Source organism: Mytilus edulis, chromosome 4 (genome assembly GCF_963676685.1).
Source record: "Mytilus edulis chromosome 4, xbMytEdul2.2, whole genome shotgun sequence".
Classification (NCBI taxonomy): Eukaryota; Metazoa; Mollusca; class Bivalvia; order Mytilida; family Mytilidae; genus Mytilus; species Mytilus edulis.
Window position 1 is genome coordinate 628332 of NC_092347.1, and position 117571 is coordinate 745902.

The 117571-nt window shown below is 35.6% G+C and overlaps 2 protein-coding genes across 5 annotated transcripts; both read right to left on the bottom strand.

The window, feature by feature from the left end:
• Positions 1-9496: 9496 nt before the first annotated feature.
• On the bottom strand, positions 9497-37870 carry LOC139518709 (lachesin-like). Of its 2 annotated transcripts, XM_071310181.1 has the most exons (8): positions 37651-37794; positions 33537-33854; positions 29287-29637; positions 27078-27250; positions 18430-18643; positions 14434-14577; positions 13339-13458; positions 9497-10539 (listed from the first exon to the last, which is right to left on the bottom strand). In XM_071310181.1, the coding sequence occupies exons 4-8, from the start codon at positions 27171-27173 to the stop codon at positions 10193-10195; spliced, it is 921 nt and encodes a 306-aa protein (XP_071166282.1). In that variant the 5' UTR covers positions 27174-27250; positions 29287-29637; positions 33537-33854; positions 37651-37794; the 3' UTR covers positions 9497-10192. The 2 variants fall into 2 exon arrangements, with proteins under 2 accessions (XP_071166282.1, XP_071166281.1); XM_071310180.1 differs by lacking the exon at positions 29287-29637 and having other exon boundaries at positions 27078-27154; positions 33761-33854; positions 37651-37870.
• Positions 37871-51826: 13956 nt separating this feature from the next.
• LOC139518710 (lysosome membrane protein 2-like) lies at positions 51827-94693 on the bottom strand. 3 transcript variants are annotated; one of them, XM_071310182.1, is made up of 13 exons: positions 94469-94688; positions 85930-86090; positions 84509-84650; positions 83759-83968; positions 71864-71955; positions 69546-69595; positions 68387-68456; positions 67113-67291; positions 62855-62973; positions 61308-61381; positions 60645-60696; positions 54512-54676; positions 51827-52068 (listed from the first exon to the last, which is right to left on the bottom strand). In XM_071310182.1, exons 1-13 carry the CDS (start codon positions 94592-94594, stop codon positions 51991-51993), a joined length of 1518 nt encoding a protein of 505 aa, XP_071166283.1. In that variant the 5' UTR covers positions 94595-94688; the 3' UTR covers positions 51827-51990. The 3 variants fall into 3 exon arrangements, with proteins under 3 accessions (XP_071166283.1, XP_071166285.1, XP_071166284.1); XM_071310183.1 differs by lacking the exons at positions 51827-52068; positions 54512-54676 and adding an exon at positions 55865-55952 and having other exon boundaries at positions 94469-94690; XM_071310184.1 differs by lacking the exons at positions 62855-62973; positions 67113-67291; positions 69546-69595 and having other exon boundaries at positions 94469-94693.
• Positions 94694-117571: the final 22878 nt, after the last annotated feature.

Here is a 117571-nt window from a genome sequence, read left to right on the forward strand (position 1 = left end):
AAACTTCTGGATACTATCTTATGATCATAAACAAGCTTCTTTCCAAGTTATGTTAGAAATTCAGGATAGTTTAAGAAACGGTTATTAATTTCAAAAACTTTAACCACAGAGTGAAAATTTGTAGACGCCGCCGACGCCGACGCCGGAATGTAGGATCGCTAAGTCTCGCTTTTTCGACTAAAGTCGAAGACTCGACAAAAAACATACAAATCAGATTTCCTTCTGACATACGGGCGCACTACGCTTTTTTTATACCCCCGTCAACATTTTGACGGGACGTATTATGGTATACAAATGTCCGGCGTCCGGCCGTCTGCCGGGCGTCCACATGTCGCACTGTAACTTGAGAACCGCTTATCCATTTCATGAGACTTTACATAGTTGTTTCTTATGATGGTTTTCGGAATTTACTCATATTTTTAGTGAAACCATTTGTATATAAACGCGTCTTTGTCGGAATTAAAATAAAAAACAAAACACTTATGAATATATATATTCCTTTTGTCTTCGAATATCTTACATAAACATTTTAACAAGCTGACCAAACTCTTACTTATAAGTTAGCGCACATCAAAGTAGTGCTCCTATGGCAAACCATTTTGTGGGAAAGAAATAAAGCAACAGCAAAATTATTTGTCCTTTTTATCATTTTGAATAAGAACAACACATATAATTATAAATATTTGAAGCATAAATCTTTTCGATACAATTGTTTTAAATTACTTAAAATAAAAAGATCGTGATTGTTTAATCAGTTGTTATGCTATTTGGCACGTGTCAATCGGTTCATTGATTTTCGGCATATCAAAGAAAAACCGGCACGTGTCTAAATAATGTTGAATATCTCGTTTATTTATGATTTTTTTCTGTAAAATTTGAAATTAAAGCATTAAATATCAATCTCTAGAATGATATATATAAAAATAATACACATAACAGCGCTCCTTTTAGTCCTTAGTGGCATTGTATAGTCAAGGCCTTACTGCACCAAGGAATTCTTAGCAGTGTTTAGACGTACCGAAATAAAACATCCGTCATTTTTTAATAATCATAGAAGGTTAACCACTAGTCTGTTTCCCGGCCGTCATTGAAATTCTTGACAATACCTTAATATTTGTATATTCCGAAGGCATACTGAATGTTTTACGGAGGGGACCAACCTAGTTAACAACGTGCTATTGGGATTTTTTTTCCGGATAATAATCTTTTAGACATACATTAAAAACGGTGTCATTGATAGGCAACCATGAACACAATGAAAAATGAATCCGTGAAAGTGTTCCATGTTTATTTTATTCAAATAAAGACCTGTTATGATAATACCATATATTTAACTAGTTTATCATAAAAAAATAAATAAAAACAAGATTATATCTTAAACTTGTAAATTCAATTTCAAGTTTTAAAAGTTCCTCAATTTAAAATCCTTCTGAAGGAATACATGCTATGTTTGCCTGATCTTATATTTGTTTAATTAAAATAATGCCTTCAATTGCATATAATGTTTATTTTTATTCAATTTTCCACAAAACATAATTAGCTTAGTTTAAATGAAATTCAGAACAGAGAATTCAAACACTGTTGAAGAGAATATACATATTCGTGTTGATTCGCCTCAGTTTAATTTGTTAATTCAAGTTTGACATTTAACATTTTAATCCGCAATCCACATTTACCTGACAATCTTGTATATTGCATTTTCTCAATGTAATAACATTACGTGCATGTGACCATCAGAAACTAAGACAAAAATGATATTTATAATTGCATTTACCAAAACTTAAATATTTGAAAATATATAAGTAGCAAATAAGCGAAGAATTATAATCTAGCATAGTTCAACCAAGGATTTGTATAGTTTTTTTTTCAATAAAATATTGTTGGTGTTTTGGCGACTATAGCAGTAACATTGCCGTTATTAAATGAAAATATAAAATTTTTGCTATCTGGTAATTAAAGGTTACAATGTTCATTAAAATGTATAATATTTGTCTTAAAACTACATGTAATGGGCATTTAAGAATGACATGAAGTTCATCTTCAATAGTAGAGCTACAACACATGTCATCTCGTGGACATCTTTTCTTTCATACTTTCCAGTTTCTATTTTTTTAGTGGAGCTACCCCACATCTAAATTTGGCGAAAGCACTTTTGTTTTTAATTGACAGAATCTTTTTAACAAATAACAGTTGGCCAACAGTATATTTCGCTCAGTTGAATAGAAATTCCAATTTTAACTCTTCTGTCGTAGAAATGTCAATATCATGTTATTGTTTTTACGTACAACATGTAATTATATCAAACTGTGTCAGTCCCAGCCAAGATTCACTGAATAACCACGAAATATTTACAGATGATAACATATTTACACAAAAAGTCATAAAGGTTTCAAATTGATTTGAATTGAATTGAATTATGAACGTTATGTACGATGAAGTTAATTAAGTGTTCACAAGAAAGTAAGTATGACTGTAAATTTTATTTAAAGTCGGAACATATATATATACTTTAACCGTGAGAAAAATATAAGCTTTGGTGAGCTCTATAACCGACTATTATATAAAAAAAAACCCGCAATGTATGAACGTTACACAATTAGAGATGAACGTTTGTCAAATGCACGTTATCTGATACACAATTATACACGATTGACGAACGCACGATACACGGTTAAGAATGAATGATTGATGAACGCACGATACACGCACGATACACGGTAAAGAATGAATGATTGATGAGCGCACGTTACACGCACGATACACGATTAAGAATACACGATGCACGCACGTTACACGGAAAATACACGGAACGATGAATGATGAACGCACGATTGGTACACGCACGATGCACGCACGCAACACGCACGATACACGATGAACGCACGGAATAATGGTCAGTTTGAATTTTAGAAGGTCTGTACATATATGTTAAGATTTTGAATGTAATTCTGGCTTTGATCGGAAGCCAGTGTAAGTCAAACAATGCCTGCTTGGCACTATCATACTTAGAACGGTTTAACACAAGTTTGGCACACATATTCTGTACACGTTGCAATTTATATAAATCAGTTTGTGAAATTCCAAAAAGTATAACGTTGCAATAATCTAAATGTGATATAACCAAAGATAAGACCAAAGTTTCAGTTGCTTCTTTCGATAGATAGGATCGTATGCACTTTATTTTGTAGTAGTTCATCATTGCTGTTTTACATTTTTTAGTAATATGGTCTTTGAAGTTTAGAGTCTCATCCAGAAAAGCTCCTAAGTACCGTATACATGTTTTTGATTTTATAACATCTCCACAAATGATTATGTCTTTTGTCTGACATTTAGAGAGTTGGCGTCGACTGCCAAAGAGAATAAACTCTGTTTTCGCATTGTTCATTTTTAGTTTGTTACTGTTCATCCAGGTGTTTATATGAACAGCGCAGTCCTGTAAGTCACGAATTGCATCCATCTCATTCGTTAATGTTGGCACGAAACGTTTATTAGCAGTATGGTCGTCGGCAAATCCGTACACAGTAATAGATGGTGGAATAATGTCGAATAGAGTTCCGGCGTAGACTAAATAAAGCCAGGGACCTAAGCAACTTCCCTGTGGTACGCTACATTCAAGTTGTCGCTCTGATGATGTTGTAGAGCTGACATTTACACGACAGCTTCGAGGTCTCAAATAGGAATCGATCCATTTAAGTGCGGTTCCATTTACACCGTACTGATATTCGAGTACTTTTATCAAAATACTATGATCTACAGTATCGAATGCTGCACTTAAATCAACGGCGATCATAGCGGTGACTTCTTGATGCTCCATCCCATCGAGTATGTCATTAACGAGTCGTAGAAGGGCCGATTCGCACGAATGGAATTGACGATACGCAGATTGGTTTATAGGAAGGAGATCATGATCTTTCACGTGTTCATTCAGTCTATATAGCGCACATTTTTCAATTAATTTAGACAGGAAAGACAAGTTGCTTACTGGTCTATAATTTGAGTAAATTAGTTCAAGACCAGCCTTTTTCAGCAGAGGCCTGACTACCGCTTGCTTCCATCTTAATGGGAAGACGCCTTGACTAAGAGACAAGTTAACTAACTTTGTGATAACAGGCAACAATTCACTAAGGAACGATTTAAGTACTTTCGTAGGCAAAATGTCAAGTTCGAATGATTTACATTGCAATTTATTTATGATGGTCTTAACTTCGTCTTCTGAAAGATTTTTAAATGATGTAAATAACGGAACGTCTTTGAACAGTGGTTTGTAATCGTCAAAGTCTCTCAGAGAATCACGAATTGTTTTTATTTTGTTCATGAAGAAGTCCGCAAATTTATCGGGAAGTTCGTTTTCGTTTTCAACGGCTGGCATCGGATTTTCCGCCTTACTACCTGTTAAGTCTTTTACGAATTTATATAGCTTTTTAGAATCACCTTTAAAAGAAAGTACTTTTTGACTAAGAATGGAATGTTTCTCATTTCTAAGTTCATGGTGGTATTTGTTCATGGATGATTTATAAATTTCGTAATCACACGGTTTTCGGTGTTTACGCCAGAGTCTTTCCGATTTCCGCATGAGTCGTTTCAAAGACATGATCGTTTCGTTAAACCAGGGCTTGGGTGCTCTACATATTTGAGTCTTTTCCTGCATTGGTGCATGAGTATTAAGTAAAGATTCGATAGTGTTCTCAAATTCGCCAACAAAGGTTTCAACGTTATCGGAATCTAATGACAATTTTTGGAGATCTTCTGAGAAATTTTGTTTGTTCATATTTTTGAAGTTTCGAAATGAAATGGATTTACTGACAATGTTCTCTTTTTGTACCCTCGTTGTCACTTTTACGGCGCAGTGGTCATACAAAAACGGACCTGCTTCACACGAAATGAGATCGACTCCATTCGTGAATTCCGTGATGACCAAGTCTAGACTACGGCCGTGAATATGCGTTGGAAAGTCTACATGTTGTATTAATCCGAGTGCATCGAGAGAGTTATTAAATTCCGAAATAGCATTACTGTTTTCCTCGATGTGCAAGTTAAAATCACCCATGATTATGAGATTTGAATACTTAGGGACTATATCTTCTAGAAACAGAAAGAATTCGTTCACAAATTGATTTGGTGTCGCTAAGGATGGTGGTCTGTAAATACCAATGCAATTTATTGTTATAGATTTAAATACTAGTTGCCATATTCCATACTCCAAACACGATTATGTGCCGGAAAACAGTTTACGCATTTTAATACTGCTTCGACATGATAGGGCAACGCCGCCATCAATTCTATTTTGCCTGTTTGAAACGCTTATTTTGTTCCCATTTTGATTAAAATCTGATGTTTCGAATTGATATTGCTTTTCATCGGAATACCAGGTTCTGTTAAAATTGCAAAGTCAACATTTTGTTCACGTAGCATTTGCCCGACGAGGACGTCTTTTTTGACTAGCGATCGGCAATTGACAGTCAAGCAGATGACATTTTCTGCGAAATTGCTTAGTGTATTGCATCGTTTGGGATATATCAAGTTAGACGGATTAACACCAATTTGTTTTCTAGATATTCCATGAGTTTTATTTTTCTTTTTGCCTGAGCGTGATCTTCTATAATTTAATATTTCCAAACCTTTTAATCTTTCTAATACGTCACAGTCTGGTTTAATCAACCGTCTAGGGACTGAGCGATAGTTCATTAGTTCACTTGTACTGTATGATCGTCGTACTGTACCTTGTGGGTTATCCATGATTACACGTACTGAGTAGGTATTCACTAGGTTGATACACAATCCTTTGTTAAAGTTTGATAGTCTAATGCAAACTATTGCAAATAAAATTCCAAAAATTAAGTTCGTGATCATGATTGATGCATAATTTTGAATATTCACAACAAAAGTCAAATATATCCAAGCACTATGTATCACTTAATTTTCAATTTTATCGAGAGAGAACGATTAAGCAGCCGAGATCATACTCGAAAATGGTGTCAAGGGAGAGCCGAAAATTCAGTTCCTGAAATTTTCATCCCAGACGGGAATCGAACCAGGAACCTTTGTGTTAGTAGCCCGATGCACTAACCTCTACACTACGACTCTCTTGTGTGTGTGATATAGACACACAGCTATGTGGTATGATAGTTAATGAACAACTAGCCAGTTAACTATTAAGATAAACACAAAGATATGTGGTATGATAGTTAATGAACAACTAGCTAGTAAACTATTAAGATAAACACGAAGATATGTAGTATGATAGTTAATGAACAACTAGCCAGTAAACTATTAAGATAAACACGATGGTACGTGGTATGATAGTTAATGAACAACTAGCCAATAAATTATTAAGATAAACACGAAGATATGTGGTATGATAGTTAATGAACAACTAGCCAGTAAACTATTAAGATAAACACGAAGATGTGTGGTGTGATAGTTAATGAACAACTATCCAGTAAACTATTAAGATAAACACGAAGATATGTGGTTTGATAGTTAATGAACAACTATCCAGTAAACTATTAAGATAAACACGAAGATATGTGGTATGATAGTTAATGAACAACTAGCCAGTAAACTATTAAGATAAACACGAAGATATGTGGTATGATAGTTAATGAACAACTAGCCAGTAAACTACTAAGATACACACGAAGATATAGTATATGTGGTATGATAGTTAATGAAACAACTGGCCAGTAAACCATTAAAATAGTCCCACAGATATGTGGTATGATAGTTAATGAAACAACTAGCCAGTAAACCATTAATATAGACACACAGATATGTGGTATGATAGTTACTGAAATAACTAGCCAGTAAACCATTAGTATAGTCCCACAGATATGTGGTATGATAGTTAATAAAACAACTAGCCAGTAAACCATTAAAATAGTCCCACAGATATGTGGTATGATAGATATGGGGTATGATAGTTAATGAAACAACTAGCCAGTAAACCATTAATATAGTCCCACAGATATGTGGTATGATAGATATGCAGTATGATAGTTAATGAAACAACTAGCCAGTAAACCATTAATATAGTCCCACAGATATGTGGTATGATAGTTAATGAAACAACTGGCCAGTAAACCATTAATATAGTCCCACAGATATGTGGTATGATAGATATGCAGTATGATAGTTAATGAAACAACTAGCCAGTAAACCATTAATATAGTCCCACAGATATGTGGTATGATAGTTAATGAAACAACTAGCCAGTAAACCATTAATATAGTCCCACAGATATGTGGTATGATAGTTAATGAAACAACTAGTCAGTAAACCATTAATATAGTCCCAAAGATATGTGGTATGATAGTTAATGAACAACTATCCAGTAAACTATTAAGATAAACACGAAGATATGTGGTATGATAGTTAATGAACAACTAGTCAGTAAACTATTAAGATAAACACGATGATATGTGGTATGATAGTTAATGAACAACTAGCCAATAAACTACTCAGATACACACGAAGATATAGTATATGTGGTATGATAGTTAATGAAACAACTGGCCAGTAAACCATTAAAATAGTCCCACAGATATGTGGTATGATAGTTAATGAAACAACTAGCCAGTAAACCATTAATATAGTCCCACAGATATGTGGTATGATAGTTACTGAAACAACTAGCCAGTAAACCATTAATATAGTCCCACAGATAGGTGGTATGATAGATATGTGGTATAATAGTTAATGAAACAACTAGCCGTTAAACCAGTGACCCTTATTTATAATGAGTAAGACGATGTACTGATGCATGTAATCGAATGTTCTGCAGGTTTGCTTCATTGGTATCATAAATCATAACAATAATTCGTGTTAACACATGGTATGGGTAAAATCCCTTTGTTCTTACTGTGCTATAATCTGGATAATGCACAGCAAAGGTGTGCATTAACTACCTCAGATATACTGCACAGTTCAAATCTATTTTTACCTTAAGGGGCGGTTACTAGATTTTAAAAGGGGCGTTATTCTATCAAATCAAAAAATATATCACCGAGCGTAGCTAGACTAAAAACAATTTTAAGGCAAAACACGATAATTTGTCCAATCCTAGGGTGAACGACATATTCGTCCCCACCCCCCGAATCCGCCATCTACCTTGAAATTACGACAAAACTGAACTTTGTACAAACATCGTAGTTTTAGAATAGGAAAAAAGAAAGGTTTCTCATTCCTTTTTTTCATCTTAGCTTGAACATAAAATGTTTCAGTATTATATTTTGCGTACAACATAAATCTTAAATCAGTGTTTTAAAGTCAGAAAGAAAGTTAAAACAATTTTTGGTAACTTCCGCCAAAAAAGAAATGTAACTAAGAGTATCCGAATAAAAGAAATCTGATTTGGACTAGTTTTCAATTCAATGGAATTTATAACGACTTCTTGAATATCTATTCCCCATATTTTTGGATCGAATTTAAAGGGGGTCATATCTAAGTTTGTTTTAAAACAGGGAGATTAGCTAGAGACCAATCAGACTTCATTTAGATGGACGTATCTGTAGACACAAATAAATTTGGGGGAGGGGGAGTAAAAGATTGGAAAGAGAAACGTATTTTCTGTTTATTCAACAATTAAAATTTTAAATATAACATCTAATTCTTCCTCGGTTTATCTTTCTCTATTAAGCATATCATTGGTGGAAAGAAATTCAAAAGCAATTAATCTAAACTCAATATAACCCTTTCAGTTAGGATTTTTTTCATACAACGATTTGAAAGTACTCAATTTGTCAAAGTCTTAATCGTCATTTATTAAAAAAAAAAATGGGAATAGATTTAATAGAAACATTTAAAAAAAAATTACCATTAAATTACAATTTTACAATAAGTCTAAACCTAAAAAAAGTTATCAATTGAAAACTTACCAATGAAAGTCGTATTTCCCCCTTTCTTTACCCTACAATAAACTTTCCTAGGATCAGTGGATTGCGGAATATCGTCCACATCCAAAACGTTCACGTAAATTAATGACGTCATGTGTTAAAACAGTTATTGGCCAATCAAATCGGTATATAGAATTTAATCTGCACGCGCTCAGGATGACCCTTTAACCCGAACTCCTACGTCGTTCGGGTTAATAAGGGTCACCTGAGCTGTGCAGATTAAATTCTATATACCGACTTGCTTGGTCAATAACTATAACATAGATTTTCGAGTGTTGGTCGACGAATTATACCTATTTACAAATGATTTTCGAACGTACACACATTTTGCAGTCCTACAACTATCCTAAGAAATCACTTCAATAGTGACATAATGATTCCTACACAGTTCATTTGCTTGTCAAACATTAAAACTTTCAATATGTGAACCTCCCTCTTACTGTATGATACTTTTGGTAATGACCCCCCCCCCTTTACTTATAAAATGAACAGACCCCTCAGTTGCTAAATAATGACTGTTCCCTAACAACTAATAATCCTGTTCTCCCAAACTAACGAATCAATCATTCAGTACACAAGCAACGGCAATGAATAGTATGAGAAACTCAAGATCTATCTTTAATATAGAAAACAAAAATAATCCAGTTTCGGATAATATAATTATATCCTTCATCATTAATTCTTATTTACAACAGAGCCTGTGTATTTACACATCCCAAACTCTCTCCCCCTCTCTCTCTCTCTCTTTTCCTTGGTTGTCCCAATTTTGGTTGACTTCTTAAATCTTCTTATAAATATTCCTATTTGTAGTTCTAAACAACATGCTTTTGAAAATATCACCTTTCAAAAAAATATAATACAGGTCAACCAAACATTTGGACAACCAAAGTAATCAACGAACCAAGACATCAAATATATCAAACAAATAACAGTTCTTCAAGTCAAATAAATAATTAATCAGTCAAAACAATATTGTTATATGCTAGCCACTGGTCTATTGTTTTCAAAGAGGAGCATGCCGTAATAATCTAGCATCTTTCTAAACAACCTGAGCGTCAACTTCATCTGACGTCTCTTCAACATGCTTATATACAGAAAACATATATCTCAAACTGGAGTCAATTTCACAAAAATACTTACGACTAAGATTTTTCGGAAGTATAATGAATTTTTTATCACTTACGATCAATCTTAATCGTAAGTTGTTGGTACCTAAAAAAGCTCCACTTCCGCCGACCGTGAGCCTTCTCAGACTGGTACCTAAACAAGCTCAACTATCGCCGACTGTGACAGACTGGTACCTAAACAAGCTCCACTTCCGCCGTCTGTGAGTCTACAATATTTGTTGCTGAACATTTAAAGGTTCCTACATCATCCTTTGATGGTTTTAGTATTTGAAGCTTCAGAACCTCGTGCTCTGAAGAAATAGTTGGTTCGTCTTTTGTTAGCATGTAACGTGTTTCGAAGGGTTTATAAGTTTCTGGGAATCCTAACGTTTTATTCCAGGAGCCAATGCGTTTTTCTCCGACTGACCATTCAATATAATTAGTTCGTGGTTCAGCGTTTATGATACACTCTAACGTTGTTTTCTTAGTTACCACGTTATCATGGGTTGTTGTATTGACTTCTATCTTCACCATAGGTTTGTCTGAAATATCAAAGTAAATCGAGCGATCAACAACTATAAGTTGTTTGAAGACAGGCAACATCATTGCTCGTAAAAAGGAGGAAAGATTAGATAAAAATGAGGACTGTTATTAGGATCTAAAAGCAAGCTCATAACATTTAGCTTCACATAAAAGTAAAGGAAATATGTTATTTATCTCTTTTGTGCATATATTGACTCGCTTTGGATTTCGAAAATTTTGTGGTTTATCGCTAACTTTTCGTTTTTTATTCAAATTTATCAATTAATCAAAAAATAACTACCTGAGCGTATTTATCATGTTTATCAATATGAATTGTACTCGACACAATGTAGCCAAGTAAATAAAGGCAACAGTAGTATACCGCTGATTGAAATTCATAAATAGATTGAGAGAAAAAAAAATTGTAAGGGTTCCACGGAACCCAGTGTCTCGCCCACTTTTGCTGTAAATTGCAGGATCAACAAAAATGAGGGAAAAAATCAATAAAAATATTCCGATTGATACCATGTTTGGATTGTAGGAAGCTTCTGTCCAAGTTTGGTAAAAAAATCCTGGATAGTTTATAAATCTAATAAATGTTTTAAAAACTTTAACTGCAGACTGGATGTAATGTTAACTGGAAGAAAAACTAAGTCCATTTATAAGTAAAATACAGATACACAGGTACAAATTATTAACAAAATTTCCTTCTAGATACTAGCTTTTGATCATAAACAAGCTTCTGTCTTAGTTTGGTACAAATAAAAAATAGTATAAGAAAGTTATCAAAATTTTTAAAAATTTAACCAGAGTAAGTGTGTGAAAAAAAGTCCATTTAAAGTAAAATATGGAAATAATGGATTGGTCATTTTACAAAATTTATTCTTCTGGATACTATCTTATGATCATAAACAAGCTTCTGTCCAAGTTTGGTACAAACCAAGGATAGTTTAAGAAAGTAACTGTTATTAAAATTTTAAAAACTACAACCACAGAGTGATGTAATGTTTTCATACAGAAAAACTAAGTGCATTTATAAGTAAAATACGGGAAAATGGAATTTTATTTTCACAAATTTTACTTCTGGATACTATCTTATGATCATAAATAAGCTTCTGTCCAAGTTTGGTAGAAATCCAGGATAATTTAAGAAAGTTATTTAAATTTTAAAAACTTTAACCACAGAGTGTATGTAATGTTTTCCCGCAGAAAAACTAAGTCCATTTATAAGTAAAATACGGAAAAAATGGAATTTTATTTTCACAAAATGCTGGATACTATCTTATGATCATAAACAAGCTTCTGTCCAAGTTTGGTAGAAATCCAGTATGGTTTAAGAAAGTTATTAAAATTTCAAAAACTTTAACCACAGAGTGAATATTTGTGGACGCCGCCGACGACGACGACACCGACGACACCGACGGAATGTAGGATCGCTTAGTCTCGCTTTTTCGACTAAAGTCGAAGGCTCGACAGAAATCCGGGTTACAAACTAAAACTTGTAAACCAGTAAAGGCAGAATTATTCATTAATCGGGTATTGGGTCAAATCTTGAATACCTGTTCTATATTTCTTCCTTATTTGAGCATTGTCTATATCTATCTATTATAGTTTTTAAGATGTTACAAGCACAAACACAAAAATGTCAGTATTCACCTCAAAAACTATCAAAATCTTGAAACAGACTAATTAAGAAAGGATATAGTTACGATACTGTTGTCAGGTCATTAAAGATTGCATAGTTTGGCTTTAATATTGATTCACTTAAAGGGTCTTTGCATCTGAATTAAACACATTTATTTTTAAAACCAGTTGTTGGCATGACACGAGTTATGTTCTTCTACGGGAGGGATTTTGGCTGATATTCAGATGATGAAGACATACTCTTTCAATCGGTTTAATTGAGGTCTGGAGCTGGCATGTCAGTAACTGCTAGTAGTCTGTTGTTATTTATGTATTATTGTCATTTTGTTCATTTTCGTTTGTTACCTCTTCTGACATCGGACTCGGACTTCTCTTAAACTGAGGTTTACTGTGCGTATTGTTGTGTGTTTGTTTTTTCTATATTGGCTAGAGGTATAGGGGAGGGTTGAGATATCAAAAAACATGTTTAACCCCGCCGCAGTCCCAAGTCAGGAGCCTCCGGCCTTTGTTAGTCTTGTATGATTTTTAATTTCAGTTTCTTGTGTATAATTCGGAGTTAATATGACGTGTTTCTTTCGCTTTATGAATAAACCCATGCTCTAAATCCAATAATATTTTTTTGCACATGCGTATATTGACTACTGCAGAATAATGAATTGTATCAAAGTGGTATGCATTTAATATATTTCATTAATTTAAAACACTTCCAAACTCTTAAATGATGCACATGTTGTTACTAATTCATTTATTATGACTAATGTGTTGCATTCCGAAATTGACATATTGACCTACATGTAGATACGACAACCGTTCATGCTGGCTGTTCAAAATCTCCTCCCTCTGAAAAATCACAGCGCCAGCTGTTTGCTTCTTTACAAACAAAAAAAGGGAGGTTCTTGGAGGAGCCTACCCAATCGCTTTACCCTTATACACATCCGACATAGTAATTACCTAAATTGTCCCAATCAGAATCGAAATAATTGATGCAAGCTATTACACTTTATTGTAGTTTTAACATGGGTAGGCATTATATTCGTGTTATTTTAGCCCTCACTATCACTCGTGCAAACATAATAACGAATATAATGCCTACCCATGTCAATACTACAATAAAGTATAGCTTGCATCAATTATTTCTTAAATAATAATCTTTAACGTTACTAAATGATTCTTACGTATGACAATTACATCGAAGTCTACTGAATTGTTTCCCTTTGCATTTGTAACAAAACATCTGTATATAGCAGAGCATTGTCGGGTTATGTTCACAATAGTTAATCTGCTCCCATTTATGCCTGAAAGATGAATAGGAATAAAAATTAGTGCCACTCAAAACAATATAAATGTATTATATACAGTGAAAATTGATGCCGCACAAAACAAATCATATGTTTTTAATTATAACAATGTACATATACAAATGTATAATATAAATACTACTGCCACACAAAACAACATAACATGTATTCAAAAAATATACAAACTATCCGGATCATGATAGCAAGGTATTTACTTATCCTTACATGTTATTTATTTTATCACACTTGTATGGTGTATTCAGAGTATATGTATTTTTTTCCTCACACTTGCAGTATGTAAAAAATATTACGTTGGTGTAAAACCATTCATACGGGAAATCAAATGGTCTAGTCTATATTAAAAAAAAATGAGAAGCGAGAAACACTAATGAACCACATCAACAACTGAACATCAGATTCCTGACTAAGGACAGGTGCAAACAATTGCAGCGGGTTTAAACGCTGTAATGGTACCAAACATTCACCCTTATCTGAAACAATAGTCATCACAACATAGAAGGACACACTATAAAATATCAATTGGAATGGCTTAACTCAATCAAAAGACGTAGTAACACAAATAAACATACATCGAACGAATAAATTTGATCTATGATACAATGTAAATACAAAGTTAATAAAAAAAAATAAGGGATGAATAATTAAAGTAAAACGGTATAGAATAAGATATGAGATTTTAAAATTTTTAGTTTTCTGTTTTAGAATTTATTTATAATTGTTTTCCTTGTCCTTTCTAAATTCCATTATTTTTTATCACAAACGTTTTGTTATCTAACATGTCTAAAGCTTTTTTTGACTAGTTAATCGGCATTTCCATATCTAGCCTTTTCAGTAGACTTATGTGTTCAATTTACTAGGTGATTACATATTCCTGTACTGTTATGAATTAGCTGATATATTTTGGTTATTAATATTTGGTGAATTTATGCTTTTTAACTGTTAGACTCTCACCGACAGGAAGATCTAATCTATTGTCATGAAGGAACCAGTCTATCTTGTATTCAATCACTGATTCCACCTCGCACCACAGTTCAGCAGAACTTCCCTCTGTAATCATCAGCGTTATATTGGAATGGTTAACAATACTTGGCTTTTCTGTGAGAATAAGAAGAGCGAACTATCAGAGATTTTGTTCGTGTGTATCCAGATATGAATATGTTAAGAAAGAGATATGTTTGTACAATGTAAATCATAACTTTATGTGAATCATCTGTCACAACAAGAGATGATTTTGGGACGGATAAAGTTTGATAATAACAGCCGTATGTCAGGAGTGTCTGCTAATAACAGTCGTCTGTCTGAATGTCTTGATAATAACATGCGTCTGTCTGAGAGTCTTGATAATAACAGTCTTATATCTGAGTGTCTTGATAATAACAGTCGTCTGTCTGAATGTCTTGATAATAACAGGCGTCTGTCTGAGTGTCTTGATAACACTTGTCTGTCTGAGTGTCTTGATAATAAAAGTCGTCTGTCTGAGTGCCTTGATAAAAACAGTCGTCTGTCTGGGTGTCTGGATAATAACAGTCGTCTGTCTGAGTGTCTTGATAATAAAAGTCGTCTGTCTGAGTGCCTTGATAAAAACAGTCGTCTGTCTGGGTGTCTTGATAATTACAGTCGTCTTTCTGAATGTCTTGATAATAACAGTCGTCTGTCTGAGTGCCTTGATAGTAACAGTTGACTGTCTGAGTGCCCTGATAATAACTGTCATCTGTCTGAGTGTCTTGATACTAACAATCGTCTGTCTGAGTGTCTTGATAATAACAGTTGTCTGTTTGAGTGTCTTGATAATAAGTCGTCTCTCTGAGTGTCTTGATAATAAGTCGTCTCTCTGAGTGTCTTGATATTAACAGTCGTCTGTCTGAGTGTCTTAATAATAACAGTCGTCTGTCTGAATGTATTGATAATAACGATCGTCTGTCTGAGTGTCTTGATAATAACAGTCGTCTGTCTGAGTGTCTTGATAATAAATGTCGTCTGTCTGAGTGCCTTGATAATAACAGTTGTCTGTCTGAGTGTCTTGATAATAACAGTGTCGTCTGTCTGAATGTCTTGATAATAACAGGCGTCTGTCTGAGTGTCTTGATAATAACAGTCGTCTGTCTGGGTGTCTTGATAATAACAATCGTCTGTCTGAGTGTCTTGATAATAACAGTGTCGTCTGTCTGAATGTCTTGATAATAACAGGCGTCTGTCTGAGTGTCTTGATAATAACAGGCGTCTGTCTGAGTGTCTTGATAATAACAGTGTCGTCTGTCTGAATGTCTTGATACTAACAGTCGTCTGTCTGAGTGTCTTGATACTAACAGTCGTCTGTCTGAGTGCCTTGATAATAACAGTTGTCTGTCTGAGTGTCTTGATAATAACAGTGTCGTCTGTCTGAATGTCTTGATAATAACAGGCGTCTGTCTGAGTGTCTTGATAATAACAGTTGTCTGTCTGAGTGTCTTGATAATAACAGTGTCGTCTGTCTGAATGTCTTGATACTAACAGTCGTCTGTCTGAGTGTCTTGATACTAACAGTCGTCTGTCTGAGTGTCTTGATAATAACAGTGTCGTCTGTCTGAGTGTCTTGATAATAACAATCGTCTGTCTGAGTGTCTTGATAATAAAATTCGTCTGTCTGAATGTCTTGATAATAACAGTCGTCTGTCTGAGTGTCTTGATAATAACAGTCGTCTGTCTGAGTGTAATGATAATAAAAGTCGTCTGTCTGACTGAGTGTCTTGATTATAACTGTCGTATGTCTGAGTGTCTTGATAATAACAGTCGTTTGTCTGAGTGTCTTGATAATAACAGTGTCGTCTGTCTGAGTGTCTTGATAATAACAGTCGTCTGTCTGAGTGTCTTGATAATAAATTTTGTCTGTCTGAGTGTCTTGATTAATAACAGTCGTCTGTCTGAGTATCTTGATAATAACAGTCGTCTGTCTGAGTGTCTTGATTAATAACAGTCGTCTGTCTGAGTGTCTTGATAATAACAGTCGTCTGTCTGAGTGACTAGATAATAACAGTCGTCTGTCTGAGTGTCTTGATTAATAACAGTCGTCTGGCTGAGTGTCTTGATAATAACTGTCGTCTGTCTGAGTGTCTTGATAATAACTGTCGTCTGTCTGAGTGTCTTGATAATAACTGTCGTCTGGCTGAGTGTCTTGATAATAACAGTCGTCTGTCTGAGTGTCTTGATAATAACAGTCGTCTGTCTGAATGTCTTGATAATAACAGTTGTCTGTCTGAGTGTCTTGATAATAAATTTCGTCTGTCTGAGTGTCTTGATTAATAACAGTCGTCTGTCTGAGTGTCTTGATAATAACAGTCGTCTGTCTGAATGTCTTGATAATAACACTTGTCTGTCTGAGTGTCTTGATAATAAAAGTCGTCTGTCTGAATGTCTTGATAATAACAGTCGTCTGTCTGAGTGTCTTGATTAATAACAGCCGTCTGTCTGAGTGTCTTGATAATAACAGGTGTTTGTCTGAGTGTCTTGATAATAACAGTCGTCTGTCTGAGTGTCTTGATTAATAACAGTCGTCTGTCTGAGTGTCTTGATAATAACAGTCGTCTGTCTGAATGTCTTGATAATAACAGTCGTCTGTCGGAGTGTCTTGATAGTAACATGCGTCTGTCGGAATGTCTTGATAATAACAGATTGTTATTTTTGTTGTCATGTTGAATTGTTCTGATAATAAGAGAGGATATCATTATCCCGTCGATATGAGTGTCTTGATAATAACAGTAATATAACAGATTGTACCATTATGCGGTCTGTCTAAGGCTTCTGAATTGTATTTAGTCAAAATGTACCTAGTTTTATTGATATTTAAGATAAAAACATAAGATGAATTTTTTAATAGAATCTGACCTTTTGAATTTGATTTTGGATTAAAAAAAAAGTGTCACTGTAACAATTTTCTGTCAGCGTGTTAAATTGATCTTTCTTACGTATACAAATAATCTCAATCATGCAGATACTAGAAATATGAATCTGATAGATACAGAAATATCAATCATGCAGATACTAGAAAAATAAATGTGTCAGATACAGAAATAATAACTTTACACGTACTGAAAACAGATACTGCAAATGTTAATCTTCCAGATACTCATACTGAAAATTGAAAAGATACAGAAAATACTATTTCAACAGAAATCGAAAAAAATAATCTTACAAATTACATGGTAATTACAAAATTATCAACCATATAGATACAGAAACGCCTACTGTTTTGTAAATACTAATTATAAATCTGTATACTAGTATCAATGAAAACAATTTGAATTGGTAAAAAGCATGGAGTGTATTTTCAATGCCAAACTCAATAGACAAAAAAGCATGGAGTGTAGTTTACATGCCAAACTCAATAGACAAAAAAGAAAGGAGTGTAGTTTACATGCCAAACTCAACAGACAAAAAAGAAAGGAGTGTAGTTTACATGCCAAACTCAACAGACAAAAAAAGAAAGGAGTGTAGTTTACATGCAAAACTCAATAGACAAAAAAGAAAGGAGTGTAGTTTACATGCCAAAATCAACAGACAAAAAAGAAAAGAGTGTAGTTTACATGCCAAACTCAACAGACAAAAAAAGAAAGGAGTGTTGTTTACATGAAAAACTCAATAGACAGAAAAGAAAGGAGTGTAGTTTACATGCCAAACTCAATAAACAAAAAATAAAGGAGTGTAGTTTACATGCCAAACTCAATAGACAAAAAAGAAAGGAGTGTAGTTTACATGCCAAACTCAACAGACAAAAAAAAGGAGTGTAGTTTACATGCCAAACTCAATAGACAAAAAAGAAAGGAGTGTAGTTTACATGCCAAACTCAATAGACAAAAAAAGAAAGGAGTGTAGTTTACATGCCAAACTCAATAGACAAAAAAGAAAGGAGTGTTGTTTACATGCCAAACTCAATAGACATAATGGAACAGATGATCTAATGTAAATATTTACCTATAATCTTTAACTCTACAATCTTTATTTTTCTTTGAGTTTTGTTATCAACACATGAATATTTTCCAAGAGTTCCCGTTGAAATTTTTGTAATTGTCAGTACTATTTCCCCGTAGCTATTTTTTCTAACCGAGTAATCGTTATGATTAGATATTACTTGTGTTCCAACAGAAATAAAACTATCACCATAATACCAAGCAATGTCTTTGTCAACCTGTAATACAAATGTTTATTATTATTCATCACATATATTTACATATTTTTTTATAGACATTTGAATGTTTTTTATCTAAATTAATTGTCGGTAAAGACAACCTCTTACATATTTGCCGGTGAAGACAACCTCTGACTTGGGGTGAAAAATACACTTGTCTGTCGATGAAGACAACCTCTGACTTGGGGTGAGAAAACTTGTTTGTCGTTAAAGACAACCTCTGACTTGGAGTGAGAAATACATTTGTCTGTCAGTGAAAACAACCTTTGACTTGGGGTGAGAAAAACACTTGTCTACCGGTGGAAACAACCTCTGACTTGGGGTGAGAAATACTCTTATCTGCCGGTGGACATAATCTCTGACTTGGGTGAAAAATACACTTGTCTGTAGGTGAAGACAACCTCTGGCTGGGGTGAGAAATATACTTGTCTGTCGGTGAAGAAACCCTCTAACTTGGGATGAGAAATACACTTGTCTGCCGGTGAAAACAACCTCTGACTTGGAGTGAGATATACACTTTTCTGTCGGTGGAGACAACCTATGACTTGGGGTGAGAAATACACTTGTCTGCCGGTGAAAACAACCTCTGACTTGGAGTGAGAAATACACTTGTCTGTCGGTGAAGACAACCTTTGACTTGTGGGAAGAAATACACTTGTCTGTCGATGAAGACAACCCATGACTTGAGGTGAGAAATATACTTTTATGTCAGTGGAGACAACCTCTGACTTGGGGTGAAAAATACACTTGTCTGCCGGTGGAGACAACCTCTGACTAAGGGTGAGAAATACACATATCTGTCGGTGAGGACAACCTTTGACTTGGGGTGAGAAATACACTTGTCTGTCGGTGAAGACAACCTTTGACTTGGGGTGAGAAATACACTTGTCTGTCGGGGGAGACAACCTCTGACTTGGGGTGAGAAATACACTTGTCTTTCGGTGAAGACAACCTTTGACTTGGGGTCAGAAATACACTTGTCTGTCGGTGAAGACAACCTTTGACTTGGGGTGAGAAATACACTTGTCTGTCGGGGAAGACAACCTTTGACTTGGGGTGAGAAATACACTTGTCTGCCGGTGGAGACAACCTCTGACTAAGGGTGAGAAATACACTTGTCTGTCGGTTAAAACAACCTCTGACTTGGGGTGAGAAATACACTTGTTTGCCGGTGGAGACAACCTCTGACTAAGGGTGAGAAATACACTTGTCTGTCTGTGAAGACAACCTTTGACTTGGGGTGAGAAAAACACTTGTCTACCGGTGGAAACAACCTCTGACTTGGGGTGAGAAATACTCTTATCTGCCGGTGGACATAATCTCTGACTTGGGTGAAAAATACACTTGTCTGTAGGTGAAGACAACCTCTGACTGGGGTGAGAAATATACTTGTCTGTCGGTGAAGAAACCCTCTAACTTGGGATGAGAAATACACTTGTCTGCCGGTGAAAACAACCTCTGACTTGGAGTGAGATATACACTTTTCTGTCGGTGGAGACAACCTATGACTTGGGGTGAGAAATACACTTGTCTGCCGGTGAAAACAACCTCTGACTTGGAGTGAGAAATACACTTGTCTGTCGGTGAAGACAACCTTTGACTTGTGGGAAGAAATACACTTGTCTGTCGATGAAGACAACCCATGACTTGAGGTGAGAAATATACTTTTATGTCAGTGGAGACAACCTCTGACTTGGGGTGAAAAATACACTTGTCTGCCGGTGGAGACAACCTCTGACTAAGGGTGACAAATACACATATCTGTCGGTGAAGACAACCTTTGACTTGGGGTGAGAAATACACTTGTCTGTCGGTGAAGACAACCTTTGACTTGGGGTGAGAAATACACTTGTCTGTCGGGGGAGACAACCTCTGACTTAGGGTGAGAAATACACTTGTCTTTCGGTGAAGACAACCTTTGACTTTGGGTAAGAAATACACTTGTCTGTCGGTGAAGACAACCTTTGACTTGGGGTGAGAAATACACTTGTCTGTCGGTGAAGACAACCTTTGACTTGGGGTGAGAAATACACTTGTCTGTCGGTGGAGACAACCTCTGACTAAGGATGAGAAATACACTTGTCTGTCGGTTAAAACAACCTCTGACTTGGGGTGAGAAATACACTTGTTTGCCGGTGGAGACAACCTCTGACTAAGGGTGAGAAATACACTTGTCTGTCTGTGAAGACAACCTTTGACTTGGGGAGAGAAATACACTCGTCTGCCGGTGGAGAGAACCTCTAACTTGGGTCGAGCAAAACAGTTGTCTGCGGGTAAAGACAACCTCTAACTTGGGGTGAAAAATACACTCATCTGTCGATGAAGACAACCTCTTACTTGGGGTGAGAAATACACTTCTCTGTAGGTGAATCCACCTCTGACTTGGAGTGAGAAATACACGTGTCTGCCGGTGAAGAAAACCTTAGACTTGGGGTGAGAAATACACTTGTTTGTCTGTTGGAACAACCTCTGACTAAGGGTGAGAAATACACTTGTCTGTCGGTTAAGACAACTTCTGACTTGGGGTGACAAATACACTTGTCTGTCGGTGAAGACAACCTCTGACTTGGGTTGAAAATTACACTTGTTTGCCGGTGGAAACAACCTTTGACTTGGGATGAGAAATACACTTGTCTGTCTGTGGAAACAACCTCTGACTAAGGGTGGGAAATACACTTGTCTTTCGGTTAAGACAACCTCTGACTTGGGGTGACAAATACACTTGTCTGTCGGTGAAGACAACCTTTGACTTGGGGTGAGAAATACACTTGTCTGTCGGTGAAGACAACCTTTGACTTGGGGTGAGAAATACACTTGTCTGTCGGGGGAGACAACCTCTGACTTGGGGTGAGAAATACACTTGTCTTTCGGTGAAGACAACCTTTGACTTGGGGTAAGAAATACACTTGTCTGTCGGTGAAGACAACCTTTGACTTGGGGTGAGAAATACACTTGTCTGTCGGTGAAGACAACCTTTGAATTGGGGTGAGAAATACACTTGTCTGCCGGTGGAGACAACCTCTGACTAAGGGTGAGAAATACGCTTGTCTGTCGGTTAAAACAACCTCTGACTTGGGGTGAGAAATACACTTGTTTGCCGGTGGAGACAACCTCTGACTAAGGGTGAGAAATACACTTGTCTGTCTGTGAAGACAACCTTTGACTTGGGGTGAGAAATACACTCGTCTGCCGGTGGAGAGAACGTCTGACTTGGGGTGAGAAATACACTTAGTTGCCGGTGGAGACAACCTCTGACTAAGGGTGAGAAATACACGTGTCTGTCGGTGAAGACAACCTTTGACTTGGGATGAGAAATACACTTGTCTGCCAGTGGAGAGAACCTCTGACTTGGGTGAGAAATACACATGTTTGCCGGTGGAGACAACCTCTGACTTGGAGTGAGAAATACACTTGTCTGTCGGTAGAGACAACATCTGACTTGGGGGAGAAATACACTTGTCTGTCGGTGAAGACAACATTTGACTTGGGATGAGAAATACACTTGTTTGTCGGTGGAGAGAACCTCTGACTTAGGGTGAGAAATACACTTGTCTCCCGGTGGAGACAACCTTTGATTAAGGGTGAGAAACGGCAACCTGCTGTTGAACTAGTTCACTTTCTATACGTCAATTTTTGAACTCTTACAGGTTCTGAACCGAGAAAGATGAACTAGTAAAGCTTCTTAAAGGCGACTGTTGGACCAGCACGGGTTTTTAACAGTCACTGTTAAATAGTTAAAGTTTATAAATTACTACTGATGAACTAGAAGAGGGTTTAAAAGGAGACTGATTAAACAGTAAGGTCCTAAAAGACGACTGCTGGACTGGTGAAGATTATAAAAGGCGGCTGTTGAACTGGTGAAGGTTCTCAAAAGCAGCTGTTGAACTGGTGAAGATTCTTAAAGGCGACTGCTGGACCGGTAAAGGTTCTTAAAGGCGACTGCTGTACTGGTGAAGGTTCTTAATGGCGATTGATAAACTGGTGAAGGTTCTTAAAGGCGGCTGTTGAACTGGTGAAGGTTCTATAAGGCGATTGTTGAACTGGTGAGGGTTCTTAAAGGCGTTTGCTGCACTGGTGATGGTTCTTAAAGGCGTCTGTTGAACTGGTGAAGGTTCTTAAATGCGGCCGTTGAATTGGTGTAAGTTCTTAGAGGCGGCTGTTGAACTGTTGAAATTTTTCAAAGGGGACTGTTCAACTTGTGAAAGTTTTTAAAGGCAAGTGTTGAACCGGTGAAGGTCCTTAAATGCGTCTGTTGAACTGGTTAAGATTATTAAAGGCGATTGTTAACGGCGATTGTTGAACTGGTAAAGGTTCTTAAAGGCGATTGTTGAACTGGTGAAGGTTCTTAAAGGCGTTTTTTGAAATGGTTAAGGTTCTTAAAGGCGACTTTTGAAATGGTGAAGATTATCAAAGGCGATTGTTGAACTGGTGAAGGTTCTTAAAGGCGATTTTTTAAACTGGTGAAGGTTCTTAAAGGCGATTTTGAACCGCTGAAAATTCTTAAAGGCGATTGTTGAACTTGTGAAGGTTCTTAAAGGCGACTGCTGCACTGGTGAGGGTTCTTAAAGGCGTTTTTTGAACTGGTGAAGGTTCTTAAAGGCGACTTTTGAAATAGTGAAGATTATCAAAAGCGATTGTTGAACTGGTGAAGGTTCTTAAAGGCGATTTTTGAACTGGTGAAGGTTCTTAAAGGCGATTTTTGAATTGCTGAAAGCTCTTAAAGGCGGTTGTTGAACTTGTGAAGGTTCTTAAAGGCGACTGCTACGCTGGTGAGGGTTCTTAAATGCGTTTTTTGAACTGGTGAAGGTTCTTAAAGGCAGCTGTTGAACTGGTGTAAGTTCTTAAAGGCGACTGTTGAACTGGTTGAGGTTCTATAAGGCGATTGTTGAACTGGTGAAGGTTCTTAAAGGCGACTGTTGAACTGGTGAAGGTTCTTAAAGGCGTCTCCTGAACTGTTTAAGGTTATTAAAGGCGACTGTTGAACTGGTTAAGATAATTGTAGGCCACTGTTTAACTGGTTAAGATTATTCAAGGCGACTGTTGAACTGGTGAAGGTTCTTAAATACGACTTTTGAATGGTGAAGGTTCTTAAAAGCGAATTCAGGACTGGTGAAGGTTCTTAAAGGAGACTTTAGAAATGGTGAAGGTTTTTAAAGATGATTATTGAATTGGTGAAGATTATTAAAGGCGATTGTTGAACCGGTGAAGGTCATTAAAGGCGTCTGTTGAACTGGTGAAGATTATTAAAGGCGATTGTTGAACTGGTGAAGGTTCTTAAAGGCGTTTTTTGAACTGGTGAAGGTTCTTAAAGGCGACTTTTGAAATGTTGAAGATTATCAAAGGCAATTTTTTGAACTGTTGAAGGTTCTTAAATGCGGCTGTTGAACTGGTGTAAGTTCTTAAAGACGACTGTTTAACTGGTAAAGGTTTTTAAAGGTGACTGCTGGACTTGTGAAGGTTCTTTAAGGCGACTGTTGAACTGGTGAATGTTCTGACAGGCGATTCTTGAACTGGTGAAGGTTCTTAAAGCGATTGTTGAGCTGGTGAAGGTTCTTAAAGGCGATTGTTGATCCGGTGAAGTTTCTTAAAAGCGGCTGTTGAACTGGTGAAGGTTCTTAAAGGCGACTGTTGAACTTGTGAAGGATCTGAAAGGCGATTGTTACACTGGTGAAGGTTCTTAAAGGCGACTATTGAACCGGTGAAGTTTCTTAAAGGCGGTTGTTGAACTGGTTAAGGTTCTTAAAGGCGACTTTTGAACTGGTAAGGGTTCTTCAAGGCGATTATTGAACTGGTGAAGGTTCTGAAAGGCGACTGTTGAACTGGCGAAGGTTCTTAAAGGCGTCGATTGAACCGATGAAGGTTCTTAAAGGCGGCTGTTGAACTGGTGTAAGTTCTTAAATGCGGATGTTGAACTGGTAAAGGTTCTTTAAGGCAACTGTTGAACTGGTGAAGTTTCTTAAAGGCGGATTTTGAAATGTTGAAGATTATTAAAGGCGATTGTTGAACCAGTGAAGGTTCTTAAAGGGACTGTTGAACTGGTGAAGGTTCTTAAAGGCGACTGTTGAACTGGTGAAGGTTCTTAAAGGCGACTGCTGGACTGATGAGGGTTCTTAAAGGCGACTGTTGAACTGGTGAAGGTTCTTAAAGGCGATTGTTGAACTGGTGAGGGTTCTTAAAGGTGTCTGCTGCACTGGGTGAGGGTTCTTAAAGGCGTCTGTTGAACTGGTGAAGGTTCTTAAAGGCGGCTGATGAATTGGTGTTAGTTCTTGGAGGCAGCTGTTGAACTGTTGAAATTTCTTAAAGGGGACTGTTCAACTGGTGAAAGTTTTAAAGGCGACTGTTTTACCGGTGAATGTTCTTAAAGGCGATTGTTGAATCGGTGAAGGTTCTCAAAGGTGATTTTTGAACTGGTGAAAGTTCTTGAAGGCGGCTGTTGAACTGGTGAAAGTTCTTAAAGGCGACTTTTGAACTGGTGAAAGTTTTTAAAGGCGACTATTTAACTAGAGAAAGTTCTAAACAGGCACAGATCACGATCATTAAACATTTCATTCAATGAAGATCTTGATTAGAAGACATGATTAAGAATCCAAAATTTGATTATAATGACACACCAATAGTTAATTCGTTGCGTAAGGCTCATAGCAAAAGACTATAAAGACAAAAAAGCGCATTCAAAGCAACTTACCAATACTAGTAGACCCCCTCAGAGAACTAACCTCCAATATCCAAATTCAAACAAAACACAGAAAAGAACAAACACAGTTTTGAAAACATGTAAAGAAAATACTTGGAAATTGAACCTTTTGGTACACAGCAAGAACAGCGAACCCGACAGTCTTTTGAAAACCTTAATCAAAATGTTTTATTCAGCTCTTAAGGTTAGTCTTATACATATGTGAGGTTATATCCCATTTGTGATATAATTCAAGACCATATACAATACTTATACATATGTGAGGTTATATCCCATTTGTGATATAATTATACATATGTGAGGTTATATCCCATTTGTGATATAATTCAAGACCATATACAATACTTATACATATGTGAGGTTATATCCCATTTGTGATATAATTCAAGACCATATACAATACTTATACATATGTGAGGTTATATCCCATTTGTGATAAAATTATACATATGTGAGGTTATATCCCATTTGTGATATAATTCAAGACCATATACAATACTTATACATATGTGAGGTTATATCCCATTTGTGATATAATTCAAGACCATATACAATACTTATACATATGTGAGGTTATATCCCATTTGTGATATAATTCAAGACCATATACAATACTAATACATATGTGAGGTTATATCCCATTTGTGATATAATTCAAGACCATATACAATACTTATACATATGTGAGGTTATATCCCATTTGTGATATAATTCAAGAAGATATACAATACTTATAACGCAGTTTAACAAATGTTAACAAATGTAGCAAAATCAGAACGCATTTAGGGAAAATTTGAAAAGTTAAAAAAAAATCTTAACTTGTCATGATGTAAACTTATTATATAACAAATGTCAAGTAAAGAAAAGTGTTCAAAACTGATTATTTAAGTGAATTTGCTAAGTTCAATGACCATAACTCTGCACAAATTCATCAGACCAAAATTCAAACTTTAACTATAACTTGCCATGATCAAACTATATATATAAATTATCAAATCAATTTCTTCAATAATGCAGAAAAAAAGGCGGAAAACTGATTTGCCTAAGGTCCCATTCCACTTAGTCGGACTAATAACGATTAATACTGATTTGCCTAAGGTCCCATTCCACTTAGTCGGAAGTGGACTAATAACGATTAATACTGATTTGCCTAAGGTCCCATTCCACTTAGTCGGAAGTGGACTAATAACGATTAATACTGATTTGCCTAAGGTCCCATTCCACTTAGTCGGACTATTAACGATTAATATCAGCAATACAGTTTGAATTTGTGTCCGTTGAGTGACTTAACAAACTATTTTTGCTAATTACAACTTTGATCTTTTGAGAGGAATACTTATTCTACGGTGTACATTGTAATAAATGTTGCATTAGTGTTCTATTCAAGCCTCTGTTTTCAATAATATTAACGGTACTAATTTTACTGCACCAGATGATTATTCCGACAGTTAAGGTCTCTTCAGTAATAATTGACGCAAAATATTTGAAAATCTTATTCCTTATTCAAACTTTGAAAAGCTGATTAAACCAAGCGGGCCAAAAGTAAAGCTAAACTTGTGTTGGGGACCGTAATCCGAACTGCATGTACATTATGATTTACTTTTACAACTTGTTACTTGGATGGAAAGTATTTTCATTGGCACTCAAATCCCATCTTCTTATATCTATTTATAGTACCACAACGATACAATGAAGCAAATCAGTGTATGTATAATACATGGCCACATAATTAACACCTACCTGATCCTTCTGCCTTGAACATGTAATTTGCACATTCGTATCAAACAAGTTAACCAACATAGGCAAAGCAGCTTGTCCTATAATGTAAAAAATCATAGTTTTAAACAGTTCATGAGAAAATTCTCATTAATGTAACTAAAGATTAAAATGTAGAGAATTAGGAAGAGAAAATTCTCATTAATGTAAGATTAAAATGTAGAGAATTAGGAAGAGAAGATTTAGAGAGAAACAGGAAATATTTCAATAAAACAGTAATCCGAAAATACTAGTAACCGAACGTCATAGAACAAACAGCAATCCGAAAATACTAGTAACCGAACGTCATAAAACAAACAGCAATCCGAAAATACTAGTAACCGAACGTCATAGAACAAACAGTAATCCGAAAATACTAGTAACCGAACGTCATAGAACGAACAGTAATCCGAAAATACTAGTAACCGAACGTCATAGAACGAACAGTAATCCGAAAATACTAGTAACCGAACGTCATAGAACGAACAGTAATCCGACGAAACTAGTAACCGGACGTCATAGAAAGAACAGCAATCCGACGAAACTATTAACCGAACGACATTGAATGGACAGCTATTAACCGAACGACATCTAGTGGACAGCAATCCGACAACACTAGTAACTGAACGACATAGAACGTACAACAATCCGACGACACTAGTAACCAAACGACATTGAACGTACAGCAATCCGAAAACACTAGTAAACGAACTACATATAACGGACAGCAATCCGACGACACTAGTAAACGAACTACATATAACGGACAGCAATCCGACGACACTAGTAACCGAACGACATTGAACGGACAGTAATCCGACGACTCTAGTAACCGAACGACATCTAGTGGACAGCAATCCGACGACACTAGTAACCGAACGACATTGAACGGATAGCAATCCGACGACACTAGTAACCGAACGACATTGAACGGACAACAATCCGACGACACTAGTAACCGAACGACATCTAGCGGACATCAATCTAACGACCGAACGACATTGAACGGACAGTAATCCGAAAACACTAGTAAACGAACTACATATAACGGACAGCAATCCGACGACACTAGTAACCGAACGACATTGAACGGACAGTAATCCGACGACACTAGTAACCGAACGACATCTAGTGGACAGCAATCCGACGACACTAGTAACCGAACGACATTGAACGGACAGCAATCATAAAACACTAGAAAGCGAACGACATCTAGCAGACAGCAATCCGACGACACTAGTAACCGAACGACATTGAACGGACAGCAATCATAAAACACTAGAAAGCGAACGACATCTAGCAGACAGCAATCCGACAACACTAGTAACCGAACGACATTGAACGGACAGCAATCATAAAACACTAGAAACCGAACGACATCTAGCGGACAGCAATTCGACACTAGGAACCCAACGACATCTAGCGGACAGCAATCCGACGACACTAGTAACCGAACGACATCTAGTGGACAGCAATCCGACGACACTAGTAACCGAACGACATTGAACGGATAGCAATCCGACGACACTAGTAACCGAACGACATTGAACGGACAACAATCCGACGACACTAGTAACCGAACGACATCTAGCGGACACCAATCTAACGACACCAGTAACCGAACGACATTGAACGGACAGTAATCCGAAAACACTAGTAAACGAACTACATATAACGGACAGCAATCCGACGACACTAGTAACCGAACGACATTGAACGGACAGTAATCCGACGACACTAGTAACCGAACGACATCTAGTGGACAGCAATCCGACGACACTAGTAACCGAACGACATTGAACGGACAGCAATCATAAAACACTAGAAAGCGAACGACATCTAGCAGACAGCAATCCGACGACACTAGTAACCGAACGACATTAAACGGACAGCAATCATAAAACACTAGAAAGCGAACGACATCTAGCAGACAGCAATCCGACGACACTAGTAACCGAACGACATTGAACGGACAGCAATCATAAAACACTAGAAACCGAACGACATCTAGCGGACAGCAATTCGACACTAGGAACCCAACGACATCTAGCGGACAGCAATCCGACGACACTAGTAACCGAACGACATTGAACGGACAGCAATCATAAAACACTAGAAAGCGAACGACATCTAGCGGACAGCAATTCGACACTAGGAACCCAACGACATCTAGCGGACAGCAATCCGACGACACTAGTAACCGAACGACATCTAGTGGACAGCAGTTCGACGACACTAGTTACCGAACGACATTAAACGGACAGCAATCCGACGACAAAAGTAACCGAACGGCATCTAGAAGACAGCAATTCAACGATACTAGTAACTCAACGACATCAATAATTTGCGTAAGGAAATTATTATACTAGGGTATCGATGTTCAAAGGAAATGAACACTTAGGGTTCTTTGTTTTTAAAGGAAATTTTTATACAGGACAAGGCTATGCATGGAATAAACAAAATAGAAACAAAACAAACAAGAAGGCTGATTTTTTGCTGTGCGTATATAGTGTTTTCATGGATGGATATTTCAACGAGTGTGGATCTAGCCGTCGATAGCAGCCGGCGTTAATATTCATGAGGCCAGCCTTCAATAATATTCATGAGCCGGCAATAATATTCATGAGATGACTTGCGTTCGAAGAAGTGTTGTTAGAAACTATGAACGATAACTATGATTAAATAACGTTCCTATTTATATGTGATATTACTTCAAACAGGCATGTCAATGGGTGTCTTCTTCGAGGTCCGCGTTTACTAAATTAACTTTTGGTCTTCTTCAAGGACTTCTAGGTCTGCGTCTTTAAATAACATTGTAAATGTAATAAAAACAATGCAAATGCTTCCATAAATATAAAACAAAGTAATGGTCTTTTAACATTCTGTGATAAGAGAAATAATGTAAACTGAAGCAATAACAAGTTGAAATAAATATAATTAAATATAGAAATTTAATGGGACATTACAACAAAACAAATAAAGTAAAGAACAGTTCTTATTAAAATTTTGTGATTATTGAATTCATGTAAGCTACAATAAATAAAAAAAATGATTGAATACTAGTATAGAAATTTAGGAATTACAGAGAATTGATGGTCATATGGGCATTCCATAATTTGTTCGTTGTTCGTTGTCTACAAATATAGTCCAATCATGAAACTAAAACATACAATACAGACAGTATTTTCTATTTAAACAGATCAGAAAAAATAGAAACATAGTTAATTGCAGAAATAAAAACAACAGAAAAATAAAAACTGTCAAGTACTATTTCAATGACATATAATTCTTCAAAATTACGGAGACCAATCTCAGTCATTAATCTTAACATTAACAATTTATATCATTGCCTTTAAGGTGGTACCTAACACCTTAACTAAAATTAATTTGGCTCGTTTGATTTTCTTAAAATTTTGACAAAGTATTTACTTTGACCCTTTGACAAAAATATAAAAAAAATCAAAAAAATTGAACCAACCGTTTAATCAGAAAAATTACACTGGTTATATAGCAATTTGACAAACACTTATTTTGATCATTGAGAAGCTTAATATTCACGTAACAACACAACGTCATTAAAACGTTCTGCTGAGTTTACAGAGTTATCTCCCTGTAGTGTTAGGTACCACCTTAAAAGAGAAAAATGCAAAGGAAAGAAATTGTTTCAAGGGGATATAACTCTCATAGGGGATGATGAAATCCTGTGCAGCCTCATATGGTAATACATCATGATTAGATCTGCCTATTGTCCAAATAAAGTCATGATATCTTTAAAAACAACGAGGGGGGAGGGGGGGGGGCATGTTGAAAAAAATCAATATAAGGGAGATAACTTCGCAAGGGGATGATGAAATCCTACAAAAGTTCAAAAATGAACTATTGCCGGCTGGCCAAACGAAGAGATTCTCCACATGGGCAATAATACCAGAGGAAGAGGTACTTATTGCCTTTAAAATGGCTCTTAGCACTTGTACCCTAGACCCGTACGAGTTTGTCAGTAGAGGGTTAAAAGGGGGGATATGGTATTCCGGTTTACAACGAATTCGAACTGAACTATTGCCGGCTGGCCAAACTAAGAGATTCTCCACATCGACCATCATACCAGAGGTAGAGGTTGGTATTGCCTATAAAATGGCCCAGAGCACTTATGCCCTAGACCCGTACGAGTTAGTCTGGAAAGGATAAGGGGGGTACCCTGGTATATCACAAATTCTAAAATGAACTATTGCCGGCTGGCCAAACGAAGAGATTCTCCACATGGGCAATGATACCAGAGGAAGAGGTACTTATTGCCTTTAAATGGCTCATAGCACTTGTACCCTAGACCCGTACGAGTTTGTCAGTAGAGGGTTAAAAGGGGGGATATGGTATTCCGGTTTACAACGAATTCGAACTGAGGTAGCAATAAACAGTTAGGAAAAATTATTAAAATTTGCCCTTATAAATTTTACCATCCCCTTTTCATTCCTTTCTTGCAATACTAAGCTTACTGTTTGTATCATATATGTGCATATGTATGTAATCAGAATCTTCCATAGATTTTATATCCAGTATATAAAATGGTAAAATATAATTTCTTTTGGGTGTATCCATGGCAACAATCTGCACTTATTTGCTATAAAATATTGCAAAAAGGGGGGAAAAGATGTCACATATTTCCCCAAAATTTGGCTAAAAGTAGAATTTCAATCGTTTGAAGTAATACCTTTTCTGAAACTGTGTACATATATCATTCAGTAGATCCAATGAAAATCATATGTCTGTCTCGAATTCGTTATATCCGGGATACCATATCCCCCCTTTGAACCCTCTACTGACAAACTCGTACGGGTCTAGGGTATAAGTACTATGGGCCATTTTAAAGGCAATAAGTACCTCTTCCTCTGGTATCATTGCCCACGTGGAGAATATCTTCGTTTGGCCAGCCGGCAATAGTTCATTTTCGAATTTGTGATATACCAGGGTACCCCCCTTATCCTTTTCTGACTAACTCGTACGGGTCTAGGGCATAAGTGCTATGGGCTATTTTAGAGGCAATACCAACCTCTACCTCTGGTATAATGGTCGATGTGGAGAATCTCTTAGTTTGGCCAGCCGGCAATAGTTCAGTTCGAATTCGTTGTATCCGGGATACCATATCCCCCCTTTGAACCCTCTACTGACAAACTCGTACGGGTCTTGGGTATAAATGCTATGGGCCATTTTAAAGGCAATAAGTACCTCTTCCTCTGGTATCATTGCCCACGTGGAGAATCTCTTCGTTTGGCCAGCCGGCAATAGTTCATTTTAGAATTTGTGATATACCAGGATACCCCCCTTATCCTTTTCTGACTAACTCGTACGGGTCTAGGGTATAAGTGCTATGGGCTATTTTAGAGGCAATACCAACCTCTACCTCTGGTATAATGGTCGATGTGGAGAATCTCTTAGTTTGGCCAGCCGGCAATAGTTCAGTTCTGACAGTTTCTATTTTTCTGTTTATTATATTCCTTCAATAAACTATGTTTCTTGTTTTTCTGATCTTTTTAATTGTGTGATACTATCGTATGTATTGTATATTTTAGTTTTAGAATTGGACTATATTTGTAGACAACGAACAGATTATGGAATGCCCATATGACAATTAATTCCATTTAATTACCCTATATTTAATCATCTTGTTTTAATTACTATAGTTTACATTGATTCAATAATAACAACATTTTAATGTTCATAATTGTTTTGTGTTGTGTGAGGCAATGCAATTAAACTTTTCATTTACTTTCATTTTAAATGACGCGGACCTTGCAGAAGACACCTATTGGCTTACTATTTCCTAATTACTTTATATTGCTATAAATAGCATAACCATAATGGATATTAACAGCAAAAGTTATTTTATTGTCACAATCTAATAACTACCCAAAACATTTCATCGAACGCGGTTTTGATCTCATGAATATTATTGACGGCTAGCCTCATGAATATTAACGCCGGCTAGATCCACACTAGTGATATTTCATGTCCTTTCTAATAATACTTTTTATGGATATTCTTTCAGATATTCTGCTGCCAAACCACTTTATAACTGAAACATCTTTTACCCAATTCAAGAGTCTAATAAACTCATGGAATGGCAACTCATGCTATTGCAATGCATGTGCTTAGTTTTATTTATTTTATGTTACAGCTTGAAATATAATAGTGCTGCTTTTTGTGAATGTTTGCTTAGCTTTTTATAATTTGTGAATGCTGTGCTTTAGTTTTTATGTTTGATTTTAGTTATGCTTATACATATGTATAATATATAGTATTTAAATATTGCAGCCTAAATGTGCATGAAATAATGTTCTATGTCTTTTATGTTTTAATATTTGTATTGTGTATGATTGTATGTAAATGTATGCATTTGTCGGTTATAAAAGCTCAGAGAGCTTATGTTTATTTGTTATGTAACATACCGACTATAAATAAAGCTTTGATGGATCTAAGGTTGAAAATGTAATAATCCAGAATAACACATATCAGTCGTTTTATTTCCTTTATATTTCTTTCACTAAAGAACTCTGCCCAAACCGGTGCTGTGGGCCGTCTTGAACTTGCAGTGATGTGAGAGTTTCTTGTGTTCACTTGACCATTATGTGTATACATGAATGAATGGAAAGAAAACTACTTAAATTTAAACATACCCGCTCCTTTTGGATCGTCAATCAATTCCGCTCCTTGCAGATACACAACTGCAGAAATTGTCATAAATTTACAAAAGACTGTATACCCTCTCATCTAAACAAAAATTAAAAGATATTGACGAATAAGAAAGATCTGAAATAAAAATGTTTTAACTCAAAGCATCGCCAGTGCTTCTTCAGTCAAGCCAATATGATTTAAACATCCATAGTGCAAATTACATAACATCAGTTTATCCGCAATACCCGACGTTTTAGGACCTAAAATACTGATATAAATGTGTATAATGCTTCTCACTTCATAGATTCCCTCGTCAAGTATTGTCATCTCAACAAATTATTGTCAAGTTAGGTCAACTGTAAATTCGTCCCCTTTTAATAACTGAGATTGTAATGTCATCCTATAAGGGGGTCCAATTTTTTGTTGAGAATGACGAACATTTTTTTTAAATCCATTTTAAAAACATTTTGAATACAAAAAATAAGTATTCAATATCCTTAAAAGATTTCAAGACAGCTATCGAAACTTGAAATCAATGATTTTTATCACAAAGTGAAATATTTTTTTCAGACGTCTTTTAAAACAAGCAGAAAAATACGCTTTGGTGCAATGGAGCAATCGAAAGTCCATAAATATACAATTATGGCCATCAGGAAAAGTTCATATACAAATGTCCATCATTATAAACCAAATGACGAAATACTTACTTAGCAATTCGGCCTTTTAAAATAAGCCCGACTTGACACATATAAAATAATTCAAACAAGAAAACCACCAGTCTGTAAGTACAGAACAACGAACGAAATGTGATATGCAGCAACAAATGACAACCACGGACCTGAAACAAGCAAGCACGTACTCTCAGATCTGTACTCCGTATCTTTTGTATTGTGGGGATTATATACCCTGCCATGTCCACTCTGTGTTTTTGTGGGGATTATATACCCTGCCATGTCCACTCTGTGTTTTTGTTAGATATTGTGGGGATTATATACCTTGCCATGTCCACTCTATGTTATTGTGGGGATTAAATACCCTGCCGTGTCCACTCTGTGTTTTTGTGGGGATTATATACCCTGCCATGTCCACTCTGTGTTTTTGTTAGATATTGTGGGGATTATATACCCTGCCATGTCCACTCTATGTTTTTGTGGGGATTATATACCCTGCCATGTCCACTCTGTGTTTTTGTGGGGATTATATACTCTGCCATGTCCACTCTGTGTTTTTGTTAGATATTGTGGGGATTATATACCCTGCCATGTCCACTCTGTGTGTTTGTTAGATATTGTGGGGATTATATACCCTGCCATGTCCACTCTATGTGTTTGTTGGGATTATATACCCTGCCATGTCCACTCTGTGTGTTTGTTGGGATTATATACCCTGCAATGTCCACTCTGTGTTTATGTTAGATATTGTGGGGATTATATACCCTGCCATGTCCACTCTGTGTTTATGTTAGATATTGTGGGGATTATATACCCTGCCATGTCCACTCTGTGTTTATGTTAGATATTGTGGGGATTATATACCCTGCCATGTCCACTCTGTGTTTATGTTAGATATTGTGGGGATTATATACCCTGCCATGTCCACTCTGTGTTTTTGTGGGGATTATATACCCTGCCATGTCCACTCTGTGTTTATGTTAGATATTGTGGGGATTATATACCCTGCCATGTCCACTCTGTGTTTTTGTGGGGATTATATACCCTGCCATGTCCACTCTGTGTTTTTGTGGGGATTATATACCCTGCCATGTCCACTCTATGTTATTGTGGGGATTAAATACCCTGCCATGTCCACTCTGTGTGTTTGTTGGGATTATATACCCTGCAATGTCCACTCTGTGTTTTTGTTAGATATTGTTGGGATTATATACCCTGCCATGTCCACTCTGTGTTTTGTTAGATTATATACCCTGCCATGTCCACTCTGTGTTTTTGTGGGGATTATATACCCTGCCATGTCCACTCTGTGTTTTTGTGGGGATTATATACCCTGCCATGTCCACTCTGTGTTTTTGTTAGATATTGTGGGGATTATATACCCTGCCATGTCCACTCTATGTTTTTGTGGGGATTATATACCCTGCCATGTCCACTCTGTGTTTTTGTGGGGATTATATACTCTGCCATGTCCACTCTGTGTTTTTGTTAGATATTGTGGGGATTATATACCCTGCCATGTCCACTCTGTGTGTTTGTTAGATATTGTGGGGATTATATACCCTGCCATGTCCACTCTATGTGTTTGTTGGGATTATATACCCTGCAATGTCCACTCTGTGTTTATGTTAGATATTGTGGGGATTATATACCCTGCCATGTCCACTCTGTGTTTATGTTAGATATTGTGGGGATTATATACCCTGCCATGTCCACTCTGTGTTTATGTTAGATATTGTGGGGATTATATACCCTGCCATGTCCACTCTGTGTTTATGTTAGATATTGTGGGGATTATATACCCTGCCATGTCCACTCTGTGTTTTTGTGGGGATTATATACCCTGCCATGTCCACTCTGTGTTTTTGTGGGGATTATATACCCTGCCATGTCCACTCTGTGTTTATGTTAGATATTGTGGGGATTATATACCCTGCCATGTCCACTCTGTGTTTTTGTGGGGATTATATACCCTGCCATGTCCACTCTGTGTTTTTGATGGGATTATATACCCTGCCATGTCCACTCTATGTTATTGTGGGGATTAAATACCCTGCCATGTCCACTCTGTGTGTTTGTTGGGATTATATACCCTGCAATGTCCACTCTGTGTTTTTGTTAGATATTGTTGGGATTATATACCCTGCCATGTCCACTCTGTGTTTTGTTAGATTATATACCCTGCCATGTCCACTCTGTGTTTTTGTGGGGATTATATACCCTGCCATGTCCACTCTGTGTTTTTGTGGGGATTATATACCCTGCCATGTCCACTCTGTGTTTTTGTTAGATATTGTGGGGATTATATACCCTGCCATGTCCACTCTGTGTTTTTGTGGGGATTATATACCCTGCCATGTCCACTCTGTGTTTTTGTGGGGATTATATACCCTGCCATGTCCACTCTGTGTTTTTGTTAGATTTTTTTTCTGATTCATATCAATCTAATGAGTCAAGCCCTTTTCTACTAAGTTTTACAGTTCTTACGCTGTACTGGAATATCACTGTCCCAATTTAACAAACTAGTTTAACCCCGCCACATTCTGTATGTGCCTGTCCCAAGTCAGGAGTTTGAAATTCAGTGGTTGTCGTTTGTGGCCGTATACCATATTTGTTTTCATTCATTGTTTTGTACATAAATCAGGTCGTTATTTTCCTCGTTTTCCCGTTTGAATTGTTTTACATTATTCATTTTGGTGTCTTTAATAGCTTATTGTGTCGTATAGCTTTTGCTCATTGTTGGAGGCCGAACCTAACTTATATGTAACTTGGTCTCTGGTAAAGAGTTGTTTCATTAGCAAGCAAACCACATCTTCTTATTTTTATACATACAGACTGTATTTCTACTACAATTTGTATAAAACTTCACAATACCAAAATCAAATGTAATATAGACATACGTCTGAGAGGTTAATGTTTTAAACATTTTAGATGTACCAGTTTTTCTCGTTATTTATATAGATAAGACCTTTGGTTTCCCGCTTGTATGGTTTTACACTAATCATTTTTTAGGCCTTTTATAGCTCATTGTTCAGTGTGAGCCAAGCCTCCGTGTTGAAGATCGTATATTGACCTATAATGGTTTTCTTTTACAAATTGTGACTTTGAAGGAGAGTTGTCTCATTGGCACTCATACCACATCTTCTTACATCTATTGTAATTAAGCAGCAAAACATAAAGATACCAACATTATTTATCCAAAATATATCTAAATAACTTACTTTTTTGTTTGTTAATTCAACAACAGAACAAAGAATTCCATGTTAAATCATATTACGGAAACACACAAACGTTTAACAAACAAAGCGACTAGTTAACGCACACTTAATTTTACAGGAAATCAGCACTTTCACCATTTTATATGTGTAATTATGATACGGCAAACTAAAGTTGAGGATACACTTAATACATCCTACATGTTGTAGGACATTGGTTACTTGTATCCAAGTACTTTTATATTAAACATTAATTGTGACTACTTCAGAATGAATAAGAGTGAATGTATGACATACCTCAAATAACGAGTAGCCCAATGACTTAGAACTTATATATATATATATATATTCATGCCTTATATATCATGTACTGTAGTACGCCGCTAGATTAAAACTGACGTGGAAAGGTAACACATGGCCAGCGAAAGCTCTTTTTTTGAGAGCCCAGGTGGTCGTGTGGTCTAGCGGGACGGCTGCAGTGCAGGCGATTTGGTGTCACGATATCACAGTAGCATGGGTTCGAATCCCGGCGAGGGAAGAACCAAAAATTTGCGAAAGCAAATTTACAGATCTAACATTGTTGGGTTGATGTTTAGACGAGTTGTATATACATTATGTACACAGCCATGTATCACCATCATTGATGGCGATCCGATGGATACATCTGTTGTAGGGTTGTCACTGACTCAGACGTACTTATGAATATAATTATTTTCTGTGACTGTATCTTACATTAATTTGTAGGATCCTTTACTATAGATAATTTAGCTGATCTGTAACAATAACATCTTCATGCCTTATATATCATGTACTGTAGTACGCCGCTAGATTAAAACTGACGTGGAAAGGTAACACATGGCCAGCGAAAGCTCTTTTTTTGAGAGCCCAGGTGGTCGTGTGGTCTAGCGGGACGGCTGCAGTGCAGGCGATTTGGTGTCACGATATCACAGTAGCATGGGTTCGAATCCCGGCGAGGGAAGAACCAAAAATTTGCGAAAGCAAATTTACAGATCTAACATTGTTGGGTTGATGTTTAGACGAGTTGTATTGATGTTTAGACGAGTTGTATATATATATGGTTGATGTTTAGACGAGTTGTATTGATGTTTAGACGAGTTGTATATATATATATTTAGACGAGTTGTATTGATGTTTAGACGAGTTGTATATATATATATATATATACAACTCGTCTAAACATCAATACAACTCGTCTAAACATCAACCTTAGACGAGTTGTATTGATGTTTAGACGAGTTGTATATATATATACAACTCGTCTAAACATCAATACAACTCGTCTAAACATCAACCCAACAATGTTAGATCTGTAAATTTGCTTTCGCAAATTTTTGGTTCTTCCCTCGCCGGGATTCGAACCCATGCTACTGTGATATCGTGACAACAAATCGCCTGCACTGCAGCCGTCCCGCTAGACCACACGACCACCTGGGCTCTCAAAAAAGAGCTTGTACATTATGTACACAGCCATGTATCACCATCATTGATGGCGATCCGATGGATACATCTGTTGTAGGGTTGTCACTGACTCAGACGTACTTATATATATATATATATATATATACATATGTTAGACTCAGATCGACGTCCGGCCTCTAATGGACGTCCGTTCCTCAAATCGACGTCCGTTTCACAAATCGACGTCCAAATCTGATGTCACATTCTCAAATCGACGTCCAATATTTTTGATACGCTAATCGACGTCTAATGTGATATCAAGTTTTGCCAAAACGACGTCCGATTGATTATAGTCGTCTTTAATAGATGGCCAATTTCATTAAATAGTACATATTTTGTAGGGTTCTTATGACAACTAAATTTTAAAACATTTACTCATACTGTCCATATAGATTTTTTTCAACCCGAAATAGGTAAAATGCATATTATTAAATGTTTATCTTGATAAAAAGTTAATCCTATCGATCTACATAATAGTGTAGAAAGCAACCGAACGACAAATAAAACAAAACGAAATATAGGAGCATTAATCAGTCTTCGTCAATAGAAAAAATAAAGAAGTACACTGAGCCAATTGTTTGAAAATATCAAAATACGGACTCTGTAAGATATTTTTTAACAAATTTCTGAGTTTTACACCTGGAGTTGGCATTATTCTTTTATGTCCACACACATGTTTAACTCCGACATATTCTTTATGTGCCTCTAGTACAGTGGTCGTCGTTGGTGTATGTCTGCCATTTTTGTCTTTCGGAATTGTTTTGTTATACATAAGACCGGTAATTTTTCTAATATATATATGATATTAGTGACATAGTGTGCTAGTGACCTAATACGGTATATATGGGGTCAGTAAATTCCATATGGGGTGAGAGCGAAGCTCGAATCCCCATATTGAATATACTGACCCCATATATACAATGTATAATACACCGTATTACGTCACTAGCACACTATGTAACGAATTTATCTTACCGACTATCTTAACGTGTAAAATTTAGACCATCGACCTATCAAAATGAGCACATATGAATGCAATACAGTTAGCATTAACATGATTAAGAAACTACTCCATTGATCCTACAAAATCAGATGCCAACAATGACAACTTGTTAAATTCAAATGTGTTTTATGAATTTATTTCAATCTTAAAATCATCAATTTCTTCGTCTGTTGAAACCTTTAAGATTTTTCTCAGTATTGTTTTGTTTTTCTAAAGGGACGTAACACCACTACTAACCGTGTATGAAATAGGCCCCGCCTCCCTACTACCTTATATGGAATATAAAGGGACGTAACTCCACTACTAACCGTGTATGAAATAAGCCCCGCCTCCCTACTAACCTAATATCAAATATACACGGTTTCCACGAGGACGCTTTTAACCAATCACATTCCTAGAAATGTATAGGAGGTAATATAATATACAACTCGTCTAAACATCAACCCAACAATGTTAGAGGCATGAAGATGTTATTGTTACAGATCAGCTAAATGGTCTATAGTAAAGGATCCTACAAATTAATGTAAGATACAATCACAGAAATCTTCATGCCTTATATATCATGTACTGCAGTACGCCGCTAGATTAAAACTGACGTGGAAAGGTAACACACGGCCAGCGAAAGCTCTATTTTTTAAGAGCCCAGGTGGTCGTGTGGTCTAGCGGGACGGCTGCAGTGCAGGCGATTTGGTGTCACGATATCCTAGTAGCATGGGTTCGAATCCCGGCGAGGGAAGAACCAAAAATTTGCGAAAGCAAATTTACAGATCTAACACTGTTGGGTTGATGCTTAGACGAGTTGTATATACATTATGTACACAGCCATGTATCACCATCATTGATGGCGATCCGATGGATACATCTGTTGTAGGGTTGTCACTGACTCAGACGTACTGATAGGTAATATAATATATATATTCAACGACCCTTTCTGTTTCTTATTTATATAAATGATATAGTAGTAGTAAATGACTTTGCTAATGATATTAGACTTTTTGCAGATGACACCTCTTTATTTGTCATAGTAGATGATGATCTTGCTGTAGCGGCTGCTTCTTTGACTGATGACTTGGATGTTATCTCAAATTGGACAAAATCATGGGCTGTTCAATTTAACTCTAAGAAAACTAAAAATATTGTATTTACTAGAAGGGAAAGGGAGCATCCACCTGTATTTTTGGGGATAAATGGCGAAGAGGTTGAGAAAATAAATATTTACTGTCATCTTTGGATAACATTTCAGTCATCAGCTTCATGGAACACGCATATTGAGATTATTTATTAAAAAAAAGCATGCTCTCGTCTATCTGTGTTTCGTCAACTTAAACAATTATTAGATAGAAGTTCACTTATACGTATTTATTATGCTTTTATTAGACCTATATTAGAATATGGTTATGTTGTTTGGAGCAATTGCTCCCAGCACGAGTCTGAGCTTCTTGAAAATATTCAGATAGAAGCTGCTAGAATTAATACAGGATTACGACGTAATTCCTCCAGACAAAAACTTTATATTGAATTAGGTTTAGAAACTCTGGAGAATAGACGTATAAACATAAGCTTATACTATTCTATAAAATATTAAATGGGATGACACCTGCATACTTATATGAGTTAGTCCAGTCATATCTTCCCAGACAAAACCCTTATACTTTAAGGAATGAAAATAACACTTTTCACCCGCCTCTTGCTAGAACTAGCTCTTAGTTTAATAGCTCTATTCCCTTCACTTAAAGATTTAGGAATAGTCTTCCTTTGAGTTTACAAAAATCACCAAATTTGGGTATATTTGGAAGTGGACTGGATAAGTTTTATAGGACTGATGATATATCTAAACCTTTCAACTATGGGATAAGGAAACTTAATATAAGTCATTGTCAACTCAGAAATAATGCTAGCAACCTTAAATCTCATTTGTTTAATCAGTTCTTATCCGAGAACACTTTTTGCGCAAACTGTAACCATCCTGTTGAGGATAACCAACATTTCTTTTTCAGTGTATGTAAAGTGCGGATCCTAAAATATAATTTTCACTGTATATGCCAGAAATTTTTTATGTAGAATGATTAATAAACAGACGACTTTTTTTTTTATTTTTGAAGAAAATGAAGAAAATTAGTTAAAAAGTATATGTTAAAAAACACCTAATACTAATAAAACAAAGTAAGAGATGCAAACGGGTTTTTTTCGCGCCTAAATCCAAATACGTAGCTGTGAAATATATACCAAAATAGGTGAATAGTTAGGACATTTCACGAACAGATCGTGCAGGTGTTTTATAACTAACAGGTAAGATGTTGTTGCAGAAAAAATATTCATTTCAACACAATTATTAAAGTTGTATAACGTAGAATAGGTTTTGTCATTCAGTTTCTTCATATTGAACTGAATTCCACTATGATGCTTTTTTTATGCGAGTCATGTTTACTGTCGAATAATGATACTATTCTTTCATTTTCACTGTAGAGCGATTCATAAGTATTGTATATGCGGCGCATTTTCACTGTATGATATATTTATTTTTTTATCTATTACAGCGTATTTTTTTAAGCATGTAAAGCAAGACTTTAGTTAGCGTGCTTGCTTGATTTTTTTTTGTACAATCATTATGATAACACCCAATTTAATTCAAATATAATAATTATATAAATACAGGTTAAACTATGCCGATACATATCGTTTAAAGATGTCAATCTTATTTACAAAGTTTGTATAAACAATTATACAAACTAAGCAATCAAGTCAACCAAAGTTTTGCTTTACATGCATTAGGAAATTAGCTGTAAAGCCTTAATTTAGCCAACTTGCTCAAAAAATAGATAAAGTAAGAGATGGATTTGATAAAATTTAACTTACGGAGGAAAGTTTGGTTTTAAAACACTCTAAATAAATTCAATAGAAATAACATTTATTTCAAATGTTTTCCATTTTTAAAATTTCTTATGAATCGTATAGGGATCTTTATCCTTGTTTTTTTCTATCCATTTCCATATCCTCGTGTTTTTTTTTATCCATTTCCGATCATTTCCATGACACTTCACCACTAATTACGTACATCTTGATAAAGATTGAATCGTTGGCCCCGTTTAAAAGGTTTTACACTGGGGTCCTTTATAACTTGCTGTTCGGTGTGAGCCAAGACTCCATGTTGAAGACCGTATTTCGACGTATAAAGGTATACTTTTATAAATTGTGACTCATTTTGAGAGTTGTCTCATTGTCACATATGACATCTTATCTATCTGTCGCTTAACCCGAAACGAGACGGGATAAAAAGGGATAAAAAACACACTTTTTTAATATATTTATAATGGGCTTAATATGAGTCAGAAAAGAGTAGAATAGTGGGTCGCGTTGGGGTTTAAGCGTGACGCGGAATTGCCGATTTTTTTGTAAGCGTGACACGTGATAGTCAAATTATTGTGTCGTAAAACGAGAAATAAAGTATAGCGGGACACGGAAAATTTAAAAAAAAATGAGAACTGCATAGTATAAGCGGAATACGGGAATCTGATAAAGCAGTAAGCGGGATCAGGGATCAGACCCCCCCTCCCCCCAATGAGACCCCAGAATAAGATATTTTTTTTTTATCTTCATTCTATTGTTACAGTCATGCCTTCAATAACAAATGTATCCCATGAATGCATTTTTATAGACAAAAGACCTTATGGATATTTGGGGTTCTTTGACATTCTGAATCTAACCTTGTATCTAGTTTGGGGATTTTTACCAAGTTACCGAAATAGCCCACATAGAGGTCCAAAGGGTCTAAGATCATCAAACATGAATTGTAGCATGTACAATATAATGTATGTTGTGTATAATTACCCAAATGTGCATTGTTTGACCTCTGTGGTAGTATCCACTCGCGGATCTAGAAATTTTTATAAGTAGGGGTCCAATGACTACCTAAGAGGGGGCCCGCTCCAGTGATTCCATATAAAAGTAACCAAATGTTTTCCCCAAAAAGGGGGCAACCCCCTGTCCCCTTAAATCCTCCTCTGGTATCAAGCTGTTCATTACGGATAAAAAAAAATTGTATCAAGGGTGCTCTACTTCACGTACCAATGCAAACAAAAAAGTTCGCCCACACCTTACATTTCATGTTTTAATGACTGTGGATAATTAATGTCACATATACCGTTTCACCTTATACAGTTAAAATCATGCAAGCAACAATCGAGTCAAGAACATTTGTTCTACCAAAACTGTCTTTTTCAGAATATGGAAATTGAAGCAGTTGAGGGTACAACTGGGGAAAGTTAATCTTTAATAAGCTTTTCTGTCACCATTGCGTTTCAAGATGCATATTTCTCTGTTCGCAAGTGTATTTATTGCGTGGAAGATAACGTCCTCAAATGCTCTCGTCTCTATTTTACACAGACTGCACTTAAACTCCGCAATATCAATCTTTCACTTCAAAAAAATACAGAGCTATCTTTTAATTTTTTTTTTAAATCAAGGAAAAACGTAATTTGAAGAATACAATATGACATTTTGAGAAGCGTTTTTGTTACAAGTTTGAAAAGCTATATATTTGATAAAGAATGAATGAGGAGTTTGTATTTCAATTTGAAAATACATTTATCATAAATTCTAAAGTCATCAACTAAGTTTTTTTCATTTGTTTCAAGTGCATTTATCACATAATTCTACAATAAAAATTCCTCGCATCTGCGAAAATTCCACATCAGAAATGACTGCACTAACAGTGATAATTCATCGCGTCTATAGTTAAAATGGATCGCTTTCAAAAATCGATATGCTATATTATGTTGCTTTTATAACACTTATTTGAACTTTAATGCTATATTTGTACATAGTAAAGACATATCACAATGAAAATATGTAAAAACTTTCCTTCAAATCAATTAATTTGGTATTTCCAAAACGTAAACAATTACAGTTTTCCCATGATCCTTTATTCTACAATAGACATACTCGCATATGACAGTGAAAATGAACTAGCTGGATTCGCACTTTATATACACTGTTTTTTATTTGCCCTAAGTATAATGATGTAAGACAGATCCTTCTTGATTCCATTTACTCCATTGTTGATAATGTTGACATAAATATTGAATTACTACTTTTTGGAAATAGATAATTTTCATATGATATGAATATTGCTATTTTTAAATCTGTTTAGACATATATCAGTGACACTCAACGTTTTGTTTGAAACTTACTTAATTTTTGTTTCATCTAGTTTTATTTTTTTTTATTTTTTTCTACACTCCAACATTAATTCATTTATTCCCCTTAGCAAGCTTAGTGTCTCTATCAAGCCATATATATATTTCTAATGACTTATAAAGGATATTTGAATGTTTCAAGGTACTTTAAATATGATTAATTGCCTATATATTTAAATGTACTTTACATTTAGTAAGCAACACTGTTAACATATATTTGCTCGTGTGTGCTCACAAGTATAGCATGCATGTTCCACTATATTGCATTATTTTAAATATAGTTGTTAAAATTGAATTATACCTTGTACATGTATTATGGAGAGAGCGTTAAACTTTATAGGCTGTGCCTGTTGCTCAATCCTTTTCATATCTTAATGAATAAAATATGTTTAAAATCAAAAATATATTCATCGATAAACAAGTGACTGTTCATGGTACATGTTATTGATCAATTTGTCGAATGAAAGTTTAGGCTACTCATGACTGTTCAGGCTGCATGTTACTATATAAAAAAGAAGGTGTGGTATGATTGCCAATGAGAAATATTTCCACAAGAGACCAAATGACACAAAAATTAACAACAGTGACTATAGGTCACCGTACGGCCTTCAACAATGAGCAAAAGCCATACCGCATAGTCTGCTATAAAAGGGCCCAAAATGACAAATTTAAAACAATTCAAACGAGAAAACTAACTGGCTTATTTAAGTTCAAATAAACAGCTGCGCCATGAGCGCATGGTACGCCCGTCGTCTTGTGTGAAAGTTTAATGCAAAAATCATAAATAGTTTCAGAGAAAGTTTAAAGCAATAACCATATATTGTTTTTGAGATACGGAGGGACATATGACCCCCCCCCCCCCCTTTTATTTCTTCAAAAAAACTTTTTAGATTAATATAATAAAGAAGCGTGTAAAGTCTTAAGCAATAATCATAAATTGTTTTTGAGATACGGCGCGGCATGTAAAAAAAAACCTCCCCATTTTTTTACAAAATACTAAATAACTGAAAAATAAAATTTGGAATCATCCCCAAAAAGTATACAGATCTTTAGATTAATATAACAAATAAATGTGTAAAGTTTTAAGCAATAATCATAAATCGTTTTTGAAATAGGGTGCGACATGTGAAAAATAAACACCCCTGTTTTAGTTACAAAGTGCCGTAACTCAAACAGTTTTAATCCTATTTTCACCAAAAAGTATACAGATCATTTGACCATCATAAGAAACAACTATGATATGTTTCATGAAATTTGGATAAGTCGTTCTCAAGTTTCGGTGCGACATCTTTACGCCGGACAGACAAACGGACAGGCGGATAGACGGACAGACAGACGGACGGACACTGGACATTTGTATAACATAATACGTTCCGTCAAAATTTTGACGGGCGTATAAAAATTGAACGAAAAACAAATATTTAACACATCAGCAAATGACAAACATTGAATAACAAGCTCCTGACTTGGAACAGTGAGTCTATATACCAAATGTTGCACATATTATACTTATAGTGATAACTGTTATTAAATAGTTATCAAAGGTACATGTACCAGGATTATAATTTAGCACGCCAGACGCGCGTTTCGTCTACATAAGACTCATCAGTGACGCTCATATCAAAATATGTATAAAGCCAAACAAGTACAAAGTTGAAGAGCATTGAAGATGCACAATCCCAAAAAGTTGTGCCAAATAAACCTATTTTTCTTACGGTAAAAATTATTTTTCTTATAAAAACGAAACTTCCGCGGAATTTTGTACTTGTCTAAATACTATAGTAGTAAGACATCATAAGTATGCGTCTGGTGTCAATATAACAGTCAGAGTTTTCAAACTTTATAAAATTGAGAAAGGAAATGGGGAATGTGTTAAAGCGACAACAACCCGACCATAGAGCAGACAACAGCCGAAGGCCACCAATGGGTCTTCGGTAGTTAGAAGCACTGATAGGTTAGTAGTAGAACACTTACTCGATGCGGAAATAAAACGGAATTTAAATGTTTTTTTGTGTAATTTCGGTAACCAGTACATGGTAGGTCGGTTTTTCTTAAACTATAAGCAATAAATCAACTATTTTTTTTTTAAATATTATAAGCAATATGTCAATAGATATAGGAAGATGTGGTGTGAGTGCCGATGAGACAACTCTCCATCCAAGTAACAATTTATAAAAGTAAACCATTATAGGCCAAGGTACGGCCTTCAACACGGAGCCATGGCTCACACCGAACAGCAAGCTATAAAGGGTCCAAAAAAATACTAGACGTGTAAAACGATTCAAACGAGAAAACCAACGGTCTTATCTATATAAAACGAGAAGCATGGTTGAGCCGTTAGAGACAATGGACAAGAAGTCCTAATTACGTACAGACAAACAAAACATGGAGAGATTTAATACATTTTATGTGAAAATGACAATGAGAATGATGGTCGTAGTATGAACGTAGTCAGGCCGTTAGAAGAGCGTGCTGAGGACGACAAGGGCGTGCTAAAATCGTACTATAGTGGAGGCGTAGTTGGGTCGCGGTGAGGACGTGATGGTCGTAGTGAGGTCGTAATAACGTCGCAGTGAGATCGTAGCGCAGTATCTCCGAATAGAATCACGCTTTCGCTACGCTCTCTCTACGATGGTACAGCGACCTTTGCGATCTTAGTGCGCTCTCACTACGCTTCTACTACGACCTGATTTCGCCACCACCGCACCACGATTGTTTTGAACATGTTCAAAGTTTGCCACGCTCATCACAATTTTGAAGACCTCACCACGACCGTAATACGACCTTATTTAGTTGCGATCTACTATGGCAAGCCGTTCTCGTCAAAACTATGTTTAAATCCTTTTTTCGAAAAAAATACACGAGATTAAACAAGAGGCTGTCACAACGACAGCAAACCGGATTTATTAACATTTATTTGTGTCCTGGCAATATCACAAGAACAATTAATGATGAATGGTGAAAGTGAAAATCGTCAATATCAAATTTGACCTCCATTTTGTCATCAGTATCAACATATTAAAATTTGAAAAGCTTAGATTGAAAGGTTCATGAGTAAATGCAACAACGTGAATGAAAACGCCATTTTACGATCTTTCAAGAACCATAACTCCTGAACGGTAAAAGTCAAAATCGTCATTATTGAACTTGACCTCTATTTTGTCATCAGTAACATCATATTAAAATTTCAAAAGCTTTGGTTCAATGGTTCATGAGAAAATGCACGGACACGACGGGAAACACCATTTTTCAATCTTTCAAGAACCATAACTCCTGAACGGTAAAAGTCAAAATCGTCATTATTGAACTTGACCTCCATTCTGTCATCAGTAACAACATATTAAAATTTGGGAAGCTTTGGTAGAGCAGTTCATGCGTAAATGCACAAACACGACTGGAAACTCCATTTTTCAATCTTTCAAGAACCATAACTCCTGAACGGTAAAAGTCAAAATCGCCATTATTGAACTTGACCTTCGTATAGTTGTCAGTAATAACATATTAAAATTTTAAAAGCTTTGGTTGAACGGTTCATGAGTTAATGCACGGACAACATTTGATTGCCGCCCGCCCGGCCGCCCGCCGTACATCCCCAAATCAATAACCGACATTTTTGTCACAAAAATCCGGTTAAAAACCTAAAATAACACACTGAGAAATCGAAATTACACACTGAGATTTTAAAATAACACACTGAGAATTCGAAATTACACACTGAGATTTTAAAAAGACACACTGAGATTAAATAAATTAAAAAACACACACTGAGAATTGTTAATCACACACTGAGATTTCAAAAACACACATTGAGATTAATATGCAAATTACTAATGAATATTCATGAGATGAATAATTCAACAGATTAATATCATGGTCTCTCGAACTCTTTGTCATTATCATGAAATGCGGTTTCTTCCACCAACGTTCATAATGAATTTCAAGACTTAACATCGTTTTTTGTTTACTCATATATATAAGTTATTTTTCAATAAAATTCAGATTAATATTATTGCTAACGGTGTATCGGGATTGTTTGCTTAAAAGCATAGGTCCTTTTTCAAAAGTCTTTCAACTGTTAACCTGATTTCGTAAGGTAATCCTTTATATATATGTGGTGGTGTTTAACGACCTTGACTGGCCTTTCAGCCCTCGCACGGTCGGCTCGGTGCCCGAAGGCGTTTGGTGAGCTTTAAATATTCTGGTGCCATGGGTCAGGAACAAGTAGTGGAGGTCGCAATATGGAGGCCGCCATCTTGGTTTTTGACTATTTTGTTGTTTATTCTTCACTAACGGCTGCTTTCAGGGCCAGTTTGGTCAGCTTGGCAGCCCGCTAGCCTCGATGATGGAGTACTGGTAGATGATCTCGGACGTAGTTCGAAAGATGACAGGAAGCATTATCAGGACCAAAGCCGTGAGGCAGTGAAATGAAGGTCGTATCACCCAACAGCCTAGGATACAGCCCTCGGACGTTAATCGGCATAACACTCCCCATAATACAATGGTTTTGGAGTGCATGTTAACGCGGGTACGCCAACTACTACGTCTATCTGTACGGCATGGATCGGTTTCTGTCATCTTAAGTAGTAAGTCGTTGATATCTAACTGTAAACCCTCATCGAAGATAGCGGGTAAAGGAGAGCTGGCCCAGCACGTCCGTTCAGCTGTAATGACTGAGACGTGACTGAATGAATGAATAATCCTTTATATTTTTGTTGTTACGTTTATATAATTTAATTTTGGATGTAACCGTCTTCTGATTGGCTGTGTTATTTTGTTATCAGCCCATAGACATAATTTAGTCATCAACGTTTTTTCATGGTTTTCTACGGTTTAAAATGGAATTTAGAATTAAATTATAAGAAATGACTGTTGTATTGCTAATGTATTTTATAAAACATTTGGCACCAGATTGAAGGACTAACGAGTTATGTCCCCTGGTTGTTTTAAGCTTGTACAATGTAATAGATTAAGATTACGTATGCTAATTAGATATGTGCGCATAAAAAGTGCGCACAAATCTTAGTGTGTAATTTCAAATTCTCAGTGTGTGTTTTTTAGTTTATTTCATCTCAGTGTGTCTTTTTGAATTCTCAGTGTGTCATTTTCAATTCTCAGTGTGCATACCTGTCAACCTGTGCCGATGAAAATCATAACCTGCACTGAAGAATCAAATCTCAGGTCATAACGCGTACGAACTTTTTCGAGCTGAATTTCAGTATTTATGGTACATTTTCTTATAATGTATATCAAAGATACCAAAACATCAATGCATGTTCACTTTGGTAAGTCATTTTAAATCTTATTAAATATTACTTCATTGCACTTTTAAAGATTTTTATAAATTTGTGTAACTCAGTCTTATGTGTTTTACTTTTTAAGAAAAAATACTACAATTATCAAACACCAGAATTTAATGTAATTCTTAAATGTTTGAGAATACAGACTATGTAGCCTTTAACCCTGATATTATTCAGTTAACAAGGAAATTAGACTATGATAAAATATAGTAATACAGTTAAAGCTTAGGTAATTGGTGTTAATTAACAGTGTGTATGACACCAAAGCTGTCAAGTGAAGCCATGCACTTAATGGGTCACTTAATTTGACAGTTTACATAGCTAGATGAACTTCCTGTTCATGGAAGAATTACGAATTTGCCGGTATTTCAAAGGAATATTACTTATGAAATCAATCTCAAGGCTAAGAAATACGGGTGGAATCGGGTCATTTTCGGAATTCCCGGGTTATTTCAATGACCCGGCGGGTGTTCCGGGTGATCCCTCAGAATTGTCAAAATCTCGGGTCACACCCGCAGAATACGGGTCAGTTGATAGGTATGAGTGTGTGTTTTTCATTTTTCTTTATCTCAGTGCGTCTTTATGAAATCTCAGTGTGTAATTTCTTATTCTCAGTGTGTGTTTTTAGGTTTTTTATTATCAGTGTGTTTTTTTTAAATTCTCAGTGTTTTAAACATAGTTTTGATGAGAACGGCTTGCCATAGTCTACACGATCGTACTACGATCATCAAAATTTGCATTTTTTTCACAGATCGTAGTGTGATCGTGGCCTAGTGGGACTGCGGTATAAGAACTGTTTTACAATCATGACAGGTTTGGTTAGTTCTACGGCTATAACATGCAGTTTTAACCAGTTCTGCTGACAGTTCTACCTAGAACAGTTTTAGACATTTCTACCCTAGAACTGATCCTGACAGTTCTACCCAGAACTGTTCTAGGTAGAATTGTTATAGGACAGTTTAGAACAGTTCTAAGACAGATTATTCTGACAGTTTTAATAAGAGGTTAGAAGTGATCTGACTGTTACATCAGTTAAATGGTTTTGGTCAATGTTTAGTTTTGTGTTTTGGCTTGTTTTGTTAAATACTAAAAGTAATATGTCAGATATATTAGGTGTTTTAAATAAGTGTAAGGAATACCTGCCTGTCTGACAGAATATATATGACCTTGACCTCATCGTTATAAATCTTCCAAATGTTAAGTGCATATGATACTTGTAGTAAAATCTTTATCATTTCAATATAAAATGGTACATTTCAGCGTATTCGCTATTGTTTAATCCACATCCCTAGGAAGGGATGGAATTCAGTACATTAATAAGACTAGTTTATTATCACTAGGTTGCTTTCACTGCTGCTTAGAGTTTGAATTTTTAATTTTTCTCGTTTTTTAACAATTTGGTGTGTTCATTCACTGTTGCATCGAAAATGGCGGATTCTGTCTTTTTTTCCTGAAAGTTAAAATAAAATGATTATGTTAACTCATTCATGCAAACCGTTGCAACCAGGGATGGGCACGATTACTGATAAATGTAATCGATTAATAATCGATTACATGAAGGATTTTTGTGCAATCGATTAATAATCGATTACTCAAATTTTAGTATGTAATCAATCGATTACTTTATCAAAAGTAATTACATTACTTTTCGATTACTGTCAATTACATGCTTCAACATTTCACTAAAAAATAACATGCCTGAGTAAAACACAATTATATTGCTCAACATTTGTATAGTGGAAATTAAGAACTTTACCAAATGCATCATTTAAAGCATTGTTTCTAAATTATAAGTTAATAGCTGTTTTTTAGATCAAATCTCTTAACATGCTTAATGAAGATTAGAAGTATTTAAAAAATCTTGAAATTTTGACTGTCAACATAAATGTAAGATGTCATCGCATTGCAACAATCACTTATTCATAACTAAATGTTTTAAAAAAATTTTGCTTTCCTACTGACTTACGTTAGCTTTTTTGTTTTTACTCTTAAAAAAAAATATTTATGCATAGTTAATAATAATGTTTAAGGAAATATAAAAAAAAGTAGAATAATTAATCTGTTCAGCTAATTTTTAAGATCAAAATTATTAAAATTATAATGACATGCATGATTTAAACCTTTTGTTTGGATAGCCATCCTAATTACAGATTATTAAACTGCCACTGGAGTACAATTTATAACCTAGGGCTAAATATTGTAAATTTCTTAATTAGACATAAGATAATTGAAATAAAAACAAAGTATGTTTGTTATTGATTAGAAGACTTTGATCATCTCATTAGTAAAGGCAAGAATGTTCTTAAGATTTGTTAACTTCTCCAATCAAAATATATACAAAATATATCTATAGTGTCAAAGGGATACATGTATCTATTTCTAAAAAGAATTGCAATGCATTGCCATTGGTTCATTGTAAAAAGGATTTTGTGTTCTTTTTTAATTTAACTTATACATGTATATCATAACATTTAAGAAATCAACTGTTTATCTATTCTAAGCTTTAATTTCAACTCTGATTGAAAATGATGTTTTCAGGAAATTTAATACAAATAAGCTTACTACTTTTAAAAATGTACTACAGAACTTAACGAAAAACGGACACATTTCTTATTTTAGATCTATTTTATTATTTCAAATCTATTTACTTATTTTAATATTAAAGCTCTTGAATTATTGACAAGCACATACATCCGTTTGTTTCAAAAGCTAGATATAAAGTAAATTTAGGTAGGGGATCTGGTTGCTCATAATGCAGCTTGAGACAATAGATAGAAATAAGGCAGTTGCTTAACTCTCAAGTATTTTTGATGCATAATATTTTATCTGTACTACAAAGAGATAATATACATATTTTCCTCTGAAATAGGTTATTTTTCATCAAACTATTTTACTAAAGTAATCGAAATGTAATCAAAAAGTAATCGATGATTACATCCAAATTTTTGCTGTAATCGATTAAATTACGATTACATGTAATCGAAAATGTCTTCGATTACAGATTACTGTCGATTACTTGAAAAAATGTAATCAATTACAATCGATTACGATTACAGATTACAATTACCCCATCCCTGGTTGCAACTATGTTTAGTAAACAAAGATAAGGATGTAATAGAGTTCAATAGTTCATCCCAGATCTAACAGGAAGTTAATATTACGCTTTTAGATTACAATTATAGTTCAACTAGAGTCCAATAGTTCAGTCTTACTAGAATAGTTCAACCATAGATCATGTAAGATTTATGCAGCTGATTTTTAAATTTCGTTTTAGATTTCGATTGGTTTTATTTGATGTGTAAAAAAAATTGTCCCGTCTCAACCTCGCATATTTTGGTAAAAAGACTGACATTTTGATATACAGAAGGTTGCATAACGTTGGCATTTATTCATTACGAAATAATGCAGTGCCTCATATGTTGACTAACATCTAGAAGTTGTCGGTTGAGAGCAAAACTAAACACTGAAAGGGATGATTTCAGATGCGAACTGTACATTTTCGATTTCTATGTACATAATAACAATCTCACAGCAGCGCTTGCATATGGATTAAATATTTTCAAGCTGACACGATATTTCTGAACTTGCATTTCCTGTCATGATGTATTATTTTGTTGGTTTTTATTTAACGTAATGTTAATTAACACTTATGCTTCCCTTTATTTTGTATAAGTTTCAGTAACCTTAGACCTTCAACAAATGTCTGTTCGTAGTCTTCTGGTTTTTTTTTTATTTATTTGAAATTGGTATAGATTCGGAGCGATTTAGAGTTTTATTTATAGTTTAATTTCGTAAATTTGAAGACGGTTAATTAACGTCTTTATATTATTCTTGTTGAATTTTTGTCTAACTGAGGGTTAGTAGTTTTATACTTGTGGTTATTTTATACTCACATGTTTAAAAGCTTTGATCTTTATCCGTAAACAATAACCAGCAACCAGCAACAATAACACTATGCCAATCCCGATACAACAATACTTTGCATAAAACACAATTAGTAAAGGATTTTGTAGTTCATCTCTGAATTGGGCAGCTAAGCTATCCGTTAATGAAGCTTTCTGTAAAGTAACATATATATAGTATTAAACTATCCGTTAATGAAGCTTTCTGTAAAGTAACATATATATAGTATTAAACTATCCGTTAATGAAGCTTTCTGTAAAGTAACATATATATAGTGTTAAACTATCCGTTAATGAAGCTTTCTGTAAAGTAACATAAATATAGTGTTAAACTATCCGTTAATGAAAGCTTTCTATAAAGGAACATATATATATAGTGTTAAACTATCCGTTAGTGAAGCTTTCTGTAAAGTAACATATATATAGTTAAACTATCCGTTAGTGAAGCTTTCTGTAAAGTAACATATATATAGTTAAACTATCCGTTAATGAAGCTTTCTGTAAAGTAACATATATATAGTGTTAAACTATCCGTTAATGAAAGCTTTCTATAAAGGAACATATATATAGTGTTAAACATATTAAACTATCCGTTAGTTAAGCTTTCTGCAAAGTAACATATATATAGTTAAACTATCCGTTAGTGAAGCTTTCTGTAAAGTAACATATATATAGTGTTAAACTATCCGTTAATGAAAGCTTTCTATAAATGAACATATATATATAGTGTTAAACTATCCGTTAGTGAAGCTTTCTGTAAAGTAACACATATATAGTGTTAAACTATCCGTTAATGAAGCTTTCCGTAAAGTTACATATATATAGTTAAACTATCCGTTAATGAAGCTTTCTGTAAAGTAACATATATATAGTGTTAAACTATCCGTTAATGAAAGCTTTCTGTAAAGTAACATATATATATAGTGTTAAACTATCCGTTAGTGAAGCTTTCTGTAAAGTAACATATATACAGTTAAACTATCCGTTAATGAAGCTTTATGTAAAGTAACATATATATAGTGTTAAACTATCCGTTAGTGAAGCTTTCTGTAAAGTAACATATATATAGTGTTAAACTATCCGTTAGTGAAGCTTTCCGCAAAGTAACATATATATAGTTAAACTATCCGTTAATGAAGCTTTCTGTAAAGTAACATATATATAGTGTTAAACTATCCGTTAATGAAAGCTTTCTGTAAAGTAACATATATATATAGTGTTAAACTATCCGTTAGTGAAGCTTTCTGTAAAGTAACATATATACAGTTAAACTATCCGTTAATGAAGCTTTATGTAAAGTAACATATATACAGTTAAACTATCCGTTAATGAAGCTTTCTATAAAGGAACATATATACAGTTAAACTATCCGTTAATGAAGCTTTCTATGAAAGAACATATATACAGTTAAACTATCCGTTAATGAAGCTTTCTATAAGCTTTAAGGAACATATACACAGTATTAAATAATTTTAAAAGTGTTCTATATAAAGGACTGTATATTACAGTGTTCCAAATTATAGTGCTTTCTACAAATGACTAGACATATGCAGTATTCAATTAAATAGTGCTTCATACTATAAACATGTAGAGTATTCTCACCATAAACATATACAGTATTCCCACTATAAACATATAGAGTATTCTCACTATAAACATATAGAGTATTCTCGTCCTGAACATGCATGCTGTTTGACACTGAAACTGTCAGCAACCAACAGTCAATCAATATAAAAAAAAAGATGTGGTATGATTGCCAATGAGACAACATTACAGTATTCGATATATTTCTAATTACAAAGGACTATAATAGAAATAGTAGTAAAAATAGTGCTTTATATAATGGAATAGTCTATACATCTAGTATTAAAAATAGTGCTCACTACAAAGGACTATAGATATACAATAAGGGGTTCTCAATAAAAGGACTATAGATCTACAATTAGGGGTTCTCAATAAAAGGACTATAGATATACAATTAGGGGTTCTCAATAAAAGAGAGGCGAAAGATACCATAAAGGACTATAGAAATACAATTAGGGGTTCTCAATAAAAGAGAGGCGAAAGATACCATCGGGACATTGAAACTGATAAGTCGAAAATAAACTAACAACGCAACGGCTAAAAAGAGGAAAAGACCACCAAGCAAATAATATAACACAAAATACAACATAGAAAACTAAAGAATAAAATACCCTAATCACAAACTAATACATGTAAACTAAGCAACAGTTTCAAAGCCAATAGACCATGACTGAGGGACTGGGTTTTGTTTTGGGACCGCTGTAATTTATTATTTATTATATTGTTTAACACTTAATTTCTTTATGTAGATTATTTGCAGATGATACATATCTGGGCTACTCTGGTCGTGACAATACACCAATACAATCAGTGATCAGTCACGACCTGAGTGAGCTGAGCGATTGGTCTAAGAAATGGCTGATGTCCTTTAACCCAGAAAAAAAAACAGAAATAATGTTGTTTTCAAACATTGAAACTCCAGAAATGAATTTCACTTTCAGTGGTAAGAGGATTGAAGTTACAGACTTTCACAAACACTTGAGTGTTACATTTAGTAAAGATGTTAAATGGAACACCCATGTAGAAAATATCATAAAAAATGTATATAAACATTTGAATGTACTTAGAAAATTAAAGTACAGGATAAGTAGGAGCAACTTAGAAAAGCTTTACTTGACTTTTATTAGACCACTACTCGAATATGCATGTGAAGTTTGGGATACTATGGGTGTGGGTTATTGTAAAAATTTAGAACAGCTTCAGATTGAGGCAGCAAGAATTGTAACAGGTCTTCCTATTTTTACAAGTAATAAAATTAGTTATGATCAGGTTGGTTGGGAAACTCTAGCTGAACGAAGAGAAAGAAGAAAGTTACAATTATTCTATAATATTCAACATAATAATGCACCAGCCTATCTTTGCAATTCAACTCCACTAACAATCCAAAGTACAGCTGTTTATCCATTACGTAATGGGAATGATATAATAGAGCTTTCTTACAAATTGACGAAAGGTACGTATGCTTAACGAATCATACGTAAGACTCGTTTTAGGGATCCTTTATTTTGACATATTTAAATAATAGTCGTTGAACTTCGGACAATTATCGTGCATGCAACGACACTTATTAAATTGGACTTTTCTTGAGATATATTTCGGATTTCGGGACGTACGATAGGTTAGAATATGATTATTGATACCACCAGGTCGGAGGAGATATTACTACAAAATATTCTAAATATAGAGTAGTCAGACGAAAAAAATGCCCCTAGAAGACTAAAAACCTGCCCCTCCCCCACTCTTCAATATTACAATGTTGCACTGTTTAACATAAGAAAATGTCAAAGCAAATATATTGTCTTCTTCCCCAACAGAAACACAAATACTTCGGAAACCTTGATTTAAAATTTGCAACGCTCAAAATAATAAAATGAAAATGAAGAAAAAAAAGATGATCTTCATACTATGCCATATGCTGGTGCTCGTTTCATAACTTTTAAATCATCGCCTCTCCCCTGATAATATTCATCCCCCCTAAATGTGTATATATGATAGACCGGAGCAATGGAACGGTTATTTTAGCGTATAACTGCGTTTTGCCTATAGTCCTGAACATTCATGAAACATTGGCCACTGGACGATAAGTGACAACTTCGCGTCCATCTTCCAAACATGTGTACTGTTAAATCATTATAAAATCCACAATATATATGGTGTAAAATTGTAGATTTATTTTCTTGATATACAAAGTCTTTTTTTCTAGATTTATTCCACATTACTTTTTATAAACATTGTAGCATAATTTTTTAGCAAATCTCGATATTCCACTTTGACAATTTGCTGAAAGTGTACTGTAACAAAAAAAAAATGTGGATTTTGTCGTTAAATTTAGCCTTACTTCAATAAAGTCATTGAAATGTTTATCGTGTAACTCGTGCTTAAAAAATTCCCGCGGAAATGTGTGTACTCGTGGTTTACGTAAGTAACGTATCGGACGTAAGTGTATTAGACACTATTTTTCTCTGTTTGATTATATTAAAATCGTGCATTATTTGCGATATTATTTTTTTAAAAATAAACTTGATTTAGAAAAGAATTACTGGATAAAACAAAGACTTTTTTAACTGTTATTGTAGATATGAAATACGAGCTCCCGTTACGTCCGTTCGTACCTTTCGTCAATTTGTAAGAAAGCTCTAATATACCCTTTTTGTAGACTTTCATTAACCATCCTTCAACAATACGACTGTGGAATAACCTTAATGGGGTGACACGCAACATTGACAACAATACGACTGTGGAATAACCTTAATGAGTTGACACGCAACATTTGACAACAATACGACTGTGGAATAACCTGAATGTGGTGACCCGCAACATTGACAACAATACGACTGTGGAATAACCTTAATGTGGTGACACGCAACATTGACAACAATACGACTGTGTAATAACCTTGATGTGGTGACACGCAACATTTGACAACAATACGACTGTGGAATAACCTTAATGTGGTGACACGCAACATTTGACAATAATACGACTGTGGAATAACCTTAATGTGGTGACACACAACATTTGACAACAATACGACTGTGGAATAACCTTAATGTGGTGACACGCAACATTGACAACAATACGACTGTGGAATAACCTTAATGTGGTGACACGCAACATTGACAACAATACGACTGTGGAATAACCTTAATGTGGTGACAGTGACTCTTTAGGTAAATTTAAAACCGAACTAAATTAATTCAAAAGCCCAAGTACCAAAACATTATGACTTTGGCGCAAACTCAATATTATTTTGACACAACTTAGGTGCTCAGCTTCTTTTTTGAATTATGATCCTAACAGAGTCAACATTATTTCAGATCCGTCATGTACATTGTAGTTGTGGTACTAAGTGCGAAGATTCACGTAACTTCTTTTTTTTTGTCCTAATTATTCGAATATAAGAACCAAATTATTTAATAATTTACATTGGTTGCCAGATAACTCTCTACTAAATTTGAACATCTTAACCTCCGGCGATACGTCTTTAACTAATGTTGAAAATGAAAGAACTGTAAAGAATGTATATGAATTTATTAAAGAGTCTAAGAGGTTTCTAATTGTGTAATATAGCACATTATAAAGTGCAAATACATGCATATTGTGTATAACCATACACATCATTCCACACCATCTCTTCACAGTTCAAATATTTTTTATGTATTGTTTGTATGCATGCTTTATAAATATTCTATTGTTATAAATTGTTATGGGAGAAGACTATATAAGTTTGAATAACTTGTGTCTCATCCCTTTTGCACATTTAAGCAAATAAAATATGTACACCATGACACTACCACTAGTGGTTTCCCGTATACAAATACATTGTCGACGCCGCCGACGCCGATAACAACATACTACCACTAGGGGTTCCCCGTATACAAATACATTGTCGACGCCGCCGACGCCGATAACAACACACTACCACTAGTGGTTCCCCGTATGCAAATACATTGTCGACGCCGCCGACGCCGATAACAACATACTACCACTAGGGGTTCCCGTATACAAATACATTGTCGACGCCGCCGACGCCGATAACAACATACTACCACTAGTGGTTTCCCGTATACAAATACATTGTCGACGCCGCCGACGCCAATAACAACACACTACCACTAGGGGTTCCCTGTATACACATACATTGTCGACGCCGCCGACGCCGATAACAACATACTACCACTAGTGGTTCCCCGTATACACATACATTGTCGACGCCGCCGACGCCGATAACAACATACTACCACTAGGGGTTCCCCGTATACAAATACATTGTCGACGCCGCCGACGCCGATTACAAAATACTACCACTAGGGGTTCCCCATATACACATACATTGTCGACGCCGCCGACGTCGATAACGACATCAATGAATCGCTTTTTGACTCTGTCAAAGCTAGACAAAATTAATGAACAAAACGGGCAGAATAAGTGTAAAAAAATGAAGAAAGGAGACTTATAGGAAAGAACAAATTAAAAACGAACAAAGACAAATTGGATACTAATATATAAAGAAAAACTCAAAGTAAACAACATTACTTACTTCTTTTATATACATAACAGGAAAGTAAAAGTAGTTTATATTCTTTGTTTGGCTGAAATAAAAGAAAGAACTTTTATATAATTTGCATACTTAGTCTAGCGGACCAAACATTACCAATACAAAAGTAACATTTTAATTTAACACATCCAGGTAGGGTAATTTCGATTTTTAGATAAACCAGTGTTAGTATAATAAACTCTTTGACAAACGAATCCAACACGTTTAAGGAATGACTGTAATATTTTTTCTGTCTATGAAGAAATAACATAAAAAATTTGGTGCACACTGAATAACGCGCGTAGCGGGTTATTTAACAGTGTGCACCACATTTTTAATGTTATTTCGAATAGACAGAAAATATAACAGTCATTTGTTATAATTTAATTCTAAATTTCATTTTAAAACGTAGAAAACAATGAAAAAACGTTGATGACGTCACGGTCACATGACTAAATTATGTCTATGGGCTGATAACAAAAGAACGTCAGCCAATCAGAAGACGCGTTACATCCAAAATTATATGAATCTTTTCAGTTGTATACGTTTTTTAGTAAACACAAATGGAAATCTACAACATTATGAGTTGATGTAGATAAATCTGATATACATAGATTATTGTATTCTTTGTTGATATATGTACATATATTAAGATTGCATGCTTACCTGATATACATAGATTTTTCTACAAACATGTTGATCTGAATTGTTCTCTGAGTTCTAACTAAATTTCCTATCAACTAAAAAATAGAACATAATATTTTGACGTTCAGAATGATTCAAACAGTCCAACAACAAAAATAAATCTTAAATATCGTGTTTACTTTCACCCTCTTTTTTATGTATGAGAAGTGGGTGTTATATAGATTTTACCGGTACCAGACCGATGATTGCGTATGAGAAGTGCGTGTAACATACATACTTTACCGGTAACAGATCGATGGTTATGTATGAGACGTGCGTGTTACATAGAGCCTTTACCGGTAACAGATCATTGGTTATATATAAGTGCGTGTTACATAGAGAATTTACCGGTACCAGATCGGTCGTTATGTATGAGAAGTGCGTGTAACATTGAGACGTTACCATGACCATGACCAGACCGATGATAACGTTTAACATAGATACTTTACCGGTACCAGACTGGAGATTACGTATGAGAAGTTCGTTTTACATGAAGCCTTTACCGGTACCAGATCAATGATTATAATTGAGAAGTGCGAGTTACAAAGAATCTTCACCGGTACCAGACCGATAATTACGTATGAGAAGTGGTTGTAACTAAGAGATTTTAACGGTACCAGACCGATGATAACGTATGAGGAGTGCGCGTTTCATGAAGACTTTACCGGTACCAGATCAATGATTATAATTGAGAAGTGCGAGTTACAAAGAATCTTTACCGGTACCAAACCGATGATTACTTTTAATAAATGCGTGTTACAAAGAAACTTAACCGGTACCAGACCGATGATTACGTATGAGGAGTGTGCGTTCTATGAAGACTTTATCGGTACTAGATCGATAATAACATATGAGAAGTGCAGTGAAATGAAGACTTTAACAGGACTAGGTCAATGATTATGTATGAGAAGTGCGTGTTACAAATAGACTTTTCCGATACAAGACTGATAATTACGTATGAGAGATGCTTATTACAAAGAGACTTAACCGGTACCAGATCGATGGTTACATGTATGTATAAGAAGTGCGTGTTACATGAACGTTTTACCGGTATCAGACTGATAATAACGTGTGAGAAGTGCGCTTTGCATGAAGAATTGACCGGTACCAAATCGATGGTTATGTATGAGAAGTGTGTATTACGAAAAGACTTAACTGGTACCAGATCGATGGTTACATGTATGTATAAGAAGTGCGTGTTACATGAAGACTTAACCGGTATGAGACTGATAATTACGTATGAGAAGTGCGCTTTGCATGAAGAATTTACCGGTACCAGATCAATGGTTATGTATGAGAACTGCGTGTTACCTAGAGACTTTACCGGTACCAGATCGATTGTTATGTATAAGGAGTGCATGGTACATAGAGTCTGGACCTTACCGGTACCAGATCGATGGCTATGTATGAGGAGACCTTACTGGTACCAGATCTATGGCTACGTATGAGAAGTGCATGGTACATAGAGATCTTACAGGTACCAGATCGATGGCTATGTATAAGGAGTGCATGGTTCATAGAGACCTTACCGGTACCAGATCGATGTAAGTTTCATGCAGATCTTTGTTGGGTCGAATGCCGTCAAAGGAATCTATAACAGACTGGTCAGCTCCTAAAAAGTGTGGCTGTGATATTATGACTGGGGTACCTGTAAAGACAGTTAAAAATCTTTGGCGAAATACGTTATTAGATAGGTTTTACTATGTGATAAGAAATGTTAAGCACTATCTGATTATATGCTACAGTATTATCTAGGTTATTTCAGTCGGAAGAAAACATATATGAAAGACAGCAGAGCTTACTTAACACCGAATTATATACCCAAGACTTGGTACAGACAGCAGTGCAAACTTACCAACGGATAATTGGCCCCAGACTTGGTAAAAACAGCAGAGCTAACTAACCACCGAAAAACAGGCACCAGACTTGAAACAGACATTAGCACTTACTAACCACCTACAGGTTCCAAGACTTGGGACAGACAGTAGTGATATCTAACCATCGTAATACAGGCCCCAGACTTGGGACAGGCAGTAGTGCTATCTAACCACCGCAATACAGGCCCCAGCCTTGGGACAGATAGTAGTGCTATCTTACCACCGTAACACAGGCCCAAGACATTGGACAGACAGTAGCGCTATCTAACCTCGTGCACCGTTATACAGGCCCAAGACTTGGGACAGACAATAGTGCTATGTAAAAACTGTAATACAAGTCACAGACTTGTGACAGATAGAAGTGCTACCTAACCACCGTAATACAGACCCCAGACTTTTGACAGACAGTAATGTTATCTAACCACCGTAATACAAGCCCCAGACTTGGGACAGATAGTAGTGCTATCTAACCACCGTAATACAGGCCCCATACTTGGAACAGATAGTAGTGCTATCTAACCACCGTAATACAGGCCCCAAACTTGGAACAGACAGTAGCGCTTACTAACTACCGTAATACAGGATCCAGACTTGGGACAGACAGTAGTGCTATTTAACCACCGTAATACAGGCCCCAGACTTGGGACAGATAGTAGTGCTATCTAACCACAGTAATACAGGCCCCAGACATGGGACAGATATAATCCTTACTAACCACCGTAATACAGGCCTCAGACTTGGGACAGACAGTAGTGCTATCTAACCATCGTAATACAGGACCTAGACTTGGAACAGACAGTAGCGCTTACTAACTATCGTAATACAGGCCCCAGACTTTGGACAGACAGTGGTGATATTTAACCACCGTAATACAGGCCCCAGACTTGGAACAGATAGTAGTGCTATCTAACCACCGTAATACAGGCCCCATACATGGGACAGACAGTAGAGCGTAGTAACCACCGTAATACAGGCCCCAGACTTAGGCCCCAAACTTGAGACAGACAGTAGTGCTATTTAACCGTCGTAATACATGCCCCAGACTTGGGACAGATAGTAGTGCTACCTCACCACCGTAATACAGGTTAGTTTGCGCTGCTGTCTGTCCCAAGTCTGGGGCCTGTATTACGGTGGTTAGTAAGCGCTACTGTCTGTCCCCAGTTTGGGGCCTGTATTACGGTGGTTAGATAGCACTACTGTCCCGGACATGGGACAGACAGTAGCGCTTACTAACCACCGTAATACAGGCCCCAGATTTGGGACAGACAGTAGTGCTATTTTACCACTGTAATACAGGCCCCAGACTTGGGACAGACAGTAGTGCTATTTAACCACCGTAATACAGACCCAAGACTTGGGACAGTCATTATATATATATATATAATTAGTGCTATCTACCCAGCGTAATACAGGCCCCAAACTTGAGACAGACAGTAGTGCTATCTAACCACCGTAATACAGGCCCCAGACTTGTGACAAATAGTAGTGCTATCTAACCACCGTAATACAGGCCCAAGACTTGGGATAGACATTTGTGCTATTTTACCACTGTAATACAGGCCCCAGACTTGGGACCGTCAGTAGTGCTATCTAACCAGCGTAATACAGGCCCCAAACTTGAGACAGACAGTAGTGCTATCTAAACACCGTAATACAGGACCAGGCTTGGGACAGACAGTAGTGCTATCTAACCACCGTAATACAGGCCCCAGACTTGTCACATATAGTAGTGCTATCTTACCACCGTAATACAGACCCAAGACTTGGGACAGACATTAGTGCTATTTAACTACCGTAATACAGGCCCCAGACTTCGGACAGACAGTAGCGCTTACTAACCACCGTAATACAAGCCCCAGACTTGAGACAGACTGTAGTGCTATTTAACCATCGTAATGAAATACCCAAACTTGGGACATACATGTATAGTAGTGCTATCTAACAATCGTAATACAGGCCCCAGACTTGGGACAGACAGTAGTGCTATTTAACCACCGTAATACAGGCCCCAGACCTCGGACAGACAGTAGCACCAGGGGCGTAGCTAGGTATTCTGTCAACTGTAGGCACCAATCGGCAGGGGGTCTGGGGTGGCTCAAGGCCTCAAGTAGGTCCAGAGCAGAGCCCTGGTAGGGGGTTGAGGGGGTCCAAGCCCCCCGACGGAAAACGGTTTTCAGCATTTTAGCTGCAAAATTTTATGTACAAAAGTATTAAATTTACTGTTTTTTTTATAATCATGATAATTATAATAAACATGATGAAAAGTTTGAAAAATTATGAATAATTCACTATAACATCTGATTGGTGAATTAGATAACGCGCAGTACAATCGGAAATATGAAGAAAAAAATATTTACAATATGCATTTCCTAACTGTAGATAAGCGTATCCCTTTAATTAAGCAGTACACCCTGTTTGGTATTTTCATATCTATACCGTTCTGATTGATATAGGTATAGGAAGATGTGGTGTGAGTGCCAATCAGACAACTCTCTATCCAAATAACAATTTATAAAAGTAAACCATTATAGTTCAATGTACAGCCTTCAACACGGAGCCTTGGCTCACGCCGAACAACAAGCTATATGTACGATTGTGACGATCCTTCATTAAAAAAATAGGCGCGTAAACACTGATATTACTATATAATAAAAACTATCCTTTTAGCTAGACAAAAACCATCAATCTTTTGATTCTTAAACCTTCACCCTAGCCACACATACACACATAGTCGATGCCTAATGCAAAAGTTCTGTTCTGTTCATACTATCGTAACAAAATTCAAGAAATTCGTATTGCTTTATATCCTCTACTGTTAAATTCCTACCTGCTTAGGAATTTGAATAATTGTGGTCATTGCACGCAGATCTGAGAGTACTCAAAATTTATACTGGAAGCTAGTTGATTGATTGATTTTTAAACATCCAGTGTCAAATATTTATGCAAGTTCAGGACAAAAAAAATTATTACAATAAATACAACAAGGAGCTAGGTCCTGTAATAGGTGCCGTCCAGGACGAAGGTCTGGAAATTTGAAAATGCCATGAATTGTCAGGCATAGATTGCCTTAGCTGTATTTGGCAAAACTTTTAGGAATTTTGGTTCTCAATGCTCTTCAACTTCGTACTTTTTTTGGCCTTTTTAACTTTTTTGGATTCGAGCGTCACTGATGAGTCTTGTAGACGAAACGCGCGTCTGGCGTATATACTAAATTTAGTCCTGGTATCTATGATGAGTTTATTTGGAAAATGAGGGACTATTGGATAGGAGCAGAAATTTCGCCTTTCAGTAGCCAACTACGAACTCCTCAAAGAGTGGCATTCTCTCTACAATTAGGCATCGGATTTAATGTCCCCATTCTGACCAGACGTGACTGCGTATTTATACATCCTGTACAGACAAACGGACGACCAACATTGGCAAGTCCGGTGAAGACAAAGCGGAAAACTAGTTGAACACTAACAACAACTTATTAAAAAAATCATGTTTCTAAGTTGAGGTTCATTCAAGTTTTTGTTGATAGAAGTGAAATGATCTGAACCAAAGTTCTAGTTTATAGTTTCTATATAAGGTAAAATCCAATATTTTATTCACTAAGAACGAGAGACTGGCGTTCATCTACAGATAACGTTGTTTATTATTTTTTTTTTGATAAAAAAAAAAGAAATGTGAAAAAATTATGTGTAGGCACGTGCCTAAAGTGCCTAACGGCAGCTACGCCCCTGAGCACTAACCAACCGCCTAATTACAAGCCTCCGATTTGAGACAGATAGTGAGTTGATGTTGCGGTCGGGGAGGCTGGGAGGGGGAACATTTTTTGAGCGTCCAATCCTTTCTCTTTAGATTTTTCTCATACTACTTACCGGTATTGGATTAATGTATCAAGTTTTATTTAGATATGGAAACTAACCTTTGCGACATTCTGTGTTATTAATTAGACCTGATGGTAAACATTTATTTCGTGGTGTACAAAACCCCGCGTTCTCTGGGTTGGTTTTAATACTAGCGAATACGTCATCCTTCATAATAAATCGAGAATAACGAACTCCTTTGAATTCTCCCTTCTTTTCGAATGAAATCATATATGACCTGTAATTATAATAGAATTATATAATAGCGCTTTGCTTATGATAACATTATTATTTCTGCGCCTACTCCGTGAGTATGTCCCGTAACAAGTAGGTGTTGGTTAAAGGTTCATGTAGTTAACCGCGTGCGCCAATCCATGTATATTTCTCTCGTAACAAGTTTAAGGTTCGTTTAGTACAAACGCTCATTTTAATGATTACTTTTTGTCGAGACTGCGACATTTGTATCTCAAAAGCGAGAGAATGCAATCATTGATCAGTGGCTGTGTCGGCGTCGGCAGCGTCAACATTTAGATTCAGTCTGCGGTTAAAGGTTTTTTTTTAGACATTAATAACTTTATCAAACCTCTATGGAATTTTAAGAAATTTGGTTAGAAGCTTGTTTATGACCAAAATATAGTATCTAGTCTAGAGCAATATTTTGAAATTGTTTATTTCTATTTTTTCGTATTTTACTTGTAAATAGACTAGGTGTTTTTATAAATATAGTGCATTCAGATTCCTTCTGAGGTTAAAGTTTCGCAATCATCAATAACTTTGTCAAATCTTCATGGAATATTTTAAAAAATTTCAGTTTTTTTTTCTAATAGATAGACTTAAGTTTTTACAGTTTACATTTACAGACAGTATGGGTTAAACATTTGTTGACATGATAACTTTCTAATTCATCGTCGGATTGCTTTGAAACTTGAACAGATGAAAATTTTCAATACCAAGAATCAGTATTTAAAGAAAAAAAATAACTACTGACAAATGGACTCATTTATTAAGTCAACATTACACTTTTAGATTGACAGCAGCAATATCAGGAAAGACACTGGGGTTCCGCAGAACCCCTTACGATTTTTTTCAAAATGTATGCCTAATGGGAATGCCGATTTATGATACGTGCTTCACGGAACATATACATACAAAATCAGAACAGTTTCAGGATATATATATGTTTTTCTTCTAAAAAAGGAAATGTGATAAAGCTATCTGAATAAATATTCCTCTAACAACATAAACAATGACAAATATAAGATATAAGAGATGATATAGAAACAGTATATTATGCTTCCATACTATCTTAAAAGAAATACACGTTAACATTTACCTGCAAATTTGAGGGTAAAATAGATAAAGCTGGTCGGTGTCTTTGATATGTGGATGGAATATATTGCCATCTACAAGATATAATGTTTATCTAGCAATTAACAAAATATAACATTTATAAAAGTCTTTGATTTTCATAAAATCTATTTATAATTTAACAAGAACACTTTGTTTCAAGGAATTGTGGATTAATTGTTGCTTACATAATGTCCACTTGCAAATTTCAGAATTGATGTTACAAATAAAGTGGATATCTTGTCAGCTCTACTGAAACAATCAGAAAATATATTGTCAATAATAATATGGGTATCTGTTTTTTTTTTTAACTTAAACAACCAGAAAACATATTGTTAAAAATTATATTGGTATCTAGTTGGCTCTTACAGAAATGGTCAGATTCATGTTGTTGTGTACTAGTACCTTATGGCTTCAAATAGGAAAAGTCGGATAGAGTTGTATGCCGTATTCCTTTAAATGGGAAAAGTCGTATAAATTTGTTTTTTTTACGTACTTTCCTTTGATCTTACTGGCTTATAATTTTCTTTCTCAGCACAGTAAAGCGACATGAAAAATAATCTCTAGATATTAAGGGCGAACGTGTCGTTGTCAATGAAATTAACAACATCGTCATTGGTAAAATATCGAAAAGACGTAAAAAGTTGCATGACTGATTGCTTCCTAAGCGAAAAGTCGTATAAAGTTATATGTCTTATTTGTGCATCAATTTGTCCCAGTACATCTAAAGACAACAATGATTTTAAAGCTTCACCAGATTTGTTTCCGGGTTTGTTTAATAGAAACTGTCACGAGGATACAAACAAATTTACGTAAAATTATAATCATTCGCGAAAGTTCTGATTTAAGACTTTTAAAAGTAAATATATCTTGATTAAACTGATACAATATGTAGGTTACATTAGAAAAACTTGTCTTAATAATAGATTATTTGGCGTCTTATTACTTGTTCAAATATATCATTTCTAATCATTCCTACTTGTAATGCATGAGAGGATATATGAGGTTGTCAAGTCGTCGCTACGATTTCTTTTTACATTGTTGTTCTAATCAAGCGTACGTTAAAATTACCTTATAATGCGTGTTACCACAAGTTAATTTCCTTCGTAATGCACATTCCTCTTTCATTATTATAAATTACTCACCCGTCCCGTTTATCATGTTACAAGTATCAGATGACCAAAATGTTAGTTTACTGCAAGAGCACGTGAAACATGATTACTAACAACATTAATTTTAATCAGATTTCTAAAATATATACAAAGCGAAAACGGGAAAAGTTCGTATCCATTCTTTTCTAAAACATATTACACGACGTGACAGTAGGGTGCGCTCGGTTGGCGTGTTCTGAACAGGTCCCGTCTGTTCTAAATCCAGACGTCAATCGAACGAATTGGAACCGGATGTATCTCACTGCTGTTAATTAACTTGACATGAGGAACAAACTCGGCATATCGAAAACTCGGATCATAATAAACTCGGCCTGCTAGTATTTATGTATATATATATGTTAATATATAAAGCAAGAGTGTACACGCTGAAATGTCTCGCCTTCTTTACTAATCATTGATATTATGTTGATAGTCCTAAATAAAAAGCTTTATTACAACTGTCTCATAAACTTAACATTTACCAAGATAACTAAACATTATCCAATGAACCATGAAAATAATGTCAAGGTCAATTGAACCATGCCAGACAGACATTATAACAATTCTTCCATACAACAAATATAGTTGACCTATCGCTTATAATGTAAGAAAAACAGACCAAACACAAAAACTTAACATTGAGCAAAGAACCGTGAAAATGAGGTCAAGGTCAAATAAAACCTATGCAACTGACATATAGATCATAAAACATTTCCATACACCAAATATAGTTGACCTATGGCATATAGTATAAGATAAATAGACCAAAACTCAAAAACTTAACTTTGACCACTGAACCATGAAAATGAGGTTAAGGTCAGACATGTAACACTTTACAATCTTTCCATACAACAAATATAGTAGACCTATTGCATAAAGTATGAGAAAAACAGACCAAAACACAAAAACTTAACTATAACCACTGAACCATGAAAATGAGGTCAAGGTCAGATGACACCTGCCAGTTAAACATGTACACCTTACAGTCCTTCTATACACCGAATATACTAGACCTATTGCTTATAGTATCTGAGATATGGACTTGACCACCAAAACTTAACCTTGTTCACTGATCTATGAAAAGAGGTCGAGGTCAAGTAAACACTGTCTGACGGGCATGAGGACCTTGCAAGGTACGCACATACCAAATATAGTTATCTTATTACTTATAATCAGAGAGAATTTAACATTACAAAAATCTGAACTTTTTTTTCAAGTGGTCACTGAACCATGAAAATGAGGTCAAGGACATTGGACATGTGACTGACGGAAGCTTTGTAACATGAGGCATCTATATACAAAGTATGAAGCATCCAGGTCTTCCACTATCTAAAATATAAAGCTTTTAGAAGTTAGCCAACGCCGCCACCGCCGGATCACTATCCCTATGTCGAGCTTTCTGCAACAAAAGTTGCAGGCTCGACAAAAAATGAGGTGAACAAGTCAGCATTGTAGATTGAGTTTCTTGTTGTTTTCGTTCAATCTTTAATTTTATTTTACTAAATTTATAACAATATAGAAAAAAAAAGAAATAATAATAAAAAATTATAATTTCGAGTGACAAGACATACGTAGGCTGAATCTTTTGGCCTTTCCGAAAAGAACATTATATTTTTTAGTGTCCAAATAAAAAAGACTGACTTCAAAGTTGTCATGATTATCATTAATAAGATAGAAACATCAGACGGCCACTGTGAAGTGTTATTCTTACAGAAAAAGAGAGTTTTTATTGCATATTTCCCTAAAAATAATGCTTATATGATGAAGTACGTTGAAATACATTTAACTAATGATTTGTATAGTCGTAGTATACAAATTCTTGATTGAACAAATTATTAATTTGCAGTTTTTATTTCATGGAAAGCTAAAGATTATTGTATCTTTATCTTATAGTTCCCTTCTCCGCCATTTTGAATTCTGTCTGCATCTACTATTTTTTTCGGAACACTTGGAACTCGTTCAGAACACAGTTCTGTCTCGTTTATTGAACTTCCTGTTGATTCCGTGCATTCCGATCGTCTGGAACTCGCCAACCGAGCGCAAACTATTATTAGTGAATGTTTTCATGTTCGCACTTTTCGCTTTTTTGGAAAACTTTTTGACTTCCCATATTTGAACTGCAATATTCTTGAAATGATATAAATCTGGTTGAAACTATACTTTGTCATTTTAAATTATTTTGGAATCGCTAGTATATATTTTTTTTAATTTTATTTTTCTATTTATTGAAGTTTCCTTTGTTATATCAAGGCCATATTCTCTAGCCAAAGGTTAAGATCGAGTTCATCAAAGATATAATAGTATATCCTTACCTCTTTCCATCCCACTGCGTAAATTGCGAGATTTTGTCTAGGTTATCTTCACCGGTATATACTGTGTAGTTGTTGGCTATAGAATTGTTCAGCTGCAATTAATTTTTAAAATAAATTCAAAATTCAGCCTGAAATTTTATTTGTAAGACATCGAACATGCAAATGACATAGGTGAAACACAACTTGTAAATATTTCAAAGTGTCATATTGAAATCATATGTGATAAGGAAAAGGCTCGTATTTTTTTTATTAAGGTAGTTTGGAACAGGATACATTTTTGCATTTTAATGCCAAATTTATGCGCATTATGTTTTCTGGTCTGTGGGTCCGTTCGTCCGTCCGTCCGTCTATCCGTTCGTTCGTCTGTTCGTCTGTCCGTTCGTTCGTTCGCCTGTTCGTCCGTCCGTTCATTCGTTCGTCCCGCTTTAGGTTAAAGTTTTTAGTCGAGGTAGTTTTTGATGAAGTTGAAGTCCAATCAACTTGAAACTTAGTACACATGTTCCTTATATCAGATATGATCTTTCTAATTTTAATGCCAAATTAGACATTTTCCCCCATTTTCACGGTCCATTGAACATAGAAAATGATAGTGCGGATGGGGCATCCGTGTAGTATGGACACATTCTTGTTCTGTAATATATTAACATAATATTTGTTGACCATCCATTCAGATTTACGTATACAATCGGTTTGCCTTACTAAGCCGCTATGTTATGTGTTGACCCTCCCTTCAGATGTACGTATACAATAGTACTGCCTTACCCATCCGCTATGTTATATCTTGACCCTCCATTTGGATTAACGTTTACAATCGGTTTGCCTTACTCATCCGCTATGTTATATGTTGTCCCTCCCTTCAGATGTACGCATACAATCGGTTTGCCTTACTCATCCGCTATGTTATGTGTTGACCCTCCCTTCGGATGTACGTATACAATAGGACTGCCTTACCAATCCGTTATGTTATATGTTGACCCTACGAGGCGCCGAATTGGACTCTTGTGGTTTTGTACAAAATTCAATTCTGTCATAACAAAATCATTTTTGTCTTACAAAACTATGTGCTACAGACTTGTTTTGTGAGAACTTCAATTTTGTGATGACAAAATTCATTTGTGTAGACAAAATTCATTTTTGTCATGACAAAATTCATTTTTGTAGACAAAATTCATATTTGTCATGACAAAAGTCAATTTTGTCTAAAAGGTATGCAAATATGTTTCAAATATAAACATATTTGCATACAAAATTGACTTTTGTTACCTGATATGGAAATTAAATCACAAAAGTCAATTGTGTGAGGTAAGATTCAATTTTGTGAGACAAAATTAACTTTTGTGAGAGAAAATTGACTTTTGTGAGACAAAATTGACTTTTGTGAGACAAAATTGACTTTTGTGAGACAAAATTGACTTTTGTGAGACAAAATTGAGACAAAAGTCAATTTTGTTAATTTTGTTGAGACGAAAGTCAATTCTGTCAATTTTGTTGAGACAAAAATCAATTTTGTTAAGACAAAAGTCAATTTTGTTGAGACAAAAGTCAATTTTGTTAATTTTGTTGAGACAAAGGTCAATTTTGTTAATTTTGTTGAGACAAAAGTCAATTTTGTTAATTTTGTTGAGACAAAAGTCAATTTTGTCAATTTTGTTGAGACAAAAGTCAATTTTGTGACGACAAAATTCATTTTTGTGACGACAAAATTCAATTTTGAAACAACAAAATTGACTTATATGTGACAAAATTGACTTTCGTGAGACAAAAATCAATTTTGTTGAGACAAAATTCAATTTTGTCAATTTTGTTGAGACAAAAGTCAATTTTGTCAATTTTGTTGAGACAAAAGTCAATTTTGTCAATTTTGTTGAGACAAAATTCAATTTTGTCAATTTTGTTGAGACAAAAGTCAATTTTGTCAATTTTGTTGAGACAAAATTCATTTTTGTCAATTTTGTGTAACAAAAGTCGATTTTGTATGCAAATTAGTTCACAGAAACCAAACTAAACTAATTTGAATACAAAATTGACTTTTGTCGCCCAATTTTCAAATTAGGTAACAAAATTCAAGTCTGTGTAACAAAAATGAATTTTGTCATGACAAAAGTGACTTTTGTCCGCTGATAGATAATTTTGTATGACAAAATTTTAAATTTGTAGTATGATACAAATTTTGTTAAACTGAACTTATTTTTGTTGAACAAAAGTCACTTTTGTCTGTACAAAATTGAATTTTGAGTACAAAACCACAAGAGTCCCATTCGGCGCCCCGTAGACCCTCCCTTTGGATTAACGTATACAATCGGTTTGCCTTACTCATCCGCTATGTTATGTGATGACCCTCCCTTCGGATGTACGTATACAATCGGTTTGCCTTACTCATCCGCTATGTTATATGTTGACCCTCCCTTTGGATTAACGTATACAATCGGTTTGCCTTACTTATCCGATATGTTATATGTTGACCCTCCCTTTGGATTAACGTATACAATCGGTTTACCTTACTTATCCGCTATGTTATATGTTGACCCTCCATTTGCATGAACGTATACAATCGGTTTGCCTTACTCATCCGCTATGTTATATGTTGTCCCTCCCTTTGGATTAACGTATACAATCGGTTTGCCTTACTCATCCGCTATGTTATATGTTGTCCCTCCCTTTGGATTAACGTATACAATCGGTTTGCCTTACTCATCCGCTATATTATGTGTTGACCCTCCATTTGGATTAACGTATACAATCGGTTTGCCTTACTCATTCGCTATGTTATATGTTGTCCCTCCCTTTTGATTAACGTATACTCGGTTTGCCTTACTCATCCGATATGTTATATGTTGACCCGCCCTTTGGATTAACGTATACAATCGGTTTGCCTTAATCATCCGCTTTGTTATGTGTTGTCCCTCCCTTCAGATGTACGCATACAATCGGTTTGCCTTACTCATCCGCTATGTTATATGTTGACCCTCCATTTGGATTAACGTATACAATCGGTTTGCCTTACTCATTCGCTATGTTATATGTTGTCCCTCCCTTTTGATTAACGTATACAATCGGTTTGCCTTACTCATCCGATATGTTATATGTTGACCCGCCCTTTGGATTAACGTATACCATCGGTTTGCCTTAATCATCCGCTTTGTTATGTGTTGTCCCTCCCTTCAGATGTACGCATACAATCGGTTTGCCTTACTCATCCGCTATGTTATATGTTGTCCCTTCCTTTGGATTAACGTATACAATCGGTTTGCCTTACTCATCCGCTTTGTTATGTGTTGACCCTCCCTTTGGATTATATTACCGTATACAATCGGTTTGCCTTACCCATTCGCTCTGTTATGTGTTGACCCTCCCTTTGGATTAACGTATACAATCGGTTTGCCTTACTTATCCGATATGTTATATGTTGACCCTCCCTTTGGATTAACGTATACAATCGGTTTGCCTTACTCATCCGCTATGTTATGTGTTGACCCTCCTTTTGGATTAACGTATACAATCGGTTTGCCTTACTCATCCGCTATGTTATGTGTTGACCCTCCCTTTGGAATAACGTTTACAATCGATTTGCCTTACTCATCCGCTATGTTATGTGTTGATCCTCACATCGGATGTACGTATACAATAGGACTGCCTTACCCATTCGGTATGTTATATGTTGTCCCTCCCTTCAGATGTACGTATACAATCTGTTTGCCTTACTCGTCCGCTATGTTATATGTTGACCCTCCCTTTGGATTAAGGTATACAATCGGTTTACCTTACTTATCCGCTATGTTATGTGTTGACCCTCCCTTCGGATGTACGTATACAATAGGACTGCCTTACCCATTCGGTATGTTATATGTTGTCCCTCCCTTCAGATGTACGTATACAATCGGTATGCCTTACTCATCCGCTATGTTATATGTTGACCTTCCCTTTGGATTAACGTATACAATCGGTTTGCCTTACTCATCCGCTATGTTATATGTTGTCCCTCCCTTCAGATGTACGTATACAATCGATTTGCCTTACTCATCCGCTATGTTATGTGTTGACCCTCCCTTCGGATGTACGTATACAATAGGACTGCCTAACCCATTCGGTATGTTATATGTTGTCCCTCCCTTCAGATGTACGTATACAATCGGTTTGCCTTACTCATCCGCTATGTTATATGTTGACCTTCCCTTTGGATTAACGTATACAATCGGTTTGCCTTACTCATCCGCTATGTTATGTGTTGTCCCTCCCTTCAGATGTACGTATACAATCGATTTGCCTTACTCATCCGCTATGTTATATGTTGTCCCTCCCTCCAGATGTACGTATACAATCGGTTTGTCTTACTCATCCGCTATGTTATATGTTGTCCCTCCCTTTGGATTAACGTATACAATCGGTTTGACTTACTCATCCGCTATGTTATATGTTGTCCCTCCCTTCAGATGTACGTATACAATCGGTTTGCCTTACTCATCCGCTATGTTATGTGTTGACCCTCCCTTTGGATGTACGTATACAATCGGTTTGCCTTACTTATCCGCGATGTTATGTGTTGACCCTCCCTTTGGATTAACGTATACAATCGGTTTGCCTTACTTATCCGATATGTTATATGTTGACCCTCCCTTTGGATTAACGTATACAATCGGATTACCTTACTTATCCGCTATGTTATATGTTGACCCTCAATTTGCATTAACGTATACAATCGGTTTGCCTTACTCATCCGCTATGTTATATGTTGTCCCTCCCTTTGGATTAACGTATACAATCGGTTTGCCTTACTCATCCGCTATGTTATATGTTGTCCCTCCCTTTGGATTAACGTATACAATCGGTTTGCCTTACTCATCTGCTATATTATGTGTTGACCCTCCCTTCGGATGTACGTATACAATCGGTTTGCCTTACTTATCCGCTATGTTATATGTTGACCCTCCATTTGGATTAACGTATACAATCCGTTTGCCTTACTTATCCGCTATGTTATATGTTGACCCTCCATTTGGATTAACGTATACAATCGGTTTGCCTTACTCATTCGCTATGTTATATGTTGTCCCTCCCTTTTGATTAACGTATACAATCGGTTTGCCTTACTCATCCGATATGTTATATGTTGACCCGCCCTTTGGATTAACGTATACAATCGGTTTGCCTTAATCATCCGCTTTGTTATGTGTTGTCCCTCCCTTCAGATGTACGCATACAATCGGTTTGCCTTACTCATACGCTATGTTATATGTTGTCCCTTCCTTTGGATTAACGTATACAATCGGTTTGCCTTACTCATCCGCTTTGTTATGTGTTGACCCTCCCTTTGGATTATATTACCGTATACAATCGGTTTGCCTTACCCATTCGCTATGTTATGTGTTGACCCTCCCTTTGGATTAACGTATACAATCGGTTTGCCTTACTTATCCGATATGTTATATGTTGACCCTCCCTTTGGATTAACGTATACAATCGGTTTGCCTTACTCATCCGCTATGTTATGTGTTGACCCTCCTTTTGGATTAACGCATACAATCGGTTTGCCTTACTCATCCGCTATGTTATGTGTTGACCCTCCCTTTGGAATAACGTTTACAATCGATTTGCCTTACTCATCCGCTGTGTTATGTGTTGATCCTCACATCGGATGATCGTATACAATAGGACTGCCTTACCCATTCGGTATGTTATATGTTGTCCCTCCCTTCAGATGTACGTATACAATCGGTTTGCCTTACTCGTCCGCTATGTTATATGTTGACCCTCAGTTTGGATTAACGTATACAATCGGTTTACCTTACTTATCCGCTATGTTATGTGTTGACCCTCCCTTCGGATGTACGTATACAATAGGACTGCCTTACCCATTCGGTATGTTATATGTTGTCCCTCCCTTCAGATGTACGTATACAATCGGTTTGCCTTACTCATCCGCTATGTTATATGTTGACCTTCCCTTTGGATTAACGTATACAATCGGTTTGCCTTACTCATCCGCTATGTTATGTGTTGTCCCTCCCTTCAGATGTACGTATACAATCGATTTGCCTTACTCATCCGCTATGTTATGTGTTGACCCTCCCTTCGGATGTACGTATACAATAGGACTGCCTTACCCATTCGGTATGTTATATGTTGTCCCTCCCTTCAGATGTACGTATACAATCGGTTTGCCTTACTCATCCGCTATGTTATATGTTGACCTTCCCTTTGGATTAACGTATACAATCGGTTTGCCTTACTCATCCGCTATGTTATGTGTTGTCCCTCCCTTCAGATGTACGTATACAATCGATTTGCCTTACTCATCCGCTATGTTATATGTTGTCCCTCCCTTCAGATGTACGTATACGGTTTGTCTTACTCATCCGCTATGTTATATGTTGTCCCTCCCTTTGGATTAACGTATACAATCGGTTTGCCTTACTCATCCGCTATGTTATATGTTGTCCCTCCCTTCAGATGTACGTATACAATCGGTTTGCCTTACTCATCCGCTATGTTATGTGTTGACCCTCCCTTTGGATGTACGTATACAATCGGTTTGCCTTACTTATCCGCTATGTTATGTGTTGACCCTCCCTTTGGATTAACGTATACAATCGGTTTGCCTTACTTATCCGATATGTTATATGTTGACCCTCCCTTTGGATTAACGTATACAATCGGTTTACCTTACTTATCCGCTATGTTATATGTTGACCCTCCATTTGCATTAACGTATACAATCGGTTTGCCTTACTCATCCGCTATGTTATATGTTGTCCCTCCCTTTGGATTAACGTATACAATCGGTTTGCCTTACTCATCCGCTATGTTATATGTTGTCCCTCCCTTTGGATTAACGTATACAATCGGTTTGCCTTACTCATCCGCTATATTATGTGTTGACCCTCCCTTCGGATGTACGTATACAATCGGTTTGCCTTACTTATCCGCTATGTTATATGTTGACCCTCCATTTGGATTAACGTATACAATCGGTTTGCCTTACTTATCCGCTATGTTATATGTTGACCCTCCATTTGGATTAACGTATACAATCGGTTTGCCTTACTCATTCGCTATGTTATATGTTGACCCTCCATTTGGATTAACGTATACAATCGGTTTGCCTTACTTATCCGCTATGTTATATGTTGACCCTCCCTTCGGATGTACGTATACATTCGGTTTGCCTTACTTATCCGCTATGTTATATGTTGACCCTCCATTTGGATTAACGTATACAATCGGTTTGCCTTTCTCATTCGCTATGTTATATGTTGACCCTCCATTTGGATTAACGTATACAATCGGTTTGCCTTACTCATTCGCTATGTTATGTGTTGACCCTCCCTTTGGATTAACGTATACAATCGGTTTGCCTTACTTATCCGCTATGTTATATGTTGACCCTCCATTTGGATTAACGTATACAATCGGTTTGCCTTACTCATCCGCTATGTTATATGTTGTCCCTCCTTTTGGATTAACGTATAAAATCGGTTTGCCTTACTCATTCGCTATGTTATGTGTTGACCCTCCCTTTGGATTAACGTATACAATCGGTTTGCCTTACTTATCCGCTATGTTATATGTTGACCCTCCATTTGGATTAACGTATACAATCAGTTTGCCTTACTCATCCGCTATGTTATATGTTGACCCTCCATTTGGATTAACGTATACAATCGGTTTGCCTTACTCATTCGCTATGTTATGTGTTGACCCTCCCTTTGGATTAACGTATACAATCGGTTTGCCTTACTTATCCGCTATGTTATATGTTGACCCTCCATTTGGATTAACGTATACAATCGGTTTGCCTTACTCATTCGCTATGTTATGTGTTGACCCTCCCTTTGGATTAACGTATACAATCGGTTTGCCTTACTCATTCGCTATGTTATATGTTGACCCTCCCTTTGGATTAACGTATACAATCGGTTTGCCTTACTCATCCGCTATGTTATATGTTGACCCTCCATTTGGATTAACGTATACAATCGGTTTGCCTTACTCATTCGCTATGTTATATGTTGTCCCTCCCTTTTGATTAACGTATACAATCGGTTTGCCTTACTCATCCGATATGTTATATGTTGACCCGCCCTTTGAATTAACGTATACAATCGGTTTGCCTAAATCATCCGCTTTGTTATGTGTTGTCCCTCCCTTCAGATGTACGCATACAATCGGTTTGCCTTACTCATCCGCTATGTTATATGTTGTCCCTTCCTTTGGATTAACGTATACAATCGGTTTGCCTTACTCATCCGCTTTGTTATGTGTTGACCCTCCCTTTGGATTATATTACCGTATACAATCGGTTTGCCTTACCCATTCGCTATGTTATGTGTTGACCCTCCCTTTGGATTAACGTATACAATCGGTTTGCCTTACTTATCCGATATGTTATATGTTGACCCTCCCTTTGGATTAACGTATGCAATCGGTTTGCCTTACTCATCGACTATGTTATGTGTTGACCCTCCTTTTGGATTAACGTATACAATCGGTTTGCCTTACTCATCCGCTATGTTATGTGTTGACCCTCCCTTTGGAATAACGTTTACAATCGATTTGCCTTACTCATCCGCTATGTTATGTGTTGATCCTCACATCGGATGTACGTATACAATAGGACTGCCTTACCCATTCGGTATGTTATATGTTGTCCCTCCCTTCAGATGTACGTATACAATCGGTTTGCCTTACTCGTCCGCTATGTTATATGTTGACCCTCCCTTTGGATTAACGTATACTATCGGTTTACCTTACTTATCCGCTATGTTATGTGTTGACCCTCCCTTCGGATGTACGTATACAATAGGACTGCCTTACCCATTCGGTATGTTATATGTTGTCCCTCCCTTCAGATGTACGTATACAATCGGTTTGCCTTACTCATCCGCTATGTTATATGTTGACCTTCCCTTTGGATTAACGTATACAATCGGTTTGCCTTACTCATCCGCTATGTTATGTGTTGTCCCTCCCTTTGGATTATATTACCGTATACAATCGGTTTGCCTTACCCATTCGCTATGTTATGTGTTGACCCTCCCTTTGGATTAACGTATACAATCGGTTTGCCTTACTTATCCGATATGTTATATGTTGACCCTCCCTTTGGATTAACGTATACAATCGGTTTGCCTTACTCATCCGCTATGTTATGTGTTGACCCTCCTTTTGGATTAACGTATACAATCGGTTTGCCTTACTCATCCGCTATGTTATGTGTTGACCCTCCCTTTGGAATAACGTTTACAATCGATTTGCCTTACTCATCCGCTATGTTATGTGTTGATCCTCACATCGGATGTACGTATACAATAGGACTGCCTTACCCATTCGGTATGTTATATGTTGTCCCTCCCTTCAGATGTACGTATACAATCGGTTTGCCTTACTCGTCCGCTATGTTATATGTTGACCCTCCCTTTGGATTAACGTATACAATCGGTTTACCTTACTTATCCGCTATGTTATGTGTTGACCCTCCCTTCGGATGTACGTATACAATAGGACTGCCTTACCCATTCGGTATGTTATATGTTGTCCCTCCCTTCAGATGTACGTATACAATCGGTTTGCCTTACTCATCCGCTATGTTATATGTTGACCTTCCCTTTGGATTAACGTATACAATCGGTTTGCCTTACTTATCCGCTATGTTATGTGTTGTCCCTCCCTTCGGATGTACGTATACAATAGGACTGCCTTACTCATCCGCTATGTTATGTGTTGTCCCTCCCTTCAGATGTACGTATACAATCGATTTGCCTTACTCATCCGCTATGTTATGTGTTGACCCTCCCTTCGGATGTACGTATACAATAGGACTGCCTTACCCATTCGGTATGTTATATGTTGTCCCTCCCTTCAGATGTACGTATACAATCGGTTTGCCTTACTCATCCGCTATGTTATATGTTGACCTTCCCTTTGGATTAACGTATACAATCGGTTTGCCTTACTCATCCGCTATGTTATGTGTTGTCCCTCCCTTCAGATGTACGTATACAATCGATTTGCCTTACTCATCCGCTATGTTATATGTTGTCCCTCCCTTCAGATGTACGTATACAATCGGTTTGTCTTACTCATCCGCTATGTTATATGTTGTCCCTCCCTTTGGATTAACGTATACAATCGGTTTGCCTTACTCATCCGCTATGTTATATGTTATCCCTCCCTTCAGATGTACGTATACAATCGGTTTGCCTTACTCATCCGCTAAGTTATGTGTTGACCCTCCCTTTGGATGTACGTATACAATCGGTTTGCCTTACTTATCCGCTATGTTATGTGTTGACCCTCCCTTTGGATTAACGTATACAATCGGTTTGCCTTACCCATTCGGTATGTTACATGTATATGTTGTCCCTCCCTTCAGATGTACGTATACAATCGATTTGCCTTACTCATCCGCTATGTTATGTGTCGACCCTCCCCTTGGATTAACGTATACAATAGGACTGCCTTACCCATTCGCTATGTTACATGTATATGTTGTCCCTCCCTTCAGATGTACGCATACAATCGGTTTGCCTTACTCATCCGCTATGTTATATGTTGTCCCTCCCTTTGGATTAACGTATACAATCGGTTTGCCTTACTCATCCGCTATGTTATGTGTTGACCCTCCCTTTGGATTAACGTATACAATCGGTTTGCCTTACTCATCCGCTATGTTATGTGTTGACCCTCCCTTTGGATTAACGTATACAATCGGTTTGCCTTACTTATCCGCTATGTTATGTGTTGACCCTCCATTTGGATTAACGTATACAATCGGTTTGCCTTACTTATCCGCTATGTTATGTGTTGACCCTCCCTTTGGATTAACGTATACAATCGGTTTGCCTTACTCATCCGCTATGTTATGTGTTGACCCTCCATTTGGATTAACGTATACAATCGGTTTGCCATACTTATCCGCTATGTTATATGTTGACCCTCCATTTGGATTAACGTATACAATCGGTTTGCCTTACTCGTCCGCTATGTTATATGTTGACCCTCCATTTGGATTGACGTATACAATCGGTTTGCCTTACTCATCCGCTATGTTATGTGTTGTCCCTCCCTTCAGATGTACGTATACAATCGGTTTGCCTTACTCATCCGCTATGTTATGTTTTGACCCTCCCTTCGGATGTACGTATACAATAGGACTGCCTTACCCATTCGCTATGTTATATGTTGACCTACATTCGGACTGCCTTGTCCATTCACTCTGTAATATATTGACCTTCCCCTTAGATGTACGTATACAATCGGATTATATTACCCATCCACTAAGTTATATGTTGATCTTCCCTTACAATCGGAATAGGTTACCCATCCACTAAGTTATATGTTGACCTTCCCTTACAATCGGATTATGTTACCCATCCACTAAGTTATATTTTGACCTTCCTTTACAATTTGATTATGTATCCCATCCACTAAGTTATATTTTGACCTTCCCTTACAATTTGATTATGTTACCCATCCACTATGTTATATTTTGACCTTCCCTTACAATTTGATTATGTTACCCATCCACTAAGTTATATTTTGACCTTCCCTTACAATTGGATTATGTTACCCATCCACTATGTTATATTTTGACCTTCCCTTACAATTGGATTATGTTACACATTCACTATGTTATATGTTGACCTTCCCTTACAATTGGATTATGTTACCCATCCACTAAGTTATATTTTGACCTTCCCTTACAATTGGATTATGTTACCCATCCACTATGTTATATTTTGACCTTCCCTTACAATTGGATTATGTTACCCATCCACTAAGTTATATTTTGACCTTCCCTTACAATTTGATTATGTTACCCATCCACTAAGTTATATTTTGACCTTCCCTTACAATTGGATTATGTTACACATTCACTATGTTATATGTTGTACTTACCTGATAAAAGAATCCAAAACGATCATTAAATGGAATATCAAATACGTGTAGTAGCTGTTTAACTGTTGCCAATAAGGGATCTGTATATCCCCAAAGAAGATCTTTTACTGAATGTTTTACAAACAGATCTGCGTCTTGGGAAATGTCAAAAAACAGTTTTGCCATCTCCCGAATGAATGCGTATTCATATGTAACTAAAGTGGTGGCAGTCTGAAACAAGAATATTGTTTTAACAAGTACACAATTAGGACAATAGACAACTTTTTATGAACGCGATAAATTCGTTATTCGGTTAGCCATTAACCACTTACGGCTCCATGGAGGGTTAGTAAAACATATAAGGGAATATTATATAACCTCCCTCCCTTTTGATGTAATAACCCTTTATTGATAGGTATGGGGTCAGTAGCAAGCCATGTAACTTATCATATGTATCTACATGTAGTTATGTGACTTTCATCAAAGCCGAAAAATAGCCTTTTAGTATACTATAATATCAGTGGCGGATCCAGGGGGAGGGGTCCGGGGGTTGGAACCCCCTTTTTTTGGACGATCAATGCATTTAAATGGGGACATGTAGTTGGACCCCCCCCCTTTTTTTGTCTTGGGTTAGAAACCCCCCTTTTAAAATGGCTTGATCCGCCCCTGAATTTATACGCTTTTTGTTTTTCAACAATTTGAAATCCATTGTTAAATGGTATTATTTCTATTATGTTTAACTTTTTTTTAAAGTGAAGAAGTACAACTTACAATTAGAGGCAAATTTAGTGAGGTAAATGTATCATTTTCATCCCCAACAGATAGATGGCGCTGAAATACGTAGACGTTTCTCTCATTGTAACTGACTGTGAAGTTCTTGTGGTGGGTCAGATTTTCTTTTGTATCAATTAATCTGAAACAAATGTAAATGCATGAATAAGTTGTGTGTTTAATGGTTTAGTTTATTGTGCATGGACAAAAGAAAGTTTTTGTTTGACTTCTAACCGTGTGTTTTATCAACGGTTAGCGATCAATGAAATACAAAATAGTTTTTATGACATAAATGTTCAAAATCAGTTACCATATGCATCCAGTTTAACTTTGGAAGTACCTGTATGTATATGGTCCTATCTCCTCTAACACAGGTTGAGGAGTTTAAATTTGAAAGTACGTGTATGTATATGGTCCTATCTCCTCTAACACAGGTTTAGCAGTTTATATTTGAAAGTACCTGTATGCATATGGTCCTTTCTCCTCTAACACAGGTTTAGCAGTTTAATTTGGAAGTACCTGTATGTATATGGCCCTTTCTCCTCTTACACAAGTTTAGCAGTTTAAATTTGAAAGTACGTGTATGTATATGGTCCTTTCTCCTCTAACACAGGTTTAGCAGTTTATATTTGGAAGTACCTGTATGTATATGGTCCTTTCTCCTCTAACACAGGTTTAGCAGTTTATATTTGGAAGTACCTGTATGTATATGGTCCTTTCTCCTCTTACACAGGTATAAGAGTTTTAATTTGGAAGTACCTGTATGTATATGGTCCTTCCTCCTCTAACACAGGTTTAACAATTTAAATTTGGAAGTACCTGTATGTATATTTTCCTTCTTCCTCTAACACAGGTTTAGCAGTTTAAATTTGGAAGTACCTGTATGTATATGGTCCTTTCTTCTCTGACACAGGTTTAGCAGTTTAAATTTGGAAGTACCTGTATGTATATGGCCCTTTCTCCTCTTACACAAGTTTAGCAGTTTAAATTTGAAAGTACCTGTATGTATATGGTCCTTTCTCCTCTAACACAGGTTTAGGAGTTTATGTTTGGAAGTACCTGTATGTATATGGCTCTTTTTCCTCTTACACAGGTTTAGCAGTTTAAATTGTGAAGTACCTGTATGTATATGGTCCTTTCTCCTCTAACACATGTTTAGCAGTTTAAATTTGGAAGTATCTGTATGTATATGATCCTTTCTCCTCTAAGACAGGTTTAGCAGTTTAAATTTGGAGGTACCTGTATGTATATGGTCCTTTCTTCTCTTACACAGGTTTGGCAGTTTAAATTTGGAAGTACCTGTATGTATATATGGTCCTTTCTCCTCTAACACAGGTTTAGCAGTTTAAATTGTGAAGTACCTGTATGTATATGGCCCTTTCTCCTCTTAAACAGGTTTAGCAGTTTGAATTGTGAAGTACCTGTATGTATATGGTCCTTTCTCCTCTAACACAGGTTTAGCTCCATTTTGTACAATCTCTTCAGGATTAACTACATGAAAAAAGTACAATTGGAAATCTATGGGAATCGGTGGATTTATCCAATAGTTGTAAGTTTTTGTCCCCTTCACAAGTGGCATCATCTGAAAGTATATTTTAAATGGATATGAAATATGAAAGTATATTCTCTCTGCACAAACATCATTGACATACCGATTTGTCTGACACCACTTTGTCAATAAAAACCAAACTATAATACATGGAATAGTGTATGGAAAGGTATCTATACAGGGATTCTCATTTGGTTTTAATCTATTGCTTTAAATACTGATAGGATGAATTTTTTTCTGAAGCATGCATTTACGTGGTACATTGATATTGTTATCCAAGAATATGTTGACGTGATCTTCTTTTTATCTACATGTAAGTAGAGCTTACACAATATAATTAAATAAGAGTAAGAGTTATCTCTCTTTACGCCGTATAATGATTGACATTGCAAAAATGGGTGAAAATGTTATTTAAATTGAAGTACAAAATTACATTATAACTTCATGGTTTTGTATAAAATTGATAAAAGCATACGAAGAGTATACCTACGAAGCCCCTTGGTATTCAGATTCCACTTTTAAGTTATATAAACTTCCGGATTGTTTCATTGTAGGCGATAGGCGATATTTGCAGCGTATATTAAAAGGGATGATCTAAAATGTTTAGCTTGCGTCAATGGACAACAGTTAGGCCATTGCAATTAATATTTTATACCGTGTCTTTTTATCTGTATTGTTTGAATGTTAGCTCCTGTCAAAACGTTAATAAGTATACCCGCTGCATTTCTATGCACCTGTCCTAAGTCAGGAACCTATTTGTTAGTGGTTGTCGTTTGTTGGTGTGATTCATAGGTGTTTCTCGTTTCTTTTTTTTATATAGATTAGACAGTTGTTTTTCCAGTATGAATTGTTTTCCGCTAGCCATTGTGGGGTCCTTTATTGCTTGAGTTTGCATGAGCTAAAGCTTCATGTTGAAGGCCGTACTTTGACTTATAATTCTTAACTTTTTATATATATTGTGATTGGATGGAGAGTTGTCTCATTGGGACTCATACCACATCTTCTTATCTATATTTAAAGATTATTCTACCATTTTGCCGACTGACACTGACTTCCCAAACATGTATCCCCTCAATAATTCAACTTTAGAATAACCGAACAAGTCAGTTCAAAATGTAGACTCATTATACAACTTCAATAAAGAAAACGACATTTGAATTGAGAAACAATCTCAACATTATTTATATATTCTAGATACATATCAATGGTAAACGTATATAGTTGTTCGGCATCTTTCTTAAATTGTAACTTGTAAAGAGCTAAATTTATATATATATCTGATTTAACAGGTGAAATTTGGATTGGATATTGAGAACATGTGCCATTTTGTCTTTGATCGTCGTTTATAGACGTGTTACGAAATGGTATAATTCTCGACGCTGAGGTTTACAAATTAGACCGTGTTCACATTGAGCTAAACTCGATGTGGTGTAAATGTACTCTACACTTACACTAAACTCAATTACGTTCCCACTTACAAGAAAATGCTCCGCTGATCGCAGCCTGATACGACTGCAGAGGTTGAACCCTGAACAGTTGTGACAAATTTGGACACAATATTCAAGCTTGATTCTGTCTGAATTTGGATTGTGATCAAATTTTTGACGTAGTATAGGCTTCTGACACGAAATAAATGTCAAGATCTTACAAATGTATTGTACAATATTGTGCAAAAAAAAGAAAAAACTGGAACCCCCAAACTTTTTTACCCCCCCCCCCCCCCCCTTCCTTGGAACAATTACCCCCACACTCAAACCCAGCCTTTCCTTTGTAGAATGGAACCTTGTAGTACGATTTCAGAGAGATCCATATTCTTAAACACGAGTTATTGTCTGGAAACTATAAACATGCTTTTTTTGGGGCCCTTTTTTGGCCCCCAAATCCCACATCAATTGGGCAATTACCCCCGAAACTCAATCCCAGCCTTCCTTTTGTGATATAGGACCTTGTGGTCAATACTCAATGTAGACCTAAAGCTACCTATATTTTAAGCAAAGCTATATATGTATATATCGAGACAAATAATTCGGTAAAGAACTTTATTAAAAATTGTTACAAATATCAATCTACTTCAAAAAACGTTTCTTCTTTATATATACATGTTAAAATTCATGTTCTAAACACCTTGTTTTGTGTCAATATACCCACACAAAGTCTACATTGACTATATACTGCATGTAGACAAATCATGATTTAAACAAACGTTGAGTTTTATCAATGGGAACGTTATTGTGTTTATAGCCAGTCAGTGCCTAACAAGATTTGTGAGGTATAACATTGGTTTGATTCCGCCAGTGTACTCTATCCGGAAGATGAAAATTCCTTGTATATTTTTTTTTTTTTTATCTACCAACAAAAACTCACTAGGATTTTTATTCTGGGTCCAGTGTAAAATATCCACCACTCATGATCTGATTTTAAAAAGAGTTTTTTTAAGGGAAATATATTTTTTTTAAATGAGGCTTGGTATTTTTTGGGGGTTATTTCATTAACTAAAACTTGCACAGCTGATTTAGGTAAAAAAATGTTTAGTGTTTTTCATCCACGAAATGTTCACACAAATGTTTTGAAACAGGAATGTTTGCACTAGTAATTTTGTACCAGGAATGTTAACACAATTATACTATATTTACAAATTAGATTTTAATATTTTTTCTAATCAAATCCATCAAATCATATGCTTTTAAATTATCACCATTTGTAATATTCATACTGGATTGCTTGCGTTTTGGTAGGCTTCGATATAAAATAGTATCCTCTATGTCAATATTTATTAATCAAACTGGTTCTTTGAAAATTATATTAATTTTAACCTAATAATTTATGTAAACAATAATCGGTTTAATATAAACAAAACTGAATGATATCAAGATCAACGCTTTCACACTATTTACATCTAGTGGAACCCCCACAGACATACACTAACTATCGTTAAATACACACATACACATATATCAGTATGTACAGAATATACAAAATGGGGGTTATGTTATTGCCTAGAGAACAAATGATTTATTTATTTTACGTATAAATCTACAGAGTTTTTCTAATTTAAACTTGAAGTCTTGTTAGTACAACTCATTATTTCTTTGAATTTCAAAATATTTGGCCTTTACCGCAAATTTTAATCAATTAGTTTTTTTTCTGTCATTTTCAAACTAATTTACATTCCAGAATATAGTGATATTCGTCACCAATACAGTTATTATTACATTTCAAACATTTTCTATTTTCCCTTTCTATACCATATCCTCCGTCCTGTTTCTACAGGAAGTCTATGATTTGTGGTTCTAAACTTACACAGCGTATAGATATCTTTATCTTCCAATATATTTAAAAAACATTCAAACTGAAATGTCTCCTTAAATGATCTATAATTTATAGATTTTGGTGAATTTAACATAAGTGAATGTCATTCCTGTCTAAATTGATCATGTAGGCGCATCTTTATCGAAGGGATAAGCCAATCTGAGCTAGGAAAAAGCTGAGTTGTCCAAATATAGGAAAAGCCAGTATCATCAAAAACGTTTCTTAAAAACTTTAACCATGGCGATTCAAATTGATTGTCGACCGACAATTTGTATAATAATTGATAAGCTAAATAAGACAGTTTTGAATCCTTTCCAGATAAAAGTCGTGTCCAAAATGCAATCATTTTTAGTTTGATATCTAGTTGAACAGGAAAAATGCCAAGTTCACCATAATCATATAGTTTGGGGTGGATGATTTTAACTTAAGTAACAATTTACAAAATCGTAATTGTACCCTTTCAATACATTGAATATTTTTACAAAATCCCCATACTTCTGAGCCATACAAAAGAATGGGCTTTACCATTTAATTAAACAGTTCTAGTTGACATTCAATTGCTAAATTATGAATGTGACCTCTTTTTAAAACCTCATACATTGCTTTTGTTGCCTTCTCTGCTTGCTTTTTTATTGCTTTACTAAAATTGCCGGTCCTGCTAAATAGTATACCAATATAGTTAAATTCATGAACTATATCTATATCTGCCCCATTAAAGGAAAATTTTAAATCTGTACAAGGCCTTCCCCTGGAAAATACCATGACTTTGGTTTTGTCAACATTTACCTTCAGTCTCCATATATAACAGTACTCTCCAAATTTGTTTAATATTTTTTGTAAGTCTTCTTTTGATACAGGCATTAGGACCGTATCGTCTGCATATAGCAGAACAAAAAGTTTTAGGTAAATGTTTAACTTATCTTCTAGTACATCTGAAATCACGTTAAGACCCTGAAGATTTTCCGTTTCTAAAAAATCTTACAAATCTTTCAAAAATAAGGCCAACAGAAAAGGCGACAAATTCTCACCTTGCCGTACACCAATATCACATGAGAAATAGTCTGATTTCTGTTTATTATATTTAATACAGGATTTAATATCTTTATTTATATTTATGTGGGTTTTTTTGCTGAGATAAACAATATTTTTTTCCTGGCGTAGCCATGCGTAAATGTATTTCTGCATTCCTCTTCAAAATATGACTTGTTTAATGGAATACAACTTCTGATTTGTTAACTTTCTCTTTTTTTTTTACAGCAAGAGTAAAGTCTTACTTTTATATCTTTAGTTTCATTGATAAGTACTTTATCAAATTGCGAAGATTCAATAACAATAACCGGTTCACATCATAATAAGTAATAGGGGTAAACTGGGTAGGGAGAAAATGACCGACAACGTGAGCTCTTTTTTTTTTTGTTATAAAGAATGAAATATGTCAACCAAAAGTTTTGCTATAATTTCAAAATCAATTTAATCTGTATTGGTATAGATTTAGGAACTTTAGTATGCGTATTGAAAGCAATATAAACTTTGGGCATCTGAAGTCTACATAATTTTTGACTTTATACAGAAAATACTATCTTTTAAAAGATTCTAGGTTTCACAAATAATGCACAAAGTAAAATCAATTCTTAGAATAGTGCCAACACATATTTTGATTGGTAAAGTGGTATGTCAAAAAGTGCGTTGAAATGAACCGTGATATAGCATCGAATTCCCTCATTGCAGTGTAGACGAAACTGACCTCTTAAACTATCGCATTGAATTTTGCTGTCTAAATATAGGTAGATTTGACATATTTGGACTGTTTTGTCTAAATACTTTTGTTTGGGATTATTTGTAATTATAACATTCTAATGAAACTGAAAAATGTGTTTTTTTTTGTAAAGATAAACAATAATTTTACTTAACGTGGCCGTGAGGAAAATGTATTTCGTCATTTCTCTTCGATAAATGTCTCAGTGAAAGTTGTTTAATGGAATAAAACGTCTAATTTGTAACTTTTCTCACTTTTATCGATAGCAGGCTGTTACTATCTACTCTTTATGAAGAAAATTTGAAGAAAATATTAAAATTTTAAATTCTTGTAACCTTTCATACCTTTAGTCTCATTGATAAACAAGAATGTGTCCAAAGTACACGGATTCCCCACTCGCACAATCATTTTTCATGTTCAGTGGTCCTTGAAATTGGGGTCAAAAATCTAAATTTGGCATTAAAATAAGAAAGATCATATCATAGGGAACATGTGTATTAAATTTCAAGTTGATTGGACTTCAACATGTTCAACTTCATCAAATACTACCTTGACCAGAAACTTTAACCTGAAACTCGCACCATCATTTTCTATGTTCAGTAAACCGTGAAGTTGGTGTAAAAAAACTCTACTTTGGCATTAAAATTAGAAAGATCATATCATAAGGAACATGTGTACTAATTTTCAAGTTGATAGGACTTCAACTTCATCAAAAACTACCTTAACCAAAAACTTCAACCTGAAGCGAACGAACGAACGGACGGACGAACGGACGGACGAACCGACCAGAAAACATAATTCCCATAAATGGGAAATAAATAAGGTGTGTTGCGCTGATACCCTCCCGTGTTTATATATAATTAGTTGCACACATAATGGAATATTTCGTTAAAAGGTTAAAACGTCTTAATCTTCGCAATTTAGCAATTTAGCATTCGAAGATGTAATACTGCTATCGGTAACAGCATAGGCAAAAATGTAACAGGATAGAACTTAATATAGTGATATATCATTAACTTAAATTTTTATTACAAAAAACAAATAAAGACAAGAGTAAACCAACATGCGAGGGATTTACTTGATGTTGGGTTTATTTGACAGAAAGAACAAATGCTTCTGCATTTTGAATATTGATATCTTAGATTTGCATAACTGGTGGTCACAGAATGCATATATATAGAAGTGTTTACCTTTGAAACCGTGATATTGCCTACGAAAAACAAGCTTACAGGAGCCTGTATTTCAGTGTTTGTCGTTTGTTTATATGTTACATATTTGTTTTTCGTTTATTTAGTTTTATACAAATAAGGCCGTTAGTTTTCTCGTTTGAATTGTTTTACATTGTCATATTGGGGCCTTTTAAAGCTGATTATGCGGTATGAGCTTTGCTCATTGTTGAAGGCCGTACGGTGACCTATAGTTGTTAACGTCTGTGTCATTTTGGTCTCTTGTGGATAGTTGTCTCATTGGCAACCATACCACATCTTCTTTTTTATATCAAAATTTTATCGAAATCCTTTCTAAATAACCCGAAATTTCTTTTGAACACGATAACAGGAGAGACAAAATATTACACCACCTATCAAAAAATATTTCAATATATTCTTGTATGACATTATCAACATTGCACCTTTTTATATGTTGTTCTTTAAGTACTGTTTGTTTTGATTTGCTTAAGACGAGGGTTGTTTTTAAATGACCCATATACCGTTTCGTAACTCTCTATATAATTTGTTTGTAAAGCTGTGAAAAGTAAACTCGAAATTGATAGGTAAATAGCAAATATAAGTCAGGTTAAGTATATTTATGTTAATATTATACAGCAAACGCGAAAATAATTGAAACTAGATACCACTGAGATGGGAGCCATCTCTGTGGGCCCCGCTGACAATAACGTGGGGTAAATAAGTTGTATGGATAATCTGATATGAAGCATTATTTGAAGTTATTACATATAAGTCTCATGTGTGATTTTATTCTAAGATTTTAAGTTAAAACTGATAAATATTCTCAACTTACTTTCATAGTATAATAGTGATATGACTCGAGAGGTAGAGCGGACACAATTTGTTAAGAACAACTAACGGATGGACAGACCGACGGACTGACCTTTGACATAGGATGCATACATTATGACACATTCTCTGGTGTTGGTTAATATATATGTTAAGTTGAAAATGTTTGTCAGGTATAAAGTATGAAATAATAACAGCTGTCCTCTCAAAATATGGTGTGGATCAAATTTGTTAGCGATGGACAGACCAACAGACAGACAGACCTTTGACCTAGGAAGTTGTACATACATCATGACACACTCTCTGGTGTTGGTTAAAATGGATGTCAAGTATAATATTTGAAATCATAACGGTTCTCAAGATATAGAGCGGACACGATCTTCACCACAGGACACGGGGTTGTCAACTGAAACCAAAGTTTTTGACCTTGACCTTTGACCTAGGAAGTTGTACATACATCATGACACGCCCTCTGGTGGTGGTTAAAATGGATGTCAAGTATAAACTTTGAAATCATAACGGTTATCTAGATATGGAGCGGACACGATCTTCACCACAGGACACAGGGTTGTCAACTGAAACCAAAGTTTTTTTACCTTGACCTTTGACCTAGGAAGTTGTACATACATCATGACACGCCCTCTGGTGGTGGTTAATAAACATGTTAAGTATAAAGTATGAAATCATAATGGTTCTCTAGATATGGAGCGGACACAAAGTTAAAGTGTTACGGACGGACGGACGGACAGACGAACGGACTGATCATTATACGGCGACCCCCCTACAGGCGGGGCCCTAATTAATCAGTGGCGGATCCAGAACTTTTCATAAGGGGGGCCCGCTGACTGGCCTAAGGGGGGCCCCGCTTCAGTCATGCTTCAGTGATTCCCTATATAATCAACCAAATTCTTCCCACGAAAGGGGGGGCGGGCCCCCCAGCCCCCCCCCCCCCCCCTCTGGATCCGCCTATGTTAATGGAAAGCAAAAAAATAACGACTGGGAAAAAAAGGGAGGGCTAAAAAAACGTCTCCTGTCCCTAAGTACTTATATGGTTTATATGGTGCATGCTCACATTCAATACATTTTGTATTGTGAAGAAGACTTTAAATAAGTATATTTTACTTGTATTTGGTCCTTTTTGCGTTGAGAAAATAAAATATGGTGAATAAAATACACGCAATAATTTCTTAATTTGCAGTATACAAAAGATAGGACATAATTGAACCTGAAACCTTTGTAATGTATATACTATACTCACTCAAGAGAATACAAACATGTGTAAAAACATATATTATACGAGGAACTTTTGTTTTACATAATTTCATCCTTACTTTTTTCAGTTTTTGATCGACTTCCATGTTGACCAGTGGTCCTAGTAAAATTCCAGAGATTAGGAGAAATAAACCAGTGAATCCTAATCCAATTATTAAGAGCCGTTGTGATAATTTACAAACCATTTTGATAAAATTAGTTCGGGTGAATGACACATTTCAATTTTGATTTTTGATAACATAAATATGTCTGCACAACGTGATCAACCTCGCTTCACTTGGTTTGTTTATGTAAAAAATAGTAACTCGTAACGGGTCACTGCACCTGGGATAAATTTAGAAATAGTTATAAGTGTAATCAATGTGGTACTATGTATACAGGTCGATTGACCTCATTGACCCAATCTAATTGTCCTTATGATTACGAAATAGCAAATTTGATTTGTAATATGATATTGTAGGGTATTGCAAAAACAACCATCAAAATAAAATATATAGATGTGTGATTCTGCTCGAGAGATTGATCCTTGACGAGTAAGAAATTTTAATCAGATTTCAAATTGTAACAAACATAAATAAAATGCTACGCAGGGCGGAGCTTGATACGACCACAGACGTCAAACTCTGAACAATCGGGGCCAGTTGGGACACAACATTCAAGCTTGATACATCTCTGAATTTAGATTGTGATTAAATATTTGACACAGCATATGTTTCTGACACAGAATGAATATGGTCTATTGAACTTAAAAAATAAATAAATTTACCTTTTATGGTCAAATATCCACAATCCAAATACATGGATTGATTCAACATATAATCCCAAGAATTCAATTTTTGATGAAATCAAACAAAGTTTAATTTTGGACCCTTTTGACCTCAATGTGGACCAATTTGATACCAGGGCCCAAAAATCAAAATCTAAATACATAGTTAGATTAAGCATATCAAAGAACCCCATATATTAAATTTTTGTTGAAATCTAACAAAATTAAATTTTGGAGCCCAATTTGGACCAACTTGAAAACTGGGCCCATAATCGAAATTCTAAATACATGTTTAGATACAGCATATCAAAAGACCCCAATTATTCATTTTTTGTTAAAAGCAAAAAACAACTTAATTTTGGACCCTTTTGACCTTAATGTAGATCAATTTGTAAACGGGACTAAAAATTTAAAATCTAAAAGCACTGTTAGATTTGACATATCAAAGAACCCCATAAATTCATTTTTTGTTAAAATCAAAGTTTTTAATATTGGACCATCTGGACCTTAATGTAGACAATTTCGAAAACAGGATTAAAAATTAAAAATACAAATACACGGTTAGATTCAGTATATTTAAGAACACCAAGATTTAAAGAATAAAACGCCATTGAAATTGGTCAAGAAATAAGTAATTTATACAAAGAATAAGAAAAGTATTGTTTTTGGCCCCTTATTCCTAAACAGTTTGGGTCATAACCCCCAAAACCAATCCCAACCTTCCTTTTTTGGTATGGAACCTTGTGGTACAATTTCAGAAAAGATTCATACACTAACACACAAGTTATTGTCTGAATACTAGAAAACAGGGCCGTAACTAGGGTACGAATTCAGGGGAGGCTGGGGTTTGGGGGCCGCCGATTGAGGCCCCCTTAGAGAGAGGGGTTTGGGGGGCGCAGCCCCCCGCCGATTTTTTTCTCGCAGTAAAATGGCTAAAAATGACCCGTTTTCCTTCGATTTACTTACTTTAAGAAACATCAGTATTGCTGGATCCTTGAAGCAATTTTTTATACAAACAATTATTATCTGTATTTAAAGATATTTTTGTTAGAAATCAAACTGGTAAGTTAAAAAAAAACATACAAAGCAAGATCATAGAAAGCAAGATATTTTTTTTGTCGAGGACCTTGAATTTTAATATTGTTGAAAGCTGAACAGACATGTATATAACTACAACCAGGGACTTTCTAAACTAGTACATACTTACTGCTTCAACGAATAGGAGTGTTTTACTACTAATGCATTGACCATAATGTTCTCGTACGATCGGCCGGGAGACGTTAAAAAAAATGACACAACAGCTGATTCATCCGGTAACGAATTTCCAATATCATAAAAGGTTCAAAATACAAAGGGAACTTCCTCTGCTTAATGGCGCCCCTAAATAAATGCGAATAATTAAGTTTTATTCAAAATTGTCGAAAGCAAAGTTTCATATATGTGTTCTCGTACGAATACTGAACAACAGACGGACGGTCACACGAAAAATAAAATACTGAAACGGTTCACTTTCGGTAAAAAATCCGGAAAATGACAGATATATCACGTATCATGATAACACTGTTAAAACTGTAAACATGTGTTGTTTATAATATAAATTCAAGTTCTTCGTGTACATATTGTCAATATTTCATTTTATTACTTCAAACAAAAAATTTGGTGTAGAAATTTCAGGGCATGCAGTTGCATGCCTCCCCTGCCTCATAGGTAGTTACGGCCCTGGAAAAATACTTATTTTGACCCCTTTTGTGCCGCTTGTTCCTAAATTGTTGAGATCATAACCCCCAAAATCAATACCAACTTTTCTTTTGTGGTTTCAAAGCTAATGTTTAAATTTCATTGAGATCCATTCACTTAAAGGGGCACTAACTGTCAAATTCATGGTCACCGATTTGACTCAAATTCTCATATTTCATTTATAACAATGTAAAACATTTATCCACACTATCAAAAGTCTAAATTAAACAGTTTACAGAGCATAGGGTAAATAAAATATAGGTTCGTTTCGTGTGTATTTTAGTCCAGACGCCATCTAATTAACTATCGATTTGACCTCAGATGACCATATAAGCGATGGAAACATAAATAAAGATATGAATAGATTAAACCAACACGTGCAATTGGATTTTTATAGGTCTGTTTGCTTTTATTTTTTAGATTAAAAATATATGTATCTCATTGCTTTTAACCGTAGAAGAATAATTTTATGTGCATCGAATTAGTAATCAAATGATTTACCGTAGTTTCACTTTCATTGTTGACATTCTTTTTCTTTAAATAACCAGTACACGTACAATGCATGCGTTGTCAATCTCTAGCTAGGGGTTAAATTGAAGTTCACATGCATACGGATGTAAAGAGGTCGACTCATTCACTTGCAAGTGAAAACCTAATTATCAACGTTTCTTAGCGTAATTTGACAAAATTGAACTTTTTTGGCTGCAAAAAGCGAATTGTAATTTCACTATTTAACTTTCATTATTGATTGAACAAAAAAAATCAAACTTTAGATTTTTTATATATCTCGTAGCTAGTGCCCCTTTAAACTAAAGTTATTAATTGTCCGGAAGGTAAGTGTCTTCGGACAACGCTGACGACGACGACGTGATACCAATGGTGACCATACCAATATGCGAACGCAAAATTTTCTTGCGGTCGTATAAAAATATATTAAAAAAACAAATATGATGACGAGTACGTCAATAAATATATGATATAATCTTTATGTCTTTTGGGGCCCGCCCATATTTGGAAATAGAATCTCTTATATCTATCTTCTATACTAGTATTCTAAATGTTTTTATCAACTTCATCATTTAAATCATGTGACATATTGTATGTTTTGTCTTGACATGTACTCATAATTGAAATGTAATTTTTCTGACCTAATACGGGCACAGTGAATGGTTATTAAAATTATTTGTATTTGTATTTGTCTTAAGTTTGTTCTTCTATTAAATGGTCTTTAGTAATGCGACTTGTCACTGTATTGCTTTTCCCTCGATTTTGACATGAGCGAATGCGACTTGTCACTGTATTGCTTTTCCCTCGATTTTGACATCACCGAATGCGACTTGTCACTGTATTGCTTTTTCCCGATTTTGACATGAGCGAATGCGACTTGACACTGTATTGCTTTTCCCCGATTTTGACATTACCGAATACGACTTGTCACTGTATTGCGTTTCCTCGATTTTGACTTGACCGAATGTGACTTGTCACTGTATTGCTTTTCCCTCGATTTTGACATCACCGAATGCGACTTGTCACTGTATTGCTTTCCCCCGATTTTGACTTGACCGAATGCGACTTGTCACTGTATTGCTTTTCCCCGATTTCGACATGAGCGAATGCGACTTGTCACTGTATTGCTTTTCCCCGATTTTGACATGAGCGAATGCGACTTGACACTGTATTGCTTTTCCCCGATTTTGACATTACCGAATACGACTTGTCACTGTATTGCGTTTCCTCGATTTTGACTTGACCGAATGCGACTTGTCACTGTAATACTATTTCCTCGATTTTGACTTGACCGAATGCGATTTATCAATGTATAGCAATTACAATGAGTATCACAACGGTTGCCATGAGTATTACCGCAACTCTTTACCCTTACTCCTAGGTATATTATTGGCGGGGCAGTGGGTGAAGAGTCTTTCTATATGAAGTATTTTTGTAATTGTTATTTTTTCATCGTTTTCTTTTCGCCCATGATATTGTCCTTTGTTTATTATAATTGTGATATTTTATTTCCAAATTAATATCTTCTTTTAGTTTTGATCATGCGAGTTCAAATAAGGTGAAAGGTGAAATAATTCAGATCACATTAATGCCTGAAGGCCCAATATAAAACATGTAGTATTTGTATAGTAAAATACTAAGTACAAATGTACTTATAACACTTATCAAAGCTATGAATAAGCATTTTGTTATTATTTAACAGTAGATTAAAAGTAGAGCAATCGATTGTATAACAGTGAGTTTGCGCAATAGTATACTTGTCCTTATAATAGGTGATATTTGCTTTAGTTATCAAAGCAATTCATTCCTAGTGTATATTTGAATCGAATTTATCAGAATTGAGAAATTTAGGGTGAGAGAATATACAGGAAAGCTATGTACATTTTGTAATTATATTTCGTTAAAGGGTCCTATTATTGTCTTGAAGTTAAAAGATTATTGTGCAGTTGTCAGACCACCAATTCACCACTTTCAAATTAGAACGTAATAGTAGCCCTAAACTAACCAAAAATAATTGCAGAAATGAAACTTTTGGAAAAGGTGAAATATATTTAGATGATTTTGAGCCAAAATTTACTTGTCTATGATTTTGAATTTAAATATCCTGAAATGCGCTCCATATTATACATGTTATACTTATTTTAGATTTCCAGAAAACCAGGGGTTATTTTTAGTAGTACTTATCTTGTACAATTTAGGATATTAATACCTGGTTTCTATGAAGTTAAAATTAAGGTAAAATATTGTGACAGCTGTGAAAATTGCAAAATTTTGTGGTCTGACATCTAATTTGGGGCCTGACATCTAATTGCATCAATGAACTCGGTGCGCTGTAGATTTTTAAATTGAGAGAAAAAAGCATTTCCCCTTCAATCCGGGTATGCATACGATATGTATATATATGACGTGAGCGGCCGGTTATTCGATGTTAATTTTTTAGTAGGCTTATTTATTCAATTGATTAAATACAAAATAGACAGGAAACGGAATTAATTTCGAAATTGGCTAAGGACCGAAATTTTCCGTCCGTGGTAAAGTGTTATCTAAATTTTATTTCTTTAAAAGACAACGAAGGTCTCTATGTGTATTTAAATCGGTATTCGGTGGTCATTCATCAAACTGGAAAGTTGAGCCTTCCTCAAAGATCAAAGTCATTTATATCTATTATATACATATAAATTTAATCATTTAAATTACTGTTACGAATTTAAAGTCTATGCAATCAAAAAGAGGATGAAAACATTTCCTTATGTATTGCAAAAAAAAATGAAAATTATAGAAAACAACTATTTAACATGTTTAATAAACTAAATATTAATTCAGAAGCTCTGTGCCCTGAAAAAGTTATGAAAACCATTATTAGTTTACTTAACCCACGAAATATAATAATTGATGATACAAAAAAAAAGATATGCCATTACATACAATTATGTTTTGAATCATTGTATTTTTTTTTTATTTAAAATCTTACTAAACTTATATGGAATCTTACTAACCTAAATTATACGGAATATACACGGTCCCCACGAAGTTGCTCTTAACCAATCATATTCTTAGAAATATACTAAAAGTATAGGAGGTAAGATAAATCATTATGCTTTGTATTGATTTTCCTGATTTAATAAAAGCTTGAAACTTGACACTATGGGTAGCGACTCTTTTCAGAGTTGTCATTACATTCATTCATTATTTCAGTCACGTCTCAGTCATTACAGCTGAACAGACGCGTTGGGTCAGCTCTCCTTTACCCGCTATCTACGATGAGGGTTTACTGATAGATGGATCAACGACTAACTACGTCCGATGAAAGAAACCAATCCAAAGCTTTATTTATAATACAAGATACCATACCACAAAAGGAAGGCTGGAATTGAATTTTAGGTGGAGATGCCCCAAATGTTCAGGAATTACACACCAAATACAATACTGCGAAATTGAAGATTTTTTTTCTTGCTATTGCACAATACGTTGCAATGAGGATTTCTTTTTTTTTCTCTTGCTATTGCACAATACTGTGCAATTGAAGATTTTTTTGCTTATGCGCAATACTGTGCTTGTGGAATAGTGTTCTATTATGCAATACTGTGCAATTGGAGATATCTTGCTATTGCCAAAATACTGTGTCGTAAAGTTTGTAGATTTCTTGATATAGCACAATACTATGCAATTGATTTTTTTTCTTTTCTTTCTTTTTTTCTTTTTTTTTAATTTGACCATGTTGTTAGAGATTATGGATATCAGACCATTCTTGGTAAATTAAATGTCCCATTTCAAAAATTTACCACATTTATCTTGTGTCAGAAACCTATTTAACAGAGGCGGAATTAGGGGGGGCCAGGGGGTCCGGCCCCCCCCTTTTTGGGAAAAAAATTGGTTGCTTATATAGGGAATCACTGAAGCGTGACTGGAGCGGGCCCCCTCTTAGGTCAGTCAGTGGGCCCCCACTTATGAAAATTTCTGGATCCGCCACTGTTTAATGTCAAAAATTTGATCACACTCCAAATTCAGACAGTATCATGCTTCAATACTGTGTCAAAACTGTTCAGAGTTCGACCTCTGAGGTCGTATCGGGCTGCGTTCATCTAAGCATTTTATTAAAATATAAGATTATATGATTTTTCGTTTTCATTAATCAGGCTTACAAAAGTACATAGATACGTAATATCAACAAAAGTATATAGATAGACCCTATCAACAAAAGTACAAAGATAGACCATATCAAAACCGAATGTTTACACCACTCACAGCACAAATAAAAATGAAACGGCTTCATGCAAATATTTAGTAAGAATTTCAATGACGAATTTTGCCGCTTTTTAATAGTTGTAAACTGTGAGTTGCGACGATATTTATTCCGATTTGTTGCATGCATATATTAATGTACTTTAACTCTTTAAAGTATTGGCATGCTGTTCGATAATGTGCGTAGTCTTTACGACTTTGTTTTTAAACAAATCCAAGTTTGTCCTCTGAACGATTTTGTTACGTTTTCAACGTTATCGATTGGGGACGGAATAAATGTTTTTATGCCCCATTTATGAGCATTATGTTTTCTGGTATGTGCGTCCGTTCATTCGTTGGTCCGTTCGTCCGTCTGTCCCACTTTGGGTTAAAGTTTTTGGTCGAGGTAGTTTTTCATGAAGTTGAAGTCCAATCAACTCAAAACTTAGTACATATGTTCCGTATGATATGATCTGTCTAATTGTAATGCCAAATTAGAGTAAAGAAAGTCGGAGAACCTTGGTTGTATCATATCTTACAGTTTCTATGGTAGAAAAAAATCGAAGAACGTTGTTTGTATCATATCAGACAGTTTTCTATATTAGTGAAAGTCGAAGAACCTTGGTTGTATCATAACGCAGTTTTATGTGGTAGAGAAAGTCGAAGAACCTTGGTTGTATCTTTTCGGACAGTTTTCTGTGGTAGAGAAAGTCGAAGAACATTGGTTGTATACTATCAGACAGTTTTCTATTGTAGAGAAAAAACGGAGAACCTTGGTTGTATCATATCGGACAGTGTTCTGTGGTAGAGAAATTCGAGGAACCTTGGTTGTATCATGTCGGACAGTTTTCTAGGTAGAGAAAGTCGGAGAAGCTTGGTTGTATCATGTCGGACAGTTTTCTATGGTAGAGAAAGTCGGAGAACCTTGGTTGTATCATGTCGGACAGTTTTCTATGGTAGTAAAAGTCGGAGAAGCTTTATTGTATCATGTGGGACAGTTTTCTATGGTAGAGAAAGTCGGAGAAGCTTGGTTGTATCATGTCGGACAGTTTTCTATGGAAGAGAAAGTCGAAGAACCTTGGTTGCATCATATCGGACAGTTTCCTATGGTAGATTAAGTCGGAGAACCTTGGTTGCATCATATTGGACTGTTTTCTGTGGTAGTGAAAGTCGGAGAACCTTGATTGCATCATGTCGGACAGTTTTCTATAGTAGAGAAAGTCGGAGAAGCTTGGTTGTATCATATCGGACAGTTTTCTATCGTAGAGAAAGTCGGAGAACCTTGGTTGTATCATGTCGGACAGTTTTCTATGGTAGAGAAAGTCGGAGAACCTTGGTTGTATCATGTCGGACAGTTTTCTATGGTAGAGAAAGTCGGAGAACCTTGGTTGTATCATGTCGGACAGTTTTCTATGGTAGAGAAAGTCGAAGAACCTTGGTTGTATCATGTCGGACAGTTTTCTATGGTAGAGAAAGTCGGAGAACCTTGGTTGCATCATATCGGACAGTTTTCTATGGTAGAGAAAGTCGGAGAACCTTGGTTGCATCATGTTGGACTGTTTTCTGTGGTAGTGAAAGTCGGAGAACCTTGGTTGTATCATGTGGGACAGTTTTCTATGGTAGTGAAAGTCGGAGAACCTTGATTGCATCATGTCGGACAGCTTTCTGTGGAAGAGAAAGTCATGTCGGACAGTTTTCTATGGTAGTGAAAGTCGGAGAAGCTTGGTTGCATCATGTCGGACAGTTTTCTTTGGTAGACAAAGTCGGAGAACCTTGGTTGCATCATGTCGGACAGTTTCCTATGGTAGTGAAAGTCGGAGAACCTTAGTTGTATCATATTGGACAGTTTTCTATGGTAGAGAAAGTCGGAGAAGCTTGGTTGTATCATGTCAGACAGTTTTCTATGGTAGAGAAAGTCGGAGAACCTTGATTGTATCATGTTGGACAGTTTTCTATTGTAGAGAAAGTCGGAGAACCTTGGTTGTATCATGTTGGACAGTTTTCTATGGTAGTGAAAGTCGGAGAAGCTTTGTTGTATCATTTCGGACAGTTTTCTATGGTAGAGAAAGTCGAAGAACCTTGGTTGTATCATTTCGGACAGTTATCTATGGTAGAAAAAGTCGGAGAACCTTGGTTGTATCATGTTGAACAGTTTTCTATGGTAGAGAAAGTCGAAGAACATTGTTTGCATCATGTCGGACAGTTTTCTATGGTAGAGAAAGTCGGCGAACCTTGGTTGTATCATGTCGGACAGTTTTTTAATGCTAGATAAAATCGAAGAACCTTGGTTGCATCATGTCGGACAGTTTTCTATAGTAAAGAAAGTCGAAGAACCTTGGTTGTATCATGTCGGACAGTTTTCTATTGTAGTGAAAGTCGGAGAACCTTGGTTGTATCATGTCGGACAGTTTTCTATGGTAGTGAAAGTCGAAGAACCTTGGTTGTATCATTTCTGACAGTTTTCTATGGTAGTGAAAGTCGGAGAAGCTTGGTTGTATCATGTCGGACAGTTTTCTATGGTAGAGAAAGTCGAAGATCCTTGGTTGTATCATTTCCGACAGTTTTCTATGGTAGTGAAAGTCGGAGAACCTTGGTTGTATCATGTCGGACAGTTTTTTTTATGGTAGAGAAAGTCGAAGAAGCTTGTTGTATCATGTCGGACAGTTTTCTGTGGTAGTGAATGTCGGAGAACCTTGGTTGTATCATATCGGACAGTTTTCTGTGGTAGTGAAAGTCGGAGAACCTTGGTTGTATCATGTCGGACAGTTTTCTATGGTAGAAAAAGTCGGAGAACCTTGGTTGTATCATTTCGGACAGTTTTCTATGGTGGTGAAAGTCTGCGAACCTTGGTTATATCATGTCGGACAGTTTTCTATGGTAGTGAAAGTCGGAGAACCTTGGTTGTATCATATCGGACAGTTTTCTGTAGTAGTGAAAGTCGGAGAACCTTGGTTGTATCATTTCGGACAGTTTTCTATGGTAGAGAACATCGGAGAACCTTGGTTGTATCTTGTCGGACAGTTTTCTATGGTAGAGAAAGTCGAAGAAGCTTTGTTGTATCATTTCGGACAGTTTTCTATGGTAGAGAAAGTCGGAGAAGCTTGGTTGTATAATACCCGACAGTTTTCTATGGTAGAGAAAGTCGGAGAACCTTGGTTGTATCATGTCGGACAGTTTTCTATGGTAGACAAAGTCGGAGAACCTTGGTTGTATCATATCGGACAGTTTTCTGTGGTAGTGAAAGTCGGAGAACCTTGGTTGTATCATTTCGGACAGTTATCTATGGTAGAAAAAGTCGGAGAACCTTGGTTGTATCATTTCGGACAGTTTTCTATTGTAGAAAAGTCGGAGAAGCTTGGTTGTATAATACCGGACAGTTGTCTGTGGTAGAGAAAGTCGGAGAACCTTGGTTGTATTATTTCGAACAGTTTTCTATGGTAGAGAAAGTCGGAGAAGCTTTGTTGTATCATTTCGGACAGTTTTCTATGGTAGAGAAAGTCGGAGAAGCTTGGTTGTATAATACCGGACAGTTTTCTGTGGTAGATAAAGTCGGAGAACCTTGGTTGTATCATTTCGGACAGTTTTCTATGGTAGAAAAAAAAACGGAGAACCTTGGTTGTATAATATCGGACAGTTTTCTATGGTAGAGAAAGTCGGAGAATCTTGGTTGTATCATGTCGGACAGTTTTCTATGGTAGTGAAAGTCGAAGAACCTTGGTTGTATCATGTCGGACAGTTTTCTATGGAAGAGAAAGTCGGAGAACCTTGGTTGTATCATGTCGGACAGTTTTCTATGGTAGAGAAAGTCGAAGAACCTTGGTTGTATCATGTCGGACAGTTTTCTATGGTAGAGAAAGTCGGAGAACCTTGGTTGCATCATGTCGGACAGTTTTCTATGGTAGAGAAAGTCGGAGAACCTTGGTTGTATCATTTCGGACAGTTTTCTATGGTAGAGAAAGTCGAAGAACCTTGGTTGCATCATGTCGGACAGTTTTCTATGGTAGAGAAAGTGGGAGAACATTGGTTGTATCATTTCGGACAGTTTTCTGTGGTAGAGAAAGTCGGAGAACCTTAGTTGTATCATTTCGGACAGTTTTCTATGGTAGAGAAAGTCAGAGAACCTTGGTTGCATCATGTCGGACAGTTTTCTATGGTAAAGAAAGTCGGGGAACCTTGGTTGTATCATTTCGGACAGTTTTCTATGGTAGAGAAAGTCGGAGAACCTTGGTTGTATCATTTCGGACAGTTTTCTATGGTAGAGAAAGTCGGAGAATCTTGGTTGTATCATGTCGGACAGTTTTCTGTGGTAGAGAAAGTCGGAGAACATTGGTTGTATTATGTCGGACAGTTTTCTAGGGTATAGAAAGTCGAAGAACCTTAGTTGTATCATTTCGGACAGTTTTCTATGGTATAGAAAGTCGAAGAACCTTGGTTGTATCATGTCGGACAGTTTTCTATGGTAGAGAAAGTCGGAGAAGCTTTGTTGTATCATTTCGGACAGTTTTCTATGGTATAGGAAGTCGAAGAACCTTGGTTGCATCATTTCGGACAGTTTTCTATGGTAGAGAAAGTCAGTTTTCTATGGTAGAGAAAGTCGGAGAAGCTTTGTTGTATCATTTCGGACAGTTTTCTATGGTAGAAAAAGTCGGAGAAGCTTTGTTGTATAATTTCGGACAGTTATCTATGGTAGAGAAAGTCGGAGAAGCTTGGTTGTATAATACCGGACAGTTTTCTGTGGTAGAAAAAGTCGGAGAACATTGGTTGTATCATTTCGGACAGTTTTCTAAGGTAGAGAAAAAACGGAGAACCTTGGTTGTATCATATCAGACAGTTTTCTGTGGTAGAGAAATTCGAAGAACCTTGGTTGTATAATATCGGAAAGTTTTCTTTTGTATAGAAAGTCAGAGAACATTGGTTGTTACATATCAGGCAGTTTTGAATGGTAGTGAAAGTTGAAGAACCTCGGTTGTATAATACCGGACAGTTTTCCCTGGTAGAGAAAATCGAAGTACCTTGGTTGTATAATATCGGAAAGTTTTCTATGGTAGAGAAAGACGAAGAACCTTGGTTGTATCATATCAGACAGTTTTCTTTTGTATAGAAAGTCAGAGAACATTGGTTGTTTTATATCAGGCAGTTTTGAATGGTAGTGAAAGTTGAAGAACCTCGGTTGTATAATACCGGACAGTTTTCCCTAGTAGGGAAAATCGAAGAACCTTGGTTGTATCATATCGCAGTTTTCTGTGGTAGAGAAAGTCGAAAAACCTTGGTTGTATCATATCAGACAATTTTCTTTCGTAGAGAAAGTCGGAGAAAATTGGTTGTGTCATATCAGGCAATTTTGTATGGTAGTGAAAATTAAGAACCTTGGTTGTATATAATACTGGACAGTTTTCTGTGGTAGAGAAATTCGAAGAACCTTGGTTGTATCATATCGGACAGTTTTCTATGGTAGAGAAAGTCGGAGAACCTTGGTTGTATCATTTCGGACAGTTTTCTATGGTAGAGAAAGTCGAAGAACCTTGGTTGTATCATATCGGACAGTTTTCTATGGTAGAGAAAGTCGGAGAACCTTGGTTGTATCATATCGGACAGTTTTCTATGGTAGAGAAAGTCGAAGAACCTTGGTTGTATCATGTCGGACAGTTTTCTGTGGTAGAGAAATTCGAAGAACCTTGGTTGTATCATATCGGACAGTTTTTGTGTGGTAGAGAAATTCGAAGAACCTTGGTTGTATCATATCGGAAAGTTTTCTATGGTAGAGAAAGTCGAAGAACCTTTGTTGTATCATATCAGACAGTTTTCTTTTGTATAGAAAGTCAGAGAACATTGGTTATTTCATAGCAGGCAGTTTTGAATGGTAGTGAAAGTTGAAGAACCTCGGTTGTATAATACCGGACAGTTTTCTGTTTTAGAGAAAATCGAAGAACCTTGGTTGTATCATATCGCAGTTTTCTGTGGTAGAGAAAATCGAAGAACCTTGGTTGTATCATATCGCAGTTTTCTGTGGTAGAGAAAGTCGACGAACCTTGGTTGTATCATATCAGACAGTTTTCTTTCGTAGAGAAAGTCGGAAAAAATTGGTTGTGTCATATCAGGCAGTTTTGAATGGTAGTGAAAATTAAGAACCTTGGTTGTATAATACCGGACAGTTTTCTGTGGTAGAGAAATTCGAAGAACCTTGGTTGTATCATATCAGACAGTTTTCTTTTGTAGAGAAAGTCGGAGAAGCTTGGTTGTATCATTTCCGACAGTTTTCTATGGTAGTGAAAGTCGGAGAAGCTTGGTTGTATAATACCGGACAGTTTTCTATGGTACTGAAAGTCGGAGAACCTTGGTTGTTTCATTTCGGACAGTTTTCTATGGTAGAGAAAGTCGGAGAACCTTGGTTGTATCATTTCGGACAGTTTTCTATGGTAGTGAAAGTCGGAGAAGCTTTTTGTATCATTTCGGACAGTTTTCTATGGTAGAGAAAGTCGGAGAACCTTGGTTGTATCATTTCCGACAGTTTTCTATGGTAGAGAAAGTCGGAGAACCTTGGTTGTATCATGTCGGACAGTTTTCTATGGTAGAGAAAGACCTTGGTTGTATCATATTGAAGTTTTCTATGGTAGAGAAATAGATAGCTAAATTTTCCTATAAAAGGACTATTTTTGGATCGAATTTAATGAGGATAATATTTAAGTTAGTTTAAAAACAGGGATTAGCTGGGAGGGGGGGGGGGGGGGGGGGGTAAAGGATTTAAAAGAGAAATGTGTTTTCTGTTTATTTAACATTTAAAATTTAGGTAATATAACATCTTCCTCGGTTCTTTTTTTCTATAAGCATATCATTGAGGGAAAGAAATTCAAAAGCAATTAAAAACCAATTGTTCAAAGAACAATTGAAGGTCTTTCCACAAGAAAAGATCTATTTTATTATCAAAATGTAAAAAATTAATCTATAATGTCAGTTCGTATGACTTTATAATGTATAAATATGAACGTCGTTCTGGTTATTGGGTCATCTCGTGCTGTGCAGATTAAATGTCATATACCGACTTGCTTGGTCAATAACTATAACTTAAATAAATCCAGACTTATTTTGCTAAAATTGTCCTTTAATATAAGTTTGTCCTCCCTAAGGTACGAGTACACAGCAACCTACGACAAACACTAAATTACAGGCTCTTAAATTCTATGAAATAAATTCAGACTTATTTACTTGTGTTTGTTTAATTTTTGTAAAGCGAGATCAAATTTAAAAACAAAACATACCTTGTTTTAAAAGTACATCGTTGATAACACTGGTATACAACTTTAAGTTATAGTTATTGACCAAGCAATGTACTCTTACGTTGGAGTCAGGATCCGTTCCTAAAGGTAAAAGTACCTTTGAACTGTAAAGTATATCCGAGGTAGTTGATGCATACTTCATCTGTGCATTATCCAGATTAAGGCAAAGTTAGAACAAAGAGATTTTACCTACGTCATGTTTGAATTAAATCTAATTTGATTTTGAAATGCATTGTTATCCAAAAGTGTTAGCAGCTTTTGCCGATTTTTTTTCAAGTCCATACCTTCAGAAATCTTTCTCTTGGTACTGTTAATGTTAGACTGCGTAATGCTGTCGGTCTCGAGATTTTTACGTTTATCTGTATTTCATTTTAATAAGCATTGTGTATACATTTCATAAAATTAGGTCGAAGCCAACTAAGTTAGAGAACGGAAACGAAAAAATCAGCAATTTATATGTTTATAAAAGAGCATAATTCAAGTACGATAAAAGTGACTTTTATTATGTGGTAATACGAATTGTGTATACGTTTCATAACATTTGGTTGAGGCAAACTAAAGTTAGAGAACAGAAAAGAACAATTCCGTATTTTTTAATGTTTCGAAAGGAGCATAACTCTTGAACTCTTATATTGACGCCACCAAAATTCAAACTTGATCTGTATTTTGTAGCAATACGCATTGTGTATATAAGTAACATAATATTTGGGTGAGGCAAACTAACGTTAGAGAACAGAAACCAACTTTGGGACGTACGTATGTACAGAGGGACAAGGATAAAACACAATGCCCCCTCCGCTACGATGGGGGATATTGAAATACAGTTACTAAATTTGGAAAACTATTATTAATAGAAAAGAAAAGAAAGAAATAAGAATACTTTATGGGTTGAAATCACCGTTTACTTTTTACTTAGAAATAAAAGGAGATGATTTAAATTTGTACTAAAACGTACACAACTATATCGCTATGTATAAATACATGATTGGTTAGAACAGAAGCCAAAATCAATAGTAATCTCAGTCTACTTACTATAATAAACATTCTAAAACAGTTTTACATACTTGTAGTACGTATCATAGTTAAAAATGTATAACTTTTTATTTCATAATCAGAGAAAATTCTATATAGTAATAAATATTTCCAAAACCAAACACATACAAATAATCTAAATGTCTAAATTCTGAAACATTATTGCAAAATAATACAATCAATGAGTTAATATAGTTGGTACAAGAAGTGTTATGTTCATTAAAGTAAAAATTCCTCCCTCCTCAGGTTCCAACAGATCTATTATCATACAAATGTCATACATACATTAGAATTATTTGCATTGTTGAAGGTAACAACAATAACATTAGGCAGTATTGACAAAGTCTGTGAGCAATACCTACTATTAACTCTAAAGTAGGAAAATATATTGAAACATAATTCTTCACTATGTTTACAAATTAAAATAAATACATGAAAAGGATTACATTGAAAAGACCCCACATATTAAATGGTCTTAAATGATGTGTGCTACATTTGAAAATGCCTGTACCAAGTCAGGAATATGACAGTTCTTGTCCATTCGTTTTTGATGCGTTTTGTTATTTGATTTTGCCATGTGATTATGGACTTTTCGAATTGATTTTCCTCTGAGTTCAGTATTTTTGTGATTTTACCTTTTATATGCCCCCCCCCCTCCCCATAAATATAAATTATGGTGTAGGGGATAGCTATGAGAACACCTTGTGATATAATGGATTCTTGTTTACTGATTTTTTAAGCAGACCAGCAAGTTAACTTCGTCTACGGTGGACCAGACCTACGGTCCGCTTTTTTATGACTGCTGCAGACCTATCGACGGGTCTGTTCCAGACCAGACCTGTGGACAAGTCTGCTTTTGACCAGTCCTGAGGACAGGTCTGCCTGTCCACAGGTCTGCCTGTCCACAGGTCTGCTTCTGACCAGACCTGTGGACAGGTCTGCTTCTGACCAGACCTGTGGACAAGTCTGCTATTGACCAGACCTGGGGACATGTCTGCTAATGAAATGTTATCGTTTTGCGACTTTTCATATCAGACTTGAGCTTTATTAAAATATATATAAACAACATTCGCATTGTTCTTCCAAAGAAGGCCTCTGATAGCAAATTTCTTTACTCGCTATACTCTACTAGACATTATTAATAACAACACAATTCTTTCTTTTTTTATTTTTATATATTCTTATAAACATTAGTCAATTACATAGAGCTATCATATTTTTTTAATTAGAAGGCGGATAGAAATTAGGGTTATCCAACGCATCGGAACAACATTCGTATATCATGGGATATCAACATCTTTGTCGACGTTACTTCGTTCCCCGTATTTAACCTGTCCCTTCATTATTTTTACTTTACGCATTTATACATGCATGGATATTTCATTGTTATTCTACTTATTTGGATTGGATTTACTATTCTTTTTCCGCAGAATATTCTAACGGAAAATTTACAGTTGTACAGTGTCCTGATATGTACGATGTGGTAAAACTACCAACAATCTCGTCAAATTCGTCAGATTTGTCGAGAGATTTGTGCACATGAATGAAATAGTTGTCACTTGACGTTTAACTACAAACAAAATCAATCAACCGACATAATAGATTAACAGTTTCTTCTTCTTTGTATAAGCTTCCTATAGACAGGAACACCTCTAATGATATTAGAGTATATATGAGGGTAATTTTGTGGATAATTTTTTTTGTTTTTGTTTCTTTACAACTATGTACAGCACATTATGTGTATGTTTGTTATTATATGTACTTTTTGGTTTTGTTGTGTCTTTTAAAGTTATATATACAGATATTGTTTTTTAACTGGTTTATTATCATATGCCTATCTTATTTACATGTGTCAATGATGTGTTTTTCCTATTCATGCAAGTGACAATAAAATTACCTATATAATAGATGCTTACATGGGTGTAATTTACATAGGGAGTTTATGATGTTAAAAGAAAAAAAGAATACTTGTTAAAATATCAACATAGTAGCCAATGCTTAAAATCTAAAACATATCTTTCATTTCATCTAGATATGATATCCAACTTTGCTCAGTATGATAAAACAAAATTCATATTAAAAATACATTATGATTTTAATATAATTATTTTGTGCTTTATTTTAAGATGTTTGTACCATTTAAAATTTCAATGGTTTATTCTGTAAAAACAAAATCCTATTCAGTTTAACTTAAAAAAAAATAGGAAATTAAAATGGATAAAAGTATTAACAACGTAATATTGACTAAAGGAAATTAAAAAAAAAAAAAAAAAACAACAAAAAATCAATTAAAATTATTACAAAAAAGATTAAAAGCCATGATGGTGATGTTAAAAGTAAAGACTTTATCTGCTTCACTTGTAGTTTTAAAATTACTTTCACAAAATCATAATCATTATATATGGTTGTTGTGCTTGCAAACGGGTGATTTTCACCTTCATGTTGATATTATTATCAGAATATATCCTTCAATGTCCTTTTTCACTTTGAATATAGGCTTTTGTTTCAAACCTCTACACACGTATAACTGTCACTACATGTATATATTCATTGGCACATATTATTTGTTGTTTAATGCATCCAGTACTTCTATTCTCTTTGCGTGAAGTTGGAATAATAGATTTCTACATTTTTCTTCTATCTTGGTCATGAGTTCACTACTTATGTTCAGTGTTTCTTTGAAATTATTACAATCCAGTATCAATTGTGTTATTTCCATCTTATTGCAGCAGAAAGTATTCCATTTAATTGGATCAATATTATCCAATATTTCCATTTTCATCTCTACATAGTATTTCTCTCTTATAGTACTTAACACTGGACAAGAGGTAACCATATGAATAATGTCTTCATTTTCTGTATTGCACAGCTGACATAACGGTTCTGCTACAAAGTGTGTGAACTTGTGTTTGTCCGACTGTAAGATATATGCTCCCGTCATCATTCTGGCTTTTATAATTGCTTTTCTTAATTCAAGTCGTGGTTGATTTTGTAGATTCCATACTTGAGCTGTTTTTCCAATTTCTAAATTTTCTATGTTCATATTTTTTAGACTGGTTTTATTACGAGCTTCAGATTTTAATTGAGCATTCCAATATTGGTTTACTTTTTTCTTTATTTCTTCTTTCCATATATCTCTTTTTGGAAGATTTTTCTGCAAATAGTTGATGGAAGGAAGATCATACATCTCAAGTATATTCAGTATCCTGCTGAAAAAACTTTTCTTGTTGTCATAGTTAGTGGCAATTTGTCTAATCATAACATCTTTAATTTTGCTGTTGTCACATGATAATATAGAGTATAAAAGTGATAAATGTCTTTTATGTATTTCAGCTTCTATAGGCAATGCTCCAAGTAGTAGTAGTACCACAGCATTTGATGTTCTTTCTGGTAGTGACTGTAGGTGCCTCAAGTTTTTCCTATGGAATACCTCTAGTTCCTCTATATTTGATTTTGTTAAAGGTAGTACTTCTAAACCATATGTTAATCTTGGTATTACATAGGTTTTATATATTTGGTATGAGATTGCAGGGTTAAGTCCATTTGTACCGTGCACACCAGAACCCATAAGTGCATACTTTGTTCTTCTAGCTGTTTGTATTCTTTCTTTGATGTTGAAGTTATGTTCTTTTCCATCTGTTCTCTTTATTCCTAGATGCTCACTACAATCAGATGTTTTTACAACTTTGCCTCCCATTGTCCAGCTGTAGCTAGATTTACGCTTTGAACAGTCGATTATTTCTGTTTTGGTAGGATGTATTTTGTAATGATGCTCTTTAGCATATCTGTCTATTACATTCAGCATTACTTGTAGCTCATACTCGTTGTTTGAGATAAAGGCTATATCATCTGCACAAGTTGGTGCCCCTACATATATGTCTCCCAAATGATAACCCAAAGAGTTCTGTTCTAGCTCTACTAATAGGTCTTGTACAAATATTTTGTATAAGTGTGTTGAAAGTATACCGCCTTGCCTTACACCTTGCTTGATTTTAAATGGTTCACTAAGTCCATCCATCCATTTTACTTTGGAAGTAAGCCCTTCATATAGTTCTGTTAGTATTTTCAATAAGTTGGATGCATATTTTGGTCAATAGCCTTATCCATTAAGATGATATGCTGTACGACATCAAATGCTGATTGTACGTCAAGAACAGATATAAAGAAGTTTTCAGTTGTTTTTTTTATTTCATATCGAGATTCTGATATGAGCAGGCTTGACATGATTGGTGACAGTCCTTCTGTAAATCCAAACTGTAGGAGTGTTTCTGATTTTAGATTAAGCTTTTCCAGAAAGGCATATTCAAAAGTTTTTCCAATAGTAGGTGTTACTGTTATTCCCCGGTAGTTGCCCATAACAGTTGGATCTTTTTGTTTTTTCAGTACTGGTGTAAGTATGCCAAATTTAAATGATACTGGTACTGTTCTTTTCAATATTATGTTGTTAAATATTGAGGTTAGCACAGGAGAGACGCTTGATTTTGAATTTTGTAGATGCTCAGCTGTTATTCCAGATTCATCTGCACTTTTTTTAGTATTGAGCTTGCCAATTGCCTTCATGACTTCAGACTCTGTAAACTGTTCTGGGTCTTCAGCTTTGTCTATTGCTTGTTCGTACAGTTGCTGCCTAATTTTGCAGAGATTAAGATAGCCATTTTCATATATATTCTCTTTTGGTACACTAAGATCTTCATAGTATTTGGCAAAACTTTTCCTTTGTTCTTCAGGAACATAATTATAATTTTCATCAATTTTCAAGCAATTTGTTGAGGTTTGTTGATTGCTGCGATTCCTATTTATGAGTCTGTAGAAAAGTTGAGAATTTGGGTTGTCCATTATCTGCTGGTAGAGATTTTGCCGACTAAGTGCTTGTTCCATTCTTACTTTACTACGCAATTTTCTTTTCTCATTTCTTAACATTGTAGCCATAGGATGATCTTTCCGTTTACCAACTTCTTGCCATTGCTTATATAAATCTCTGCATGATCTTAGCAGTATTTGTACCTCTGGAGATGCTTTCCATTTTGGTCCCTTCAGCTGTAGTAGTTTTTTTGGGATTGTAATGTTCCCTGCTCTTATAAGGCTGTTTGTGACCATATCCATCTGAGTGTTGACATTGTTTTCTTCAATAATTGATGTAGAATCCTGCTGAATGAGGTTATTGTATTGTCTCTTATCTATTTTATCCCATTGGAGTTTGAACTTTGCTTTTTTGTTCTTAATTGCAGGTTTTGTATTTGCTGGTATCTCAATTGTAGTTTTCACTGTCACTGAGGTATGTGCTGAAAGATTGATACTTGATTTTTCATCTATATTATATTTTGAGATAAGTTTTTTGTCATTTACCAATATATAATCAATCTGTGATGAAGATGACCAAGCATGGTGAAAAAAGGTATGTCTTTCATCTTTATCTACACCTGTAGAAAGTCCCATCTCGGACACAAAGCTTTTAAGTATCTTATCATGCTTATTGTTCCTTGAATCCAGTAACGTTCCATTTAGATCTCCACAGAGTATAATTTTATGAGATTCTTGATATTTTTGTATAATATCATATACTATGTCTAAACATTCTCTATATTCATATTGAGAGTCAGTGTTACATGTTGGCATGTATGTATTTATAATACAAATATCTTGAGACGTTGTTATTAGAATTGCTATTACTCTTTCATTGCCATCCTTTAGTTTTTTAACATTATTAGTCCATGAATTTGGCCATAATATGGAAACCCCCCCTTTTCCTTTTGGAAGTTTAAAGCTATCTCTTGGATCATTTGTGTCTGAACATCTCGTATGATTTTCCATTGAAGGTATCAGGTTTTTTAATTCTCGAATTTGGAAGTCCCATAAAAAGTGTTCCTGAAGACATATGATTGTTTTTGCTAGATCTAATGAATGTAAGAACGCTATATTTGTTTTCAGTCCTTCAATATTGCTTGTAACAATTTCTATTGATGAATTATCTCCCTTTTGTTTATTATTGTTTGTGTTTGATCTGGTGGGCGGTTTTCTTGGGCTAGCATCCGAAAATTTTGCATTTCAGAATTGTTTTCTTTGTTGCTGCTGTTTGTTGGTATTTTTGAAATGCTCTCTCTACATGTTCTATTTGTATTCTCAGCTATATTCTCCTTCTGTCTTGTGATTCTTTCTACGTTTTCAATATTGGTGTAAGAATCAGACCTCCTAGTTGTTCTACCTTCTATAATCTGATAATAGAGTTTTCTTTACTCCTATGACTATCATTTTGAATACCTGTACTTTGTTGATCCTTTACGTTCTGTATTTCTGAATTTGCGAGACTGTGGTGAGATTGACTTGTTACTATTGGAATGTCATCTGCATGATTTATTCTCGCCTTGATATTTCGACAGTTACTCTTTGGATGAGGTAGCAGCCCTGGTTTTGTATGTTGTTGGATATTCTGGGGATTCAACATCTGGGTTGAGTCGTTACGTCTTTGAACATTTGGCTGATTTGTATGAACGTTATAGTTTAAGTCGTTAGGCATACCATGTGGACGTGTTCCTTGATGTATATGTTGATTTATTACTGGTGTAGAGTGGGTATTAATTCCTGGCATCTGTTGTTGATTCACATTTGTTGGTGTTCTATAATGCAAATTCATATGTTGGCATTGTATGGTGCTGATTCACATATGTGGGTGTTCCATAAGGTTGATTATACTGCTGATTCATATATGCTGGTGTTCCATTATAGTGATTCACATATTCTGATGTTCCATGAAGTTGATTCATATATGTTGATGCGCCATTATAGTGATTCATATATATTGGTGTTATTATTACACTACAATAATCGGTTCTGATTGGTTGCCGTATGATGGGTAAATAAAATTGAGAATGGAAATGGGGAATGTGCCAAAGAGACAACAACAGTATACTATTACCGGAAGAGAACCTCAAATACATTTTTTATTAAAAATCACAAATGAATTCAGACATACATGTCAGTGTTGGTACATGTACTTCGATGATGCGGCCTAATAGTTTCGTTTTACACACCCTAGTGACTGTTCAATATTATGAATATTACTAACATGTTCACAGGAGTGCCAGGAGAAGACATAATTAGGCGTCATCCCAACAGCGGTCATTTATTTTATACATTGAATCCAGACATCAAAAATATGGCTGATTTACCATGCGGATATATATAGATTTTTAAATTAAAGTGCACATATGCAGGTCAGTTTTTGGTCGATGCAGTCAAATAATTTTGTTGTATAAGTCAGCATGAGGTATCAAATCTACTGAAATTTTGTTACGTATCAATATTTTGAATAAAAGGAGGACATGCTGACATCCAAAATTAATGCGAACAAAAATTTGTTGTTATTATATTGCAATATTACTGTCCATTGTCAGATTGTATTATACATTGAATCCTGGCATAAAAAATATGGCTTATTTACTATGCGGGTATACATGGTGTATATAGATTTACAAATTAAAGTGCACATATGGTCAGTTTTGGTCAATGCGGTCAAATCATTTTGTTGTACAAGTCAGCATAAGGTATCAAAACTACTGAAATTTTGTTACGTATCAATATTTTGAATAAAAGGAGGACATGCTGGCACCCTAAATTTATGCGAACAA

Excerpts from the sequence above, each read along its gene's own strand:
- LOC139518709 (XM_071310180.1), bottom strand. The coding sequence starts at position 33,854 with ATGAGAGGGTATACAGTCTTTTGTAAATTTATGACAATTTCTGCAGTT. Across the intron at positions 14,578-18,429 it reads TGTAGAGTTAAAGATTATAG|AAAAGCCAAGTATTGTTAAC; the intron begins GTAAATATTTAC and ends TTATTCTCACAG. Across the intron at positions 10,540-13,338 it reads CTTCGATGTAATTGTCATAC|ACAAACCTATGGTGAAGATA; the intron begins GTAAGAATCATT and ends TTGATATTTCAG.
- LOC139518710 (XM_071310182.1), bottom strand. The coding sequence starts at position 94,594 with ATGGTTTGTAAATTATCACAACGGCTCTTAATAATTGGATTAGGATTC. Across the intron at positions 71,956-83,758 it reads GTTTTGGATTCTTTTATCAG|CTGAACAATTCTATAGCCAA; the intron begins GTAAGTACAACA and ends AATTAATTGCAG. Across the intron at positions 60,697-61,307 it reads GAAAAATCTATGTATATCAG|CCAAACAAAGAATATAAACT; the intron begins GTAAGCATGCAA and ends CTTTTATTTCAG.